The sequence below is a fragment of the Mus caroli genome, unplaced genomic scaffold (assembly GCF_978045245.1).
Source record: "Mus caroli unplaced genomic scaffold, Mus_caroli_1 scaffold_3, whole genome shotgun sequence".
NCBI classification, from domain to species: Eukaryota; Metazoa; Chordata; class Mammalia; order Rodentia; family Muridae; genus Mus; species Mus caroli.
Genome location: NW_028227258.1, coordinates 110,906,269 through 111,050,058, shown reverse-complemented (window position 1 = coordinate 111,050,058; position 143,790 = coordinate 110,906,269). Strand labels below are relative to the sequence as shown.

At 42.3% G+C, this 143,790-nt stretch overlaps 4 protein-coding genes across 4 annotated transcripts; 2 read left to right on the top strand and 2 right to left on the bottom strand.

Moving 5' to 3' along the window:
- Positions 1–29,317: 29,317 nt before the first annotated feature.
- On the bottom strand, positions 29,318–36,870 carry Mgarp (mitochondria localized glutamic acid rich protein). The gene is made up of 4 exons (XM_021158873.3): positions 36,789–36,870; positions 32,780–32,883; positions 32,188–32,281; positions 29,318–30,308 (listed from the first exon to the last, which is right to left on the bottom strand). Exons 1-4 carry the CDS (start codon positions 36,868–36,870, stop codon positions 29,743–29,745), a joined length of 846 nt encoding a protein of 281 aa, XP_021014532.1. The 3' UTR covers positions 29,318–29,742.
- An 8,161-nt stretch (positions 36,871–45,031) lies between these two features.
- Positions 45,032–48,760, bottom strand: Ndufc1 (NADH:ubiquinone oxidoreductase subunit C1). Its single transcript, XM_021158847.3, has 4 exons — positions 48,645–48,760; positions 47,921–48,024; positions 47,103–47,179; positions 45,032–45,361 (listed from the first exon to the last, which is right to left on the bottom strand). Exons 1-3 carry the CDS (start codon positions 48,709–48,711, stop codon positions 47,120–47,122), a joined length of 231 nt encoding a protein of 76 aa, XP_021014506.1. The 5' UTR covers positions 48,712–48,760; the 3' UTR covers positions 45,032–45,361; positions 47,103–47,119.
- A 6,778-nt stretch (positions 48,761–55,538) lies between these two features.
- Positions 55,539–111,709, top strand: Naa15 (N-alpha-acetyltransferase 15, NatA auxiliary subunit). Its single transcript, XM_021158616.3, has 20 exons — positions 55,539–55,924; positions 71,772–71,856; positions 73,821–73,925; positions 77,554–77,711; positions 78,282–78,416; positions 79,351–79,504; positions 82,683–82,802; positions 84,292–84,387; positions 84,503–84,609; positions 87,485–87,557; positions 91,965–92,134; positions 93,272–93,424; positions 94,606–94,734; positions 95,914–96,127; positions 97,057–97,250; positions 99,233–99,341; positions 101,579–101,677; positions 106,113–106,256; positions 107,503–107,600; positions 108,839–111,709. Exons 1-20 carry the CDS (start codon positions 55,871–55,873, stop codon positions 109,037–109,039), a joined length of 2,598 nt encoding a protein of 865 aa, XP_021014275.1. The 5' UTR covers positions 55,539–55,870; the 3' UTR covers positions 109,040–111,709.
- Positions 111,710–122,146: 10,437 nt separating this feature from the next.
- Positions 122,147–133,859, top strand: Rab33b (RAB33B, member RAS oncogene family). The gene is made up of 2 exons (XM_085835902.1): positions 122,147–122,751; positions 131,233–133,859. The coding sequence occupies exons 1-2, from the start codon at positions 122,503–122,505 to the stop codon at positions 131,671–131,673; spliced, it is 690 nt and encodes a 229-aa protein (XP_085692028.1). The 5' UTR covers positions 122,147–122,502; the 3' UTR covers positions 131,674–133,859.
- Positions 133,860–143,790: the final 9,931 nt, after the last annotated feature.

The following is a 143,790-nucleotide window of genomic DNA, read 5'->3' as shown; positions in this document are numbered from 1 at the left end:
GCAGGATGGGCAGTCAGTCCACACAAGGCAAGGGTGAGCTCTGCTGTGAAATTCTAGAGTCTTATACTCCAGTAAGAAGCATATCAATATCACACCCAGCAACTAAGTAAAAATGTACCACGTGATGTGAGTGCTAAAATAAATAGATGGCTCAAGAGGCTCCTGAGTAAGCTAAGGTCCTTGCAAGATAATCTTAATGGTCATGTCCCTTTGTGTTAGAAGTCACCAGATGTTCGGGGGACTATGGAAAAAAACAGCTTGAGCAAACAGTTCTAATAGCGTTTGGGTCCTAGCCATGGAAAGGGAAGGAAGCTGGCGCACAGTACTAGAACAGCAACTGCTGGATGAACGTGAAGCATTCCATCAGGAGGGGCCCAGCATCCCAGTAACAGCGAAAGCTGCTTATCCAAATAAAGGCCACGTCTCTTTCTCCGGTAGCGCGAAATCAAACTTGCCAGAGGCGGCTTGCACTTTTACAGCATTGCGGTGCGGTGTTTGCAAGTCCCGTCGCCAAGGCAGTGCAGGCTGTGTTGGCACCAGTATTCTTTCAAGCTTCTAAGCTGCCCCCGGGTAAGTGAACCAAGCGCTAGGAGAGGTAAAGTGCTAAGAGGGACACACCATCTGTCTGCAGAAGGGAGGACACCAAACGGGACTGGGTGGCTGTCGAAATGCAAATGAACACTGACACCGTGTGGCTGGAGAAAGGAAGCAAGAAAGCTAGAAAGCGTAGCCAGCGGACTGAGATAAGAGAGAGCAGAGTGGAAAGTACCAGTTGGTGAGATTTACCCTGTGACAATCCGTATGGACAGTTGTGGGGCTGTATTCGGAGGTCTGACTTTATGGCTGGCCCAATGGGAAAAGAACTGGTGGATGCTCTTTCCACCACTGAGGGGCAGCAGATCTTGGAGGACGGATGTAACAGAGTTCAACAGGAATCAGTGGTTTTCTATGTGGCTGGCAGCCCATAGCTGATTGAGGTTTGAAAATCGGGAAGCAGATGCCCTTACCAAGCTACAAGCCATCTGCCTCCAGAGATCACTCGAGGCTCTTATCTACAGTCTGGCCACAGTGATTTGGCACACACTGGAAAGTAGCTTAGAGCTACCTACCAACATTCCCATGAAATAGTCTGCTCTTCTGCATGGTAACAATAAACGTGAGGCATGTTCCAAATTAAAACACGGAGAGACTATACAGGGTCCGTATATGTCAGTAAGGATACAAATGCGTGCTCACCTGTGTGGACACTGCCGCAAGTCCATTGTCTCCAAGCCTTAATGCCTCAGTCTGCTAACCTGGGCCTAGTCTTGGAAGCCTCTACCCTCCATACAATATTATCTAGGCCTAGGGTGCTTTCAGCCTCCGAGACTTGCTGCTAAATAAGCTAACCCTTTCTTCTTCTTTCTGAACTCTGGCTCATTGGTTCAACTCAGCTCTTCTGGCTCAAACTCCTCTTCAAGCTGACTGGTTCAATCTGGCTTCTCTCTGTCTCTGAATTGCTCTGCTTGCCTCAAACTAACAGTAGCAATGTTCTTTTTTTTTTTTTAATATTTTTTTAATTATGTATTTTCCTCAATTACATTTCCAATGCTATCCCAAAAGTCCCTCATACTCCCTCACTTCCCTACCCACCCATTCCCATTTGGGGGGCATATAAAGTTTGCAAGTCCAATGGGCCTCTCTTTCCAGTGATGGCCGACTAGGCCATCTTTCGATACATATGCAGCTAGAGTCAAGAGCTCCGGGGTACTGGTTAGTTCATAATGTTGTTGCACCTACAGGGTTGCAGATCTCTTTAGCTCCTTGGATACTTTCTCTAGCTCCTCCATTGGGGGCCCTGTGACCCATCCAATAGCTGACTGTGAGCATCCACTTACGTGTTTGCTAGGCCCCGGCCTAGTCTCACAAGAGACAGCTATATCAGGGTTCTTTCAGCAAACGCTTGCTAGTGTATGCAATTAGTAGCAATGTTCTAATCTTCTGGCTCACTCTGTCTTTACCTGCAACCTGTCTCTGTACAACCGTTCTAGTAAAACTGTGTCTTAGAGTTCTCACTGCTGTGAACAGACACCATGACCAAGGCAAGTCTTTTTTTGTTTTTGTTTTTGTTTTGAGACAAGGTTTTTCTGTGCAGTCCTGGCTGTCCTGGAACTCACTCTGTAGACCAGGCTGGCCTTGAACTCAGAAATCTGCCTGCCTCTGCCTCCCAAGTGCTGGGATTACAGACTTGTGTCACCACTGCCCAGCCCCAAGGCAAGTCTTATAAAGGCAAACATTTAATTGGGGCTGGCTTACAGGTTCAGAGGTTTAGTCCATTATCATCATAGCAGGAACTACGGCAGCATGCAGGTAGGCATGGTGTTAGAGAAGGAGCTGAGAGTTCTGCATCTTGACCAGAAGGCAACCAGGGGAGACTGGCCTCCAGGCAGCTAGGAGGATGGTCTCAAAGCCTACCCCACAGTGACTCACTTCCTTCAACAAGGCCACACCTACTCCAAAAAGTCCACATCTCTTAATAGTGTCACTCCCTGGAACGAGCATATTCAAACCACCACACACTGCCTCCTTCCTCTTCCTCTCGCTCTAGGCTGCTCCACTCTCCTTCTCAACTCTACTGTACCACTCTCTAGGAACTCTACTGTATCCCTGTGCTGTGTGCTCCTCTTCCTCTTTGTACTGTCTGTCTCTCCATTAAGTAGCTGAACTCTCCTTGTGAGAGTTGGGAGTATCCTATTCTGTCAGATCTTTCTCTGATTCGTCACTTTTTCTGCCACTCAATTAGACATCACTCTCAAACATGGGTGTTTCCTTCTACAGACGAACTTTACCTGCATTGTTTGGATTAAAGCTGAGAGCTATGGATATGTTTATATTCCAGCCAGAGGGATTAAAGGTGTGTGCTAAGGGCTGAGCCACAACCTAACTAGAAACAAGCTCAGATATCCTGTAACAGAAAACGTTTAATTAGTTAATGTGTTGTGCAGCAATCCATGAGTGAAGCACACTGGGTCTTATCCCAACTCAGCGGTACCCACAGGCACGTCTCGGAGAACTGATAATGATTGGGGCACTCGCTTCACAGTCACAGGGCTAAAGGGACCAGGACTAGTTGTACTTCCATTCACTTTACAACTGTACACAGGCTGTTTTGACTGAAATAATTATGGGGTTATTAAAATGGAAATATAGGGTGCTGAACAGATGGCTCAGCAGTTAAGGGCATTTGCTAGGACTCGGGTCACTTCACAAGACCAACCTCATGCAGCTCACAACTGCTTGTAACTCCCAGTTTTATGAGCCCAATGCGTTCTTCTGGCCTATGCAGACACTGAATGCACATGGTATTCATACATACACTTAGCATGTGCGCGCACACATGCACACACATTAATAAAGAAATATTAACAAAGCCCCAACGATTAGAGTTTGAGCAAAGGTATGCTGCAGCAGAGGAAAAGTGTACCCCTCAGAGCTGGAGAGATGGTTCTGTAGGTTAGAACCTTGTCACTAAGCCCAATGACTGAGTTTGCCCCGCCCCCCAGGATCCATATTATGGAAGGAAAGAATTCTCTCTTACAGGTTGCCCTCTGATCTCTACCCTCATGAACAAGCAAAAAAACAAAACTAAAGAAATGTACTTTTTTTTTTTTAAGACAAGATCTCACTATATAGCCCTGCCTAGCCTGAAATTCTCTTTATAGACCAGGTTGGCTTCAAACTTACAGAGATCCATTTGCCCTTGCCACCTGGATGCTAGGATTAAAGGCATGAGCCCCACTATAGCCACCTAATGTCTTTTTTTGTGATGAGGAGCAGGGTCTTACTATGTAGCCCTGGGTAGCCTGGAACTGGCTAGGTAGACTAGGCTAGCTTTGAACTGGAGTTCTGCCCATCTCTGCCTCTCCAATGCTAGGATGAAAGGCACACAAGATCAGAGTGCTCTCTTAAGCATCTCACCACCCCTAGACAAAAGTAGTTTCTAAAAGAAGCCACTCCCAGAAGCTATAAGGCTATTGGATGGAAAATCCCATATCAGAAGTGAATTGCTTCTGTGAGTTGTTGGCCCCCTAGGCTCTACATGCTGCAGAGATTATTGGCACTGATGTTGGTTGTATGCCAGAACTAGATGTTAAGTTCCCATTGCAAAAGACAGTACATGATTTGGCTGCAGAGTGTGGAGAAATCCAGCTGAAACTGAGCTGGAGGCTCCTTCTCCCCTGATTGATTTCCTAGTCCTGGAGGGCACTGGCTGCGGAGCAAAGCTGGTTGTTGACAGTCCAGCTCAACAATGGACCCTGTGTGCTACACTACTGTCTTATTTAGGGTTTCTATACCACTATGACAAAACATCATGACCAAAAACGACCTGGAAGGAAAGGGTTTATTTCATCAGACAGCTTGTAGTCCATCCAGGGAAGTCCGGTGTTGCTTACTGTCTTGCTTCTCATGACTTGTTCAGCCTGCTCTCTTATATACTCCCAGGACCATGTGCCAGGGGTGGCACCACCCACAATAGACTGGGCCTTCCCATAGCAATCACTGATTAACAAAATACTCTATAGGTTTGTGTATAGGCATATCTTACAAAGGCATTTTCTCAATGGAGAATCTCTCTGTGTTGACATGAAACCATCCAGCGTGACTACCAACACTCTAAGCAAGATAAGCCCACTGATTCATTCGTGCCGTGACTATTTGTGGTTGGAACCAATTGCTCTCTGATTTAACTTAAGACTCCTCCAAAGGAGGGAACTTCATACTGCGTATGAGAGCAAAAACTTGTGGCTACATATGCTATAGGCTCCAGTAAAGGGACTCCTGCTACTGTTGCATTAGGCAGATGTGATGGGCCTGTCAAATTGTCTTCTAATTTATATTTACACTCACAGTTATATTTTGTGTTTACACACATAGATTACTGTGGGAAGACTCTGAAAATTAAGGTCGAACTCCACCATTAACTAGATATTAACTAGATATTAACTAGATAGCCTTCTGAGGCTCAGTGTGTAGTGAAAGACTCCCTTCGTTAGCAGCGCTTCTTCTCTGATCTTGTCTGAGAAATTCTAAGTGCGAGAATATGCACACACACACACACACACACACACACTACCTAAGGATATCACATAACCTCAGTTAGATTACATAATCAATTTCCTTTCTTCTGAGAAGAACCTATTCAGCTAGCACCTGCGATTCCCGAAATGCTTCCCCATGCTAATGAAACATTTCGGTACAATAAGCCCTCAGCCAATGACTTTTGCCCATCCTGGTTGCTCCTACCCTCAGTCCCCCAAAACTTTATGAGCCTTGAATCACCCAAAGTAAAGTGGATCTGTCTCCCGCAGTTGGTCCCAGTGTGATTATTCACCACACAGACTCACAGGGCTTCTGATACCCCCTCCCCCACATTCATCTTAGCTGTGGAGGAAACCTTTTTTGGAAAGGAGAGATTACTGTGTAGATGCATAACTGGTCAACTGTTTACAGTAAATAACTATTGCTGTGATTCAGTGGCCCGATATTCAGACGTAATTAGAAGGAAATAATCAGACATCTATATCACCCACTACAAAGCTCAAGGAGGAACATAAAAGAGGAGGAAGAGGCAGAAGAATGTGGGAGCTACTGGAAAGGGTGGAGTGCCACGTGACTTTTTCCTCCAAATTGAAACACTTCCACCTGGATGGAGAAGGAAGCCTTGTAAGTCTCAGGAATGTCCTGAAACATACAAGACTCAGACTACACCCATCCTTTCCCAAGAACCCTTAAGCAGTAGACAGCTGCTGAGGGAAGGAGGGTTATGTTTTGTTTTGTTTTGTTTTGTTTTGTTTTGTTTTGTTTTGTTTTGTTTTGTTTTGTTTTATTTTGTTTTGTTTTGTTTTGTTTTGTTTTCTTCCGGGACAGGGTTTCTCTGTATAGTCTTGGCTGTCCTGGAACTCACTCTGTAGACCAGGCTGGCCTCAAACTCAGAAATTCGCCTGCCTCTGCCTCCCAAGTGCTGGGACTAAAGGCATGCGCCACCACGCCTGGCTGGAAGGAGCCTTGTATGACACTAAGAGTGAGCTATCTCAGGAACTCCAGTCCTGCAGCTCCCATGAATCATCACAATGCAACTACACAAGTCTCCTGGTGCCAGCTTCTTGCTGTAGAGATGGGCAAGCTCATAAAACCTGGGAAAGCAGCACTTAGACCCGCATTGCTTGTCCCCTGATGCCACTCAACATGTGAAGAGAATATGGTAGTGTACAGTGTTATGTTAGTGTGCTCCAACACATATACACACACACACACACACACACACAGAGAGAGAGAGAGAGAGAGAGAGCAAAATTCTAAACTTACAGAGTAATTTCTCTGGAGTGTACACTGATTTACATGATCAAATGGACCCATTGTTTTTTTTTTTTTGTTTTTTTTTTTTTTAAAGATTTATTTATTATATGTAAGTACACTGTAGCTGTCTTCAGACACTCCAGAAGAGGGCGCCAGATCTCGTTACGGATGGTTGTGAGCCACCATGTGGTTGCTGGGATTTGAACTCTGGACCTTTGGAAGAGCAGTCGGGTGCTCTTACCCACTGAGCCATCTCACCAGCCCAAATGGACCCATTGTATGCTGGAGCCCTCTGTGTTTGTTTTCAGATTAACTTCTGGGCTGAAAGTGTAGAGGAATGTCACAGGAAAAACTTCTGAAGAGTGAAAAAAATCATACTGAACATATTATTTACAAATCTAATATATGTGTCACTTAAAACTCAAGTTATATTAGTGGTAATGGTTGTATAATATTGTGAATGTACTTAACACCACACATATATATGCATATGTGTGTATATATATATGTATACACATATGTATATATTACATAGATACACATATATAATTTTTTCATTTATATATACATATATATGTGAAAAAAATAAAATAAAGGAGGGTGAGAAAGAGAAGGCCATCTCTTTTTGGCTCATACATTCTTGAATTATTTGTAGAGCATATACACAACTTTTTAAAAAAATTTTTATTATTATAAATAAGTACACTTACTATTATAAATAAGTACACTCTTTAGACAGAGTCCACCAGAAGAGGACATCAGATCTCATTACAGGTGGTTGTGAGCCACCATGTGGTTGCTGGGATTTGAACTCAGGACCTTTGGAAGAGCAGTCAGTGCTCTAACCTGCTGAGCCATCTCACCAGCCCATACACAGCTTTTTTGAGGGCTCTCAAAGTAGCTTACTGGGTAAAAGTGCCACCAAACCTGATGACATGAATTTGGTCCCTGGGACCCAATGTGCATCCCAGAGAAACCACTGCAAATTTAGAAGGAGAGAAAAGACGCCTATAGGTTGTTCTCTAACTTCCACACAAGCAGGTGGGGCAGGCACCCTCTCCAGCCACTTGTGTATATGTAGTAACATTGTCAAGTCTGTTGGGCATTGCGGCTCATGCCTTTAATCACAGTAGTGGGGAGCCAGAGGCAAGTAGATTTTTAAGTTCAAGGCCAACCTGGTCTACAGAGTGAGTTTCAGAACAACCAGGGCTACATAGGGAGGCCCTGTCTTCACAAAACGATGCAAACAGACAAAAGTTTTCAAGATCACTTTTAAAAAAGATATTCTTGGCGGAGGTTGGAGCTACCAGCCTGAATACTAGGAGGTAGAAACTTAGCTTAGGTCTTCAGTGCACGCGGGTCCAGCTCCCAGGTCCCCTCTGGCTGAGTTTGCTTCAAGGGATCCTGGGTATTTGGGGAACATACCTGCGTCCCCCCTACTGTGGCCCTCTGCAAGGCCTGGTGCAGTGCGGCTGCTGTAGTGGGCTATGGGGATGGACTAGCTGTAGCAGAGCTCTCACCAACACATGGCTGATTTGCTGGCTGGCGTGTTTACAGGGCTCCCCCCATCTTTTCATACTGTGAGAGTTTCTATAAGTACATCCGGCACTACCGGGTAGCCCTCTCATCACTGGATTCCTGACTGAGAAGAGAACACCCAAGCTGACCAGACCTCAGGAACTGCCGGGCAAGTGGCAGGCTGGGATTCCAAATCAGGGCCATTTGACCTCATGACTTCTGCTCTTTCAGCTCCCCTGACCTGTGTTGAAACTATTTCTTGCCTGAATGGAAGGGAAGACTGTGCTTCCCTCTGGAGCGAGCCTGCCCGCCTGCCTGCCTGTCCGCCTGTCTGCCTGCCTGCCCGCCTTACCAGGTTTGCCTCTTGTCATCTCATGGTTGCATTCACTGTGGCCAAGGAAATGGACCCTTTGCCTTCATGGGGCCTGTGCTCTGTGCACAGTGCTCTCAGGACCCAGCAAGAAATGATTTCTCCATGTTTGTTGAATAAAGAATTAAGTGAAGAGTGTGAGCCATCTCCCACACCAGCGATGTTTTCTCTGTCTTCCCAAGCCCTATTCCTTCTCTCTGTAAATCCTGGACCATGGAAGCCCACTAGATGCTGGGGTTCCTGCCTCGAGTTTCCAGCATAAGCCCTCAAGAGCCCACAGGTGGCCCTATGGCCAGGAGTGTCCTTTCTTGTCCGGAGAGGTGACCGATCATCTTTTGGAGTTCTGCTCAGATTTCTCATCAATGAAGTTCCAGTCAACACTTATAAAATCTAGGCTGAGTGTCTTAAGTGGCCTCTCAGGACCTGCCCTGTCTCTTTCCATATCTCTCTGTATTGGGGAGAAGGAGAAGGAGCTTGGAGCATAAGAAGAGTAAAGGCTGGGGGCTGGAGAGATGGCTCAGCCGGTAAGAGCACTCACTGGCTGCTCTTCCAGAGGTCCTGAGTTCACAACTATCTGTAATGAGATCGGATGCTCTCTTTTGGTGTGTCTGAAGACAGCTACAGTGTACTTATATAATAATAATAATAATAATAATAATAATAATAATAATAAAAGATATTCTTATTCTTGCAGTGAAAAGGAGAAGAAAGGAAGATTTCAGGAGTATTTACAGCTATGGCTGGCAGAAGCTGTGGCCTCAGGCTTTCTGGCTAACCACTGTTAACCCAGAATAATGAGTGCTGTCTTCCAGTCGTGTAGGTGTCTGACTTCTTGCTATACCTTAGCTTAGCTTCTCCTCTGTATGTACGTGGAGAGAAGAGTGGGCTTGAGGGGGATGATGGAGGGAAGGAGAAAGAGAGGGGAGGGAGAGAGGGGGAGAGGGGGAGGGGGAGGGGGAGGGGGGGAGGGGAGGGGGAGAGGGAGAGGGGAGAGAGAGGGAGAGGGAGAGGGAGAGGGAGAGGGGGAGGGGTGAGGAGGAGAGGGAGGGGGAGGGGGAGGGAGCATCATCATCAGGTTAGGCTCCTGCCCTGCCTTAGGAGCTCCTGGTTCAATCTTAGTTACTTTCCTGAAGACCTTGTTTCCACTATCATGTAGTCATATTGGGGATTAGGACTTCAATGTATGAATTTTGGGCTGGGTACAATCCAAACATTTTGTTGAATTGCCTCTAAGGAAGATTAGACAAACTTACACTCATTGTTTGTTTGTTTGTTGGTTTGTTTGTTTGTTGTGTTCCTGGCGACCGAGAGTGCTTCCCTTGCCCTGACACCAATTTTTAACATTCCAGTCCCAGCAGCAGTAGCAATGGCAGCATGACCCTTGCTATTGCTTTAGACAGGTCTCAGACTCGCTCTACGATGACCTTGAACTTCTGATTCTTCTGCCTCCATTTCCTGAGACCTGGGATTACTGGAGATTGAACCTAAGATTTTGTGCAGGTTGACAAGTGGCCTGAATCATGTTAGCTATCTCCCTAGACAAAAACCTAAATTATTTCTGAAAAAGGACCTACTGACTGCATGAGAGAAGTCTTGGCTTGACTAAGTGATTTAGTCTGGCTGCACTAAAGGTTGGTTTGGTTTGGTTTTGGAGACAGGCTGTCTCTGTGTTTCCTGGAAGTCGCTTTGTAGACCAGGCTGGCCTTGGAGTCAGACAGAGATTTATTTGCCTGCTTCTGCTGGGTTTAAAGCTGGGCACACATTCCAAGGTTAACTACTTCCTAGATTCACATTTATTTTCTGCCCTCTGGGTTATTTAACACCTTCGATCCCTGGTGCATCCGTAGGCCTAGGAGGCACCGAAACCTCACAAACCAGAAACAGCATTTTCTGCATTTGATGTTGCTTGAGCCTTGATGGAAGCAACTCCTTACTGCCTAGCCCTGGAAAGATGGGAATGAATTGCTGAGAACAAACTAGGAAGCGTTCAGATGAGCTGTGGGGGTCCTGGAAAAGATACATAGTGGGGGTCATCTTGATAGAGGGGGAGAGAATTCTCCAATACAGATGTCAAAATTTCCCATGGTTCCCCAGAGTCTCAACTGCAGATGCTGTCTAATCCTTAGAAGGTCTCGTCACACTCAGCAGGCTGATCGGGGAATCAATGTCCCTTTCTTTGCACATCTCTTTAGCAAACAGGAATAGATTGCATATTCCTACCTTCCAGGCAAGAATGCAATCGACTTAGCTTTGGGTTTTTTGTTTTTTTGTTTTTTTTTAAGTTATATTTGTTATGTACACAGTGTTCTGCCTGCATGCCAGAAGAGGGCACCAGATCTCATTATAGATAGTTCTAGATAGATAACCTGGCACCAGGTGTTTGCTGGGAATTGAATTCAGGACCTCTGGAAGAGCAGCTGGTGCTTTTAACCTCTGAGCCATGACCCATCCCTCACCTTATTTTTTTTTAAGATTTAATTTAAATTATGTGTATTGTGTGTGTGTGCTCATGACAAAGCAGCTGCTCCCAAAGATCAGAAGAAGGCATCGGATCTCCCGGAGATGGAGTTACCTGGTAGCCGTGATCTGGCTGACCTGGGTGCTGGGAACTGAACTCAAGCTTTTAGGAAAGCAGCAAGGGTTCTTAGCCACTGAGCTACATTTCCCACCCAGAATTGTGTTTCCGTACACTAAAGTCTTATGGCATCCTGCAGAGATCCAACTATTCACAGAGGAGAGAAACATGCCTCATTTTCTGGCACTTATGGCTACAAAGATTTTTCAGACTTTTTAAAAATTTTTATTTATTATTATTTTTTTTTTTACTAACAAAGCTTATGTAGGGATAGAAACACAAAGGCCAGCCAGGTGTGGTGGCACATGCCTTTAGTCCCAGCACTTGGGAGGCAGAGGCAGGTGGATTTCAGAGTTCAAGGCCAGACTTGTCTACAAAGTGAGTTCCAGGACAGCCAGGGCTATACAGAGAAACCCTGTCTCAAAAAACAAAAACAAAACAAACAAAAAAAGAAACACAAAGGCCACTTGGGATTTATTCAAGCATTTATATTTAATAACAGTTTTAGGGAATGATATGTGCCCATTTTAACAAGCCTGAATGCAGGGGGGGTGGGGGAAGCACAAAATCAAAAATAAAAGTAATCTAGAGTCTTACTACCAAGACCTGGTGCTAATCGTGGATGCGTAAAAATGACTTTATATAAATAAATTCATGCTTTTGTTCTGGGACACACTGTGCACTGTGCTGGTCAGTAAATATGGAGGGACATGCTCACTATGAATGGTTACACTATGAATCTACGTATTATAATTCATTTACCCAGGCCTGTTGCCAATTTGTGACGCTACTGTCCGAGTTAGCATTGGCTCTCAGCTTTACGCCTATAGTAAAGAGACAGCTGAGAAGGTAGTCTCGATTGAGGGACTGTCCAGGTCAGACTGGCAGGTGGGAATGTCTGTAAGGGACTGTCTTGATTGTTAAATGATGTGGAAGGGGCCAGCCCACTGTGGGCAGTATCATTCCCTAGGCAATTGGTCTGTTGCTTTGGACTCACAGCAATACAGCAGCACATCGTGGCAAGGGAAGCATGGCAGAGCAAGACATGATGGGAAGAAAAATGAGGAGTAGGTGGCCTGGTTTCACTATCTCCTTCAAGAGCGCAAACTAACCAAAAGGCCCCCCTGCTCAGCTCCCACTTCTTAAAGCTTCTAAGAAGCATCAAGTTAGATACAAAGCCTTTAGTTTTAGTACAGGGTCCTTCCGGGTGGTCAGCATCCACACAGTAGCAGTGGGGCAGTGGGTATGTGACGGTGCTTCTTCATTCCGTTGGATGGCAGCTCTCAGGCAGCATGACTGATGCTCTGAGCATGCTGTGTTGACAAACTGTGAGGTGGGTGGGTTAGGTGTATATACTTTTATTTTTTTTTTATTTTTATTTTTATTTTTTTTATGACATCCTTTCCCTGATCTCGATTCCCATTCTTTTTTTTTTTTGCTTTTTTTTTAATTTTTAATATTTTATTACATATTTTCCTCAATTACATTTCCAATGCTATCCCAAAAGTCCCCCATAGCGCCCCCCACTTCCCTACCCACCCATTCCCATTCTTTTGGCCCTGGCATTCCCCTATATTGGGGCATATAAAGTTTGCAAGTCCAATGGGCCTCTCTTTCCATTGATGGCCGACTAGGCCATCTTTCGATACATATGCAGCTAGAGACAAGAGCTCCGGGGTTCTGGTTAGTACATCATGTTATTCCAACAATAGGGTTGCAGATCCCTTTAGCTCCTTGGGTACTTTCTCTAGCTTCTCCATTGGGAGCCCTGTGATACATCCAATAGCTGACTGTGAACATCCACTCCTGTGTTTGCTAGGCCCCAGCATCGTCTCACAAGAGACAGCTAAATTTGGGTCCTTTAAGCAAAATCTTGCTAGTGTATGCAATGGTGTCAGCGTTTAGAAGCTGATTATGGGATGGATCCCTGGATACGGCAGTCTCTAGATGGTCCATCCTTTCATCACAGCTACGAACTTTGTCTCTGTAACTCCTTCCCTGGGTGTTTTGTTCCCAATTCTAAGAAGGGGCACAGTGTCCACACTTTGGTCTTCATTCTTCTTGAGTTTCATGCGTTTAGCAAATTGTATCTTATATCTTGGGTATCCTAAGTTTTGGGCTAATATCCACTTATCAGTGAATACATATTGTGTGAGTTCTTTTGTGATTGTGTTACTTCACTCAAGATGATGCCCTCCAGGTCCATCCATTTGGCTAGGAATTTCATAAATTCATTCTTTTTAATAGCTGAGTAGTACTCCATTGTGTAAATGTACCATAATTTCTGTATCCATTCCTCTGTTGAGGGACATCTGGGTTCTTTCCAGCTTCTGGCTATTATAAATAGGGCTGCTATGAACATAGTGGAGCATGTGTCCTTTTTACCGGTTGGGACATCTTCTGGATATATGCCCAGGAGAGGTATTGCTGGATCCTCCGGTAGTACTATGTCCAATTTTCTGAGGAACCACCAGACTGATTTCCAGAGTGGTTGTACAAGCTTGCAATCCCACCAACAATGGAGGAGTGTTCCTCTTTCTCCACATCCTCGCCAGCATCTGCTGTCACCTGAATTTTTGATCTTAGCCATTGTGACTGGTGTGAGGTGGAATCTCAGGGTTGTTTTGATTTGCATTTCCCTGATGATTAAGGATGTTGAACATTTTTTCAGGTGCTTCTCTGCCATTCGGTATTCCTCAGGTGAGAATTCTTTGTTCAGTTCTGAGCCCCATTTTTAATGGGGTTATTTGACTTTCTGGAGTCCACCTTCTTGAGTTCTTTATATATATTGGATATTAGTCCCTTATCTGATTTAGGATAGGTGAAGATCCTTTCCCAATCTGTTGGTGGTTTTTTTGTCTTATTGATGGTGTCTTTAGCCTTGCAGAAGCTTTGCAGTTTCATGAGGTCCCACTTGTCAATTCTCGATCTTACAGCACAAGCCATTACTGTTCTATTCAGGAATTTTTCCCCTGTGCCCATATCTTCAAGGCTTTTCCCCACTTTCTCCTCTATAAGTTTCAGTGTCTCTGGTTTTATGTGAAGTTCCTTGATCCACTTAGACTTGACCTTAGTACAAGGAGATAGGAATGGATCGATTCGCATTCTTCTACATGTTAACAACCAGTTGTGCCAGCACCATTTGTTGAAAATGCTGTCTTTCTTCCACTGGATGTTTTTAGCTCCCTTGTCGAAGATCAAGTGACCGTAGGTGTGTGGGTTCATTTCTGGGTCTTCAATTCTATTCCATTGGTCTATTTGTCTGTCACTATACCAGTACCATGCAGTTTTTATCACAATTGCTCTGTAGTAGAGCTTTAGGTCCGGCATGGTGATTCCACCAGAGGTTCTTTTATCCTTGAGAAGAGTTTTTGCTATCCTAGGTTTTTTGTTATTCCAGATGAATTTGCAGATTGCACTTTCTAATTCGTTGAAGAATTGATTTGGAATTTTGATGGGGATTGCATTGAATCTGTAGATTGCTTTTGGCAAGATAGCCATTTTTACAATGTTGATCCTACCAATCCATGAGCATGGGAGATCTTTCCATCTTCTGAGATCTTCTATAATTTCTTTCTTCAGAGACTTGAAGTTTTTATTATACAGATCTTTCACTTCCTTAGTTAGAGTCACGCCAAGATATTTAATATTATTTGTGACTATTGAGAAGGGTGTTGTCTCCCTAATTTCTTTCTCAGCCTGTTTATTCTTTGTGTAGAGAAAGGCCATTGATTTGTTTGAGTTAATTTTATATCCAGCTACTTCACCGAAGCTGTTTATCAGGCTTAGGAGTTCTCTGGTGGAATTTTTAGGGTCACTTATATATACTATCATATCATCTGCAAAGAGTGATATTTTGACTTCATCTTTTCCAATTTGTATCCCTTTGATCTCCTTTTGTTGTCGAATTGCTCTGGCTAGGACTTCAAGTACAATGTTGAATAGGTATGGAGAAAGTGGACAGCCTTGTCTAGTCCCTGATTTTAGAGGGATTGCTTCAAGCTTCTCACCATTTACTTTGATGTTGGCTACTGGTTTGCTGTAGATTGCTTTTATCATGTTTAGGTATGGGCCTTGAATTCCTGATCTTTCCAAGACTTTTATCATGAATGGGTGTTGGATCTTGTCAAATGCTTTTTCCGCATCTAACGAGATGACCATGTGGTTTTTGTCTTTGAGTTTGTTTATATACTGGATTACGTTGATGGATTTCCGTATATTGAACCATCCCTGCATCCCTGGGATGAAACCTACTTGGTCAGGATGGATGATTGTTTTGATGTGTTCTTGGATTCGATTAGCAAGAACTTTATTGAGGATTTTTGCATCAATATTCATAAGGGATATTGGTCTGAAGTTTTCTATATTTGTTGGGTCTTTTTGTGGTTTAGGTATCAGAGTAATTGTGGCTTCATAGAATGAGTTGGGTAGAGTACCTTCTGTTTCTATTTTGTGGAATAGTTTGTGAAGAACTGGGATTAGATCTTCTTTGAAGGTCTGATAGAACTCTGCACTAAACCCATCTGGTCCTGGGCTTTTTTTAGTTGGGAGACTATTAATGACTGCTTCTATTTCTTTGGGGGATATAGGGCTGTTCAGATCATTAACCTGATCTTGATTCAACTTTGGTACCTGGTATCTGTCTAGGAACTTCTCCATTTCATCCAGGTTCTCCAGTTTTGTTGAGTATAGCCTTTGGTAGAAGGATCTGATGGTGTTTTGGATGTCTTCAGGATCTGTTGTTATGTCTCCTTTTTCATTTCTGATTTTGTTAATTAGGATGCTTTCCCTGTGCCCTCTAGTGAGTCTGGCTAAGGGTTTATCTATCTTGTTGATTTTCTCAAAGAACCAGCTCCTTGATTGGTTGATTCTTTGAATAGTTTTTCTTGTTTCCACTTGGTTGATTTCACCCCTGAGTTTGATTATTTCCTGCCGTCTACTCCTTATACTTTTTTTTTTTTGGTTTTTCGAGACAGGGTTTCTCTTTATAGCTCTGGCTGTCCTGGAGCTCACTTTGTAGACCAGGCTGGCCTCGAACTCAGAAATCCGCCTGCCTCTGCCTCCCGAGTGCTGGGATTAAAGGCGTGCGCCACCACGCCCGGCTCTCCTTATACTTTTATTTTTATTTAAAGTTTTAGTTTTATTTTAAATGTGTAAGTCTTTTGCTTGCTTGTGTCTGTGTATCAAGTGCATGCAGTGCCTGTGATGGCCAGAAGAGGGCATTAGTTCATCTCAACTTGAAATCATGGACTGTGGGTCCTGGGAAACAAACCCGATACTCTTAGATGCTGAATCATTTCCCCAGGCCCTAGAAGCATTTGTTGTTGTTTGTTTGGTTGGTTTGGTTGGTTTGGTTGGTTTGGTTGGTTTGGTTGGTTGGTTGGTTTGGTTGGTTTGAGATAGTCTTGCTATATAGCTTTGTCCTTGAACTCACTATGTAGATTAGCCCGGCCTTGTAGTCATAGACATTAGCTTGCCCCTGCCTCCCGGGTGCTGGAATTAAAGGCATACTACCACAGCAAGGCTATTTATTTATTTATTTATTTACTTACCATCGTCATCATTATTATACTACGACATTTCCAATGCAAAGTAGGGTTGTTTGTTTGTTTGTTTTGTTTTGTTTTTAGACAGGGTTTCTCTGTATAGCTCTGGCTCTCCTGGAACTCACTTTGTAGACCAGGTTGGCCTCGAACTCAGAGATCAGCCTACCTCTGCCTCCGGAGTGCTGGGATTAAAGGCGTGCGCCACCCTGCCCGGCCAGTAGTTTTCTTTAGGATACTGTTCTCATTGTAACTTGAGCATGCATAAGCAACCCTGAGATAAATACGCTCTTGCATAAGTCTGCACACAGATAAGCATCGGGGGAAGCAAGAACGTTAGGCACACAAGGTTGTCCCTTCCACGGAAGAAATGCATAACCTGCTATCTGCCCAGAATCCTGGGAGCAGACGCTGACTAGCCTGGTGACCTCTGCCCTTTCTGGGTCGATAGAGGCTTTTCTGGTACCGGATCACTCCCCAGACTCCTATCGTCATTTCTTTTTCTCACTAATCTGTAGAATTTATCTGTATGACTCTACAAGCTTCGAGAAAGTCAAGTGTGATCTGCATTTAGCTTTCTTTGTTCCTCAAAGAGATTTCTGTATGTTTTGTCGTGAATATGTAGTGTGGTGTGTGTGTGTGTGTGTGTGTGTGTGTGTGGTGAGATAGGATTTGAATGCTTGAGAAGCCTGCAGGAAGCCCTGTGTTTGAGCCCCATCATCACATAAGCCAGGGGTGGTGGCTCTCAGCACTCAAGATGAGGAAAATGGGAGAATCAGAAGTTTGTTGTCTTCCTCACATATATAGTGTCTGAAGCCAGCTTGATACCTAATATCTTATTTCAAAAAAAATAATAATAATAAGGAAAGCACAGCAAAACAAAACCCGGGACAAATAGGACAACCAGGCAGACCACTTCTGTGATCATCATGAGTGATTTACCCCAAGCCCCAGAACTAAACCAGCATAGCTAAGATTTAAACAAGAAAAATGTTTTAAGATTTATTTTATGCCTGTTTGTCATTCTCCTCAGACACACTAGAAGAGGGCATGGGATCCCATTACAGATGGTCACCAGCCACCATGTGGTTGCTGAGACTGGAACTCAGGACCTCTGGAAGAGCAGTCAGTGCTCTTAACCACTGAGCCATCTCTCTTGCTCCTTACACAAGAAACTTAGCATCCCTCCTGGAGTCCCTGCCCCTGTATTGACTCACTTTGCACAGAGATGCTGGTAGATTTCGGTGGTAGAGGGATTACAAAAACAGATTATAGTTCCCAAGAACCCTGCTTTATAAAAGACCTCCAAACACCAGAAAAGGAATTCCTTTTACATGTAAACACCAATGTGACCCTCTCCTTTCAGGAGCAGTCTGACGAGCAAACAAAGTTTTTATTTGTTTGTTTTGTTTTGTTTTGTTTTTTTGAGACAGAGTTTCTCTGTATAGCCCTGGCTTACCTGGAACTCACTCTGTAGACCAGGCTGGCCTTGAACTCAGAAATTTGCCTGCCTCTGCCTCCCAAGTGCTGGGATTAAAGGTGTGTGCCACCACGCATGGCACATACATATATTTTTAAACCTGCCTTTGGAACAAGAGGTAGAACTCTCAGGTCCTCCAGCCCCATGTCTGCCTGGATGCTGCCACAATCCCACCTTGATGATAATGAATCTCTGAACCTATAAGCCAGCCCTAATTAAATGTTATCCTTATAAGATTTGCCTTGATCATGGTGTCTGTTCACAGCAGTAAAACCCTAAGACATGTGGTGTAGCATGCTTTTAATCCCAGCACTCGGGAGGCAGAGGCAGGTGGATCTCTGTGAGTTTAAGGCCAGCCTGGTCTACAAAGTCAGTGCTAGGACAGCCAGGGCTGCACAGAGAAACCCTGTCTCAAAAAACACAGATAAATAAAACTGCTTATTTTTTAATTGGAAAATAATATTTGTGTATACAAATACGTGGGATGTGGGGTGTGTTTTTATCTATGATTACTTAGTAGAAAGAGCCAATCAAACTCTTTATTTAACCTGCCTACCTTTTGTTTTTAAGATAAGAACGTTAAGAATCTATTTTAGCAATTTAGTCTCGGCCACTAGAGGGAAGCGAGGAACAACGGAAACTTGAGATGTCTTCGAGAGAGACTTGCCCGGTGTGCTGTAACTAACCGTTGTTAGACTCCTTTGTAATATTAGCATTGTGCAGAAGTTCTCTGCTTCTTATCATGAAAGATCATTTTCAAATGAAGTTCATTTATCGTGCCTACACATTCCCTTCTAAACATAATGCTTCAAGCTGAACCACGAAAGAGGTGGGTATAAGAGGCCACAGACTGTGTGCTTTTTGTTTACGTGAAATCTCCAGAGACAAGGAAACTGTTGCGGCTTTAAAGCCGAAAGGTGGCTGGAAGGGCCAGAGGCTCGGAAACTGGTACCGTGGTACGCGCTCTTGAGGGATCTTACTGAGAGATGAAAATGTCCTAAAACCGGTTTACAGCGATGGCTGCATGTGCGAAACTGTGAACACAGATGTATAAAAGTCATTGAATCGTGCAACTGATGTGAGTGACCTATATGAACTTAAAATACGCTCCAGTAAAGTTGATGGGGGGCGGGGAGATGCACAGGATTTCTTATACGACGTTGGCCTGTCGGACTGCTGGAGATACGCAGAAAACCCCACGCCACCTCAGCGGCGTTAATTCCCGTGAGAACCGTGGGCTTGGGCTCCAGATTGGTTTCCATCAGGGCCATCCTCTTAACTTTGAGGAGATGGCTTTGCTCTCACTGCCCTGCCCTACCCTACCCTGTGAGCCTGTCAGGACACTTCATGTTCAAAGCGCAACAGCAACACCCAGGTGTTTTGGCCTCTGGGGGCCAAAAGGCAGGGCAAGTGAGGTCTGGAAGTCAGTGATCCGCCATCAGTAAAACAGGCCTTGTTTTGGTTTTTAAGGTTTACTGGTTTGCTTTTTTGTGTGTATAGGCATTTGGCTTGCAGACGTGTGTCTATGCACTACATGCATGTCTGGTGCCCAAGGAAGCCGGAAGAGGTTGCCCGATCTCCTGGAACTGGAGTTACAGACAGTTATGTCCTGCTATGTGGATGCAGGGAATTAAGACCAAGTCGTCTAGAAAAGCAGCCACTGCTCTTAAGTACTGAGCCATGTCTCCACCCCCTAGAGTTACTGCTTTTAAAAAATTGTACATGCATGTGTGTGTGTACATGCACACGTATAGGAGGGTTGTAGTGGTATATAGGAGGATCTAGAGAGATGGCTCAGAAATTAACGATACTTTTTCCTCTGGCAGAGAACTCAAGTTCAGGTTCTACCACCCATGTGGTAGGTTGCACATAACCATCTACAAATGAGTTTCAGAAGATCCAACATCCTGTTCTGGCCTTCACCAGGTACACAACTCGTGCACAGACATACACACTGGCAAAACACCCGCCCAGAAAAAATAAAATAAATAAAAGAGGGTCTGGAGGGATGGTTTAGTACTTATAAGCACTGGCTGCTCTTCCAGAGGACCAGGACTCAGTTCCCAGTACCCCAACTGTAACTCACAAACCTTTTGTGAATTCAGTTTCAGGAGATACAATGCCTCCTTCTGGCTTCCGAGCCACTAGGCATTCATGTAGGAACACCCATGCCGGTAAAGTACCCGTACACATAAAATAAAAGTTAGAAAAAATAAATATACAGGCGAAATGAAGGAAAGCATATAATTTTCTTTCCATTACGTTACAAAATGATGTTTGAATATGAAATGTTCCCTGCAGGGCTTATGAGTTTGAATGCTTAGTCTTCAGCTGGGGGTACACTTTGGGAAAACTGTGACACTGTTTGTAGATGAGAGAAATGCATCCTAGGGCCAGGCCTCAAGGTCTGAGAGCTCGGGCATACTTCCTGTTCTTTTTAAAAAACTGTTTGATTATTTATTTCATCCACATTAGTGTTCTGCCTGTTTGGATCCTGTGTGTGAGTGAGGGTGTCAGATCCCTTGGAACTGGATGTAAGCTAGGAATCGAACCCCGGTCCTCTGGAAGAACGGCCAGTGCTCTTAACTGCTGAGCCATCCCTCCCTCCCGTCCCCACTGCCTGTTTTTTTGCACTGCTGGATGGCTACTGATACAATGTGACAAGTTGGCGCAGTGTGGATAGACTTTGCCCTCAGGGTCTGTAAGGCAAAATAAATCCTCTCTCTATTCCAGGGCTTCAGCTAGAATATTTTATCACAACAACAGAAACTAAGACACAAGAGATCTTCCTAAACCCAGATAGATCTTTCTTTATCCCCAGCCCATATTTTACATTCCTGATAATAAAACAGGAAATTACTTCAAGGAAATCCCTGGAATGAAGAAAGAGAATATGTCCAAACCATTCAAAGAAATGTGATTTTTTTTTTAAATTTTTAATTAAGATTGGCCAGAGAATAAAATCAAGTACTATCTGACCCTTAAAAGCCCAGATGAGGGAGGGAAAGGAAATGTAATTAGCTGTCCATCATGTGTAGTCACCTTGTAGAACTATTTATTATTATTATTTTTTTAAGATTTATTTATTTTATGTATATGAGTAGACACTTTAGTTGTACAGATGGTTGTGAGCCTTCATGTGATTGTTGGGAATTGAACTTAGGACCTCTGATTGCTCTAGCCAACCCCACTTGCTCCGGCCAAAGATTTATTTATTAGTGTAAGTTCACTGTAGCTGTCTTTAAACGCACCAGAAGAGGGTATCAGATCTCATTATGGGTGGTTGTGAGCCACCCTGTGGTTGTTGGGATTTGAACTCAGTACCTTTGGAAGAGCAGTCGGTGCTCTTACCCACTGAACCATCTCACCAGCCCTATTTATTATTTGTATTTGGGAGAACAGCCAAGCTTCTTCTGACCTCCTGTGTCCCAGGAGACCATGAGAGGGAAAGCTGGTGGCTTCCTCTGGTTTTTATTTTATTCTTTAAGAAGGTCACAGTTGGACTTAGAACGCGTGCTTGTGCTTGCTGGGAGAGCATTCTACTGCTGAACGGGAGCCCCTGATCTCTGCATGGTTTATTCTGGGTCAGGGTCTTACTAAACTGTGCAGGCGGGCCTTGAACTCAGAGTCCTCTTGCCTCAACCTCCTGAGGAACTGGTTGAAAAGTCCGTTATACCTCTAATCTGCCTGTGGGGTCTACATTAGCCTTAGCATCACCATCTGCTTCCAAGTATCTATGCTGACTACACACTGACTAGAGGCAGGCCTTGCTGCCTTAACCCTTTCTAGAGAGTGCATGCAGTACGGAGTTGAAAATGTCTCTAATCGTATTTTCAGAGCCTCTCTCTCTCTCTCTCTCTCTCTCTCTCTCTCTCTCCCTCTCCCTCCCTCCCTCCCTCCCCCCCCCCCACCTCTCTCTCTCTCTCAGAAAAGGATTCTCTTTATGACTTTTTTTTGGAGATGGTCTTACTGTGTAGCCTTTGGTTGGCTTGAAATGTAGACCAGGCTGGCCTCTCTCTCTCAGAAAAGGATTCTCTTTATAACTTTTTTTTGGAGATGGTCTTACTGTGTAGCCTTTGGTTGGCTTGAAATGTAGACCAGGCTGGCCTCAAACTATAGAGTTCTGTCTGCCTCTGCCTCCTGAGTCCTGAGATTAAAAGCACAGACTATCACATCCAGTCTCCTTTGTAATTTTCACTAAGTACTAAGATTTTAGAATGCAGTAGCTGGGACTCGTTGATAGAATGAATCCTCACTACTGTATTTCTCTATCATGTTAAAGAGATTGCGTGTGCGAACTCCTTTATTTTTTAATTTATTGTTGTGTGTATGGGGTTTGCAGATGTGGACATCAGAGGACAACATTCAAGAGTCCTTCCTTCCTTCCTTCTTCTTGAGTTCTTGGCATTGAACTTGGGTTGTCAGCAAGTCCCTCTGCCTTCAGAACTACCTCACCGTCCCTCATGCAAGTCTAATATTAGAATTGAGACTGAAGTCAGAATTTGCTCACCAATTCAGTCAATAAATACAGTGTGAGCCTCTGAGACAGCTCAGCAGGTAAAGCTCTCGCTGCCAATCTGCTGTGCTATCTGATAACCTGCATTTACTCCTCAGGACCCACAAGGCCTAACAGAGGATGAAGGGTGGATGGGATGTTGTATGGGGTTATTAGTAGGGGTGACACATGCCTTTAATTGCAGCACTCAGGTGGCAGAGGCAGGCAGATATTTATGAGTTCAAGGCCAGCCTGGTCAACATAGCAAATTCCAGGCCAGCCAGGGTTATATAGTGAGACCCGGAGAGGTGTGTGTGTGAGTGTGTGTGTGTGTGTGTGTGTGTGTGTGTGTGTGTGTGTGAGAGAGAGAGAGAGAGAGAGAGAGAGAGAGAGAGAGAGAGAGAACAGATACCCATGGATTGTCCTGACCTCTGCACTTTTTGTACACTTATACGTTGGCACATACACACACACACCACACACACACCTAGCAAAGACCTTTAAATGTCAATTAATTAATTAATTAATTAATGCATAATGCAATATATAATGCTATATGATAATTATAAAATGCAAGTTTATTTTTATTTATTTTGGGGATAATAACGAAAGAAGAACAGAAATAGATTATAGTAGGAAAAGTAACTTATTTCCAAGTATTCTGAATACCCTCTGAAGAAAGGCCAAGAGGACGAAAAGGGAGAAGGATGGAGACACGCTGTGGAAGGAGACAGTGGCCATGAGAGAAACTAGGAATAGTCCCCTGTGGCTGTGCAGGTCTGTAAGCAGAGCTCTTGGGGAGTGAAATCAGGATGTTCAAGGCTACCTTCAGCTGCACAGGGAGTTAAAGTTTAGACTGGGCTACATGAAACTCTGTTTAAAAAAGCAAGAGAGAGAGAGAGAGACAGAGAGAAGAAGGAAAAGGAGAAAGAGAAGGAGAAACTACAGAAATAGGTTAGAGGTGTAGATCAGTGGTAAAACACATGTAGCATGTGTAGCCATGGGTTCAACTACTGGGATCAACTCTTTTCCCATAGAAAACAAAAAACACCCGTTGGAACTATAGATTGTGGGTCAACAAATCAATGATGGCTAAAGGGAAGCCATTAAGATGGCCAGCTGGTGGAAATGCGGAAGCTTGTTTGTTGTATTTTTAAATTCTAATTACATTTATTTATATGTATGTATGTATGTATGTATGTATGTATGTATGTATGTATGTATGCGTGTGGCTGTGTAGGGGGTCAGAGGACAATTTCCAGTAGTTAGTCCTCTCTTTCCACTCCGTGGGCCTAGGGAGCAAACTCAGCTTGTCAATCATGGAAGCAAGTGTCCTCTGTGAGCCACCTTGTCGGCCCCTGTATTTTCAACCATGTATCTTTAGCTAGATTTTCTTCCACAGGATAAAAATTGCAGGGAGTTGAGGTGGTGGCCAGGTTTGAGTCTGAAGAAGGACACGAGAAACCCTGCTTCTAGTTAATAGCTGCAAGGAAACAGGAAATGAAGTTTTAGAGAAGCAGGAAACACCCAGTAACTGAAAACAGCCACTAGGTAAGAAAGGATGAAGCCAGCCTTAGGCATCCGGCTTCATTACTGTCCTCATGAATACCTCTTCTGAAGCTACCACGGGACAAAAAACAACGTCCTTGCAAGAACTTATGTAAGTTCTCACAGAAAGTTTATTTGACTGACTTTTCTTGAAGGAATTTTAAGAAATACTTTGAGGTGGGGCGTTAGGCAGTCAGCTTAGGACAGAGCTAGTCACCCGGATATGAAGAGTCAGTTTTGAAAATCGCTGGGAACATCTCTTGAGGGACACTGAAGCTACACTAATTCGAAGCGGCAGATGCATTCACACGGGGATGCGCCTGGCCTGTGGTGGCGTGGCCATCCTTATGTAAGCTGATTAGGCCTGAGCTGCTTGGTGAACCGTTCAGAAAGCCTCAGAGCGCGGCCGAGCCCACACCCCGCATTTGCCCTCTCTGGTTTATGGAAGAGATGTGAAGGACAGTGCACATGGGGAAATCAGAGTGCTAGAGCAATAAATACCATGCTTCTCAAAATCAGTGGAAAATCCCATCCAGAATAACAGATGGGCTTTGTACAGAGAGGGGAAGCAGGCTCACTTCTTTAGGCAAAACATTTGTATTTGTATTTGAGAATCTATTTAGCTGAGCATGTGTAGAATCTGAGGAAGGTTTACATCAGATGTTACGATTATTTTAGGGAGTTATAATAATGTATCAGTTCGGTTTCGGACCCAGGGGACAGGGGACTGAGGTGCATATTTTAAATATCAAAGCAGACCAGCTGTTCTAGTTTGGTTTCTGTTGCAGTGTTGAAACAGTCCGCACAGAAGCAATGGGGGAGGAAACGTTTATTTAGGCTGCAGGTTATAGTCCACCATCTGGGGAAGCTGGCTCAAGAACTCAAGGCAGGAACCTGGAGGCAGGAACTGAGGAGAGCCTAGAATCAGCTCTCCTTTCTGCTTGCTGGCTTTCTTCAGGCTCACTTTCAGCAGGCTGCTCCTCCTCCTCCTATTCCTCCTCGTCCTCCTCCTCCTCTTTCTCCTCCTCCTCCTCCTCTTTCTCCTCTACCTCTTCCTCCTCTTCCCCCTCCTCCTCCTCCTCTTCCCCCTCTTCCTCCTCTTCCTCTTCCCCCTCCTCCTCCTCTTCCCCCTCTTCCTCCTCTTCCTCTTCCTCTCTTCCTCCTCCTCTTTCTTCTACTTCCTTCTCCTCTTCCTCCTCCTCCTCCTCTTCCTTTTACTTCCTCCTTCTTTCTCTTCCTCCTTCTCCTCCTCCTCTTCCTGTTCTTCCTTCTCCCTCTTCACCCCTCGCCCTCCCCCCCCCCCCGCCTTTTTTTTTCTTTTAGTTTTTCAAGACAGGATTCCTCTGTGTAGCCCTGCCTGATTTGGAACTCACTGTGTAAATCAGGCTGGCCTCAAATTCAGAGGTACACCTGCTTATACCTCCCAAGTGCCACCAAGTCCAGCTTTCAGCAAGATTTCTCCTACAGCCGATGCCCACCAACTAGGGAATGGCACCACCCACAGTGACCTGGGCCCTCCCACATCAATTAGCAACCATGAAACTGTGGAGTGTCTTTCCAGCCCTACATATGCACAATCACTGAGGCATAAAACAGGGGTGTGTGTTTCAAGAACTAAAGTGAAATCACTTATGATGTCTGAATTGTGCGGAAGGAAAGTGGCTGAGCTCTGCAGGAAAACACAATGACCAGAATAATAAAGGGTTTTACTTATTTTGTGTGTTCGTGTGTGTGTGTGTGTGTGTGTGTGTGAATTTGTGTGTGTTTGTATGCATGTGAAAGTAGTGTGTATGTGTGTAAGTGTGTAAATGTGTGAGGGTGTGTATGGGAGTGTGTGTGAGAATGTGTGTGTATGTGTGTATGTGCCTGTGGTTAAGCATATGTGGAGGTCAGTTCCAAGTCAATCAGTGGATAGTTCACAGAAATATTTGGCTTTATTCATGACAGTGTGACTCAGAGATAAAAAAAACTGGCCTGGCTAAAGCAAGGCTATGAGTTTGACTAGCAATGCTGCAAATAATAATATACTCATTTGTTAATATTTACTCATCAGTGATCAGATCTCTCAGTCAGTCTATGAGGGTTTCAGCTTGTGAAATGTCCCTTGTAGGGTTCTGTTTGTACACTTTTTTTCCTGTAAAGATTTATTTATTTATTTTATGCGTATGAGTACACTATTGCTCTCTTTAGACACACCAGAAGAGGGCATCAGATCCCATTACAGATGGTTGTAAGCCACCATGTGGTTGCTGGGAATTGAACTCAGGACCTCTGGAAGAGCAGTCAGTGCTCTTAACCACTGAGCCAACTCTCCAGCCCCCTGTTTGTACACTCGATCCCTGATTGATGGTGCTGTGTTGGAAGGCTGTGTAGCCTCTTCGGGGGAAGTGGGTCCCTAGGAATGAGCCTGGATGAACCTACATTTAAATTGTTGCTTTTTTGTTGTGCAGTGCTGGGGACTGAATACAAAGCCTTCAGTATCCCCAGGCAAGGGCTCTGCCACTGAGATAACTCCCTAGGCAAATTATTATCATTTTGTGTACATAGATTTCATTTTGTAGGTTTGACTGTAGAGCCTCACTTCAATATCTGATATTAGCTGCAGGCAGAGCCTAAGGCATAGTGGTTGAAGGCAAAGGAGGTGGAGGGGTGGGGGTGATGAGGGTAGGGGTGGGGTATGGAGGGGGAGGGAGTTTACCTTAAGTTTACAGTTGATAAATCTTCATGTAGGGCACTTGAACTTTTATTACACTATTCTACTTTTGTTTTAGGTTCTTCTACAATAGGGTGTTGGAAAGAGAAGTCTGCATTTAAGGTTTGCTTTCTAAGATGAGAGAACTTTTTTTGTGGCTGATCTATGACACAGCTATCAGATGTGGGCGCTGGAAACTGAGCCCAGGTCCTCTCCAAGTGCTCTCAACCACTGAAGCACGTCTCCAGGCCTGGCTGCCAAGCCTGCTTGATTGAAAGCATGAGGATAAATGTCCCAGCTCTTGATGCCTGAGTCATAGAACCAACCCTGGATACCCTCCTTATGTGATAACTACCTCTGTCCTTGAATCATTTTCAATTAGTTACTCTTCTTTACAGCAGAAACTATCTCAGCTAAAACAGTGACCAAGAGCCAGGTGGACATGTCTTTAATCCCAGCACTCAGGAAGTGGAGCCTGGTCTACAGAGTGAGTTCCAGGACAGCCAGGGTTACACAGAGAAACCCTGTCTCCAAAACCAATTAATTAAAACATAAAACAGTGACAAAAATCACCTCTCTGTGTATCTTCTGTTTCATCTCATTTATTTATCTTTTTATTTACATATGTATGTATGTATGTATGTATGTATGTATGTATGTATGGGTACTTTGCCTGCATGTACATTTGCAAACCAGAAGACAGTATCAGAGAAATTGTGAGCTGCCAGTGTGAGTGCTGGGACTTGAGCTCAAGACCTTCAGAAGAACAGTGAGTTCCTTTAGCCCTGAGCCATCTCTCCAGCCCGGAATGAGCAGCTCTTTAATTCACCCACAGGTCTTAGGTTTATGAGTCTCTTGAAGACTTGACACTGAATCAAATCAGAGACAAATACAAAGTATCATTCTGCCCTGGGAGTGGAGATTGAGCCCCTGCGTTTCTGTGGTTTCTGTCCATGACAGCTGCTTAGGATTTCACTTTCATCCTTCTATTCCTCCCTAATAGGTTAGGGCAAGCCCACCATCAACCATCCAGGTAACATTCCCTAGATGCAGGGTCATCAGTGAGCATTGTTACTTACTGGAAGAATGCTCTCTGGCGGATGGGGGAGGGAAGCAGGAAAACTCTGCGTTAAGCAGGGCATAATCTCTTCAGGGACCTGCTTCAGTTTCAATCCGACTCAAGTAGTGCTTTGCAGCTGGCCCCAGTTTTTGCTGCTCTGAGAGTGAGTTGTTGGTTATGCACTGCCTGGGGTGAGGGCCAACCAGGGAGGGGGTTGGAGAAGGATGCGGAGAGTCAGAGCAGCTGGGAGCAAATGTATCCAGTTAAGGGGATCAAAACAGAATGTCAGCAACCCCAGGGATGCCCCAAATCTTGCATAACTCTGTGTTATCTAGGCCATCTCCCCCAACCCCACCCTGCTTCTCGTTTGAAACAAGGTCTTTATAGAAAGCTGTATGTAGCTAAAGCTGACCTTGAACTCATGATCTTTCCTGCCCAGCCTCTGAGTGCTAGGATAAAATAGGCAAGCACCATCCTGCTGGCCTTCACCCACTCCCTTTCTTTTCTGAACACCTCCAGTTATTCTTCCTAGATCTTACTCCATTCACTCATACTGACTACTTCAAAATTCTGGAACTTTCCAGCATGCACTGGCTGCAAATGAATTGTGCTTTTCTGCTCCCTCATCTGACTCTCCTTCTCGCCTGACTTATCTCTCATCTCCCTCTACGGAGTCTTTTTTTTTCTCGAGACAGGGTTTCTCTGAATAGCCCTGGCTGTCCTGGAACTTTGTAGACCAGGCTGGCCTCGAACCCAGAAATCCACCTGCCTCTGCCTCCCAAGTACTGGGATTAGAGGCATGTGCCACCATTGCCCGGCTCCAGTCTTTATTAAAAGACACCTTCATAAAAAAAGTTTGTTTTGGTTGGGTATGGTGGCACACATCTATAAATCTAGGACTTGGGACACTGAGGCAAAAGGATTTGAAGTTTAATGCTAGCTTTGGGGCTACATAGTGAGTTTGACTCAAGGATTGTCATAAAATGAAATAAGATCTGCTTTAAATGTCATATCTGAAATGACAATTTCACTCCCAACCAATACTTACAAATTCTACCTAATCCCTTATATATATATTTTCTCCTTTGTTTTATTATCTGATTCCACTCAAAAATATGTACTGAGGATTGCTTTAAACAGTGGCTGAGAGGCTGAGAGGCACGCTGCACTTATTTGTTGCATGCGATGCATACGTGCATGAATGATTCCTGGCAGGAGGCCGAAGACCTCAGTAAACACTGACCTGAATCAGAAAAGCCCAGCATCCTCCCTTATGTAACAAGTTAGGGAACGGGCAGAGCTCTCCGGAGCCCTGTCTTTCCTTCAGTACTACTACAAAGCTCGGTTTCTTCATGTGAAGATGTATGTATGTATCCTAATGTACAATACACTGTATTTCTACATGCACATAGTAAGAATAGAAGACCTAGGCTGCGTGTGATCATGACTCACATCTGTGAATCCAGCACGGAGCAAGGCTGCCAGCCCAGACTATGTAGTGAGCTCCAGGCCAGCCTGGACCAGAGACATCCTTATCGAGATCACAAGCTCCCCTCCTCCAACAAGAAAGACTAGAAACATTTAGGATTTTTAAATTTTATTTAAATGAGTTCACATCAAACCCAGTAATCTGGTCTTACATAGAATAAAGTAAGAGAAAGGCAAAGGAAAATCAAGGTGACACCAGTTGCATAGAAAACTCAATTTCTAAAACGTAAAACTTAAATCCAAACTTAACACTATTTAAGGTCTTTTTTTTTTTTAAAGATTTATTTATTTATTATATGTAAGTACACTGTAGCTGTCTTCAGACACTCCAGAAGAGGGAGTCATATCTTGTTATGAGATGGTTGTGAGCCACCATGTGGTTGCTGGGATTTGAACTCTGGACCTTTGGAAGAGCAGTCGGGTGCTCTTACCCACTGAGCCATCTCTCCAGCCCACTATTTAAGGTCTTAACACAGCCTGATTTTAGAGGGTGGGAAAACTATTAAGACTTGTAAAATACCAACTCCCAATCAAATATCTATTAGTAAAGTTAAATTCTTTAAGGTATAATTAAAATATTCTAGGAAGAAGGGCTAAGGTCACAAAAAATACAAAAGCAACTATAGAATTTTGCAGATCAGCCTTGGGGTGATGCTGTTTCCTCTGTGACCTGGGTTTCCTCTTGTGACTCAGGCTGGGCAGGGGGTTCTGAGCCTAAGGGAGGGCTTTCTTCTAGTTCGGCACTCTCCTCGGAGATCGAGCGCGGGTCCTCAGTAGTGGTACCTTCAGCCTCCTTGCTGGTATCAGCCTCCTCCTTGGTGGTATCAGCGCCCTCCTGGCTGGTATCAGCCTCCTCCTTGGTGGTATCAGCGCCCTCCTGGCTGGTATCAGCCCCCTCCTGGCTAGTATCAGCCTGGTCTGGGGCTGCACTCTCCACCTCCGGAGTAGACTCAGGGACACCCTCGGTGGTCTCCACCAGGGAAGCCTCGGTTATCTTCAGCTCAGGCTCTGAGCTCGATAGGGATGCCTCCACCAGGGCAGCTTCTGCAGGGACCTCGGAGACGGAGGCCTGAGACTCTCCTGGAAGCACAGCAGCAGCCTCTGGGACTTCCTCAGCATCTACGGATTCAGCTTCCGTTACAGCAGCTTCTCCAGGCTCTGAACACACTTGCTCGGCTTCTACCACATGCTCTTCCTTTTCACCTTTAAGATTTGGTTCATTAAACACAGTGTCAATAGGGAGAGCATCGGAGTAAAGTGGACTACTACGATTTATTTTATCTGGGGGGAAGGGAAACATTTTTGAGACAACACTTACTACAAACTAGATTAGCCATGAAGCTGTTACTTAGCCTGAGATGATCTTGAACTCCCGATCCCCACCTCCACCTCCAACCCCACCCCCGCCCCCCACTCCATTTCCAAGCGCTGTGAGTACCTTTACCCTCCCGAGTCATCTTGCTGGCTCTAATACAGTTGTTATGATAAAGAAATTAAAGCTGAATGTTTTGCCCTGTGGTGCACACTCTTGGTCCCAGCATCCCAAAGGTGGAGGCAGTAGATTTTTGTGGGGTCAGGGTTTAGCTTGGCCTACATGCTGAGTGAGTGTCTCAAAAACAAAACAAAACAAACAAAAAACAGAAACCCCAAACAACCAAACCAAAAGCCCCCAAACCAAACCAAACCAAACCGAACCAACTAACCAAACAAACAAACAAACCAAAAACCTCCCAAATCAAACCAAATCAATCCCAACAGAAAACAAAACAAAACAAAAAAAAAACCCTGCAAATCAAAACCTGAGTCCCGAGCTGCTAATATCCCTGTTCCTAAATAATGATCACAGTAATTGATAATGACTTTATAATTGAGATAGGAAAAAAAGGTATCAATTTAAAGTGATTGGCTTGGGGCTGGAGAGAGGGTTCAGTCTTAAGAGCACTGGCTACTCCTACAGAAGACCAGGGTTTGGTAACCAGCACCCACACAACCAACTGTAATTCTGTTCCAGGGGAGCCACCCTTCTTCTGACTTCTTGTGTGTGTGTATGTGTGTGTGTGTTTTGTGTGTGTGGAGAGAGGAAACCAGGTAGTATACAAATCTGTGTGCAGGCAAAACACTTACATAAAATAAATCTCTGAGAAGTTAAAGTGAGCTATTTAAGGCAGGAAACGGATGTTAGTGTGAAACTGTAAGGTTCTGTTCTCACAGTGGCTGAATTCTTGGCTCAAGGACTCAGTGCACAACACTGGTTCAACTCACGTGAAGTAACTTTGAGAAAGACACAGGGCTTCTCAACACTGAAAATAATTAGCTTATGATTTAAAATAATGAGGGGAATGAGAGGTAACACTGCTGAGAGAGACAGATTCTAAAATGATGCTTGCATCTATGGATGTCTGAGTAGTAGCAATCATTATTACCATACAAAGAATTAAAACTGCCTATCAGCAGGACACCCAGAAATCTCGTTCATTTATCAGATGCACTCATCCAAAATGAGTAGCTTTCCCTGAAGTGAAAATCCACAGCCATAATAGGGGAAAATATTTTAAAGATGTAACTATTTAAAATGGCTGCATTGGGTGGTGAAGGTAAGCACGTTTTGTTTTGTTTTTTAATTTTGTCTATTTTTTATGTATGTGAGTCCACACTCAGGGTCCTCATGGCATCGGATCCCATTACAGATGGTTGGGAGCCACCATGTGGTTACAGGGAATTGAACTCAGGACCTCTGGAAGAGCAGTCAATACTCTTAACCACTGAGCCATCTCTCCAGCCCCAGAAGGTGACCATGTTTAAACTTGTTCTCCTAACATCTTTTGGCCGAGTGTCATCTAGCAAATTCCCTGGAACATTGTGGGTTACTGCGACTTTTCTTCCCAGGTGAAAGCCACACATAGCCATTCTTGATTAAGGTACTAAAGAGGTGAAAGAATGAAAAAAAGCAAGGAAGCAATCAAGGGAGCCAAGTATGGGGGTCCATGCCTGTAATCCATCATACAAACGTTTAAGGTCATCCTGCTTTGGAGTCATGAGACCTTGTCTCTAATAACTAAACAAAATAAGAAAGTTATTTTACCTGGAAGTGGTTGCAACTCCGCCTTTGTTTGTTCTTTCGTTTCAGCTACATGTTCTGTATGTCTCCCTTGCTTTGATGTTAAAGCCTTGTAAGTCTGAAAGAAAATGTGATCTTAGCTTGCTTTCTCCCTAAGATTTATCTCATACAATCTCTATGAGACGAGACCCCCCCATTAGCAGTTCAAAGAAGAGTGGCAGTGCACACCTTTATCCCCAGCACACTGAGGGCAGAGACAGGAAGATCTCTGTGCTCTGGGGGTGGGGGAGGGGGGGTGGAGAGATGGCTCAGAGGTTAAGAGCACTGACTGCTCTTGCAGTCAATTCCCAGCAACCACATGGCAGCTCACAACCATCTGTAATGGGATCCGATGCATAAAGAAGCATAAAGAACAATTTCAGTGCAGCGCAGAAGAGAAATCATGCCCGCCATCATGTGAGCTAGCCCCCTATTTTTGGAGATAGAACCTTTCTCCATAAGAGCCTTGGCTGAACTGGAACCTGGAATGCCGACCACACTGGCCTTGAACTCAGAGTACTGGCATGAGCTAGGAAGCAAGGCACATGACTCATTTAATAGGTCTTTAAGTACTTACGTAATATCCACCAGCACTGACTGTCACACCTACAACCAGGTAATAGATCATATTGGAGCCAGATGTTCCAGGGAATTTCCTGGATGACATTCGGCGAAGAGATGCTAGGAAAACAAGTTTATACATGGTTACTTTCACCACATAATACAGGCATCCTAAATAATTACATCTTTTAAGTAGTTTCTCCTATTACTGTTGGAGATTTTCACTTCTGGGAAGGCGGTTGTTGAAGGCAGGGGATTGATTTCATCCAACAGCCTCTCGTCTGATTTCAGGGTCCCTGGTGAAGCCTGCCATCTTAGTGTCGGGAAGGGCAGATGTGGGTGAAGACAAACGCAAGAAGCAAATAAGCTCAACACCCACGCAAAAGGCAAAAGAAACACACTCCTTCATACATGTCCAACAGTTACTTCATCAGAAATAATCAGAAATTCTGCCCTTTTCTGTTCTTTTTTTTTTCAGCTGTCCATTTGAGAAAGAAGGGAAGGATTGTTTTAAAAATTAATTAAGTGTCCTTATAGCTAAGGATAAAATGTGCCCTTGAGGATGGGTAGAGCACATGCTCGGAATGGACTAGCCGCTTAGCTGAGGCCAGCCACACCCTTGTCCTTTCTCTTTCTCAGCCCTCTTGAATCCTCTTGGTGGATGACCACCACTTGGCTGGTTTGTGGTGAGGCTTTTTTTGGCTTAAAAAACAGATCTGTGGGGGCTGGTGAGATGGCTCAGTGGGTAAGAGCACCCGACTGCTTTTCTGAAAGTCCAGAGTTCAAATCCCAGCAACCATCTGTCACAAGATCTGACTCCCTCTTTGAAGACAGCTACAGTGTTCTTACATATTTTAAATAAATAAATTTAAAATAAAAATACAAACAAAACAGATGGGCTGTCATCTGGGTGTGCATGCTCTAGTTCCAGCTGCTTAGGAGGCTGCAGAGGGAGGACTGTTGGAATCTGCCTGGATTCACTGAATGAAGTCTCAAGTCTAGCTAATTTCCTTCTCTCACCATGTGGGTCCTGGAGATAAAACTTGGGGGTCATCAGGCTTGATGATGAGCACCTGCAGAACCAACTCACTGACCCACATCAAATTGTTAAAACAAACAACCCTAACAACCCTACCAAAACCCCACCCCACTTATGGTAGAGAGTACAGGAGGCCTGAGTTCCCTCCCCAGCACCATAAGTAAGTAAATAAATAAATAAATAAATAAATAACAAAAAGGAGCCCCACCTCAAAACCTTTTGACATATGTGTATAACTATAGATTTCTTATTTGATCCAGGATTTTTTTTTTTTTTTTTTTTGGTTTTTCGAGACAGGGTTTCTCTGTATAGCCCTGGCTGTCCTGGAACTCACTTTGTAGACCAGACTGGCCTCGAACTCAGAAATCCGCCTGCCTCTGCCTCCCGAGTGCTGGGATTAAAGGCGTGAGCCACCACGCCCGGCACAGGATTTTTTTTTTTTTTTTTTTTTTTTTTTTTAATACTAGGAATCAAATCCAAGGTTCCTACCGGCTGAGCAAGCTACACCCCATATGCTCCAGAAAGATATAAAGAAATTATCAACAATACAAGGAGATTTAAATACAATTTCAGGGGGCTAGAGAGATGGCTCAGCGGTTAAGAGCGCTGACTGCTCTTCTGAAGATCATGAGTACAAGTCCCAGTAATGGCATGATGGCTCACAACCATCTGTAATGAGATCTGATGCCCTCTTCTGGTGTGTCTGAAGACAGAGACAGTGTACCCATATACATGAAATAAATAAATAAATAAATCTTTAAAAAAAGAGGATGGACCTCTTTAACAGAGAAAAAGAAAGAAGGAGACAGAGAGAAAGAGAGAGAGAGAGAGAGAGAGAGAGAGAAAGAAAGAAGGAAAGAAAGAGGCCTATAGTTGTTGAATGTGTTGGTGCACACCTCTGACCCCATGACTTGGGAAAGTAAGGCAGGGCAATATAAGTGTTTCAGACCAGCCTGGATAGCTAGACCTTGTTTCTATAAGGCAAAAACAAAGACAAAAAAATCCCTAAAACCAAGTAGGCTAGCCATAAATAATGATATTTACTAAATTGGAAGATTAATTTATATGTTATATTTTGTCTTTCTGATATTTTCCCAATGAACTATTGTAAATCTAAATTATTCATTAAAAAGTTACATTTTTAATAACCAGAAAAGTTACATTTTACACCAAAAAGGACAAAACTTAATGATAGTTAAAACACACCTTTCAAAAAATAAACACTGAAACAAATTTATTTTTTACTAAAGTAGGAAGTACCAACAATGCAACAGTTAATACCCACAAAGGAAGACAAATTTAAGATTTCAGTCAATGCCATATTGGTGGCCCAGGCCTTTAATCCCAGCAATTGGGAGGCAGAGTTAAGAGGATCTCTAGGTTTGAGGCCAGCCTGGTCTACAGAGTGAGTTCAGGACAGCCAGGGCGACACAGAGAAACCCTGTCTTGAAAATTATTAGTAATTATTCAGTAGAAGTAGACTTGCCTATGGGGCCTTAGATAAACCTTAGATTCAATCCCTAGTACTACAAAAAAAAAAAAAAAAGGTGAAAATTAAAATAAGGTCAGTTCCCCTGCATCCAGGACTGCTAATTGCACATTTATGTCTTATTTTGATCTAATGGGAGGAGTGGGAGGCAGAGGATGTAAGAAAGTATGATGTAGATGCAGGACTCAAGGGAGTACAGGGGGCTGCAGCCAAGCCTCAAGACCTAATCCAGTCTCTGGTACCCACTGCCTCTTGCAAGCTGACCTCAGAGCACATGCAGGTTCTGATGGATGTGTGCCTACGCCTGTGTGGGAGAGATGGGGTGGGGAGTGGGGGGGGGATGAAGAGAGGGAGAGAGAGAGAGGAGGGAGAGGGAGAGAGAGAGAGAGCGAGCTTTCTGTGGAGGATGAGGTCAGTCTCATCTCTTTCTTTATCTGAGCACCAGAACAGTCCCCATTATAGTCAGTTTACATAAATGGCGTCTCCTCACTTCTGCAAGTTGCTCTCTTACGAGGTATACACAATACAGAGAGGGGAAGGCATTTTAGTACTTGTGGGGAGACTTCTTTTAAGCATCATTTAAAAGAATAGGTGACTAGATCTCTTTCTTGAGATCATCCACCACCAACACAGGCCTAATCAAAGCAGGGTAAACAAGTGTCCAAAGCAAAGCAAAGCAAAGTTCGCTCTGGCTCATGGATTTCCACAGGCGTTTTTCAGTCTTTCTCAATGAAATCTTTGCTTTGGATGCTGCCTCGGATGCCTCAAGGAGTGGGGCAAAGTACAGAATAATTAACTTTCTAGTGTTCAAGATCTGTGCCCCAGTGAGTGATGGACAGAGAGGGTGGGCAGCTAGGAGAGGACCTGCAAACCAGCCCAAAGCCTGTTAAGCTCTTATATTCCAGGATGCTGCTTCTTTAGAAAATTTCCAAGAGCTCCCCATTTCCTCACGCATTCCCTAACCCGAAGCTGATGGAGCTGCAAGCTTGTCAGCAACATCAGAAGAGTACCCCGAGCCCCACTTCGAAGGGATGATCAGGGCCACAAGAAGCCAGGGTTTATCACCGCCAGGGTTCAGTGAACCGACACTTCTTCTAGGGCCCACATGAGAACACGTGAACACCCCACGTCCACCTACCCATCCGTTCCTTCACCTCTTCGGAGAAACTAGTGGTTTATTAAATAGAAAACTGTGGAACTCTAGGAGAAAGCCAAACCTCTTCGAAGTGGTTCTTTTCACTCCATATCTATTGATCATAACCCACAGTCACTTAAAAAAATGAAGGAACATTACTTGCCAGAGATCAGGAATTCAAGACTGGAACCCAGGAAGTCTAATTTGGATTCAGAGGCCATCCTGGAAAAGGTCCTTATTCCCAAAGTTTCCAAGAAATTCGGAGAGCTGGCCCGAGACCCTCCCTCACTGTTCCTTCACTGGCCCAGGGCTCGGGGCGCTGGTGCCCAGCCTGGACGGGTGGAGAAGTGTGGGACACTCACCGTCCTTCCCCAGCGGCGCGGGACCTGGGGGCGCCCTCCGGGGCAGCGCCAGAGTCTTGGACACAGCCCTGCGGAGATACATCGCCAGATGCGCTCAGATTCAGCCGCGGATCAAGCAACCCAGGCTCAGAGGGAGGAGCCTAGGGAGCGCCCCGCCCCGGGTGGGACTCCAGATCCCGTGCGTCCCAGCCCCCAGGGGATGTGGGAAGGGTGTCGAGTTAGAGGTTAGCACCTTGGTCCCCTTACCCAGCTCTAATAGAGTTGCAGTCCTGTGCTCCCGAGCAGCCGCTTAATGACTGCATCTCAGAAGAGGATAGGGAGCTTAGAAGTCGCTGTTACGTGCCTGACCCGCTCTGTCCCATGGAGTTATCTCCCGAGCACGCAGGACACGTTTAGAGAAGCGCGCTTGATTCAGGATTCATGCGCAGACAGAATGTATTCTCCAGGTGGAAGACCACTTTATCCCACACATTGTGTTAGCATTCCTAGGAAGAGGTAGCGGGGAAACTTAACAGACGACTTTACAGGCTTATGATTAAAGGAAGGGTAAGGTTTCCCCCTGGCGATGGCTGAGTTCTAAGCCAGCCACTACGTCCAGGACTTTAAATATAGGGTAAAGAGTTTATCTAGCATGGATTCGATACCCAACAGCGCATAAAACCAGACACGGTGGCGCAAGAAGTTACTCCCAGCACTCAGAAGGGGAGGCAGGATGCTCAGGAGTTCAAGATCTTTGAGGACACCGTAGGCTACAAGAGACCCTGCTTCAAAATGAATGAATGAATGAATGAATGAATGAACCACTGAGGGCATTAGGCGGGGGGCGGGGGGCGGGGGGGGAAACAATCCACTAACAGGACAATTAGGTAAAGGGTCCTCTGGGGGGAGTAGCAAGCGCTCTTAAACACTAAGCCATCTCTCCAGTCTGAACTGTGAATCTTGGTTTCTTGAGACGGGTTTTCTCTGTGTAGCTCTGGGTGTCCTGAAAATCGCTCTGTAGAGCAGGCGAGGCCAGCTGTTTTCAGGAGCCAGGGCTACACAGAGAAACCCTGTCTCAAGAAACCAGGACCCCTGCCCCTGCCTCCGCAGTGTTGGGATTAAAGGCATATGCTGCTACCACCACCACAGAGGCCCGAGTTGTGAGTCTTGTAGACCCGAGTAAAGCGAGTAAAGCGGCTGAGGAGAGCTCTGAAGCATAGTCGATGCGTGATGTATGCTCAGCCCGATGGAAGAGTCAGTGCCGGGTCACGATTTCTCTGCTCCTTTCAGTCTCGTAAGTGAACAGGGTTGCATCTGTATGCCCGCCCCAGCTGGGAGAGATGGTACTGGGACATTGTATACTTCCTGTTTTCCTAAAGGCCTAGGTATCAGGGCAAAGGAACTGTCTACAGCGTGAGCTTCAGACCTACTCTGTGGGTTCTTTTTGTATTTTAATGAGCCGTTTCCCAAACAAACACCCAAGCCCTTTGGTTGTCAGTTTCACTGAATTTTCAGCTGCTTCTCCATCACCGCAGGGCATTTTTGTTAGTTTTTGCTGTAGCTGACTAAAGGTGCAGACAATTCCCCGGCTTCGGGACAGATTCTTCACTGCCCTTGAGAAAATCCTTGACATTTTTCTGTTCTGTTTCAGAAAACACCGAGGATCAGAAATAAGTTGGCTTAACTCAGATGACCTCCAGTTAATCTTTGGTTGTTGATAAAGATAGAAATTTGAAAACAATGTTAAGGTCCAGTGCCAACAATAATCATGATTTTGTGGCTTATGTGCTGGTAATTTTAAGGTCTTTGGGGTCTGGAGACACGCAAGTCTGAGGACCAATTGGATCCCCTGGACTCACATAATGGAAACAAAAAAACCATCTCTTGAAGATTGTCTTCTGCCCTCCATACATGTTTACGGTGAGAGGCCAAACCTACTCCATCTTGGGACAGCCTCCATCTTAAGAAAAGAAAAGAAAAGAAAAGAAAAGAAAAGAAAAGAAAAGAAAAGAAAAGAAAAGAAAAGAAAAGAAAAAAGAAAAGAAAGAAGAGAAAAGAAAAGAAGAGAAGAGAAGAGAAGAGAAGAGAAGAGAAGAGAAGAGAAGAGAAGAGAAGAGAAGAGAAAAGAAAAGAAAAGAAGAAGCAGCAGCAGCCTGAGAACTTGACAGGCAGCAAATCCAAGCTGCACCACTCGTCCTAGGAAGGACCCCAGGCTGTCCTTGGCCAGAGCCACTCCCTAGCTACTTCCTAGCAACAGTGAAGCAAAGATTAGTCTGCTTGTTTCAGACGTACTTTCAGACCCTTTGTGATTGTATACCTTCTTGCTTCAGAGCACCCACCTGTCGGCTTATAGTCATTCTATTAAAGGCTTGCCAGACTGGGCACCCCTTCCCTCACCCCCTCATTGGCTGCTATTTTCCTATACGAACTTGTCCTGCCAAGTGTTCGCGGCTGCTCTGCCTTCCCGTCCTGCTGCGGCAGAGTTGGGTTGGAGGAGAGCCCAAACCAGAGCTTGTGATGAAGCGATCCTAATGCTATTACATCGAAAATGGCTCCTTGGTGGTCTTTTGGAGTTCGCAAATGCTTCCTGTCACATCCATGTTTCAAACCCGGGACAAATGGCTGAGGTGCATATTTAACATATCAAAGCAGACCGGGCCTCCCGATTCTCCCAGCATCGAACCCCACCACCCCATCCCACCCCCAACTGTCCAGCCTTTTCCAGAGGCTTAGCTGCTCTCCCCCCAGAGGCTCTGTCTTATATAATCCAGACATTTTGGTTACAGGCCCCTTTTGTATCTTTGGCCTCTTGGCTGTTGCACCTCTCTCCTCTTGCCCTTTCCCTCCCCTCTCTCCCTGTCTCTCTGCCCCTTCCCTCTCCCTTCCCCTCTCCTCTGTCCTCACTAGGCTCAAGGTCATGACCATTCAGAATTCTCTGAAATGTGTCTGCCTCTGGCTACACTTTCCCTCTTGTCTATAGTAAACTTTCTCCTCTACCTTACCGAGGAGCAGTCATGTCCTTTTCTTTCCTTTTCTTTATTTTTTCCTCTCACACCCAAACACAGTGCTCCTCCACACTTAAATAAATGCACTTTAAAAAACAAATCATTTCCTAGACTCTGTAGAATGTCAGAAACAGAAGCTGGAGAGAGGGCTCAGTGGCTGGGAGTGTTTGCTGCTCTTGTAGAGGACCAGAGCTTGGTTCTCAGAACCCCCATCAGGTAGTTCACGACTTTCTTACCGCCTGCACAGGGAGAGACACAGAAACATTTCTTTAAAAGGCTGGAGAGATGGCTCAGGGGTAAAGTGGACTGGCTGCCTTTCTAGAGGACCTGGGTTCAATTTCCAGCACCCACATAGCAGCTCCCAACTGTCTAACAAGTCTGATTCCAGGGGAACCTGACACCCATCAACACAGAGACATACATGCAAGCAAAACATCAACGGACATAAAATAAAAAATAAACAATATAAAAAAGCTAGAAACATGGGCTAGAGAGATGGCTCAGCGGTTAAGAGCACTGTCTGCTCTTCCAAAGGTCCTGAGTTCAAATCCCAGCAACCACATGGTGGCTCATAACCATCTGTAATGGGATCTGATGCCCTCTTCTGGTGTGTGTCTGAAGACAGTGTACTCATATAAATAAATAAATAACTCTTTTTTTTTTTTAAGGTAGAAACAATTGAAAGTTTTTTGGGGGCGGAGGAAAGGATTTTTTTTTAATTTTTAATTTAATTTAATTTATTATTATTATTATTATTTTTTTTTTTGGAGACAACATCATGCTAAATTCTAGCTAGAGACCAGATATTTGAAACCATGGTATGGGTGGAACCATGCCCTGAGTTTTTTAGCTTTTGTTGTTTCCCAGCAACCTTTGGCTTATAAATGCACATAATCATGAGAGTTGATCTGTGAGTTCAAGGTCAGCCTGCTCTACCTCGGGAGCATCAGACCAACCAGAGTTAGAGCTACACAGTAAGACTCCTGTCTCAAAAAAAAAAAAAAAAATCCTTTGATCTAAGTTCTTTCGGGAATCTAGAATGATTTTTCCCACCAAGAAAGGGTTTCTTTGGCTGTCCTGGAACCTGATTTGTAGACTAGACTGACCTTGTGAGCACATAGAGATCCGTCTACTTCTGCCTCCCGAGTGCTGGGATTAAAGGCGTGCGCCACCACCGCTCGGCTGAATCAGTTTGATTCTTGCTGATGCTCTTGATTTTTGAGGTGTAAACCCTGGCACGATTTGCTTGCTCTTTCCCACGTGGGCAGCCTGTGTCTGTGTCTGCCTCTGAGGAAGGATGCAAATGCATCTTCAGCATAGTCAATACTCCTTTTCCTTCTTCCTGAGGCAGAGATTCACTGGCTTCAAGTCCACAAGCCTCTGGCATCAGCGTCCTGAGAGCTGGATTTACAGAGTGCTTTCCTTATGGTAAAAGGTTCTACCCCACAGCCCTCGTCCATCAGGAATGGCTCCTCTAAAGTGAAAGTGGATAAACTCAAGAGAAAGGATCGGATCATACACGGTAAGTGCACTGAAAACCTGGCACGCAGGAGATTATGTTTATTAAAATAGACTTTACTTTTGATGAAAACTTGCCGTCTCCAATGTTGCAGGTGTCTTGATGTTTTCTGGACTCTTTAAAGATGATTTTTTTTTTGTGATTGTTGTTTGTTTGTTTTTTTGAGACAGGGTTTCTCTGTGTAGCCCTGGCTGTCCTGGAATTCACTCTGTAGACCAGGCTGGCCTCGAACTCAGAAATCTGCCTGCCTCTGCCTCCTGAGGGCTGAGAATAAAGGTGTGCACCACCACGGCTAAGCGACAAGGGCTTTTGTTGTTGTTGCTTTTTAAAGATTTATTTATTATATGTAAGTACACTGTAGCAGTCTTCAGACACACCAGAAGAGGGCATCAGATCCTATTACAGATGGTTGTGAGCCATCATGTGGTTGCTGGGATTTGAACTCAGGACCTCTGGAAGAGCAGTTAGTGCTCTTAACAGCTGAGACATCTCTCTAGTCCAGCAATAAGGTTTTTTTTTTGTTTTTTTTTGGGGGGGGGGTTGTTTCGAAACAGGGTTTCTCTGTATAGCCCTGGCTGTTCTGGAACTCACTTTGTAGACCAGGCTGGCCTCGAACTCAGAAGTCCGCCTGCCTCTGCCTCCCGAGTGCTGGGATTAAAGGCGTGCACCACCATGCCTGGCTAGCAATAAGGTTTTTAAAGTGTCCATTTTTTCATTTTATTTTATTTGACAAGTGCTACTAATTCGGAGTTAACTGACTTTTTTTTTTTTAAACAACTCCGCAAGATAAAATTCTGGTTTATTGTTGGACATAATTTCACACATCAAACAGGCCAAAAAAAAAAAAAAATACAGCCGGGCAGTGGTGATGCATGCCTTTAATCTGAGCACTTGAGATAGAGGCAGGTGGATCTCTGAGTTCAAGGCCAGCCTGGTCTACAGAGTGAGTTCCAGGACAGCCAGGGCTACACAGAGAAACCCTGTCCCGAAAAACCAAAATAAAATAAAACAAACAGCAACTTCATAGACAAAAAAAAAAAAAAAAGGAAAAAAACCTTTTTATCTTTGGCCTTTTTAAACCATCTTATACAAACCAACTACTTATAGTACAACTAGGTACACACACAGAAAGTTACTAGAGGGCTGGAGAGATGGCTCAGTGGTTAAGAGCACCGACTGCTCTTGAGTTCAAAACCCAGGAACCACATGGTGGCTCACAACCATCCATAGTGAGATCTGATGCCCTCTTCTGGTGCATCTGAAGACAGCTACAGTGTACTTAGATATAATAATAAATACATCTTAAAAAAAAGAAAAGAAAAGAAAGTTACTGGAGTGCTCCGAATAAGATTGCTTGTTGTTGTTTTAACTAGTTTTTTTTTTTTTCTCCTTTGAGATTATAATGAACACGGTCACACCACAAGTAAAGTCTGAAGTAGGACAGAAAACGCTCTGAAGGCTTGTTTGATCACCCGTTATCGTTAAAAATAGCTGACCCCTAACAATATGTACAAAAATATAAAATGTAAATAAAAAAACCAACACATTTCCCTTTTAAAGTATTTTTAAGAAAAAAAAGCAGGGCCTGGCAAGTTCTGGTTCTTTTTATTTTCCATGTTGCCAATTCATGTTGTGGTTTTGGTGGGGTCGTGGAGAGCACATGTCATCTGTGGGTGCCACTGCCCGCTGTGCTTCTCTGCTCTAAGGTGACCACGTGAACTGGTCACTGTGTATAAGGTTAGCTTTTCCTTTTGCTGTCTAGTCATCCTCGTTAGTCTTCTGCTTCTTGGTGTCGACATCCTCATCCTCATCAGACTCAGCTACATGCTTGCCCGTCGGAGCCTCAGCTTCCTCATCTTCATCCCATCCTCTTCCTCTCCGTCACCTTTTTCCTCCTCCTCCTCCTCCCCTTCCTCCTCTTCTTCATCTACCTCATTGTCTGCCTCCTGCTCCCCATTTTCCTCATTTAGAGCGTTCCCATTGGCAGGTACCATTCTCTGCCTCCTCTACAACGTCCTCCTCATTCAAGTCCTCGGTGGTGGTCTCGGAGCTGGTGTCCACTGCCGCGTCTGACTTGACGGGGCACGCTGGTGGTCTGATGCTGCGAGTAAGAAATTAGTCGAGTTCGAGGACTCTGTCGAGAAAGCTGCTGGAGTCCGCATTGGAGGAGTCGGTGGGCAGCGAAGGTGGCTGCATGACCTGGGAACAGTGCAAAGATGGCTTTTCAGAGCAGCCAGTAGGGCGAGTTAACTGACTTTTTGGCCTCAATTTCTATGTGATCCCACCAGTTTCTTATAGGTTCTCTAACAAATGAAGCAACCTGAAACACTACACATTGATTACCTTGGAAGTTTTATGGGTGCATCTTACATTCACCAGGAACATTCACGTTGTTCCTTGATATTTCTTGGCTCTTGATCTTCTTCCTTCAAAGCTGGAAATGGTGAAGACAGGGTGCTTGTGCGACACGTGTAAGGCCCTAGATCGGTCACTTGTACAAAACTTAAACAGAATAGCAAACACTCCAGTGCTTAGACTTCATACATCCACTTAGAAAGACCCTTGTCATGACACTGGGCTCAACTGAATACACCAGGGTAATTTTACCTCAAGGATGGACTACTGGCAACCCTAGCTCCACCTGCAATTTTAACTCCCTTTGTCATGGAGTCTAACATATATGCCTATACTAGGGTACACATACTTTGTTGGAGTTGAGAGGACAAAGTTAGCCAGAGCCAGGCTGACTCTATGACAGGCTGCAAACTGGCAGTTTGGGAGACTTAGGCCCAAGTTTCTGTTTCCCAGAAATGAGAACCTGGATGCTGGAACCAGTGGTCAGCCATCCACAGCTGCATGTAGTCGATCTAAGAACACCTTGTCATCTGGTCTGAAGTAAGAATAGGTAGCTAGAAAGCCGGGCATGGTGGTGCACGCCTTTGAGCCCAGCACTCGGGAGGCAGAGGCAGGCGGATTTCTGAGTTCGAGGCCAGCTTGGTCTACAAAGTGAGTTCCAGGACAGCCAGAGCTACACAGAAAAACCATCTCCAAAAACAAAACAAAAAGAATAGGTAGCTAGAGTGACTAATCAATCTCCCAGGGAGGTCTCCAGAGCCTGAGGAACTGTAGAATAAGTCAGGCCCCTAGAGAGAGCTAACCCACCAAGGTAAAGGGGCACACACTCCTCCCTAGAGTTCTGTAGAGCCAGGCCAGTTTAGCTACACTGCTTTGGCTCCTGGCAGGTCATACGTGTGTACTCACCCAGGAGCTGTTTGGATTTGAGAACACACACACACACACACCAGTTAATTTTAAAATGGCTTGGCTACCTCAAAGGCTGGGCACTCTTAAACCTTCCCCTGCTACCCCAGGCCCAATCGGGGAAGTGGCCAGTGGCCACTTACCCAAAATCTCACATGGCTGGTTGGCTTTAGCTCCTATAATTCCTATGTCCATCTGTATCCCACTGCTTCAGGGTCATCCCTGTCTCCTTTTTCCTGGGTCCTAGCCCTCAAAAATCTAAAGGTAGCTGGGCGTGGCAGCACACACCTTTAATCCTAATACTTGGGAGGCAGAGGCAGGTGGATTTCTGAGTTTGAGGCCAGCCTGGTCTACAGAGTGAGTTCCAGGACATCCAGGGCTATACAGAGAAATCCTGTCTCAAAAACAAAACAAAAAAAGGTAAAGAGTCCATCAGCAGTGACCAGTGATTCCGTCTCTACATATGAGGAGCGCGAGTATTTTTTTTTTCTTTTAGATTTATTTATTTATTATATGTAAATACACTGTAGCTGTCCTCAGACACTCCAGAAGAGGGTGTCAGATCTCGTTACAGATGATTGTGAGCCACCATGTGGTTGCTGGGATTTGAACTCCGGACCTACAGAAGAGCAGTCGGGTGCTCTTACCCACTGAGCCATCTCACCAGCCCCCGAGTATTTTTATTTCTTTAATTTAACCATGCAAAACATGTTGACTTGACTAACTCATATTCGCATGTAACTTTTTTCTCATATCCATCACTGAGGGTGAATCCAGAGGAAGAACTGTGATCATGACATGAAGCTGACCTACAAGAAGAGGGAAAAACAACAATCAACCAAGGGACTGATCAGATAATCTTAAAACTGACATCTCTGAATAATTCATCTTAAAGCATCAGGAAAAAAAATATCTAGAAAATATATCTATTAAACAATATTAGAGCCGGGCTTGGCGGCACACACCTTTAATCTTAGCGCTTGGGAGGCAGAGGCAGGTGGATTTCTGAGTTCGAGACCAGCCTGGTCTACAGAGTGAGTTCCAGGGCAGCCAGGACTACACAGAGAAACCCTGTCTCGAAAAACCAAAAAATCAGTACTTAACTTTAAATTCATAGCATAAATACTGAAATGGGCAAAGTGGTATTAAAAAAAGAAGCAGAAGACTTGGACAATTAATTCTAAAGTGTTAAATTTCAGAGTTCTTCAATATAGAAAATGTGTTTTGTGATTACTATGTTTATTATCTAGCAGATACAAGTTATTTTTGTCAATGTAACCCATGGAAACTGACATATTTTGTGTGTGGTGCATGTGCATGTCTGCATGTGTGCACAGCAACAGGAAGGCTCCAGGTGGATGCTGGGGATGTCTATCAATGGCTTTTCCCCTTATTCATTGAGGCAGGGTTTCTTGATTGGCCCCAGAGCCCCCAGTGGCTAATATGATTGGCCATCTCATCCTGGGAACCTTCTGTTCACTTCCAGAGTTTTGGATTCCAAGTGGATGCCATGCCTCCTGAGCATCTGAGCTCTGGTCCTCAGGCTTATGTGGCAGTTGTTTTAACCACTGAGCTAACTCCTCAGTCTAGAAGGTAAGATTAATTTTAATGAGGGATTTCACTTTATCAAGAACTCCTTTCAAATCCTTTTCTGAAATAAAGCATATACTTTAAGTGATATATATATATATATATATGCTTTGTGTGACACACGAGTGCACAAGCATACTCACAAACCTTCTCTCTTACGTCATAGGCCATGGAAAATATGTTATCTCATTCATATTAAGTTTTACCTGAACTCCTCAGTGGATGCTAGCTGCAGTAACAATCATAACATGGCCAGGCAGAAAAAAAAATCCTGAATCCGCTGCCTTTATACATTCATTTGTTCTACAAACATTAAACTCCTAAGATGGCTGGGCATTCAGTACAGTTTGAGAACATGAACATTAATACAGTAGAAAGTTCATGTTCAAGTCTACGAACAGCAAACAGACATTAGGAAGCACACGCAAATTATGCCAGCTTGTCCCAAGTGCTATGAAACAACGCCTAAGGTACCAGAGAAGAAGATGTGACTTAATGTGGTTTGGTTACTGTTGATTTTCCTTCTGGCTTTGTTTGGGACTGGGTCTTGATGTGCAGACCAGGCCAGCCTCAGATTCAGCAGCTCCTTGCCACAGTTTCTGCAGTACTGGCATTACAGGTTTGCATGGCCCCATTCAGTACTGGTGTCACCCTGCAGGCACACTCCTTAAATCTCAGCACGTAGGAGACAGAGGCAGGTGGATCCTAGTCTATATAATGAGTTCAAGGCTATGCAGTGAGACTCAGTCTCTCTTTTGAGACAGGGTCTCTTTATTTAGCCCTGGCTGTCCTAGAACTCACTACTTAGACCAGGATGGCCTCAGAGAGATCTGTCTCCCTCTAGCCCTCTAGTGCTAGAACTAAAAAAAGGCATGTGTTCTTGGAGTGGGACCCTGCCTCATTCACAAACAAACACATAGATAAACTTTCATAATCTATGTCCTTTATAAATACACTTACTGTATTATTTCCAAAGTTTATTCCAATCCATTTCTTCTCTTATACTCCAAAACATCTTCATTGTGTGTTCGGATGAGCTACAAGTTAATGGTTAAAATTAGAAATGGGAGCTTTCAGCAGCTTAAAGACCAAGAAACCAAGTAGAGATCCTTATGTTTCATAAGAGAAATTGGGTGGGTTAAAACAACTAAAAAGGTAAGAAATTCAAACTCAAAAATTATTAGTGGAATAATTTGTTGGCCACAGCCTGACATTAAATTTGAGAATGATACAGTGGAAAGCATATGGAATTATAAGAAGTGACACTCTAGCTGTTGAGTGTGTTGCAGGCTGGCTGATAAAGTATATGCTATACTTTTTGTGTACCTGTGTGTGTGTTCGTGTGTGTGTGTGTGTGTGTGTGTGTATGCAATGTCTAAATACAGTATGCTGTCCTTCCAGCCTTAGAAGCCTCACACTGTGATTAAATGACCAACCCCATCCCTCACCTCTGTGTATGTTAATTAGAAGTCAGAGAGCAGCTACTTTCTTAGAACCACAGTCTGACAGACTGTGTAACTGGAACAATGACTAATGCAATAATATTCTTAGGAATCAAAGACCTAATTTCAATCCCTAATGATCTCGGCGGCAATTAAGCCTTCCATTAGGAAAAATTTCAAGAATGTAGATGAACTTGGAGCCGCAGAGATGGCTTGGCAGTTAAGAGCATGTACTGCTTGCAAAGGACCCAAGTTTGGTTCCCCGGGACCAACAACAAGCAGCTCGTAAATGTCTGTAACTTCAGCTCCTGGGGGCTCGGTGAGTAGTGTACTCACATAAATCCACATGAAAACCGAGGCGCCCACGGACAGCCCAACTGCCAACCAGTTAGGTTTGGCATTGACTGGCTCCCGGACATAGAACTTCGACCGTGTTGAAGCTGAAAAAGGAGAGAGAATATGTGTTTTATTGATGTCAGCGAGGAAAATCTAACACATACTAGCGTACGTAATTTTTGAGATAGAGGTTCTTGTGGTGCGGGCTGGCCCTGAATTCCTGATTGCCTGTCTCCACTTCCGCGGGGCTGGGATTCCAGGCGAGCTCCACCACGGCTTTGTTGTCATTTGTCCTCTATCTGCTCGTACCCAATTTAAAGAGTCAAGGAAACATAGTTCAAAGAACCTAAGCAATTTGTTCGGGGACACCAGCAGAGACACAAGGTCGTCCTTGGGACTCAGGGCGCCTTCAAAGCTTGGGTTAAAGCCTCGCCGGCCCTCATAGGCTCTGGAGTAGGAGGTTGGGAGGCAGCCCCGGAAGGGTCTCCCTGTTTGTTGTCTCCCAGACATTGAAAAGCCTGGGTCAAAAAGACTCAAAATCCATTCGCTGAGGTCAGGGCTTAGCCTGGAGGAAAGCTGACGGCTAATGATGAGTGGAGAACCCGGCTCGCGGCCGGTGAAGGTCACTGCGGGTCCGCCTGGACCGCGACCTCCTCCTCCTCCGGAGATTCCAGGGTGGATGTGGGTAGGCTGAGGGCCGAATGGGCTCTGAAAAGACACTCACAGCAGCTCGGCAGCCGGGCCGGGGCCAGCAGCCGCGAAAACGAGCGCAGCACTACGGACGGCGCCATCTTGTCTCGCAGGCTCCGCCTCTTCTCGGGTTGCTCCTTTGGCCGAGCTGGCACCGCCTTCTCCCTGCGCGCGCATCTCCGGTTGGTGGCGCAGAGCGCAGCGCCCCCTGGCAGCAGAAATGGGACTCGCAGGTGGGCCAGAGTCCTACCTTCAGTACAAGGTTCCCAAGAACCCGGACTTAGGGGGCTGTGCATAAAACAAAGGGTGCGAAGAGGGTTGGGGCTGGAAAAACTGTTTGTCCATCTTCAGGGTGCTGGTCAGGTTTACTACAGAGTTCGTTTGTCAGCCAAAAACTCGTGTGCTTTACACGAGTCATTACAGTGACTATAGGACGTGCTGTGATTATAAGCATCTACTAAGAGATGTGCTCAAAGATAAACTTGTTGACTAAGGGAACTTTGTATTTGCAAAGGCTCTTAACAGTTCCTAAAATCCACTTATACTCAAGATCACATTGATTCCTCTCAGTCCTATGAGGTAGGTTCTGTTATTCACCGGGGTGGAATCCTACATCGCAGTCAAGTGCCTTACCACTGAGCTACATAGCCCCACATAATTTTTTTTTTTTTACTTTTTGAGAAAGGGTCTCACTAAGGTGCCCATGAACTTGATCATCCTGCCTCCTGAGGAGCTGAGATTATAGAGCTTTGTCACCAGGCCCTGATAAAATTCTTATAGATGAGGCTGGAGAGATGGCTCAGCAGTTAATAGCACCGACTGCTCTTCCAGAGGTCCTGAGTTCAATTTCCAGCAACCACATGGTGGCTCACAACCCTCTGTAATGGGATCCCATGACCTCTTCTGGTGTATTTGAAGACAGTGACAGTGTACTTCCATAAAACAAATAAGTAAATCTTTTTAAAAATTTTATAGATGCTAGATGAAAGTGGTCTGACTGGCTCAGATGGCAGAGCCGTCCAGTGTGTGGTCCTCAGAACTCTAGATCTGGATCCCGTTAGCTCACCTAACAATGGGATTGGCTATAATGCCAGGAGCCTATATAGAACAAGATTCAGACTGTCATGTCTCTATCATTTGGGTATACTACATTTCAACAATATATTCTTTAGTTGTTACTTAATCTCTACTATAGTTGTCTATCGATAACATAAAACTTATCCTTGTAGTATAGTTGGGAAGTTTAGGTGTTATCTAAAAGTACTAAATACCCTGTTTGCCTATTCAAGACACTGTTTTCTTTTTAAATGATTTATTTTTATTTTAAGTACATTGTTGTTTTGACTGCACGTATCTCTGCATGAGAGTGTCAGATTCCCTGGAACAGGCCTTCCAGGCAGTTGTGAGCTGACATATGGCTGCTGGGAGTGGAACCTGGGTCTTCTGGAAGAGCAGCTGGTGCTTCTAACCACTGAGCTATCTTTCCAGCCTCAAGTCACTATTCTTTAAAAAACAAAACTGTTGGGCTGGAGAGATGGCTCAGTGGTGCTCTGACTGCACTCTTCCAGAGGTCCTGAGTTCAATTCCCAGCAACCACATGGTGGCTCACAACCATCTGTAATGGGATCTGATGCCCTCTTCTGGTGTGTGTCTGAAGATAGCTACAGGGTACTCATATAAATAAATACATATTTTTCTAAAAAGCTGGTTTTTATGCGTAGGCTTACATCGTGCTATGTGCATGTGTGCAGGTGCCTGGAAGGTCAGCAGTGTTGCTCACCCTGGTTGATCAGCTGGTTTAAACATTTTTATTTATTTTTATGTCTGTGTTTGCTCCTGCTTGTCAAGTGCATCAGTGCCCACACATGTCCATGGAGGGCAGAAGAGGGTCCTGGATCCCCCTGTGAGTTGTCTGGTGTGATCTGGGTGGTAGGAAAACCCAGGTCCACTGCAAGAGCAAGACACACTCTTAACTGCTGAGCCATCTCTCCAGTCCACGTGCTCCCAAGTGCTGGGATTAAAGGTGTGCGCCACCACGCCTGGCTATTGGTTTTTAAGATTTATTTATTTTATGTATGTGAGTACACTGTCCCTCTGTTCAGACACATCAAAAGAGGGCATTGGATCCCATTAGAGATGGTTTTGAGTCACCATGTGGTTGCTGGGAATTGAACTCTCAGAACCTCTGGAAGAACAGTCAGTGCTCTTAGCTGCTGAGCCGTCTCTCTACCCCCAATTAGATGTTTGTTTGGGTTGGTTTTGTTGTTGTTGTTTTTTCCACACAGGGTTTCTCTGTGTATCCCTGGCTGTCCTGGAACTCACTCTGTAGACCAGGCCAGCCTTGAACTCAGAAATCTACCTGCCTCTGCCTCCCAAGAGCTGGGACTAAAGGTGTGCACCACCACTGCCCAGCTTAGCTGGCTTTTCTGTTGTGCAATCGATCAAGATTCTGTTTCCCTGGATTCTTAATATTACCTGGTGTCCAAAGACCATTTTAAAAAAGTATAGGTTCTTTTTACTTTTTAAAGATTTCTAGTCTTGTGTGCATGTGGTGGTGGTAAGGGTCTAATAATGAAGCTCCCATTGAGGACCAGAAGTGGCTACCATTTCTCTGGAGCTGGACTTATAGCTGGCTGTGTGACAACTAGGTGGGTGCTGGGAACCAAGCTCAAGTCTCTGTTAGGGAGATATGGGTTCTTAACAGTTGAGCCATCTCTCTAGCCTACAGATGATACAATCTTTCCCAGAAAAGTGATTTGCTAAAACCTAAAGCTGTTTAGGTCCATTTTCGTAGCAAAATAAGTGTTAGCAGTTTTCTATGTACTTTTAGCATTAAGTTCTTTTTTTTTTTTTTTTTTTTTTTTTTTTAAGATTTATTTTATGTACTAGTGGCCTATCTGCATGTACACCAGCACTCCATCAGAGGACATCAGATCACATGATAGATGGTTGTGAGCCACCATGTGGATGCTGGGAATTGAACTCAAAACATCTGGAAAAGCAGTCAGTGCTCTTAACCGCTGAGCCATCTCTCCAGCTCCTAAAATCTTTTCATTAAAATGAAAAGTCTTTAGCTGAATGAGATAACTCATATCTAATCCCAGCTCTTGGGTAGCTGAGGCAGGAGTGCCTCAATTTTGAAGGTAGTTTGGGCTTCACAGTGAGTCCAGGTCAGCCTAGGTTAGTGTAAAACCCTATTTTATAAAAGAAAAAAAGGTATGACCAAAAAGATAACTCAGAGTAAAGGCACTTACTGCCAAGCCTGGTGACTTCAGTTCAGTTGCTACACAGTGGAAGGAGAGATCAGACTTCTCCTAGTTTTCTCCTGATTTCCACATGGGTGCTTTGACAAGCATACACGTACACACAATATACATATACTCACACTAAATAAATAAATGCATTTAAAAAGAAAAGCAGGGGAAAATAAAAATTATTGATAGAAGGCAAAATAATTCTATTGTGCTTTGTGGTTTATCTTAAAACTCAAATGATGGCTAAACATGTTACTGAAGCATGAGTTACTTTGGTTTGTAACCTAGTTTGAGCCTACTGGACTAATGCACAAGTAAGCAAACCAGCCTACTAATGCGCTGAATCAGTTGTTGGCTCTCAGCTCACTGGCGGCTTCTTGTCCACTCAGCAACCTGGCAGTTGGATATGCTTTCTTCACCATCTCGCCAGAGCTTGTCCTGACACAGCTTTTGCTAGTCTTCAACAAGTTGAAACAGAAGCCGCAGCTTGTCAGAGTACACAGAACCAGTAAGCCCATCACTAACTTCAGGATCCATGCTGGGAAAGTCCAGTTGGTACTCAGAGCTTTGATCCCTGTGTCCTTTTACTAGTGTATATTTGGGGGAAGCAATGAAGTATGAAGATACCATTCTCAGCATGTTAGAGCTCAATGGGCCCCTACAGTTGTGGGGAGGCAGCTGTGGACGAAACTCCCATCTTGAAAGAGAATCCAACAAGAAGCTAATAGCTATTATATAGTTTGGTAGATGTCTTTCGTAACATTCATTTAAACCATGTCCTGAATTTAAATGCTAAAAACCCTATTTGTGACCTAGGTAAGAGGGGATTTGAGGTAGCAGCTAGAAAACAAGTTTCAGCACTGGATCTTTCCATGAAGAAACATGTTACTTAACTGATGTGTTCAAGGTGGGGTGGGGTGGGGGTTGGGGAGGGAGAGCAAGAGTTGGGATGAGAAGAAAACAGTAGATACATAAAGTCCATAGATCAAACTCAGGACCTGAAGAATGGCTTGTTTATGCAAATTTTTATTAAACAAACAAGAAGTCAGAAGCTTTTCTGATGCTTTTCTATAAATGGCATGTTCAGACTGGCCCCTGCTCTCCCACTCCAGGCAATCTTCCTGCATGCTTTGCTAATTCATCCTTCAAGTCCTTCTGCCCTGGCCTCCCCAGCTCTGGGATTACACATGTGCGCCACCACACCCAGTGGGAGGAAGCCCTTCAGCCACAGTGATAGAGAAGGATGCAAGGTCAGCAGCAGTGCAGTGCAGGGCCATACGGCCTTGGCTGTTACTTCCTGGAAGCACAAAGAGCACTCCAAGCATAGCTCACATGCAATTTCTATCTGTTGTATTGTAGTGATCACTGTAGGTGTTTTATTATTGAGTTCAGGCTATCATGTCACGGACTGTGTGGTCAGACTATTATTTACAGGTGCATTGTAACTCAGGAATGAATCAGATCTGTTGTAATTAGACCCGTGTTCACTGAACCTTAGAACCCCTGTCTGGGCTGAGAGAGATGGCTGGCAGTTAGGAGTACCTACTGCTGTTCCAGAAGGCCTAGGTTCCTTTCCTAGCACCATGCTGGGTGGCTTGCAACCACTTGTAATTCCAGCTCCAAGGGATCTGGTACTCTGATCTCTGTGGGCACCAGTACACATGCACACAAACACACACAAATAAAAGCATCTCTATAACAAAACAGGTCCACCCAACCTCTGCTGCCTAGACTTGGAGAGGTAACTATATCTATATTCTCGGCATATGGAAAGCAAAGGAGGATATGGGTTCAAGGTAAGCCTGGGCTACTTAGGGACACCAACCAACAAACCAACCAAATTACTATTTGGTGGGAAGGGGATTAAAAGTAGTCAAGGGAGACAAGATGGTAAGGGTATGTATGTGTGTGTCTATGATTGAAATATATCATGTACATATATACAAATAATGAATACCATTATTATGTATAATTAACATGCCAATAAAACCTTACGATTTAAAAAATTATTTGTACAATTTGAAAAAACAAAAGTTGCATTTAGAGCTGTGGGTGTAGCTAGCTTAATGGTAGAAGTGCTTATCTGGCCAGGCAGTGGCGGCGCATGCCTTTAATCCCAGCACTTGAGAGGCAGAGGCAGGCGGATTTCTGAGTTCGAGGCCAGCCTGGTCTACAGAGTGAGTTTCCAGGACAGCTGGGGCTACACAGAGAACCCTGTCTCGAAAAAACAAAAACAAAAACAAAGTGCTTATCTGGCTGGCATTCATAAAGCACCAGGTTAGCTCTTCAACAGCAAACACCTGACCTGGCCTCTTCAGAGGTGCTGGGACCCAGCCTAGGTTCTCTGCCAGAGCAACAGGGCATTTCCTCTATGGACTCCCTCTCCAGCCCCAGAATTCACTTGTTACTTATGTGTGCCAACATGGAGGTTAGAGAACAACTCTTGGGAGCCTTTTCTCTTTTTCCATCTTCATGTGAGTTCAGGGGTCAAATTCAGGCTGTCAGGCTTGCAAAGTAAGTGCCTTAATCCACTGAACCATCTCACCAACTTAATTTTCCTAAATCTTTAGAGAGATTAGTGTTCAAAGATACCCCAGGATTTGCCTGCTATAAGCTCGGTCCCCTTTTGGTTTTTAAGAGAGAGAATTCCAGGATAGCCAGGGAAACACTGGGAAATCCTGTCTCAAAACAAAACAAACAAAAACAGACTTAAAGGAGCCAAACTGCTGCACATCTTTATGATTCAGGATGCACAGATTACTAGAAGGCCCGCACGAGATAATCAAGGGTAAAATGGCTCTTGCGACTCAATGGCTTGCCATTTTTTAAAGTTTTATTGTTAACTGTAATGGAACGTCTGGATCCTCTTCTCTCTCAGGCCTGACCTTGCTCAGTGGAGTCTGGCCTCTAAGGATTGAGGATTTCTGTTAACAGGCAGTTCAACAGATACTATCCTAAGCATGAATTAGAAGCCAACTCCAGGAGTCTCGACTTTCAATTCCACCACATTAAGGTGACTCACTCAGCCAGTTTCTCGACCTCGCATTATATGACTCCAGCAATGGAATAAATATACCTCAACCTTCAGAGGCTCCTTTGGCAGTATAAGTATGTCACTTCAGATCTGGCCAACACCTTTCCTGACTATCTCTAGCAATAGTAACAAAAATCGCTGATACCCTAGCCAGCCGGGGCCCATTTCATAGGTCAAACTCTTAGAGGCTTTTCAAGACGATTAAGCCCTCTTTTTCGGATCGGTTCACAAATTCCCACAGAAGCGAAGGTTCTCTCATCTTACCCTTCGCTCGCTTCTGTACACAATACAGGCACTTGGGCCCTGAACCATTATACCTCTTCTTAAAACATCTCCATTTTGGCACTTGATACTCAAGCTATGATGACACCATCTGGGTGAGTCTACCCCACCGAGAGAAAGGCAGGCCGGTCTAGCGAGAAGGGGCAGAAAGGCTGTTTCCAGAGAGGAGGCGGCGGCGGCGGAAGCGTCATTGGCGGCCCTCCCAGGCACTCGGCACTGGCAGGACCGGCAGAGCCAACTCTGAAACCGGCGGCTCCGCAGGCCGGCCGAGCCTCCGCGTTCCCGGCAGGCTCCGGTGCATCGAGGGTGGGGAAGAGCGGGTCACCGCGCCTGCGCGTTGGGAGGTGTGACCCGGGTGGGAAAGCCCTCCGAGTCCGCCATTTTGGCTGCCTCTGTCGGTCTTTTCAGTTACCACGTGAACCGCCGACGGAGACCCGGGAGGGGGGAGGTGGCGGCGGCGTTAAGTGAGAAAGGGGGAAAAGGAGGAGAGAGAGGAAAAAAAAAAAAAAAGAAAAAAAAAGGCGAAGGGAGTGTCAGGACAGGGCGGGCGCGGCGACCCCGGAGGCCTAGTGGCGGCGGAGTGAAGGCTTCAAGGCTGAAGTGAGCTCGGGAACGGCAGTGGCGGCGGCGGGCGGACAAACGGACTGAGCGAGCCGGGCGGTGGCGGGAGCCGCGGGAGGAGCCGGAACCATGCCGGCCGTGAGCCTCCCGCCCAAGGAGAACGCGCTCTTCAAGCGGATCTTGGTGAGTGTGAGGCGGCGAGCGGGCGCCGGGGATGGTTTCGCTGGGAGCCGGGCCTGTCAGCCCCGAGCCCGAGCGGGCGAGCGGGCGAGCGGGCACCCGGCCACCCCGCGGGGACCCCACCTCGGCTGTGCTGGCTGGCGGGGCGCACTCTCTGCTCTCGCCTCGCCCGGGGAGCACCCCCACCTCCGTCCGCGCGCCGCGGCCCGCGGGCTTCGGAGGCCTCGGTTCCGGACTAGGCCCCGACTCCCCGGCATCCGCACGGCTCGGCTGCCGTTTACCCTCCTAGAGCGAAGGGAGGAGCAGCCTGGCCTTGAGCGGGGCAGCGGGCCGCACGGGCCAGGAGTCGCGGCCCCGCTCGGGACAGGGATCCTGCCGGCCGGTCGGGGTGGCACCCTCGGAAGGAACAGGTGGTGTGGCCGAGGCCGGGACTCATTCATTGCTTGAAAGCACTTCTCCCTCTCCGGTCCCGTCCCTCCCTCTTCCTCCCCACCTGGGATGCACCGGTCCCCGCCCGGCCGGGGGTCACTGTTGGGACTCGAAAGAATGGACCCTTGTAGAAGCGGAGGCTACTCTGTCACCTCCATCCAGGCACTTGCATACTTGATCCTGCAGCCCCTCGGTCTCTTTTTGGGAGTGGGAAAAGCAGCATTTGTTTGTTAGTTGGAGAGCAAAACGGCCCCACCCCGTCACCCTTCTCCGGGAGGTGGGACTCATTTCTAGGGGCTATCGGGTATGAAGTTTCAGTACAGACTCCCCCCCCTCCACCCCTTACTCTGAAGTTTTAAAAATACCGGTGCAAAAACTTAGCAGGAGATAATAGAAGTGTCTTCTAAGATGGATCTTGTTGACGCTATCTTAAACTCATTCCCTGTGCTTCAGATGTTTGCAGTTTGCATAAAAATACACGCAGTGATAACTTGGCGGGGGGTATGGGCTTGAATCTGTTTACATTGTAAACTATGCCCTGCTTTATCGGCGCTGTCATTTATACATTGTAGCAGTTTTTGTTGTTAGTGTGAGGGTAACTTCTTTTATACAAACTTTTTTGTGCGTGAAAGAATTAAGTGTATTCGCCAAACTTGACTTGAATTTTGGAGTGAGTGTGTGTGTGTGTGTGTGTGTTAGCCTTTTAGATTGCAGTTATAATTCATTTGTTTGACAACAAAATAAGGAGATTAGATTTTTGGCTTTTTTTTTTTTTTCCTTTTTGGCTATTTATGGGCCAGAGAGATGGCTCAGTGGATAAAAGCAGTCATTGGCTGTTCTTGCACAGGTCCTGAGTTGAGTTCCCAGCAACCACATGGTGGCTCTCAATCATCTATAGTGGACTCTGATGCCCTCTTCTGGGGTGCAAGACATTCAGGAAATAGAGCACTTATATACATAAAATACATAAATAAATCCTAAATAACCATTTATATTGAGGTAATTGATTTTACAGAACTATCCATGTAATTTGTGTAGAAAAACATATTAGACAGTCACTTCCCATATTACTTAATGGCGTTTTGTTTTTAGACCTTTAGAAGTCTAAGTGGATTTGTAGCAGTTTTTTGTTTTTAGTGTTCAGAGACAGATCTCGCTTTCTGTAGCCAGGCTGGACTGGAACTCTTGGCAGTTTTTCTGCCTCAGCATCCCAAGTGGTGGGTTTACAGACGAGAACTACTATGCACTTCTTGTGACATAGGTCTAGAATGATTTTTTTTTTTTTTTAATGTGTGGAGAGGTCAGAGGGCAACTTCCAAGAGTTGGTTCTCTTCCACCATGTGGGAGTTCCTGAGATTAAACTCAGGTCAACTGATTTGGCAGCAAAAAGCTGGGCTTTGTCTGCCTTTAATCCCAATACTTGGGAGGTGGAGGCAGGCGATATTTGTGAGTTCGAGGCCAGCTGGCTCTGATACGGAGATTCAGGAAAGTCAGATATACAGTGAGACCCTGTCTTGAAAAAAACAAAAACAATATAGGAATAGATTTGGCAGCCAGTGGTTTTTTTTTTTCTTCCTCACTGAGCATCTCACCAGCCAAAGACCAGTTGCTGTTATTTTTCCTGTGCTGGAGATCTCTCCTGGCTTTAGCATGTGAGCAGGCCATCCATCTGAGTTATTCCCAAGTCTTTTAAGACTAAGAGATGTGAGGGTAGAACTGTATAGCATAGCTTTCTTTCAGCGCTTACCCATCGGTCCCTTTCCCTCCTATTCTCCCTTATGATGCTGGAGGTTGAACCCTGTGCTAAATACAAGCAGAGATGTGCTTCCAACTCTCCCATTATACTGACTGGGTTCTGTGTGTGTGTGTGTGTGTGTGTGTGTGTGAGTGTGTGTGTGTGTGTGTGTGTGTGTGTGTGTGTGTGTGTGTGTGTGTGAAAAATCAAGAGTCCCAAAAATATACTTATCTGGAACAAAGGAAAGCCGCAGACTATGCTTCACCCTTAGGAATAGAGACATTGCCTTGTACAGTTGTAATATCATTAACAGATTCATTTTCCTAATACTCAAGTTTTTCAACTGTTAATGACACCCTTTTATTGTTTGGTTTTTCTCTTTTGAGACAAGGTTTTACTTTGTAGTTCAGACTGGCCCCCAGTTCTTGGTATTCCACCTACCTCAGCCTTCCAGTACTTGGATAGCAGATGTGAGCCACTGTGCTGAGCAGAGTCAGCTGTGTGCCTGTGTATATGCTCATGCTGAAATTGACTCCAGGGCTTTGAACATTGCTAGGTAACTATTCTCTACCACTGGTTGCATATATTCTCTCTCCTAAAATAAAAAAAGAGAAGAAAAAAAAAAGAGAAAAAAATAACTTTTTTTTAATTTTGAGAGAGCCATAAAGTTACATACAGTTTGAGAAATAAAACATATTTTTTGTATACTTTTCCAAATTAGTATCTTACAAGTCTTATAGTTGATTGTAACATTGTTAGTTTTTATCAATTTTACTAGTATTTCCCAAGTTTTACTTGTAGTTGTGTGTTTAGTTCTCTGCAGTGCTATTACACAGGTAGGTTCTGTCCTTACAGTCAAGATATAAGACAGTCTATGGAAACACAGAGGAGCCCTGTACTGCCCTGTAGAACCACATCCACCTATGTTCTTCCCATCCTCTCTACTCTCACCTTCCAGCAACCGTGACTAATGTGGCTCCTATTTATGTAATTTAAAAAGAATATCTACTAAAGAGAATCATAAAGTATAGAACTTACAGATTGACATTTCTTCCTTGCAGAAGAACTTCCTTGTGGCTCATCCAAGTTTTCATTTGTATCAGTAGTCTGTTCTATTTTATTGAAAAGTAATATTTGCATTATAGACTTAGTAGGGTTGGTACACCATTTATAGAATAACGATTCTTGGTCGTGATGGGATAAAAAACCTTTAGTTTCATTGCTAAAATCACAGTACAAAAAGGATTTATTATTTTCAAGTATTTTATTAATGGTGCATGAGTGTGTTTGTGAATGTTGTAGATGCCTTCCTGCCAAGGCTCATATGTGTAGGCTAGAGAACAGTTTCAGGAATTGGTTGATTCCTAACTAAGTCGGTGCATTTGCCCGACTTAGTTTAGTTTGTTTTGATACCTACATTAATGTTTGCTGCATATTTGCCCCCTCCTTTCCTGCACAGGATTGAGTTTTCTGAATAAGCATTGTAATACATTGATAAAAAAAATCTGCAAAATATTTGTCTCTAGTTCATTTAGAGGAAAGAAGGTAATTTTTTTTTTTTTAAAGAAGGTATGCTGGGCAGTGGTGGTGCACTTCTTTCTACCAATTCTGTGGGTCTCAGAGATTAAACTCAGGTCTTTAGAGGGGAAGCAGCTTTATACACTGAGCCAATTTGCTAGCCCACTAAAGGATTTATTGTGATAATACATAAACAAGAAAAGTGTGTAAATCTCTAAATGGAAGAAAAGGAGATACAATGTTTTTATTGTTGACTGACATTAGGAATGAAGAAAATGTTACCAAGGAAAGTAATAGTTTTGTTTCAAAATTGCATCTGTTACAAATTTTATTGTGTTAGCTCTCTTGCTTTTTCTTTTACTTTTTTTTTGAGAAGGGGTCGAGATCTTGTCTCTCACATAGTTTTGATTGTCCTGCAACTCACTGTATAGACCAGAATGGACTCAAATTGTTTGCCACCATTTGATTTTTAAGCTTTTCCCCACCTTTTTTTCTGGTCTGGTAAAGGAAAAGTTGGGCTTTCTCCAGTGCTAAAACTAAGTGTGGGTAGGTTGGGGACAGCAGCACTCCTTTTGTCGAGCTCTCTTAGTAAACTTACTTACATAGCATCAGTTTGTACTTCACAGGAAGTTTTAGCCTCAATTTCAGAATGATGAGATATTTCTGAGTGTTTTGTCTGTGTATGTGTTTGTGTACCACATACTTGAAGTGGATTTCCTGTGATTAGGGTTACAGACCAACATGTGGGTGCAGGGAATCGAACCCAGGTCCTCTGGAAGAGTGAGCAGCAAGTGCTCTTAACCACTGAGTCATTTGTCCAGCCCTCTGGCTCAGTATGGAAACCTGGTTAAGTATCACTTTGCAAAATTTTGTAATTTCTACAGTGCATTTGCCCGACTTAGTTTAGTTTGTTTTGATACCTACATTAATGTTTGCTGCATATTTGCCCCCTCCTTTCCTGCACAGGATTGAGTTTTCTGAATAAGCATTGTAATACATTGATAAAAAAAATCTGCAAAATATTTGTCTCTAGTTCATTTAGAGGAAAGAAGGTAATTTTTTTTTTTTTTTTTTTTTAAAGAAGGTATGCTGGGCAGTGGTGGTGCACGCCTTTAATCCCAGCACTTGGGAGGCAGAGGCAGGTAGATTTCTGAGTTTGAGGCCAGCCTGGTTTACAGAGTGAGTTCCAGGACAGTCAGGGCCACATAGATAAACCCTGTCTCAAAAAACAAAACAAAACAAAAAGAAGATAAGTGTGATGTTACAAATAAATAGATATTGTACTGTGTAAGATTTGCTTGATTGCTTGCTAGTCTTTCCTTTTAAAGTTTCACATGGTTTTAATATATTTACAAGATTATGTAATTAGGAAATTGTGGTTTCTGCATACATACCTTTGTTGCTGTTTGTTCATCCAGATAGTTTGAGAGTTGCTCAGAGCTTTACCCTGCTCTCCCCCACTCCTCCGCTCATCCCTGGCCACCCCCCTTCAGTGTTTTGAGACATGGTTTCTCTGTGTGGCCCTGGCTGTCCTGGTACTCTTTCTGTAGTCCAGTCTGGCTTTGAATTCAGAGATCTGCTTGCTTCTGTCTCAGGAGTGCTAGAATCAAAGGTGTGTGCCACCACCCAGCTTTAGCTCACTTTTTTGGGATCTAGGGTTTAGGGTAGAAAAGGTGTTCTTGAAAGGTGTGGGCAAAACTCATACCTATACTTCAGCTCACTTGGAAAGTGGAATGTCCTTAATGCCTGCAATCAGATATCAGCGTGCTGGTTGTTACACTGCTGCATCCTTTTCTTTAACTCTTTATCTACTAATGTGAGTTAGGAGAAAATAAAATTTAAGTTGGGAATACTTAACTACTATTATTATTTGAATTTTAGTCTTGTCAGTTGGTTGAACTTAGGACAAAATAGTTCTTTCTTTTTTTTTTTTTTAAGAATTATTTATTTTATGTATGTGAGTACACTGTAGCTGTCTTCAGACACACCAGAAGAGGGCATCAGATTCCATTAGAGATGGTTGTGAGCCACATGTGGTTGTTGGGATTTGAACTCAGGACCTTCGCAAGAGCAGTTCGTGCTCTTAACCGCTGAGCCATCTCTCCAGCCCCAGGACAAAATATTTCTGTGAGAAAGATATATATCCTGGAGTCATAGACAGCGGTGAGAGCCACCATGTAGGTGCTGGGAATAGAACCTGACTTTGCTGGGAGAGAGACCAGTGCTGTTAACCACACGGAGCCATCTCTCTGGCTCCAAAAGGAAGACGTTCCGTTTAAATTTTTATTTATTTTGTGTGTGTGTGTGCACATGCGCGTGTACTTGCACATGCATGCACATGCATAATGCTGCAGTGGGATATGTGATCAGAGCCAGTTTGTGGTAGTTGGTTCTCTGCTTTCACCACGTGGGTACTGGGGATCAAACTCAGTTCAACAGGCTGGGCACCAGGCATCTTTACCTACTGAGCTATCCTGCTGGTGCCATGCAGATATTTTTATTAAGTAAACAGACTGAAGTTAAAGTAAGGTTTACAGCTAGAGCTAGGAATGAGGAACTAGACTTTCCATCATTTAGGGAAGAAAGATGAAATAAACCCTTTTCTCCTCAGGTTGCTTCTGGTCATGGTGTTTTATCACAGCAATAGAAACCCTTTCTAAGACAGCTCTCAAGTTCCTGTTGCCAAGACTTCTCTACAGTTAGCACTGTAACCTGGAAGCGTGAGCTAAAATAAACTCTTTTCTCTCCCAAGTTGCATCTGTCATATTTTATTACAGCAATAGGAAATGAAATTAGACAGGACACTAGTGAGTTATATGGGCTTATTTATTTTTACATGAAGAATTAAGTCTCTACTGAATATTTGCTACTGCAGAATATTGAGTACCTTTAGTGTTGTTTTTCAGAGCTGTCCTAATCTTTAAGTCAAAAGTCATCAAATGATTTTTTAAATCGTAAAACTCAAGCCAGCAACTCAATAGTTGTAACTAGTGAATCTTAGATGGAGTGCACCGGGCAGTGTTGGTTGGTATTATGCAGCTTGATGGTACATGCAGCACAATGGGCACACGCTGTGTGTTTGGAGCCAAGGCTGCTGCAGTGAGCTGTAGAACATGATGTAGGTGAACTTTGCCAGAAACACCTTGGATTACATGTTTGATTATGAATTAGTTTTTGCTTTTTGCACATTCAGAATTTTTTTTTTAATTTTTAATATTTTTATTACATATTTTCCTCAATTACATTTCCAATGCTATCCCAAAAGTCCCCCATAGCGCCCCCCACTTCCCTACCCACCCATTCCCATTCTTTTGGCCCTGGCATTCCCCTATATTGGGGCATATAAAGTTTGCAAGTCCAATGGGCCTCTCTTTCCATTGATGGCCGACTAGGCCATCTTTCGATACATATGCAGCTAGAGACAAGAGCCCCGGGGTTCTGGTTAGTACATCATGTTGTTCCAACAATAGGGTTGCAGATCCCTTTAGCTCCTTGGGTACTTTCTCTAGCTTCTCCATTGGGAGCCCTGTGATACATCCAATAGCTGACTGTGAACATCCACTCCTATGTTTGCTAGGCCCCAGAATTTTTTTTACTTTATTTTTATTTTATGTGTGTTAATGTTTTGCTGGCATGCATGTATATGCATCAAATCTGGGCCTGAGCAATTCCCTGGAACTGGGATTATTGATGGTTGTGAGCTACCATATGGGTTCTGAGAATTGAACTCAGGCAGGTCTTCTGTAGGAGCTACAAGTAAGTGCTCTTAACTGCTGGGCCATCTATCTCCATCCCTAAGACATTTTATTGTTGCTACATTTTCAATTGTTTTCCAACTCTCAAGGGTCAGTTATAGCTAAAGACACTTAAGTTAGTGTCTTAAAGGGTTGGGACGGGTTTAAGATGGTGTGGTTTAGGCCAGTGGTTTAGTAGGTAAAGATGCCAAGTTTGATGATCAGCGTTTGATTCCCAGAACACACATGGTGAAAGGAGAGAATAGATAAGATTCTAATAACTTGTCCTCTGACTTTCACATGTGTGCTATGGTAGTGTGTAAACACACACAAAATAAATATATCTAAAATGTAAAAAAAAAAAAAGTGTGGATTATTAAACTATAAAAAAAAGAAATGAAATTTTACCTACTGTAAGGTCACCTTCTGTACATTAATTTTTAGGCTGAGAGTGTAGCTTAGTGATAAAAGAGCTGGGCTAGCGAATCTTTTCGATTTTTTTTTTTTTTTTTTTCCCCTCCTTAAGACTATATACGGCTTGACTCAGGCCTGTTGGAACACTAGGAAAACAGGGTGGATGATTATAAATTCTAGCACAGCTGAGCTGTCTTATCTAGTGAGATCCTGGCCACAGAGCAAGAAAAAAAAAAAAAAGAGTACAACAGAGTTTTGGGGAGGAAAGAAAGGAGATGGTTATTGAGTCAAGGGACAGTTGGAGGAATAACTTCTAGTGTTCTGTAGAACAGCAATGCAGCTCTGGTTGGCAACAGTTAATTATCTAGCAGATATCTAGCAAAATATCTAGCAGAGGGGATTTTTGAATGTTTCCAACACATAACTGTTGGAATTGATGGATGTACCTGTTACTGATTTGGATTTTTTTTTTTTTTTCTGAGACAGAGTGTAGCCCTGGCTGTCCTGGAACTCACTTTGTAGACCAGGCTGGCCTCGAACTCAGAAATCCGCCTGCCTCTGCCTCCCGAGTGCTGGGACTAAAGGCGTGTGCCATCACGCCCGGTTTAAGATTTTTATTTCTTAATCAATTTTTTATCTTTTGATTAAATTTTTAAAAAGTGATCTCTTTGGACTGGAGAGATGTCTCATCAGTTAAGAGTGCTTGTTTCTCTCGCAGGGACCTGGATTCAGCTCCCAGCATCTACATGTTGGCTCATGACTATCCTTAATTTGGTATCTTTTGATCTGGTGGGTACCAGACACTCAATGAGGTGTACATACATACATACATACATGCAGGCAAAACACTTAATACAGGAAATAAAATGATTTTGGGCAAGACAGGTTAACACATACAAACATTTGGATATTTGAGGAGGATAGAAAATTAAAAAAAAAATAACTACAGTTCAGTTTGGTTTTTTTTTTTTTTTTTTTTCTGTTTTCTTTTTCTTTTTTCTTTTTTTCTGAGATAGTTTTCTCTGTGTAGCCCTGGTTGTCCTGGAACTCCTCTACCTTCCTGGTGCTGGGTAAAGGCGTATACCACCTTAATAGATAATGCCGTATTACAAAAGAGACAAAAGCTTTATAGGAACTGAACTTACCATTTCATTCTGTAGGTATTACAAAGCCATATAGTCTAGGGTCATTTATGGGGCTCACATAGATTCATATTTGATAATAAAACTGCCATCCCAGTCATTGTGAAACACTGACTAGAGTTTTCCAGAGAGGGATGGTTGGCACGGTTGGCACGTTGCAGGATTGGAGGACTGGAGTGCTGCTGACCAGATGATCTCAACTGGATTATTCTTTTTAGTGTGCTATCTTACTGCTTCAGAGTGATAGAGGAGTGATTCAAATACGTATTTTTTTAATTCATAAAAGTGCGTTTGGACATAAAAAGTAGGAATGTTCTCTTCCGGGCTGGCGAGATGGCTCAGCGGGTAAGAGCACCTACTGCTCTTCTAGAGGTCCTGAGTTCAAATCCCAGCAACCGCATGGTGGCGCACAACCATCCGTAATGAGATCTGAAGACAGCTACAGTGTACTTACATATAATAAATAAAATCTTAAAAAAAAAAAAAAAGGAATGTTCTCTTCCAGGAAACTTCACCTAACATTTCTTTTGGGGCCTGTATGTAGGCGGAGTCTTCTAAATGTTGGTCAAACCTTTGATCAGGAATATTTCTCAACCTATTTTCTTTCTTCCTTCCTGGTTTTATTCTTCTCCAATATAATTTATGACCATTTGATAGATACACTTAGCCGTATATTTATCACATAGCTTCTGCAATTAAAATATGTGTTTTATGATGGGACTTTGTTTTGTTAATCGCTCTGTCCATATTGGGTAATGTGCTACAGTAGAAGCTAGATAAACATTTGTTGCATAAAACAAGTATTAAAATAGCAATTACAAAACAAGAGAGATAGCTCTTTGGGTTATGTGTTTATATGAATATTTTTGGAGAAAGTTGAGCTGGGCCCTTGATGGTGTAGACTGTATTATTATACAGGGTAATTGTAGGATATTAGGCAGAGCCTATGTTATTTGTTTGGTAAGACCCTGGAAATTGTATTTGTGAATGAATCATGGTATTAGTTCATTTGCTTGGCCTCTTGTTATAGAAGCATGATAAAAGGAAATTTTGACTTGTTTTGGCATTGGAGAAGAAATTGCTAGAATTAAAAGTTGTCAGGTGCCTGCTGAATTAGTCTCTAAAGCAGTCCTTTCAAAGGTGTGACTAAGACCATTGGAAAATACACATGTTTACCTTATCATTCATAACAGTAGCAAAATCACAGTTAAGAAGTAGCAACGAAAATAATTTTAGAGTTGGAGTACTAAAGGGTTGCAGCATTAGGAAGGCTGAGAACTGCTTTGTTTATTTATTTATTTTTATTATATGTAAGTACACTGCAGCTGTCTTCAGACACACCAGAAGAGGGCGTCAGATTTCATTACGGATGGTTGTGAGCCACCATGTGGTTGCTGGGATTTGAACTTCGGACCTTCGGAAGATCAGTCGGGTGCTCTGACCCACTGAGCCATCCATCTCACCAGCCCCGAGAACTGCTTTAAAGGATAAGATGTCTTATGTGTTTATAAAGCTCTTAAGTGATTTTTACACAGCTAGAGTGGGTCCACTATGTGTAATATAACCATGAATATAAATATTCAAATATGTTAGGGTGGGGTTTTTGTTTTTAGTTTTTTAAATATTTGGGCTTTATGAGATCGGGTTTCTCTGTGTAGTCCTGGCTGTCCTGGAACTTGCTCAGTAGACCAGGATGGCCTCAAATTCACAGAGATACCTCCTGCTTCTGCTTCTCAAGTACTGGGATTAAAGGTATCTATCCCCTGGCTCAGACAGTCTTTATGTTGATGAGAGAAAACTATTAACAAAGTTTATTCTTAAAAGAATGTCACTTTATAGTTCTGTTAATAAATGAGAGAGGATTTGAGAATGACAGTTCTCAATGTGCATATTAGGATGTGGAGGGAACTTCATTTGATGGTTGTGATCTTGGCTTTTAGGGATTTCCCTGGAATAGAAAGTGTACACTTAGATATCTAAACTCTAAGCATACTTAGCTTGTAATATAAACTTGCATTAAAGTTGAGACTTTATAAAGAGGAAAAAAAGTTTAAGCCAATAGTAGACAGAGTCATGGCATTCTGGGGAAGTGGAGGAAGGATTTAGAGTTGCAGATCAGCACCCTGGGATAGTTCAAAGTCATTCTAAGTTACTTTGTAAGATCCTGTCTCAAAGCTAGGCGTGGTGGCCCACGCCTTTAATCCCAGCACTCAGGAGGCAGAGGCAGGCGGATTTCTGAGTTCGAGGCCATCCTGGTCTACAGAGTGAGTTCCAAGACAGAGCTACACAGAGAAACCCTGTCTCGAAAAACCATTAAAAAAAAAAAAAGACAAAAACAAAAAAAACCAAAAACCCAGTGCTTAGAGCTGTACCTCGGTGTTAGAGTAAGGGTGTTTACTTCACGTTTCCAGTTTTAGTCTCCTGCACCACTTCCCTATCCTTACACACCAAACCAGAAGCAACACACCACCTAGTTCAGACTGTTGTGTAGAGTTGCTTTCTCCTCCTTGTTATGATATGAATTATATTGCTTGTTTCTTTGAAAACAATTCCTTAACTTTAAGGTCTCATGTAGACCAGCTTGACCTTAAACTCACAGAAAAATCTGCCTCTTGAGTGCTGTGATTATAGGCATGTATCATCATGCTCAGTTCCTTTCAACCCTATTTTATTTTTAAAGTTTATTTATTCACTTTCCATCCCAATCCCAGCCATTCCTTCCTCCCAGTGCCCTATCCTTCAGATCCTCACTTAGTTTCTCTTTCTCTCCTTCTCTGAGGAGGGAGAAGCCCCACTCTGGGTATAATACACCACTCTATACACACACACACACACACACACACACACACACACACACACACACATCCACACCCAGGTCACTGTAGGACTAGGTGTATTCTCTCCAGCTGAGGCCATGTCAGGCAGCTAGTTAGGGGAATGGGAATCACAAGCAGCAGGTTCAGGGGTTCAGGGACAGTCCCTGCTCCAGGTGTTTGTTTTTTTTTTTTCCGGGGGTGGGGCGGGGCAGGAATCCACCTGAAGACCAAGCTGCAGAAATAAATGATGGAGCTGGTGTTTATTTGAAATTGTTTTATTTTTTGAAATGGGGTGTAGCCCTGGCTGTCCTGGAACTCACTTTGTAGACCAGGCTGGCCTTGAACTCAAGATTGACCTGCTTCTGCCTCCCATTTTATAATGCTGGGGATAAAGGTGTGTGCCACCATTGCCCAGCATTTGGTTTTGATTTAAAAAAAAACAAACATACTATTTTATGTATATGAGTATTTTACCTGCATGTATGTGTGTGTACCATGTACATGCCTAGAAGCGGGCACTGGGATTCCCTGGAACTGGAGCTACAGTTTGTTATAAGCTATCATGTAGATGCTGGGAATTGAAGAACCCTGGTCTTTTGCAAGAGAAGCCAGTGTTCTTAGCTTCTCTTAGTCGTCCCCCTCCCCCAGGGGGGGGGTGATGTTCAAGATAGTGTTTCTCTGTATAGCCCTGGCTGTCCTGGTACTGACTCTGTAGATCAGGCTGGCCTCGAACTCAGAAATCCACCTGCTTCTGCCTCCCAAGTGCTGGGATTAAAGGTGTGAGCCACCACTGCCCAACTCTTTAAGTTTGGTTTTTGAGACAGTCTTCTGTAGCTCATGCTGGTCTGGAACTCACCATTTAGCTCAGGTTGGCATCAGATTTGCAGCAATTCTATTTCATCTTTCTGAGTGCAGCATTTACAGGTGTGTTCCATCATGCCTGAGAACACCCCAACTCCCTCAAATCCTATACTGTGATTATCTTTTGGAATATCTGTTAGATTTTTCCAAGGAAGCTGTAATGGTATTTTTGTTTTGTTTTGATTTTTGAAGTCTTGTTTAGATAAAGGGGGAAATGAAAGCTTGCTTTTATAATGGCAGGGCCAGGAGTAGGAGAGTATACTGGAAGGATGAATTTTCTACTTTCAGACACATTGCTGTACCAGATAAAGAAATAGCAATCTTTTTTTTCTCTTCTCCATGATAATAGGGTCTGCATAAAGTGATACTTTGAGAATCAATGTTTAAGGACTGCATCAAATTAGTTTTTGTAAACTGTAGAATTTGTTGAAAATCTGTTTTGAGCCAGAATGATAGGGTTTTGTTGTTGTTGTTGTTTTTATTTGTTTTTCTTTTTATGTGTTGATGGATCTAAACCTTTTAAGATTCCTTTAAAATATTGTAATGGGGTTAGAGAAATGGCTGAGTGGTTAAGAATACTGGCTGTTCTTTCAGAGGACATGGGTTTAATTTCCAGTACTCACATAGCAGCTCACAACCGTCTGTAACTCTTCTTTCAGGGAATCTGACATACTCACACAGACATAAATGCAGGGAAAATACATACACATATATACATACATACACACACATACACACACACATATATATATGTATATATATAAAACAAATTATTAAAAAGGCGTAAGATAGGTAGTGCTTAAAATTATATTGTTAAAAGTATCTTTTTGATTCCTTTGTATATAAAGAATTTTAGCCGGGTGGTGGTGGTGGTGGTGGTGCACGCCTTTAATCCCAGCACTCGGGAGGCAGAGGCAGGCGGATTTCTGAGTTCGAGGCCAGCCTGGTTTACAAAGTGAGTTCCAGGACAGCCAGGGCTATACAGAGAAACCCTGTCTTGAAAAACCAAAAAAAAAAAAAAAAAAAAAAAAAAAAAAAAAAAAAAAAAAAATCAAGTCCCCAACAAAACAGCAAAATGAGATTTTAATAAAAATGAAGGCATGTGCCGGTTAGAGAGATAGTTTAGTGATTAAGATACTTATTGCTGCCGGGCATGGTGTTACACGCCTTTAATCCCAGCACTCAGGAGGCAGAGGCAGGCATATTTCTGAGTTTGAGGCCAGCTTGGTCTACAAAGTGAGTTCCAGGACAGCCAGGACTACACAGAGAAACCCTGTCTCGAAAAACCAAAAAAAAAAAAAAGAAAGAAAAAAGAAAAAAAAGACAAGGAAGATGGATTAGAAGAGTCAGACAATGGCACAGAGAATAGAACACAAAAAGAATATAGACGTGGTACACCGTCTGTGTGCCATGGGCACAGAGGAGAGAAGTGTAAGGCTTAGAACACACATTAATAAAATCACAGCAGGAAATTTCCAAAACCCAGGGAACAAGATGGACATGTAGGTAGGAGACAGCCAAACAGAAAAGACCTGAAAAGAGCCTCCTTACATTATATTGTAAGCATTCTGAACACTCTAATGGTACAGGACAAACAAGGGTGAAAGCTACAAAAGACAGGCTTCAAGAGTACATACAGACAAAACCATCAGGGTAACAGGAGCTCTGAAATCCAGAGGACACACAAACCAATCTCTTTCAAAAGTCTGAAAGACAATAACCACTTATCTAGATTAGTATATGCAGCAAAGTCATCCTTCTGTGATTGAAGGAAAAAGTGACACTTTCCATGATCAAAACAAACTAAGGAAATTTATGATCACTTTTAGTGGCATCACAGAAAATATTTAAAGGGATCTTAAACATTGAAGAGAAAGACAAACACATCCTGGAAGACACAAGAATAATAAATAAATAAAGTACAGCTAAAAACCATTAGTAAGATTAGGAAAATGCCAAATTCTACAAAAGCAACCCAATGGTAGGTATGAGTGCATACTCTGAATGCAAACGGTCTCAATCTCCTTATCATTGCAAGCTTCTGATTGCATGAATCCACCTCTTTGCTCCCAAAGAACCTCACCGGGGAGTGTGAAGAGGGAAGAAGATATTTGAAGAAATGGATCTAGAAATCAAGCAGATGTCACTGTTTATTTCTAGTATAGACTTGACATCAAAATCTTTTCCTTGTGATTTTTTTTCCCTCTTCTGTCCCTTTCCCAACTACATTTTTCTCTCCTCCTGCCGCCCCCCCCCCCCATGATGCAGCGGTCTGGCCTGTCTCCAACTCTTTTTCTCCCCTTCTTTCTCTCTGCGACGCCCCCCCCCCCCCCTGCCAATATGCTGTGGTGTATGTAGGCTCTTTTTTTCCTTGTTGTTCACATAAACTTACTTGGTCTGTTACACTTACAGACTACCTTGGTTAGAAAAGGGTAAGTTTAAACCATAGATTCTGTTTCCCTTTCTTATTATTTATTTATTGGAAGGATCTCACCCTGCAGACCATGTTCACCACAAACTCACAGACCCGCCTGCTTCTGCCTCCTGAGTGCTAGGATTAAGACACAGGTGTGCCAACACCACACCTGGTCTGTACCTTTTAAATTACACTTTCACTTTTCCTATAACTCAGTTATTAGATTTTATAAAATTGAGTTTTTTGATATTTCAAATCTGTACCTTTTACTTTGTTCTACTTTGAATTTTTGGTGCTGAAGATGGAACCTAGAGCTTTGGTGTGTTAGGCAACTGCCACTCAACTACATCCCCATCCTTCTTTGGTGTAACCATTTAGTGGGACTTAATACAAATCTGAAAATAGGGCTGGTGAGATGGCTCAGCAGGTAAGAGCACTGGCCTGAGTTCAAATCCCAGCAACCACATGGTGGCTCACAACCATCCGTAATGAGATCTGACACCCTCTTCTGGTGTGTTTGAAGACAGCTACAGTGTACTATTTATAATAATAAATCATTGTGCCAGAGCGAGCAGGTACTGAGCAGTGGGGGTTGACTGGAGCAAGCAGAGGTCCTAAATTTGATTCCTAACAACCACATGAAGGTTCAAAACCATCTATACAGCTACAGTGTACTCATATACATAAAATAAATAAATCTTTTTTAAAAAAATGAAAATTTTTAGTAGTGAATAAGAAAGTTTCTACATTTATTGATAAACTGATATACTTTCTTGTTTTGACAGAGATGTTATGAACATAAACAGTATAGAAATGGATTGAAGTTCTGTAAACAAATCCTTTCCAATCCCAAATTTGCAGAGCATGGAGGTAAGAACAAACACTGTACACATTTAAGTACATGGCTTTCTTGGAACTCCATCTGGCTTCTCTTGTTTTACTCTGTCATTAGTTTCCAGAGTGAACATTTAATGCCTATGGGGAGATAAAATTTAATATTGACGTTTTAGTTAAATAACAAGAAAATGATAGCACATTCAATTTAAGTTTTGGTTTCTTTTTTTCTGTATTAGCTCTTCTAGAGAGGGAGAAGAACCCATTCAGGCCTGATATTAAAGTGTTAGTAGGAAAATTTTACTTTAGAATGTTCACTAGCAAGTTTTCATCCTTCCCTTTCTGCATGTGTTCTGTTTGCCCATGCTTGAGATTTTACATATGCTGCAGGTCTAAGATGGAAGCAGTGATAGTAAAGAATACATACCTAAGTTGATATCTGAATAGTAGGTTCTTTTATATTCCATTTTGTAAAGTATGCATACTGGTAATGAACTTCTAATTAAATCATAATAGTTTCATTAGCAGAGAATGTCATATCTTATTTATGATATGAATTTAGAGTAAGTTTTTCTCTCTTTTCTGAAATGTACCCCTTCCCTGTATTTTAACATGACTGAAATTAGGTTGAATAGAAGCATCACAAATTTACTGGAGATATTTTTAAACAGGTAACACCTGAGGACTTTGTAAGAACAGAAGTTCTTGCCAGTTTTTAACCCATGGTCCTTCTGCTACCTTCTAAGTGCAAGGGCTATGTGCACACCTCAGTCCATACACATCTTTATTCTTTTCTAGAGTTCTAAAAAGAGATGTTAAAAATTAGACAAATACAAAGAAATTAGGCAAATAAATCACAAGGAATCTATTTTAACTCTCATAGAAATATGCATTATAAAGTTGGAAGTATTTTTTCTTTTCTGAAAAGTTACTACTTCTCACAACACTTTTAAACTGGTGATTAGAAATGGTGAGCTTCTGACCTCTTTAACTGTTCTTTAGAGTAATCCTAAAGACTCAATAATGCATTTCTGAAAATTAGAAATGTAGGGGATGTATGGAAAGCAGAGCATAAAGTACTCGCTAAAGCAATCGTGAGAGTCTTGAGTTTGAATTCCTCTAAACCACAAGAAAAGCCAGACAAGGCAGTTTGTACATCTGTAATCCCAGCACACTTATGGAGCAATGGGAGGCAGAGACAAGAGAATCCCTAGAAACTAGTAGGCCAGCTGTCTTGACATAAATGGCTTATAAATAACAATGAGACTTTGCTTTAAATAAAGTGGAAAGCAAGGAGAGAAATCCAAGGTTGTCTTCTGACCCCAACATAAGTGTTGGTGCATGTAAGTGCTCACCCACACTTAACGAAACATACATATAGGGCACGACGCACGCATGCACACACACACACAGAAAATCAGAAGTGTAGATAATTTATGTGTATCTTAATAAAGAATTGATTTTGCCTTCATATAATTTAGGTTCATAGAAACAAAGTTTTCAAAATAGTGTTTTGTATTTTAAAAGAATAAGTATGCAGTCATCTGTGAATTTGCCTAATTATGCCAATAGAGTGATTATCCCTAAGTAGTCTGACTAGTCAGATATTTGCACTTGATTAATTGATTTATAGGCAGATTTTTACTATGTTGCCCTGGCTGTCCTGGAACTTTTCTAAGTAGGTCAGACTGGCCTCAAACTCACAAGAGGTCTGTCTGCTTCTGCCTTCCAGATGCTGGGATTAAAGGTAAATGCCACTACGCCTGGTTAGATTTTTATCTTCTATTTATTCACTAAGGAAAACAAATCTAAGAGTGTCTCAGAAAACAGAATCTAGAGGTTTTTGCTTACTTGCCTTGTCAGTTTTTAAGAATATTTTAATTCTGTACATAACCTGGAAATGTATTGTTAAACATGAAATGTTTGTACTGTTTGTTTTTGAGTTTATAGTTATTTCTTATTGATTACTTTCTTCTTTTTTCCTTTGTTGTTAAATATAGAAACCCTGGCTATGAAAGGATTAACGTTGAACTGTTTGGGAAAAAAGGAAGAAGCTTATGAATTGGTTCGCAGAGGTTTGAGAAATGACTTAAAGAGTCATGTGTGTATCCTTTTGAAATGTATTTAAAGATTGAATGGGCTGTTTGGATATAAGAAAACAAATGTAAATCCCTGTTACTATGAGGAAATGATTTTTTTCTTAAACTGAAAATGGAACTTTTTTCCTAATATGCCCAATGCATTTTAACAATTTATGTTAGATAAATTGTGTCTATGATGCCGGTCTTACTTTGGGAGGGGGGTGTTGCTATGGCCTGAATACTCATATCTCTTTAAATTCATACATTGAAGTCTCCTCACAGAGTGATGATGTTAGGAAGTAAGGTTGTTTGAGAAGTGATAGGGAGTGGGGATAGAGCCTTCAGGAAGCTGTAGAAAAACCCTCAGGGAGCTTGTTAGCCCCTTTGTCACAGGAAGATACAGATAGGATGTGCCATCTATGAAGGAGACAGCATGACTCGCTAGATGATGCATAAAGTAGTATGAACAGCAAGCTTCTTTTATTGCTGGTTGCCTGGTTTAAGTAAGGTATTTTGTAATAGCAAATGGTCCGAGACAAGTACATGGTGGTTTCATTCATCATGGTCATAACTTTAGAGAGGTATATTACAAGGAATATTAAGGAGGTAACTATTATATATTGAGTAAAAGCAGAGGCTGTGAAGTACAAGTTTAGTGTGTTCATTTGAATCTGAAGCTTTCCTCAGCCTGTCTATTACCCAAATTTCCTTCTTTGTGAAATGAGGATATTCACACTATACTAGTTGTAGTGACTTAATGTAGAAATACAAAAAATAATTTGTATTTTGTTAAGGGACTGACAAGGGCTGGATTTGAGTAGAAGTTTATGCAGGAAAAGAGAAAAAAATGTACTTTGGTATTTTTCAGTCTCTAACAAGGATAATAACCTGTTTTGTAGGCTAGCAACATTTAAGAGCTGAGTTATTTAACACGTTTTCGAGTGTTTAGTGGTTTCTTAGGACAGTACAGGTGAGGTAAGTAGTCTGTTGAAGGAAAATACTAGATGCTTATATAGAACATTTTGAGTGGGTATAAAACATGGCTTGTTCAAGGATGTTCTACTAATCTTGAAAACACAAGAGTGAACAAAAGAGTGATCAGAGTACGGGAAAGTTAAACCAGAGCTCAGCAGCACAGTTGGAAATACCCTTCCATTTTGGATGATACAGCATTCTGCTCTGGATTAACTTACCCATAGTAGATAGAACAAGTTTGTTGTTGTTGTTGCTGTTGTCGTCGTCGTTGTTTGTTTTTTGTTTTTAAGGTTTATTATATGTGTGTGAGTCTTTTGCCTGCATATATTTATATATATATATGTACATATATATATATATATATATATATATCGTGCCTGCCCTGTGACATTGGAGGCCAGAAGAGGATATCAGATCCTTTGGAACTGGAGTTAGCAATGGTGTGACCTACCTCTGTAGGTGCTGAGAACCGAAACCAAACACTATTAATAAGATGGAGTGCTCTAAATCCCTGAGCTGGGGCTGGTGAGATGGCTCAGTGGGTAAGAGCACCCGACTGCTCCTCCAAAGGTCCAGAGTTCAAATCCCAGCAACCACATGGTGGCTCACAACCATCCGCAACGAGACCTGGCGCCCTCTTCTGGAGTGTCTGAAGACAGCTACAGTGTACTTACATATAATAAATAAATCTTTAAAAAAAAAAATCCCTGAGCTGCCTTTCCAGTTGGCTGTTTAGGAAGAAGTATTAAAGACTCATTTTTTTTCTTTTCATGGATTTTAGAAGAGTAATAGGATAGACTAAAAAAGCAAAGGGGTAGTAGGGCTGAGTACAGTGACACTACAGTAGAAAGGCCTCCTTCCTTTATAGTCTTCTTTAATAGAGTCTAAGATCTCTAAAGGTTGGAAAGAAAACCCAATTATTGAAAATTTGTAACAATTATTTGGTTTGATTTTATATGTGACTGACTTGAGAACCTTGTGCCATGTAGAAGCGTTGTCTTTTTTACAAATAATTTATTTACTTTTATTTCATGTACATTGGTGTTTTGCTTGCATGTGTGTCTGTGTCAGGTTTCAAGTCACTTGGAGCCTGATTACAGACAGTTGTGAGCTGCTATGTAGTTGCTGGGAATTAAACTCTGGTACTCTAGAAGAGTAACTCTAGAGAGTGCTTTTAACCACTGAGCCATCTCTCCAGCCACCAAGCACTTTGCTGTATCGTATAAATAGTCTTATTTACATTTGTACTTGAGAAGCAAAATAAGGCTAGTTTGATTGAGGTTATAGCATTAAAATAGCAGGTTAGCCTTGATTGTCTTTGGCTTCAAAAGCTCTCCTCTCTGTTTGTTAAATTCTCATTTATCTTTGTATTCTTCCCCAGTTTCTTAGGGGAAGGTTTCTTAGAGTCAGGGTTTCTTTCTTTCTCTCTCTCTCTCTCTCTCTCTCTTTTTTTTTTTTTAAAGATTTGTTTATTATATGTAAGTACACTGTAGCTGTCTTCAGAAACACCAAAAGAAGGAGTCAGATCTTGTTAAGGATGGTTGTGAGCCACCATGTGGTTGCTGGGATTTGAACTAAGGACCTTTGGAAGAGCAGTCGGGTGCTCTTACCTGCTAAGCCATCTCACCAACCCCTCTTTCTCTTTTTTTTAAAGATTTATTTATTTATTATATATAAGTACACTCAAGAAGAGGGAGTCAGATCTCCTTACGGATAGTTGTGAGCCTCCATGTGGTTGCTGGGATTTGAACTCGGGACCTTTGGAAGAGCTCTTACCCACTGAGTCATCTCACCAGCCCCTCTCTCTTTTTTTTTTTAAAGGTTTATTATTATACATAAGTACACTGTACCTGACTTCAGACGCGACAGAAGAGGGCATCAGATCTCATTATGGGTGGTTGTGATATCTACCATGTAGTTGCTGGGATTTGAACTCAGGGCGTGCCAAAGAGCAATCAGTGCTCTTACCCACCAAGCCATCTCGCCAGCCCTTAGTCAGGGATTCTATTCCTACACAAACATCATGACCAAGAAGCAAGTTGGGGAGGAAAGGGTTTGCTCAACTTACACATTCACATTGCTGTTCATCACCAAAGGATGTCAGGACTGGAACTCAAGCAGGTCAGGAAGCAGGAGCTGATGCAGAGGCCATGGAGGGATGTTCTTTACTGGCTTGCCTCCCCTGGCTTGCTCAGCCTGCTCTTTTATAGAACCAAGACTACCAGCCCAGAGATGGCACCACCCACAAGGGGACCTCCCCCCTTGATCATTAATTGGGAAAATGCCTTACAGCTGGATCTCATGAAGGCATTTCTTCAACTTAAGATCCTTTCTATGTGATAACTCCAGCTTGTGTCAACTTGACACACAGAACCAGCCAGTACACCCAGCGTCCCCGTTTACATTCAGAAATTTACAAATGATGTTATCTTTCCAAGTTTTTTGGGAGATTGTTTGGTAAATGTGTGTATGTAAAACCTGTATCCCTGTATTGCATCCCTGGCTGACCTAAAGCTGTCTGTCTGTCTCTGCTTTCTAAGTATTGGGATTAAAGGCTGTCTGTCTGTCTGTCTGTCTCTGCTTTCTAAGTATTGGGATTAAAGGCATGTGCTACTACACCTGGCTGAGAATAGTATTTCTTGACTTACAGGTTATATCCTTAACCAAATTCCTTTAGGTTGGCATGTTTATGGCCTTCTTCAAAGGTCAGACAAGAAGTATGATGAAGCCATTAAGTGCTACAGAAATGCACTGAAATGGGATAAAGACAATCTTCAGATCTTAAGAGATCTTTCCTTACTACAGATTCAAATGCGAGATCTTGAGGGCTATAGGGTAAGTAAAAGAAGTTTTTTATTTTTATCGTAAGAGAAAAATCTTGTTACTCAGAACTTTGAATATATTCTGAATAGAAAAATATTTTTTTCTATTTTTTTTGACTGACCCTTAGTGATTACAGTGTGATTGGAACAGATCTTAAAAACAGAACATTTTGTTGAGAGAGAGAGTTGGAGTAATGTGTAGAATTGTTAAAAAAAATATTGTTAAAAATCACTTTATTAAAAATTAAAACTCTGGTAGAATAACTATAGTCTTTTGTCATTTTCATTAAAGTAAGTTTTTAAATTTTTGTTTGACTTTATATTCATTGATTTTTATATCTACACATATATAATATATATAGTTCAGTAGCGTCTCTACAGCTATATAATATTTGATGTTGAAGTTTCTCTAAAATAGTTACCTGCGTTGTATTACAGCGTGAATAACTGTGAAGCAGAGTAATGTGATCTTCTGTTTTCTTAGGACCCTGAGGGCTGAACCCAGGGCCTCCTGTTGTAGTCAATAGAGGGGCATTTGCTTTGTGAACCTAAGATAAGTCTTGTTTTTCCCCACACTGTGAAGGAAACAAGATACCAGTTGCTTCAGCTTCGACCTGCACAGAGAGCATCATGGATTGGTTATGCTATTGCTTACCATTTATTAGAAGACTATGAAATGGCAGCAAAAATTTTAGAAGAGTTTAGGAAAACACAGCAGGTAATGATAAAACAGTTTATTGTGTCTGATTCTAAGAATGACTGAAAGAAAGAAGTTTACATACATTCCTGAAAATCTCTGTGGTTACTATCAATGGGCTTGCTTTCTGTTCCTTACGAGATTGTACACGTTCTTTGCGTCCTGTGCTCCTGAGAACTACTCTAGTTGTAATACTGATGGTGCTATCTACCACGGAGTATCAAGATTAGACTGACTCTAAGTTGTAGATAGTATAAGATAGTGTAGATTGTCTTAATTTTTTTTCTTTCTACCAGTGTTTCATGATTCCATTGTTTGGCTTTGAAGCATACCTATCACGTAGTAATCATTTCTCTGGGAGTCTATATCTGAAGCAATTTTAAAGAGTTTGTATTTTCTTGCTTTATTATTTTGCTGTGCAGTAATGCTTTTGAACTGTTATTGAGTGTGGATCTGTTTGCTTTTCCTAATTATTAGTTAAAGGTGTACTTTTCACAGAAATCCACAGACTGATTGATTCAGGTCAGCACATCATTTGGCACATACTTTGCATGATCCATTTATTACTTTATTGGGTGGTATTTGTAGCTGTGAACTGGTTGTTTTGCTTTTTATTTATAAACAACCAAAGACCAAGCAGCTCACCTGTCAGCAGATTTTACCACTGGCCTTTAGTATTCATTGTCTGGCTCAGCTGTCACAGCGACAGCTGTGAAGCCCAACTCTCTGACTCCACTGTTTCCTAGATTTCTTATTTCATTCTGCTGCTAGCACCTTCCTGCCTTCCACTTACCTATTGCTGGTACTGCTGTTACTTACTTAACATTTCCTAAACATACTTAGGAGTTTTAAAATTATTGTTATCAGTTAGTATTTTCTTTTGTTTGAGGGTGTGTAAATAGTTTTCTAATACAAAAATAAGATTCTCATTGGCACTCCTTGTGTCTTTGTGCAGACATCTCCTGATAAAGTGGATTATGAATACAGTGAACTCCTCTTATATCAGAATCAAGTTCTTCGGGAAGCGGGGCTTTATAGAGAAGCCCTGGAACATCTTTGTACCTATGAAAAGCAGATTTGTGATAAACTTGCTGTCGAAGAAACCAAAGGTATTTAAAAATATATAGCATTGTAACTTTTAATTATAGCCAGTGGCAGGCTGAAAATTCATAGTTCTGCTGACAGTCACCACGTAAAATTCAGCTTGCTGAAGGGAAAATGTATATTCTTCATGCATTTTGAATAATTCGTGATGTGGGGAAATGTCAGTTAACTGATGGAGATTGTTAACTGAGGAGAAAAAGCCACAAAATCTAATAAAATGATTTAGGTAAAGCATTTTTGCTTTTGATTTTTTTTTTCATTGTTACCTTAAAGGGGCCTGGGCTCAGTGGTCCTTTTTCTCTGGCTGGGAGTCAATCAGACTACAAGGTTAGGCTAACAGCCAGTGTAGCCATCCCCTCTGTAAAGTACCTTTGTACTCAAAAGTACAGGGGTGTAGTTCATTGTAGAGTGCTAGCCTACCATGTGTGAGGCCTGGAATTCCACTTCCAAGTACTGCGACACCCCCCAAACCCATCACTGCAGGATTCAGTCAAAACACAGTTGTAATGTTATAAAATAAGATTTACTGTCTCAGAGATAACTCATTGGAAAAATTGCAGTATAAGTACTGCATGTTAGATTTTATCAGCACTACATACTTATACATTTTTCCTTACTAAAATACGGAGAGGGAGCTGTATATAGCGCTCCTATAATCTTGCACTTAATGGACTAAGTCTGGGTCAGGAGTTTGAGATCAGTCTGTATTCTAGAACAAGATTCTGTCTTTAATGAAACCAAACAAACAAAAAACAAAGCCCAAAACAACAACAAACCAAACCAAAAGATCTCTCTATGGTTTATCTGTACTTCTTTGAGAAAGTAAAAAAGACCACAAATTCTAGGTGGAAAGGAACAAGATTTGGATTCTTTTATGATTTAAGTAAATGTCTCTAAATGTTGCCATTTATTCCTAGGCTGAGAAAAAAAAAGCTTAATAATTGTTACTCATTTATTAGATGATTATTTAGTTAACACCAGGTCTTCTTATGTTATTATAGATTAGCCTTTTCAAGCCTGTTCTGTTGATGTTCTGGACTGGCTTATTAGGACCGGGTATCTCTTCTCTCTTTTTACTGTTTTACCGAGGTTACCTCTGTTAGGAGAGCAAGTAAAATGTCTTTAAGTACTGTCAAAGGTACCTTGGTTGAGAACCCAATGTCATGTTGGAATTCAGAGTCTTAATTTTTACCACATTCTGAAATTCTCTTGACAATATTGCTTAATTCTAGAGATTTAATTACTTATCACATGTGAAATATTTAGAAGTCACAAGCACATAAGTAAATAATCAGTTTTAGTTATTTGATACAAGCACAGGTAGAGAGTAATTTTTGAAAATAAAACTAGCCAGATGGTGGTGGTCCAAGCCTTTCTTTAACCCTGGCATTTTGAAGGCAGAGGCAGGGGGATCTCAGAGGCCAATCTGGTCTACAGAGTGAATTCCAGGACAACCAGAACTATATAGAGAATCCTTTCTTAATAGAAAACAGAAAAATAATAAAAAAACTTAAACCTTTGGCAAATGGAAGCTAATTAACAATATGGAAATTGTAGGTATTGTTTCACACTGTTGTGACTTTGGGAATTATAAATTGGTAGTGAGATTACAGTTCTGCCGGGTCATCTGGATTATTGTCTTCCATGGGCAAGTACAGGCAAATATGTCTGGAATAGTCCAGGCCTTGCAATTGATAGGGTAGCCAAAGAATCTTAAGTTTGAGAGTCATTTTAAGAGTTGAAATTGGTAATATCAATCAGGTATATAATTGATTATACAATCAGGGAGAGGCAAGCAGAATTGACAGAAAAGGAACTTTCTTTTTGAAAAAGATTTTTAATTTTACGTGCATTTGGTTGCATGTACGTTTGATCCTCTGCTGCTAGGGTTCCAGACATTGGAGAGCTGCCATGTGTGTGATCTGAGCCAGCCCCTGGAATTGTAAATGAGATTGCATTAGGGAGACAAGAGGAAAGCAAGGTTACTCTTAAAGTAGTTTGCTTATTTGGTTTTTGTGAGAGATAAAAAAAGGTAAAGACTAGATGCATGCACGTGCATGTGGACATGTGTGCAAGCAAATGTACATACATGTATAAGCACATACTAATATGTGGATTCCTCCAGTGTCATCTCCTCAGTCATCATCTGCCTTTTTCTTTTTTTCTTCTTCTTTAGACTGGGGCTTGCTGATTAGGCTAAGGTGAGCCCCAGGTATTTACTTAAAAATAGATGGTTTTTTACAGAGACAAAGTTTGGAGCTGAGACAAAAGGATGGACCATCTAGATACTGCCATATCCAGGGATCCATCTCACAATCAGCCTCCAAATGATGACACCATTGCATACACTAGCAAGATTTCCCTGATAGGACCCTGATATAGCTGTCTCTAGTGAGACTACGCCGGGGCCTAGGAAACACATGAGTGGATGCTCACAGTCAGCTATTGGATGGAAAACAGGGCCCCCAATGGAGGAGCTAGAGAAAGCACCCAAGGAGCTAAAGGGAACTGCAACCCTATAGGTGGAACAACAATATGAACTAACCAGTACCCCGGAGCTCTTGTCTCTAGCTGCATATGTATCAAAAGATGGCCTAGTAGGCCATCACTGGAAAGAGAGGCCCATTGGACTTGCAAACTTTATATGCCCCAGTACAGGGGAATGCCAGGGCCAAAAAGTGGGAGTGGGTGGGTAGGGGAGTGGGGGGAGGATATGGGGGACTTTTGGGATAGCATTGGAAATGTAAATGAGGAAAATACCTAATTAAAAAAAAATAGATGGTTTTGAATGTAGCCAAGTTGTGGGTTGCTCTCATGCAATTATTTTATAGTTGATTTCAGGTGATAATAAGGTTAGGATATTTAGTGGGTCATTAAATTAGATGCGGATGTTCATATGATATCTGGAATAATTAAGGAGTAGGTGATGGTTTGTTAACAGTGTGTACGATGAATGTGGGAACTTTGTCCGGAGTTGGGCAGATTCCTGAGACTTTGAAATTGATGGCTTTTAAAATTAATGTTATCTTGAATAAAGGAGAAAATAAAGTAGCACAATAGAGAAGTTGGGGACTCGAGAGAACATCAGCCACTGGCAAACATTACTCAGAATGAGACTTTGAAGATAACTTTTGAGGGAAAATTCTCCTCAGATGTTATAATTACTGTCTTTTTGTTAAATAGGGGAACTTCTGTTGCAGTTGTGTCGTTTGGAAGATGCTGCTGATGTTTATAGAGGATTACAAGAGAGGAATCCTGAAAATTGGGCCTATTACAAAGGCTTAGAAAAAGCACTGAAGCCAGGTAGTGTTGTTTAATACTTACTGTTTTCAGCCTTTTCTTAATGAGTATTGTATTAAGTCCTTGTGAAGTACAGCTAGAAAAGTAGTGGTTAAGGGTAGACAGAATCTAGATTCAGACTTAGCACCTGGGAGGTGAGTTCCAGGCCAGCCAAGACTTGGGTCTCAAGAAAACCAACTAACAATTGGTTCTTAGTCTAGCATGCTTTGACCTCTGTACTTGTAAAGGAAGGAAGTGGGAGAGTCTTGAATTTGAAGCCACCTGGGCTACATAGTTGGTGCCAGACAAGATTTTATATACTGACAACAGAAATAATAACAACAACAATACCAACAGATCCAAAATCTAAATGTAAAAGTTTACTTCTTAATCATGTAGAGGATTAAATTGCAAATGATCAGTTTGCTGGCTCAGTGAATAAAGATACTACCAAAAACATCATCAACAACAAAAACCATCAGAAAACTTAACCTCACAGACTGGCTTGACTCAGTTCCTATTAAGGCCAGCATAGTGTGTATCATTGATACATATAAGAGAAACCTTGCTGGTGATTACTTTGTGACATAGATTCTTTCAAAGGAACACCATCATCCCATGTTAGATAATGGAGGACTCTAAGATAGAGGGAATTGTGTCCATGAAACATAGTTATGAGAGAATATTAGGAATCTGAGAAATGAAAACTCCTGGGAAATGAAAAAAGTAAAAAAATTTTAAGTGGTACATTATTTTTTAAAAATATTGATACTTGTTATATACTTGTATATATGTCTCGTGTGTGTGTGTGTGTGTGTGTGTGTGTTGCCTTTGGAGCCCATGAACCTCCCCCAAACCTCTAGTTACAGGCAGCTGTGAGTTACTTGAAGTGGGCAACACTCTCTTTATTTCTGAAATAAAAAACCTAACATCATTTAGGACAGAGACCATACTAGACAAAGGGAAATGGAAGATTAAACCAAGGAATGCCTTTGTGCTGAGAGTAAAAGAAAACAAATGAATTATGAAGACACTGAAATAAGGACAGATCCAGAGGTTCCAAATAAACCAAAGAGTTAAAGTGGAGAAGATCAGAACAGAAGCAATGTGTAGTAACTCAGATTTTTACAATGTAGTCTCCAGGTTTTTGATAGTCTACCTAACTTAGAGTAGACTAAAGAAAATAATTTACTTTATATGGCTAATGAGTATATAAAATAAGGAAAATAGATGGAAATACTTTTAAATGATTGCTGATAATATTTAATTGGTAAGGTTTTACATAATTTTCTTGTACAAATTACCCTTTCACTTGTTTGTTTGAGACAGTCTCCCTGTGTAGCTGTAGCTCTGGTTGGCTTGAAATTTGCTTTGTAGACCATGCTGGCCATTGCATCCAGCCAGTTGTACTTTTAATTTAGAAAACTTGTAATTGGCAGAAATCCATGCAATTTATAATTACATATAAACAGTTTTTTCCCTCTTTCTCTCCCCTCTTCCCTGCCCCCCAAAGCTAATATGTTAGAACGGCTAAAAATATATGAGGAGGCCTGGACTAAATACCCCAGGGGACTCGTGCCAAGAAGGCTGCCCTTAAACTTTTTATCTGGTAAGTAGAATAATTGTAAAAGAAAATGCTGTTGTGATTTAAAGATGAGTCTGTATTTACATGAAGGCTAATGTGTGCGCTTTGTTAGAGTTTCAACAGAATCTTTCTCTTATAGGAGAGAAGTTTAAGGAGTGTTTGGATAGGTTCCTACGGATGAATTTCAGCAAGGGTTGTCCACCTGTCTTCAATACCTTGAGGTCTTTATACCGAGATAAAGAGAAGGTAAAGCCAACCATAATACCCTCTCTGCTCAGAGTCGCCTGGCTGCTGGGCTCACTACTACCTGTTTGTGACCCTGCTGTGAGTCTCCTAGCTTACAGTGAATGCTTTTGTACCCTTTTCCATTTGTACTCTGCTCTTTGGTGCTTTAGTGACTTCAGTATTTGCTTTCTATCCTTAACTTCATCTCATACCAACATTTTTTTCTAATCTCTTTTCCTTATTTTTTTCTTTTTTTCAAGATTTAGCTATTTATTATATGTAAGTACACTATAGCTGTCTTCAGACACCCCAGAAGAGAGCATCAGATCTCATTACAGATGGTTGTGAGCCACCATGTGGTTACTGGGATTTGAACTTAGGACCTTTGGAAGAGCAATCAACGCTCTTAACCACACAGCCATCTCTCCAGCCCCTAATTGCCTTTCATTGTTAGAAGTCAGAATTGATTTTCTCCCCCTTGAAAGTAAATTTTTTTTTTTTTTTTTTTTTTTTTTTGGTTTTTTCGAGACAGGGTTTCTCTGTATAGCCCTGGCTGTCCTGGAACTCACTTTGTAGACCAGGCTGGCCTCGAACTCAGAAATCCACCTGTCTCTGCCTCCCGAGTGCTGGGATTAAAGGCGTGTGCCACCACGCCCGGCTGAAAGTAAATTTTAACCTTTTCATTATTCTCATTTTTATTTAGTTAAAAAAAAATATTGTCAGAAAAGTTTTTGGTAGCTCAGCAAGTCTTTTTTTTTTTTTTTTGGAGGCGGGGGAGCGGGGAGGTTGAGACCGGGTTTCTCTGTGTAGCCCTGGCTGTCCTGGAACTCACTCTGTAGACCAGGCTGGCCTCGAACTCAGAAATCTGCCTGCCTCTGCCTCCCAAGTGCTGGGATTAAAGACTCTTTTTTTTTTTTTTTTCCTTTTCTGCTTCATATATGTGTTTTGCTTCAAGTGCTTCTTAAGAATATTTTAATCTTTATGTTCCTTACTTCCTCGCAAAAACAATGTTATCAAGATATATTGGATTAAAAACATGAGAGACATTGAAAAGAACTAGATGGAAGAAGTTAAACATGTATAACACATAATGCGCATTTAGTTGTCTTTTGTTAAAAGCCCAAGGTTGGTCTTTATTGATTCCCTCCCCCTTTTTTTTGTTACATATAACATATTCTAGTTTTGGAACATTGAGAATTTGATGTTTGTGAAACAGTCATATATTTCCATAATCTAGTCTTTTCATAGCATCCGACATAGAGAAATAGTTCTTTTTACTCTGAATAAGTTTACACACTGTTGGGTTAAATTCTGCATTATGATAGTTATTTCATTTCCTAGGGGCAGGAATGTTGTTTGCTTCTTTTGTAGCCCTGGCTGTCCTGGAACTCACTTTATAGACTAGGCTGCCTCAAACTCAGTGATCCAGACAGTCACCTGCCTCTGCCTTCTGAGTGTTAAGGTTAAAGGAATACACTGCTACTGTTGTTCTTTCATTTGTTAGTAAATGCGCATATTTCAAGTAGTTTGGAGATTGTCCCATTGTATCTTAGATAAGTGTGTAGCCTGACTTGGGAGCACAAGTATAACCAGAGTAGCCTGGCTGTGATCATTCTATGCTCATTGTTCACTGACAAGGTATACGGCATTGATCTGTGCGCCATTTAAGAGTGTATCTATAGCAATAAGTGTCATTGCGTATGAATTAATCAAAGTAGTAAGTCCTGTTTTTTAAATTTTGTTTTTAGATTTTATGCAGGTATTGAACTATGGTGTCCAAGCTGGCTAGAATTTCTGGGATCATTTGGTCCTCCTGCCTTGGAAATTTGAATATAGGACTAAAGACATCCACCATTGTGCTTTGCCTGTCTTAGGAAATTAGTGTATTAACAGTACTCAGTATCTCTGAGGAAGCCAGAAGTATAGTTAAAATTTAGGAGAAAGTATGACCTGGACAGACAGGTATTTTCCTGGGCCTTAGGCATCCACTTTGCTGGATTTCAGGGCTAGTGATGTTTCTCCTAGATTATGAGAAGAATTCATTTACCGGGCACTTAAAAAGTACCCTTTTCACATACCATTTAGTCCTACAGTCATTCATTCACTCAACTATCTGTTATATGTCTGTCTGTCTGTCTGTCTACCTATCATCTAGTTACCCATCTACCCACTCAACCATCCATCCATCCATCCATCCATCCATCCATCCATCCGTAGTTGGGTTTCATGTCTCAAGTTTCAGGCTTGCTACATAGCTGGGGCTGACCTTGATCAAACAATTCTTGATCCTTCTGCCTTTACCACCTATGTGCTGGCATGTGCCACCATGCTAGGCCATGGCATTTCATTCTGATCATAAAGAACAAATTATGCTCTGGTATTTAACTATAGATTATGTGTTTTGAGATAAGCATGAATTTAGATGCAAGTTGGCCATAGCATTGCCTCTGTCCAATATTCACCAACTGCTAGTTTAGTTGATACTTTATATTCTATCATGGAAAGGAACTTAGCAATAAGGTCTTAGAAGAGTGAGTATTAATGTGTTCCATCGTGACTTTTTTTAGATTATTATTATTTTTTCTTTCTAAGACAGAGTTTCTCTGTGTAGCCCCGGCTGTCCTGGAACTTGGTCTGTATACCAGGCCACCCTCAGACTCACAAAGATCCACCTATCTTTACCTCCTTAGTACTGGGATTAAGGGTGTGTGCTTCCCCACCCCCTGCCCCACCACCCTCGACTGAGAACTTTTAGGTTTTTGTCCTGAGGGTAAAATAATCACAAAGGGAGGGGAATAATATTTTGGAGTATTTATTTAGTCCTTTATATAAGGAATATGTTTGCACAAGAGCATAAGTTCCATTCTGTTAAAGTGTGCTTGTGTTTGTACTCTAGGTGGCAATCGTAGAAGAACTAGTAGTTGGTTATGAAACTTCTCTAAAAAGTTGTCGCCTATTTAACCCCAATGGTAAGTAGATATATTTCATGTCTTTAAATTTTTTTTGAATTTTTTGGTTGTTTTTAAAATTTTTTTATTTTTAATGGACTATGAAATTACCATTCAGAAGGTTGGTCTTCACTATTTTAGTAGCAAGTATAGTACATTTAATTTCCTTTCCTATTATCCATAATGTTATGATAATGTTTTACTGAGAATCACATCAATTTATTAGAAAGTTATGTAAAATTTAAAGGATCTATAAAACTTGATTTAATAATACAATGATCCGCCATTTATTCATTACTTAGCTACAATAATTTTAAATTCATGTCAAACATTTCATCATCATAGCCTTGCGTACTCCCCTGTATTCTTTTGTTTGCTTCTAGACAGGGTTTCTCTGTGTAGGCCAGGCTGACATCTGCCTTTCAAGTGCTGGGATTAAAAGTGTGTACCACCATGCCTGGCTTTCCCTCTGTTCTTAAATTGCAAACTTAACATTATTTCATGAGTATTTCAACATGTCTAAAGAGAAATACTTCACTTCAAATATAGCTATACTGATAGTTTAACCTGGTGGCATGGGCTTGTAGTCCCAGTTACTCAGAGTATTTGAGGTAGGAGAACTGTCAGAAGTTCAAGGCCTCTGGGCAATTTAGTGAGATCCTGTCTCAAAATTTAAAAAAAGAAAAAGAGGGATGCTGATACAGCTCAGTGGTAGAGTATCTTCAAAGTGTATCCTAACAGGCACACACACACACACACACACACACACACACAGAGCAAGGTACTATTATTATGCATCTAAATTAGTACTTTAATGGATTCAAAATTAGCTCAGTCTGTAATGTAAAGTATTTGCTGCTAAGTGTGAGAACCTTCAAGCTTGATTTCAGTGTTCACATTAAAAAAAAAAAAAAAAAAAGACTACGGCCCAGTGGCATCTGTTTCTGTTCCTTGACTCTCTCTTAACAAAAGAGGGTAGATTGAAACTGAGAAATGGCATACATGTGCACCAGGTCACACATAAACAGGCACACATGCACACAACATAGCTGTCTTTAATTCTAAATAACCATTGTTTTGTTCACATTTTCAATTGTATTGTGTTTGTCTTTCCCTCCCTTCATCCTTCCTTTCTCCTTCCCTTCCTTTTCTTTCTTCCAGATTTATTATTCTGTACTCCAAGACGTTCTTGAACCCATGGTAGTTTAAGTGTCTTAGTTAGGATTTTTTTTTTTTTTTTTAAATATCTAAATACATTGTGGCTTTCTTCAGACAGGCCAGAAGAGGGCATCAGATCTCATTACAGATGGTTGTGAGCCACCATGTAGTTGCTGGGATTTGAACTCAGGATCTTTAAAAGAGCAGTCAGTGCTCTTAACCACTGAGACATCTTAGGATTTCTATTGTTGTAGTAAATATCACGATCAGAACCAGGTTGGAGAGGAAAGGGTTTGCTTCAGTTTACAGCTTTTGGGACTTATTTCTTCACTGAGGGAAGTAGGGTAGCAAACAACCTGAGGGCAGGAACTAAAGCCAGGGTCATGGAGGAGTGCTGGTGCCAGCCTGTTTCCAGAAGGCTCAGTCTAATGCTTATGGACCCTAGGACTACCTTCTGGGATTGGTACAACTGACAGTAGGCCCTGCTCTCCCACATCAGTCACTAATTCTGAAGAGTAACTATAGGCTTGCCCACAGTCTAGTCAGGTGGTGTTTATTTTCTCAACTGAGCCTTTCCTCCTCCAAATCACTCTAGGTGTGCCAGGTGGATGTAAAACTAGCCAGCTCAGCAGCACTTCCTCCATAGCCTCCCAAGTGCTGGGATTATATTCAGCCCAGCCCCTTTCCTTCTGTTTGAAGATTCAAGTAACTCTTTCAGAGTTTGGATGGTGGCTTTTATGTCTCTTTTAGTTCATGTACCCCTGATTTATTTATTGGAAAATGAATTTTTCTTTGTCTATGTTTTGCTGAGTATATTGCTTTATATATTATGTTTCTTTCCTTTCAGGTTTTTGTATGTTAATAGCTAGATGTAGAAATGGATTGTCCTTTCTGTTTACCATTAGCCACAGTGGCTAATTATTTTTTTCCACAGGAGACAGAGCTTCTCCATGTAATAGCCTTGACTTTTCTGGATTCACTTTGTAGACCAAACTGCCCTTGGAGCTCACAGTGCTGGGCGGCTAGTTATATTTTTAAGAAAGAAAAAGTCAGGGGCTGGCGAGCTGGCTCAGCATTTAAGAACACTGACTGCTCTTCCGAAGGTCCTGAGTTCAAATCCCAGCAACCACATGGTGGCTCACAACCATCCGTCATGAGATCTGACGCCCTCTTCTAGTGCTGTCTGGAGACAGCTACTGTGTACTTATTTATAATAATAAATAAATCTTTGGGCAGGAGGGAGCAGGGAACGAGTGAGCAGAGGTCCTAAAATTCAATTCCCAACAACCACATGAAGGCTTAACAACCATCTGTACAGCTAGCTACAGTGTACTCATATACATAAAATAAATAAATAAATCTTTAAAAAAGTTAAAAAAAAAAAGAAACAGAAATGGAAAGTCTAGATCAGTGGCTCTCAGCCTTCCTATGTTTAATACAGTTCCTCATGTTGTAGTGACCCCCAACCATACAGTTATTTTCATTACTGATATGAATTGTAATGTAAATAATATGCAGGATATCTGATATAAGACTCCGCGAATGGATCATTTGACTCACTAGTGGTTGAGAATTGCTGGTCTAGTTCTTTAGTTACAGTACAGTTCAAATCTTGTTCAGGGTATAGGTAATAATGCCTGTCCTACTGAACAGAGCAGGTAGAGAAACGTGTGTTGAGTACACTGTAGACACTAAAGACACTCCAGAAGAGGGCATCAGATCTCATTATGGATGGTTGAGAGTCACCCTGTGGTTGTTGGGAAGTGAACTCAGGACTTCTGGAAGAGCAGTCAATGATCTTAACCACTCCGCCATCTCTCCAACCCTGCTTCAGAACTTTCTAATGGGCCCTGTCTAGCTAATGGTTTGATGAAGGTTAGTTGGTAATTTTGGGGTGGGTGGTTGGTTGATTTCTTTCTTTTTCTTTCTTTTTGTAAGTGTAATCTGAGTGAGCCAAATCTATCAGTAGGCAAATACTATTATTTTAAAAGGTAAATTTTATTTCACATACTACTTGGTTTCTAAAAGTTTCAGCTTGCATGGAAAAACACAGTTTTTTTTCTATTCTATGTTACACTTTGGTTCTTTTCCCATTTTTCAAAAGATTAGACTGGTTCATTGCATCCTTCAAACTTGGCAAGTAATTTTATTTAAAAAAATATTCAGGTCCTCGTTACTTCTAAGTTTACAGTCGAGGGATTGAACTTTCTTGAGAAAGTTGTTCTGTGACTTCTGCTTGTGGACTGTGGCAGATACACCCATACACATACACTATAAATAGATAGATAGATAGATAAATATGTTTTAGAAGGAAACATTTAAGTATGCTTGATATTTTATTTCTTTAGTTTTCCGTGGCTCCATCTTGCATGTGCTGTGGTGGTGGGGATAACTTACTTGCTGACAGGATCTTGAGTGCTTACCTTGTGCACTGGAGATCAGGAGTCATTCTTCCCATAGAGTTCTGGCTTCACTAGTGGAATAGCCAACTGTGGAACTTGGGGTGTACATTGCTAGTAAGCTGGCCATTGTTTCTAGGTCTTAGATCAATTTTAACAGTACTTTACAAATGGCTTCATTGGTTTATCTTATGAGACTCCTTTAATTATCACCATTCCCTACAAATGGAAAAGAGGCTCAGTGACTTGACATGAAGGTGCCACACTTTGTTGCAGATCTATCAGATGGGGAGTTAGTGTGTTCCACTCCTATTATTTGTCCACTGAGCCACCTTTTATTAGGGAGAAAAAAGCAAATAGAGTTTGAAAGCCAATAGATCTCTGGTTTTAGAAACTTATATTTAAGGACTTTTTTTTTTTTTTTTGGTATGTGAGCTGTATATTTAAGTTTCACATATTAAAATTATATCTTGAATGTTGAACTAAAATATGGAAGAAATAACTTTGTTTGCCTTACTTGCTTTGGATATAGTTTTAAATTCAGCATAATATTAAGATCTAAAAATGTCACAAAAAATCAAAATGTCCAGATCTCACACACACACACACACACACACCCTAGACATTTAATTAAGCAGGCACAGTTTTCTTTTTACAATCTTACAATATGCAAGGTGTTATGCTTAAGTGTGCTTAAGAAAACATGCTTTGGTAGGTCTTAAATGTGCTTAGCTGTAGATTACAGCTAATTACATACAAAAACTACTTTATGATTGCTTCCCTTATAAATGGGGGGACCAGTATGGGGAAAGGAATATTCTCATAATGTTTGTAATATCTAATTTCGATTTCTTCATTCTTCCCTTTCAAGATGATGGAAAGGAGGAACCTCCAACCACATTACTTTGGGTCCAGTACTATTTGGCACAGCATTATGATAAAATTGGTCAGCCATCCATTGCTCTGGAATACATAAATACTGCTATTGAAAGTACACCAACATTGATAGAACTCTTTCTTGTAAAAGCTAAAATCTATAAGGTAAAAACCATTACCCCCTTTTCCTTATAAGGCTATAAGCTTATAAGCTTCTAGGTAGAGAAAGTAAAATATGAGAAATATCAGTTTGATTTTTTTTTCTTGGACTTGTCATAGCCACATTTATTTGCTCATTTATCAATAACTATACAAAATACACATATACAAAAGACTGTGTGTGAGAGAGAGAGAGACTGTGCACCTATGTGTGACTCTGCTGACAGTTCTTTACTGTGGTGTGTTTTCTGCTAACAGTCGAATGTGATCATGTGTAAGCACCTGATGTTAATAAAGTTAAACCATTTTATTTGGAGCGTACAGGTTACCATCTCCTGACTTAATTATTGAGCTAGGCATGAAAATCTCATGTCATATGTTCTAACATCTTTAAGTTGCCCGTTTTCTAATTTTTAGTATGCTTAGTAATCAAGCCTTTTATAAAAGGGGAGTTATTTACAAATCAATAATATATATTTAGAAAGAAAATAGAATTAAGTAGCATTCCCCTTTTGTTGACTGTACTGGGTATTAATCCAAATCTGGCCTCAAAAATGGGACTTCTTTTGCCTCAGCCTCCTAGGTTCTGGGATAACCAGTTTGTATCACCATTTTTTTACCCAGAACTTTAAAATCATTTTCTAAAATTATATTAATTTATTTTAAAGTAGGTGCCTTATGTGTGGGTATAAGTCAAAGGACAATTTATGAGAGTTACTTTTTCCTTTGTTGCATATGGATCTGTAGGTTTGAACAGATCATCAGGCGTGGTGGCAGTTTCTTTTTACCTGCTGAGCCTTCTTGCTTGCCACCCTTAATGTTTTAAAGCCATGTTTTCCTCAGTTTTGTGGCTTTGAGATAAATGAATTAGAATAGTGGGGGAACGTTCACTATTGCCTTTCTGACCTCTGGTTTGGCTTTTCTGCAAGGTGGTTTCCAGGAGAGTTCCGTCCAACCTCCCCTAGTACTGGAAGTAGAAATTCAAGCTACTACATGTGGCTTTTTAAAGGATTGTTGCTGGTCTTGAGTTAGAAGAACACTTTCTTTCATTTGTTTAATTTTAATTATTTTATGGATCATAAATTACCTAATATAGTAAAATTATCATACTTACTGGTTAATTTTGTTTTTGTACCTTGCAAGCATGCTGGGAATATTAAAGAAGCTGCCAGGTGGATGGATGAAGCCCAGGCCCTGGACACAGCAGACAGATTTATTAATTCCAAGTGTGCAAAATACATGTTAAAAGCCAATCTGATTAAAGAGGCTGAAGAAATGTGTTCCAAGTTTACGAGGGTTTGTATGGCTTATGTTTTTTGAGCATCAACACCATAATTGACTTTGTATACTTACCTTTTTTGAAGTTAATTCTTTTATGCTTATAGATATTTTACCTGCAGGTATGCCTGTCAACCATGTGTAGGCCTGGTATCCAAGAAGGCCAAAAGAGGCCATTGCATTTCCTTGAACTGGAATTAGGGACAGTTATGAGCAGCCATGTCAGTGCTGGAAATTGAACCTGGGCCATTTTTCCAGCCCCTAAAGTTTATTATCAATATTGCAATTGTCAGATATTAAATTACTGTTTTAGATAAAGAATATTCAACATTAGATAAAGTATTTTCTTTCTATATAGATGGACAATAGTCTGTCTGTCTGTCTTCCTTCTTTTTTTTTTTGTTTTTGTTTTTTTTTGTTTTTTGTTTTTTTTTTTTTTTGAGACAGGGTTTCTGTCCTGGAACTCACTCTGTTGACCAGGCTGGCCTCGAACTCAGAAATCTGCCTGCCTTTGCCTCTTAAGTGCTGGGATTAAAGGCTTGTGCCACCACTGCCTGGCTAGTTTTTTAAAATATATTTAATTTTATTTTATATGCATTGGTGCAAGGGTGTCAGATCCCTGAAATTAGTTATAGACAGTTGTGAGCTACCACGTGGGTGCTGGGGGTTGAACCCAGGTCCTCTAAAGAGCATCATGTCCTCAGAGCTATCACGGAGGCTCCTGGACAGTGGTTTTTAAAACTGGTTTGTAGCTGGGCGTGATGGTTCATGCTTTATCCTCATCATCACTTGGGAAGCAGAGGCAGGCAGGTTTACATAGTGAGTTTGTAGCTGCAGAAGTGCCAGGGCTACATAGAGAAATCTGTCTTGAAACCCAAAACAGTAAAACCAGCTTGTAACCATGTATGTTTGAAGGTTTTAGGGGTAAAGAGGACTAGTATTTGTTACTTATCTCTCATGTGCTGTTATTATGTTAATCCCTGCCACCCATATTGTAGACCTTTTGTGTAGTCATTTGCAAAATTATTATGTCTAGTGCTTAGAGTACTTAATTTTGAATCTGTTAATTAAAAAAAAAAAAAACCCCAAAAATTATTTCAAGAGACTTCTGATCAGTTGACTCTCTTCCTTTTTTAAATCTTATGGTAAAGTGATAAATTTGGTGTGAATTTTCTGTACCACTATGTGATTTTCATTAGGAAGGAACTTCAGCGGTAGAGAACCTGAATGAAATGCAGTGTATGTGGTTCCAGACAGAGTGTGCTCAGGCATACAAAGCAATGAACAAATTTGGTGAAGCACTTAAGAAATGTCATGAAATTGAGAGAGTAAGTACCTTATATATGTGAGCTGCTCATCTTGTTTGGTTAGATCTTGAAACCTTTGGGCTAAGTCTACACTCATTTTTAATTCATAGTATGTGATTTAACATTAATAATACATTTATATTTTATGAAACTGAAAATATTTTTAGTGTACTTTGAATTTTTGAATTGCTGCTGCTCATTCCTAATATATAAAATCCCATTAATTTTAGATTCCTAGGGTTTATTTAATTCATGCTCTTTCCCCTGATAAAGACTTAAGCTTTGAAGCTTTTCCTCAGTATTTCTATATTCCCTGAAATTTACTGTTTTCTTATAAAATCATTGTTTTTCAATCAGGTATGATAGTATATACTTGTAATCCCAGTACTTGAGAGGTAGAGGCAGAAAGCTCTGGATGTAAGACCTCTTACTAACAAGTGTTTGAAACTCAGGCTGGGCTGTATAAGACTCTGTATAAACACTGCCACTGGTGTCCCCAAAACAGAAATCATGGTTTTATTAGTCTCCTTTACTGTAGATTCATCTCTATTACTAGTGGTGAGATTTCTGTGTCTCTGTGTGTGTGTGTTTATACACAAACATAGCTTTATTATTATGTTGACATTTATAATAACAAATATAGAATATCCCTGTTTGGTTGAACTATGACATTGCTGATGCCTTTTTTTTTTTTTTCATTCCTTTTTTGCATTGCTGATTTCTTGACTTATTGACTACTTGATTTTTCATTGACATACCAACAGCATGTTGTATAGAGTTCAGATTTATAACCTCAAAAAACCCTACAAAATACTATGAGCTATATAATCCCTGCCATACATTTTCAAAATAAGATTTCCATGTGTAGTATATGTGCTAACTATATAGAATTGTCATATATACTAATTAGTGGATGGTTTGTCAGAATGATTTTAGTTAAATATGATTAAGAAAGAAATAAGTATAGCCATGAATATAGTTGAAATATTATCCTCTTTCCATTAAATTATTCATTTTCTCTTGTTCTTTGCTAACCAGTAGCTAACTGTATTTTTTTAGTTTTATATGCCAAATATAAAAATGACTAATTTTTGTTTTAATTTTTCATGCTAATGAAGCAGATATGTTTCAAGGCTTTGCTTTTATTATTTTCTTAGACAGTGCTATACTCCAGTGATAATAAAAAGATAATTTTGTTAGCATTTTATAGAAATCACCGATGACCAGTTTGACTTTCATACGTACTGTATGAGGAAGATCACCCTTAGATCATATGTGGACTTATTAAAACTAGAAGATGTACTTCGACAGCATCCATTTTACTTCAAAGCAGCGAGAATTGCTATTGAGATCTATTTGAAGCTTCATGACAACCCTCTGACAGATGAGAACAAAGAACACGAGGCTGATACAGGTATCCCATTCAAAGATGTATCAGTGTCTGCTCTCCTGTGTTTATAGGAACTTGTTGTCATGAATAATAAAGTTCCCTCAATCCCCAGAGATTTTATTGAGTATCTGTGTGGGAGATTGTTAGCCAAGGCTAGAAAAATGATAGGTATTTTGTGAATTTCTCTAAGCAACAAAAGGAAAACTACTTTTATGCTTTCAAAATAAGTTTCAAACATAGACATAATTTGGTATTTGAGTCTAATCTGAAAGTTTTGTTTGGGTGTGTGGGAGGTGACTAAGGATCCAATTCAGTACCTTCTTTTTAAATCAGGTACTCTGTTACTGAGCTACTTCCCCAGACAGGAATTTATTAATTTGTGGTTAGATGTTTGTACCAGACAACGCTTGAATTACCTAAGTTTCACATTTAATATTAGACTTATTCAGGTAACCATAGTATAACTGCTAGTAATGTATTTAGGTAGAACAGAAACTCTGCCTTAGTGTGTTGACTCTTTAGCTTGTTACTTTTAAAAAGAAACATTTATTTGGGGGGTTGTGCGTGTGCGTGCATGCATGCGCATGAATGCTGTGCTCAGAGTCATTTAGGGGTGTTTGCTTTCAGTTTCATTCCATTATCATCATGGTGGCAGGCATGGTAATGAAAAAATGGTTGAGAGCTATTTTCTGATTATTAGGCCCCAGGCAGAGAAAGAGGCTAGCTAGGATTTTGAGACTTTAGAGTCTTCCCCCAGTGATACACTTCCAACAAGGCCGTACCTCCTCATCCTCCTCAAATAATTCCACTTGAATGCACAAATATATGTGGATTTCTATTCAAGCTACCACACACACATACCCATAAAGTGAATTTCTGGAAGTTTTTAAGGTGGTTACAATGATTTATTTAGTTACCATGTTTATAATTCTGTTAACACTTACTGCCTACAGCAAACATGTCTGACAAAGAGTTAAAGAAACTGCGTAATAAACAAAGAAGAGCTCAAAAGAAAGCCCAGATAGAAGAAGAGAAAAAAAATGCAGAAAAGGAAAAGCAGCAGCGGAATCAGAAAAAGAAAAAGGATGATGATGACGAAGAAATTGGAGGCCCCAAAGAAGAGCTTATCCCTGAGAAACTGGCCAAGGTATTTCATATTCGTGCTTAGCACAAGTGAGTGCGTGCCACAGCAGGCTTTGCCATTGAAAACAATGTTCAGTCCCGTTTATGTATTTATTTGTGTGTTTTGTGCGTATGTGTATGTATGTGTGTGGCTGTGGGTGTGGAGTTAGAAGACAACTTGTGAAATTCCGGCTCACATAAGGCTACCCATCCGAGACCCTGTCTGGAAAGACACTTGAGTCTTTATTTTCTCAAATCCAGACTCTGACTTGTGGATTTCAACCATTGAGCCCAAACCTAAATACTCATTATTACATGAGTTATTTTGATTAGTAACCACTCTTTCTTTGTTCACAGGAAATTATTCCAATGTAATAATTGCGTTAAACTGATAGAATAAGCACATTTCTTTAGACTTTTAGTATCACCAATCACTTGAAATCTAAAATCATTTTCTTCATAGGATTATGTAAGAAAATTAAGATATGAAAAAAATGCATAGAGTTTGATTTGACTCTAACATGTGTATATTTACACATTTTTACAATATGTAACTCCTGGGACAGAAAAGTGTTTTCTGAGCTCCATACAAGTTAGAACTGTGCACCAGGCCTCCTTTAGAAGGGTTTCCTGAGTCTGGATTGTAGTGTTTTTGTACCAGACATCACAACATGGTGTAATGATTATGAGTAGCTTAGAGTTTTAGAAACGTGTGTTTTGGGTACTTGGTTTCTTTGAAAGGAATGCAGTAGAAGGAACCCCTGTCATAGATTGTTGCTTACTCCACAGAATTATTACTGCTAAGGAACATAAAATCTCTTCCTAGTGTAAGGACCTTAAAGATGCCCTCTCCAGCAGCATCCATACCTGTCTAGTAGTGTGTCAAGCCATCATAATTGTTGCGACATTCTAGTCTATTTTAAAATTAAAAGTAGCTGCCAAATCTGGGAAAATAGCCTAAAGTGTAGATATAGATGGGAAATTCAGTGATAATCAACTCATGATAGCATATGTATAAACAAAACCAAACCATTAAATCATTAGTAGTTCTGCCCATGGAGAAATGGAAGATGGCATGGGTTTACTTGGTAAGTTTAATACTCACTTGGTTAAGGATAAATCTGAAGTTTTGATGAAAGCATGTGGACTCACTCTAGCCCAGGCTATTCTCAGGTTTATAGAGTCCTCCTTTCCAAGACTCAAGTGCTAGGATTACAGGTATGAATCACCATACCTAGCATACAATTTTCAAATTTAAAAATTCCCTTGAATCTGTCTTCCAGCATAGTAACAAAAAATTTAAATTACTTGTTTCTCCAATTTATCATGGGGTAGTAATTGGTATTTGTGAATTCCTTCATGGACTTCTCATGTTTCTCTTTATACTTTCTAGGGCCATCAAGCTGTAGTGTTCTTTGTACATACATGATTATGTCTATGAGTATTTTCTTATGTGTTTGTCTGTGCACCACAAGAGTGCCTGGTACTGGCAGAGGTAAGAAGAGGGTGTTAGGTCCCCTAGAAGTGGAGTTACATATGGATGTAAGCTACCATTTGAATGCTGGGAACCAAACCTGAGTCCTCTGCAAGAACAGCAATTGCTATTAATTACTAGGCTATGTCTCCAGTGCCTAGCCAATCATTTTAAAATTACCCTTCCATAAGACTAGTACCTATTTAGTGACTGACAGCAGTCTGAACTCCAGTCCTAGGGCATCCCACACTCTTCTGGCTTCTAGGACACTGCACAAATGTGATGTACAGACACACAGACATATCAGCATACATAAAAATAAGATTAAAAAAAAACATTGAAGAGAGTTCTAGAGTTGAAAATTGTCTTTGTGTGGATTATGGAGGTTGAAATTTGATAGTGTATTTCTGAGTAACTGGTAAGTGCCTTTTTAAAAAAATTTTACCTTTGGCACAAGAAAACAGCATTTTAAATTAAGTTCATATTCTTCAAGAATCTTACATCCTTTTGTATAATGTCTTTTATTTTGTTAGGTTGAAACTCCATTGGAAGAAGCTATTAAGTTTTTAACACCGTTGAAGAACTTGGTGAAGAACAAGATAGAAACTCATCTTTTTGCCTTTGAGATTTACTTTAGGAAAGGTAGGATATTAGCATATAGTAGCCCTAATAAAACTGATGAGATTTCTTAGTGTTAGTGTCACCCATCACTGTTGCATTTCTTGGCAGATGCCAGTGCAGATCCCTCACAGCGATGCATTCTGTGCAGAGTGCCCCAGGGAAATACAGTAATGTATTTGGCCTCTTGAAGAACAGAGTCCTATGAGTAGATGCACACTGGCCCGGAGATAGAGTGATCACCTCATATGTGACTCAGTGAAAGAACTTAGGATTTTGTGGATAAACTTAGTATAAATATAAAGCTTAGAATAGTGGGTGACACAGTTAAGCATCAAATAATATTTAGGTGTTAGGAATTGATGCCATAAATAGGAAGGAACTAGCTGGATCTCAATGGATAGTTCATTATTCTGAAGGAAATGGTGTCTACTAAAGACACTACAAAGTGTCAGCAGTGTTGGTGTCTGTGTTGTGTAGAGGGGCCAGGTGGAAGATGAGTTAAAGACCTTGTCTTTCATATTTAGAGTGTTCAGCATATATGTATATAAGTAGATAACAAAACTTCCTATCACTGAATTGGTGTAACTCAGGTAGTTGGTTGGAAAAGTTTATTGAGGTAGAATGAATTGAAGTGAAAAGAAGCTGATTATTACTAAGATTAGACGAAGAGTGTTATACCAAAAAGTAGTGATTATGTAGCCAGGGATGTGGTTCATACTAATGTGAAGTGGAGGCTGGAAGGTGCAGCCCATGCGTTTAAGGCCAGCATGAGCAATACAGATAGATTGTAATGTAACTTTTAGTTTGAAATAGGATGCAAAACTTAGTATTAATTGTTTGTTTACTGCTACAAGTCCCTCTGTTACCCCAGCCAGCCTGAAACTCAGGTTAGACTTGAACTTGGCAGCTGTCGTCCTTCTGCCTTTGCTTCCTGAGTCTGGGATTACGGTTATATGTCAGCATGCCCAATCGTTAATATATTTGTGAAGGTATATAATACAGAAGCGGCTAGGTTGAAATATAACAGAATGTTTTTGGATAGGTTTTTTTTAAGTAGTTAAAATACCTTACTATATATTCCATTTTTCATAATTATAACTTTAAAAATAAGTATTAGAGTAATTTTTAAATGAATAACAGTTAACTCTACTTTTTTTTTGGTTGGGGGAGACAGAGTTTCACTGTGAGCTTAGAGAGGTCTTGCCTGCCTTTATCTCCTGAGTGCTGGAATTAACAGGATCGGCCACTCTGCCCTTTTGACCCAGCTCTTTCTAAAAGTAATTTTAGAGGGCCAGCTGGATGCTGGTACCCCTCACTCACATCAGGTACCCCTCACTCTGGACCATTGGGTTCCAACCCCAGAACCCATTTGGAAGAAGGAGTAAACTGACTTTTACAGTGTTCTCTGACTCCACAAGTGGACACAAAGTCAGTCAGTCAGTCAGTTCTTAGAGGCCAAATTAGCAACGGTTCCTGTAATCGCAGCAGGAAGCTTATGCTAGGCCCAACAAGTGAAAATCCCTGTCTAATAAACTGTAAATTAAAAAATGACAAGGTTTCTAGGTAGAATCCCCAAAGACACAGAAGTTACCCTGTGTAAAGGGGGCCTCAGCACCTTGCAGTGCTGCCTAGTAGTAGGCACTGATAAGAAGCATGGCAGGAATTCTAGTATTTTCTGAGTTTGGGGAGCATGGGAACAGGAATTGTTTTAGAAGAAGTTAGGGTTTTATACTTGGATATTTGAAGCATGATAACCAAATTAGGAAAGTCTCAACAAAGAGGTGACTGTCAAGAAGACTCAGTATAAGTTTCTGTTTAACAGGTGGAGGCACCGCTGAGACTTGGGAAAGGTAAGCAGCTGGGAATAGGGATAGTGTAGAGTAATTAGACCTAGCCTGGGTGGATGCATCCAGAGGTGCAGACAGGGAACTGTCAATCATAGGATGCAGGAAAGGAGATACAACAGCTCTTCTAAGTGATGGACGCTAGAAAGGAAATGACTTTAAATTTAGTTTCTCTGTTTATATGATACTAGTTCATACAACAGAATGTTGTTCAAGTTCTGTTGGCTTGAAGATGGTATATGAACGTAGCTAACATGTATGTAGTCAATTGGAAGAAAAATGTTTGCTTCAAAAGTGTTAGAGCTCTTGTGATTGAGTCTAAATTCACTTTTTGTGTTTGTATGGTCCTTGGCCTTTCCAGGAAGGACAACTTATTTTATCAAATTATCAAAATATTATTTTTTCTTTTTATAGAAAAGTTTCTTTTGATGCTACAATCAGTAAAGCGGGCATTTGCTATTGATTCTAGTCATCCCTGGCTTCATGAGTGCATGATTCGACTCTTTAATTCTGGTAGGTTTTTATTCCCTCCCGCACATACTTTTCTAGCTGTTTGTTATGGGTATAGGGCTGGAGGGTGTCTCACAGGGGTCAGAGATTTTGCTGTTCTTCCAGAACACTTGCATTTGATTTACAAGACCTACACTAGACAATCACTTCAGCTCTGGGGTGGGGTATCCAACACCATAGTTTGGTTTCCAGTGGCACCCAAATATACATGGTATGCACACACCTAAGTAAAAGCAAATAATACTTTTTTTAAATCTGAATATATACTCAAGTCATTTTAAAGGTATTGCATATTTAGTTAGCTGAGGGAAAAATAGAGGTGTTTTGTTGGTGGTGGTGGTGGTGGTGGTGGTTTTTTTTGTTTTTTGTGTTTTGGGGGGGAGTTTTTCAAGACAGGGTTTCTCTGTGTAGCCCTGGCTGTCCTGGAACACACTTTTGTAGACCAGGCTGGCTTCGAACTCAGAAATCCACCTGCCTCTGCCTCCCGAGTGCTGGGACTAAAGGTGTGCACCACCACGCCCGGCAATAGGGTTCTTTTGTAATTAAAGTTTTTATTTTAAGGCCTTAAATGCTGTGTTGTGCTGGTATAGAATTGTGTGGTTCCAAGGATTTGGGAGTCACCTTTGCTCTCTCTGTAGTGGGATTGGACCTACAGCCTGTGCATGGCACGCAAAATGCCTTTTTGAGCTGCAACGAAACTGTAAATAGTTTTGTTACTTTAACATAGTCATGTGTACAGCAGAAACACAAGATAAGCCTTTCTTCCAAGCTCCTTTCCTCCATCCAGGAGAGAAGAGCAAGGATTATGGATGTGCCTCCTGTACCTGGCTTTTTACCTTGAATTTCAGGAATTAAGCTCAGGTCCGCAGGCTTATATGACTAATGCTTTTACTTGCTAGGTAATCTCCCTAGACCTATTTTGCCCTCTTTTTTAATGCGTTTTATTTATTTATTTTTTTTTGGAGACAGGTTCTTTTCACGTAGTCATGGCTAGCCTAGAATTAAATGACCAGACTGACTTTAAACTCACCTGCCTTTGCCTCATGAGTACTGGTATTAAAAACATTCACCATAGCCGGGTGTGGTGGCGCACGCCTTTAGTCCCAGCACTCGGGAGGCAGAGGCAGGCAGATTTCTGAGTTCGAGGCCAGCCTGGTCTACAAAGTGAGTTCCAGGACAGCCAGGGCTACACAGAGAAACCCTGTCTCGAAAAACCAAAAAAAAAAAAAAAAAAAAAAACATTCACCATTATGCCCAGCTCCTATAATTTTTGTTTGGTTATTTGATTTGTTTTGTTTTCTGAATCAAGGTTCCTCCATATTATGCTGGCTGTCCTGGAACTTGCTCTATAGACCATGCTGGCTTAGAACTCAGACATCTGCCTGCCTTTGCCTCCCTGGTACTGGAATTAAAGGGATGTGCCAGCACCATGTTATTTTGTTCTTTTTTGACAATAATTATTTAATATTTTCTATACTACAACCTTACAGTGGGTTTTTACTAATCTCACATAAAATATGAGCGTTCTCTACCCATTTTAACGTGCCAACTATCCTGGGAAGATATTACTTAGTTCTGTCTGCTGAGAAGCTAATAGCTTGAACTAAATACAATTTCAGTTTAGGGTGTTAGAAAAACCAAATAAAAGTTCATTAGAAAATGATTTATTTTTTTACCTGACCTCTTATTGGTAATTAACTTTCCTTGATTCTTGAGACTTACTAACCTATCATGGAAAGTAATAAAGGTTTTATATATATATTCTGTCCACTAGTCATTAGCAATAAGTCATTATGAAATTTTTGTTATCATAGTTTTAGAGATTTATTTATTTATTTATTTATTTATTTATTTATTTTTGAGGCAGGGTTTCTCTGTGTAGCCCTGGCTGTCCTGAAACTCACTTTGTAGACCAGGCTGGCCTTGGACTCAGAAATCCGCCTGCCTCTGCCTCCCAAGTGCTGGGATTAAAGGTGTGCACCACCACCGCCCGGCTTAAAGATTTATTAAATTGTTTGTTTGTTTGTTTGTTTGTTTGTTTGAGACAGGGGTCTCTCTATGTAGTCCTGGCTGTCCTGGAACTCCCCAATTAGACCAACCTAGCCTGGAACACATAGAGATCCTCCTGCCTAGTATTAAAGGTATACACCACTGTCTGACTCAACATTTATTTATTACATGAATGGTTTGTGTGCATGTATGTATTATGTATGTGTGTATTTATGTATTTGTATTTTGTGCATGCCAGATATAAGTTAAAAGAGAATGCCAGGAACTGAACCAGGTTTTCTCCAAGGCAGCAGGAGCTCTCCACCACTGAGTCATCTTTCTAGCCTCTAAATAACATCTTAGCTTTACCTCCTTAGTTAGGGTTTTGTTGTTGGTGGTGGTGCTTTGGGGTTGGGGTTCTTTTGCTTTTTCCTGCTTAAAAGTACAGATAATTGATACCTTCTTGGGAAACTCAGCTACAGTGTACAAGATTGATTTTTTTGTGGTTTTTCCAAGCCCTTCTTCTTTTCAGGGTCTCATTAGGTAGTGGCTGACCTAGAGTGTCCTATACTGGCCTTGAACTCACAAAGACCTGTCTGCCTCTGCCTCTGGAGCACCACTATGCCTGACTTGCTAACTTTAAAAAGTGAATGAGCATCAAAGAGGGTGTGTGTGTGTGTAATTACTAAGTGAGAATAGTTTTTGCAAATGACTGTTAGTCAGGTTGGGAGTTTATGTATTTGGTTTTATGTGCCAGCATCATAGTGAATATGTGGAAGCCACATGTTCTCTGAGCATCATTAAGTTGTTAGCTTTGTAACAAGTTCCTTTACCCTCCAAGTCATCTTGCAGGCCTGGAGATAGGGATTTTCATACACACACTCAGTCAGTCTGCTTGGGTCTGACTCTCTCTGTCTCTCTCTTTTTCTCTCTGTCTCTCACTGCATTTTAATTTTACAGTGTTTTTCCCCCTCCATTTTTCCCCCTGAAGCAAATAAATTAAAAACAATAATGAAAACCATTAACTTTCCAAAAGTAATGAAATCTATACAGTTGCTTTCTGTTTATATATAAAGCTTCCCCACAGTATTCAGCCATACCACGGGATAGGGCCCACGGAAATTACTTTTTATCTCACAGGAGATAGTGTTCATTGCAGTTGGCTAGAGTCTATTTTAGGAATAATAAAAGGAGTAATCTTACTCCTTTTCTGCTTTCCTTCCTGAAAAGTTGATAAGTGGTCAGAAGAATTTAGAAGTACAACTATAATAAGGCTAAATTAAAGGTTCTAGCAATTTAATTGGGCTATTCAGCTTCATAAAATACACGCTGTTTAAGTAGCACATTGGTGAATTACTTGCTTTATAGCTGTGTGTTGGCTATGTCTAATTCAGTATAATGTGTTAGGGAAAGGGAATGCTGAAACCCATTCTTAGCAGCTCATTATATAACCTGAAAATCAAATACAAATAAATACATAGAAAATGTTGGCATATGTTGCATATTTTCAGGTTATGGGATGTGTGCTTGTCACATTTGTTTTTTAACTTTTTATTGGTTCTTTGTGTATTTTACATCATGCATCCCAATCATCTCCCTCTCCTCTCATAACCACCTTCCACCCTTGCTACCACCTGTCCACACACTTTTCCCCCCACCCTCCCACCCCCTCCAACCCCAACAATTTTTGCTTGCTAACGGTCATCTTGATGATGAGTTGTTGCATTGCAGTGAGTCTGATTTGAGGCCTCTGGCTTCTGCTACACTATCAGTACTGGGACCTCACTGGGATTTCTCTTGAATATCCTGTTCTTGCCCCGTGTTTTGGATCTATATGACCAGTCCCTTCATGTAATCCTGCAGTTCATCAATGGAGTAGATGTAGAAGTGGGCCAATTCAAAGCCCTTATCTGTGCATGAGAAGTAGCTAAGCTGGTCAGTCCAGCAGCTAGCTCTCCTACACAAACTCTAGTGAGCAAGCTCTCCTGTCCTGTCCCAACTGGCTCATTCAATGCCACCACCAGCAAGGGGCAGAGCCAGCTTTCCTGGTCTCATGCTCTCAGTTGGGGCTGGCTCATCTACGCTTAAACCTTGAGAGCCAGCTCTACTGTTTTTCCGAAGCGAGGTGCAGCAGAGTTTTTTAGCTGAGGAAAATCTGCTTACTGTTTTTAAAACTATAGTAAAATAGTCAGTATAATTTATTGGATACCAGTTACACAATTAGAGTGGCACACAGTAGCTTTTTCTTAAAGCATCTTCTAGGTTACCCCTTATGCTGTTTAATGTTTATTATAAAGAGAATAGTTCTGTCTACATAGTTCCTAAGATAAAGGTCAGGCAAGGGAAGTTGACCACATTTCATTTTTGTTTTAACTAGTAAAGGTGTCTTACTCAGGCTTTATCAGAGTATCTAACTGCTAAGAGAGTTTGTTTTTCATTTATTCAACAGTGTGTGAAAGTAAAGACTTACCCGAAACAGTTAGAACAGTATTAAAACAAGAAATGAATCGTCTTTTTGGAGCAACAAATCCAAAGAATTTCAATGAAACCTTTCTGAAAAGGAATTCTGATTCATTGCCACATAGATTATCAGGTAATCACTTTTATTTGATCCTTTTAGTAGCCTTCTTGAGCAACTTTAATGCTTTAATGGATCACTGCCAAGGTAAGATATATATTTTGCTCAAACTGGCGATGTGCACTGTACTTTTAATACTAGGAAAACAGGCAATGTTACATGCTTCCTTTATAGCTCAGACTTTGGTGAGACAGAATTGTTACAGTAAACGCTTAGCACCGACATTATAAATAAATGAATACAGTTGATTGGTTTGGTTTTGAACAGGTCCTCATTATATAACCTAGAACTCACTAGGTAGACAAGGCTAGCCTCTAATTCAGAAAGGTCTGCCTGCTTCTATCTCCAAATGCTGGCATTAATGGCACCTGCCACCCCACCCAAGAAGTATAAGTGAATTTAAGTGGGTTTTATTTCCAGTATGCAACCCACCCCAGAGTGAATTTAAGTGTACATTACAATACTGTGCAGGTTGGGCTTGTGTTCGCATGCCTCCCTACTTGTGATCATAAAGCTCATTTAGTGTGGTTTTTGATTTCTCTTGCTTATGTGTTTATCTTGGTAAGCTAAACACCTGAAAACTATCCTACATTTCAAAAAGCCCGAGGCAAGAAGAATCATTCACCTTGAACAAAAGTCTGGAATTTGTTAGTATTCTTTAAAAATATCTGGTTAAAGACAGGTGGTGGTGGAACATGCCTGTAATCCCAGGATTCGGGAGGCAGAGGTGGTAGATCTCTATGTGGTTATAGGCAGCCTGGTTGATTTTACAAGTTCTAGATGAGAACAACACAGCAAACTGTGTCTCAGACACAACCAAGTGAACCTGGGAAAAGCTTAGGTGCTTTGTGTGCTGCTGTGGGAAACTGAACAGAAACTTTCATCTCAGACCTATAAAGCTGGCTGTCCTTTCATTCCATAGGAAATTACGAACCATTTCCCCTTCACTACCAAATTATATTTATTTTAGTAGAAAAATGATTCATAATCTCATTAAACCAAGAAATGTATTAGAATATTTGTATTGCTTCATGTTCTTTTTTATGCATGGTCTACTTAACGCATTCTAACCATTAGGTGGTTACATAGATACCTTAATCCTTTCTCCTCCTTTAGTTCAGCCCTCTCAGGTTGTTGTAGTAAGTGTCTCCTATGGCTAGCAAGTAGTATTTTATGCACATATCTTCTACTTTATATTTAAGCGAGTAGAGGTAAAGAATTCTGTTGAAGGTTCCTAAACCTCCTCTTTCTTTCCACTTAGCTGCCAAAATGGTGTATTACTTAGATTCTTCTAGTCAAAAACGAGCAATAGAGCTGGCAACAACACTTGATGGATCCCTCACCAATAGAAACCTTCAGGTAACAGGGTCTATTGATTTATTTTATTTATTATTATATCTAAGTACACTGTAACTGTCTTCAGATGCAGCAGAAGAGGACATCAGATCTCATTACTGAGCCACATTGTGGTTGCTGGGATTTGAACTCAGAACCTTCGGAAGAGCAGTCGGTGCTCTTAACCACTGAGCCATCTCTCCAGTCCTATTGATTTATTTTAAATAGTCTCTCTAGAAGAAAAACTAACTACCTCTAACTAAGGACAATGAATTTTTTTTTTAATTAATTTATTTATTATATGTAAGTACACTGTAGCTGTCTTCAGACACTCCAGAAGAGGGCATCAGATCTTTGTTACAGATGGTTGTGAGCCACCATGTGGTTGCTGGGATTTGAACTCCGGACCTTCAGAAGAGCAGTCGGGTGCTCTTACCCACTGAGCCATCTCACCAGTCCCCTGAAATATTTTTTTGTTATTTATACATAATACTTCTTAAATCATTATCTGTGAGAAATTTCCCCTTAAATGTTTTGAGGGGCTGTGTGTGTGTGTGTGTGTGTGTGTGTGTGTGTGTGTGTGTGTGTTCTTGTGCATATGTATACCAGGTTAGGTGGAAGTCTACTAGTTTGATCTTTCTAGCCTCAAGATCCCTCAATTTTAATTCAAAGTTAAATAACAGGGTTTAATTTTGTTGTTGTTGGAATGTCCTTACTATGTAGCCTTGGCTGGACTAGACTCACTATGTAGACCAGGCTGGCCTTGAACTCATGAAGATCTGCCTGCCTGTGGCTCACAAGTTGCTGGGATTAAACATGGACTACCATTTCAGGGCTAGTGTTTGGTTTTACTGGCACATTGCTTTCGCAAAAGAAGGAAAAGGAAGTAAAGTGACCTATATGCTTACATTGGCATTGACAATGTAATTTAACATTTATACGCAGGGCCAAGCTACGTTAAGGTAAAGTCATTTCATAAAGTTGTGTGCTTGCTCAAAGTACTTTTTAAAAAAGAGTACTTTTTAAAATACATTATGTGTATCATCAAATATTCATATTCTTGTCTCTTTCTTTTTGGCATTTACCCTCCATTTATGAAGAAATGGTTGAATCGTGCCTTGAAGACCATCATAATGAAATTTATGGGCTGGAGGAAATGCTTTTGTTTCCATTAAAAATCCATTTCTTTCTTATTTTGGAAATGGTTGATGTTGAACCTGTTTTCTGCCTTGAGTTGTGACATGAGCCTTTCTGTTCTTTAGACTTGCATGGAGGTGTTGGAAGCCTTGTGTGATGGTAGCCTAGGAGACTGTAAAGAAGCTGCCGAAGCCTACAGAGCAAGTTGTCATAAGCTTTTCCCTTATGCTTTGGCTTTCATGCCTCCTGGATACGAAGAGGATATGAAGATCACAGTGAACGGAGATAGTTCTGCAGAAACGGAAGAACTGGCCAATGAAATCTGAACATCATTAAACAAGCAAATGGAATGACTTTGGACCATATCTAGTGTATAATATTTTTGTCACGCACCTGCTGCATTGCTCTTACTTACACAGAATGAGAGGAGTAAATGTTCTTGCCTTCAAATAGTCTTACGTTTTTTTATCCTGCTGAAAACTATATATAAAATATCTAACATTACAGGATATAGGTTCAGTTTCTTAAAAAATTAAAAGCTGCTAAAATTGAGGGGTTTAAAAGGAAAAAAAAAATCCGTATCCTATTCCTACCTTCCCTTCCCACGTTTTTAACTAATTTATATAAAATCTGGAGGCTATAACAGCTAACATAGCAGGTGTGTGGCAGAAATATTACTTTAAATTTGTCTTGTGAGATTTTGCTATATCTCAGACAGCATAAATAAATGCTGTTTTAGCACTGGATTCTTTCACTGAGCACAAAGAGTTGTTGGGGCTTTAGCATCTGACTGATTCTGTTACGGGGTTGGTGATTGACCATAGGAAGTATGCAATGTGAATCACTGTGTACAGAGCCGTCTACAACACATGCTTGACGTTGTAGAGACTGGGACACATAGCTACCAAGCGGATTAAGTGAAACCTAGAAGGTGTTCAGTACGTGTGTTGTGTTTCCAAAATTCACTGTACATGATCAGTTTGGTGTTCTTGTACCACAGTTTTTAACCGAAGGAACCAGTTGGAACAATCTCAATTTAACTAAAACTTGAAGAACTAAAATAACAATGCAAACCTTTAGCATTGTTTTGGCCAAACTTGTTAAAACTGTAATGCAAGAACCAAATGCACTGTGATGTGGCACCAACTAATTAGCAAGCATGAATTTTTCACCTGAGAGTGAAAAAAGAAAACTCTACCATGGCTTGAAGTTAAAGAGCAGAACTCCTGACTACCATTCTATGACTGATCAAGAGACTAATAGCTAAAACCTCAGCAGGCCTTGTTCACGATATGCAGAAAAAGTGCTGCAGTTTAGATACCTCTGGAACTTTTCCACAGTGTCACAGGTTTGTAATACTTGAAGCCCTTCATTTCTAAGAATATATTTCTTGCTCAGTTGTTTCAGGCAAGCCCAAGACTTTGTAATTTTTAAAGGGCCCAAGATTTTTTTTTTTTTCAATAACAGACCAGCTTCTTTTTCCTGCAGTTACAAATGTAATTTCTTTTTTTTTTTTTTTTTTTTTTTTGTTGTCAAACATAAGGTACCAAATATGATGCAATAAATTGTTTTGAAAAACAGTTGTGTGAATATTTCCACTAACCTGAGTTGGGCTTCTGTGAAATGCACAGGTGGAAACAGAGGTTGCAAGCCAGAGGCAATGAAACTCACTGTAGGGCTAGTATAGAGGGGAGCTTTTAGAGCGGGCTAAGTGGTGGTATCAGGAAAGTTCCAGAACTAAGCAGAATGCTGCTCCTTTGTTCAGATTTCACTGAGGCTAGGATGGTGGCAGGTCCTGTGAATGTAATTCAAATTGGAAAGGAAAAGTAAACGTGACCATTTGGATTGGGAAACCGAGCCTTAAACAAGTCAAACCTGTACACTGAGAACGAGCCTCAGGCTCAATATTTCTTTATGTTTGCAAGGTCTGAGCAATTAAGTTCAATGAATTAAGTGTATATAAAATGGAACTTTTGTAGTATTTTAGTTATACATAGTACATACACTAAAGGGAATTTTCAGAAGATCAGATCCTTTTATTTCATAGTACATGATCTGCATTCCACATCCCAGTCTAGCAGGTTAGTGATGCAAAGATACTTCCAGTCTGAACTTCAGTGCTTTGCTTTAACAGGCCCTGTCTCAGGAACATCTTAACAGATGGCAAAAAAAAGCGAGCAGACTTTACGAATTTTTCTCCTGTGAGTGATAACTAAGGTTCCTGTTGTTTGGAAGAACACTAGTGGTATGTCCGCTACTGATTCAGTGTTGGAGGAGGCACCAGCCATATAGTAGGTGTGTGTGTGCGTGCGTGCGTGTGTGTGTGTGTGTATTTGTTTAAATTCTACTGTATATCACAATGAAATCTGTCTGTTTGTCTTGACAATGTTTAAATGATGTAGATTGTCTTAGAATGAATACTCAGAAGTACTCAGAACTCCGATTCCGATGCCACCTGAGAGGAGTAAGATTCCTGTCATGTATATTGTATTCCAACCAATTTACTGGAATTATTGAATAAATCTTTATTTTCTTTCAGGTTTATTTGACAGTGGATACATTGTCTGGTGTCACAGGACCTTGACTGGGTTCACCAAAAACATTGTACTTTACTCTGAGTATATATTTCAACTGGATCATTTCACATTTACCCCGTTCATATTCAGTTAATTATCAGTGATACTGTGGGGGAAAACAGGGTTAGATAAACAAGTTGGAAAAATGCAGTGTGATGTTGTAATCTAAACAAGTGCCTTATGTTTATTGCTAAGAACTGGTGTTCTCAACCCTTTTCCTAAGAAGGGTCCCTCGGCCTGTATTCATTCATATAGGAAAGTAAAAATCCTTCTGTTTCTTCATACTCACTCACTGTCATGTCTCTTTGAAAAGCTACACTCTGACGAGCTTAGTTTACCTAGCTTTAATTAGATAGGTGAGTCATCCATTTTCACCATTTTTTCCTGTATTTATTATGCACAATAAAATGATCTCTAATAGCATGACTAAAAGTAGTGCCGATGTTGCTGGAAAGCTTTCTGGGTCTTACACGAGGCCCTGTTTTTTCACCGTGATTGTACCGCATGCTCTACTACTCTCAGCTGTGAAGTGAAAGCTGTGAATGTATGAAGAGCTCAGAAAACCATGGAGCGTTGTGACAAACTCAAATCCTTTCTAATCAATTGGTAAGACTTTCTGTTGCCGGGCATAGCATATATTTGGGGAAAGCTAAAAGGAAAATACTGAAAATGCTAGGGCATTTGTTATTTTAGATAATTACTGTCCTTGGATTCTGCAGATCGACCTTCCTGATGCGAAGAGTCTTCCTTTCTGCATCGTGCTCCTGGTTTTTACATTTAAGGATTCTTACTACCCTTTTGCTGTTGTCTAAGCTTTGCTGAACCCATTGTTAAGTCTAAGACAGAAACCCATGAATTGGCTGTGTGCGCCATAGGAAGCAGAAATGGTTTCAGTTTCTGCTGGTTGAAAATTGAACCACTTGTAGCAATAAAAAGCTTTTGGAAAAGGTTATCAAGTTTCACTTTTCCCTTCTGCAGCTATAAGCTGGTTGTGGAAAGTCTTTGTGGTGTGTAGGAGGTTCTGAAGAAGGCTTTACCTAACAAAGGGTGTCTTGTATATATACTCTCTAGTAAATGGAGTAAAATGAGCCTACTTCCTTGAAGACATACCCATAATATTTTTTAAAAAACACACACAAACAAAAACTAAGGGTGCTGCGTGTGAGAGTACATGCTTATAATCCCAGCACTTGGGAGATGGAGTTGAGGGCTGCCCTGCAAAGGCAAAGCAGGGACGAAGCCTGTGGGAGTCAGAAGTCGGCCATTTGTGTATGCAGTGGGTCCTCCAGCAACATCATCTTGGGATAAGAGCTAGAAGAAAGAATAGCTTAGAAAAAAGTTTGGTATGGTATAAATTAGAATTTACTGATGTTATAACCTCTGTTTTATTTACCAAAACCAGATGACAGCCTTTGTTTAAAGGCTTATAGAAAACTTAAGGCTGTTACTACCAGTGCAACAAACTATTCTGAGGTCTGTGTAGCCCCTGCTGGCCTCCAGCACAGAGGTCAGCCTTCCTTTCCTGAGTGCTGTGATTGAACACATGTACCTTGCCTATCTATGAAGACTTTAAAAAAATTATGTGTGCACACACGTGCTATGTGTGGGGAGTGCATTGTGTGTAAGTCAGGACAACTTACCTAGATCATATCTCACTTCCCACCTTTACCTAGCCTTTACAAGTGCTTCAAGAGTCAAACTGCATGGCACCTTCACCTGGGAGACACTTCACTTGCCCATAAGTGAGGCCTTGGTCTGTACTTTAAGAACCTGTATTTCATGCAGTTGGCTTATTTCTACATGTTGGTAATCTCATTGTAAAGATGGTCTGGCCTTCCTAAGGACAAACTTTGTTCTCATGTAGGAGTGACATGATTTTGAGAGTGTGTTCTGGATCTCCTGAGTTGATTTCAGCTAATGATCTTGTCTTCTGTTCACCTGTACATCACTGACACAGGGACTCTGCTGCCTCTGCTTTTCCACTGTTTGGTCCTGAATGAATTTAACACTTGTTTACTTTGTAATTGCAGATTTTTCAGGACACACATGGCTACATTGTTCTTTCAAACTGGCTCTTCTTAGGAGCTCTACCCTCAAGTAATCCTATTGCTGCTCTGTTATCTTTCAAAATGATCAAGTCACCACTTCAAGTAGATGGTAACAAGACTATTCACCTGGGTTCTGGAATACCAAATACTAATAATTCTTACCTTCGTTAACTTAGTTTTTAAAAACTGAGATCAATAGACATATTTAGGAACATGTATTCAGCACTTGTTCAGAAATTCATTAAAAAGGACCTAAGAATAAGCCAACTGCTTCCCTTGTTTTTGTTTTTATAGTTTAAAAAGTCTGTTTTATAGTTTTAAACAGTCCATTGAACATTTTCTGTTTGCTAGAATTTTTGTGAGTGAAATGTCTACAAAGTTACATGACTAATGTGTTGGCTTAAATTCTTGTAAGTCTTCCCCACCCTGAACCCCTAGACAGTTTCTGTGCATAGCTGTGGCTGCCCTGGAACTCACAGGCTGGTCTCAAACTCACAGAGAGATCCATTTGCCTCTGCCCCCTCAGTGCTGGAATTAAAGGTGTGCACCACCATGCCTGGCTGTAAGTCCATTTTTAATTTTTAAAAATTTTATTCATTGTGTATAAACTTGGAGGTCCAAGACACTTTGCAGTAGTCAATTCTCTTCTACCATGTATGAGTCCCAAGATTTGAACTCAAAACATCAGGCTTGTGGCAAGTGCCTTCACCCACATAGTAAACCTATGCAATCTTAGACAAGGATAAGAGCAATGCGTAATAGATATTCAAACTCCTGTTGAGGTTTGTGTGACTATAATTGCCCCACAGAATGTAGAAGGTAACAATAACTGTGAACTTAGGTCATCCATAAACTCAAATTTCCTAATCCTTAGCTATGGTTATAGAAGATTCATCTTCTTGGTTCTATCTGTTGGCCTTGTAGAATCATGTCAACATACTACAGGTAATCATATTTATTGATTTTATCAGTATATTTTCCACATTAATCTTTGCTCTTATATAGTTCATCAGAAATGATTGTGTCTTTGTAGGCTACGGGTGGTGGAAGTACCATCTCTCAGTTTTTCCATTGTTGTGATACTGGTTGGCATTGAATGAGCTCATCTTGAAGCAGGCACTTCCTAGGTACTGCCATGCCTAGTAGGACTGACTTACTACAAAGGATGCCACTTGTTTTCTTTTTTTTTTTTTTAATTTTTTAAAATTGGGTATTTATTTCATTTACATTTCCAAAAGTCCCCCACATGCTCCCCCACCCAGCCACTTGTTTTCTAATTCTTCAAAGAATATTAAGGACATTGGTGACAGGCATACTACATCCCTAGACCTTTCTTTTAATAGCCTAGCATCTATAGTCTTAGTATGCAGGATTGTTTAGCTTCTCAGTATCATATTGAGAGTCATTCACAGCCATCAGCTCTAGTCCACAGTTGTGCTTGAAACTGTAAACTCAGCCCTGATCCTGTATTCAAATCCCAGGAAAACTCTAAACATCTGTTGCCCAGGCACACTGGGAAATGTGATTAAATGATCTGAGTTAGTATTAATCAGTACTGACAGCTGTCTAACTTACCCTGACCTTTTTTTTTTTTTTTTTTAATTCTAAGGTAAATCCAAAGTTTTTTTGTTTGTGGTTTTTTTGTTTGTTTTTGTTTTTTTGGTTTTTCGAGACAGGGTTTCTCTGTGTAGCCTTGGCTGTCCTGGAAGTCACTATGTAGACCAGGCTGGCCTTGAACTCAGAAATCTACCTGCCTCTGCCTCCCAAGTGCTGGGATTAAAGGCGTGCACCACCACTGCCCAGTAGGTATATCCAAAGTTAAAAGGCATTGTCGTAGTTGGGCATGGTGGTGCACTCTTTTAATCCTAGTACTGAGGAGGCAAATTCAAGAGAATTTGAGGATAGCCTACTCTACAGAGTGAGTTCCAGGACAGCCAGGTGTCTCTATAAACAATAAACAACAAAGTATGGAAACATAGATTGTGACTTTTTTGTTTTTGTTTTTTGGTTTTTCGAGGAGGCAGGGTTTCTCTGTGTAGCCCTGGCTGTCCTGGAACTCGCTCTGTAGACCAGGCTGGCCTCGAACTCAGAAATCCGCCTGCCTCTGCTTCCTAAAGATTGTAACTTCTCTTACACTAAGTAAATGATCCCAGAATTGTAACTGTTAAGCTTTCTGATTAGTTGACCATCCACAATATCCCGATACTTAAGTCATGTTTACTGTAGACACCAGCAGAGAACAGAGAAAAAGCCAACCTGTTAGTTTTATGTCATTGAATCAACTTTGAATTTTCCCTAGACAACAGTGCTTTTAAATGGACAGGGACAAATACTTGGGCTTTTAAATACCAATCCAGTACTTCTAAAAACAGCTGAATTTGACTATTTGTTTTCACTACAAGATTGCATTTACTTGTAAATAAATGAATCCCTATTATGAGTCTTAGTTGTGCCAGGAACTTTGGCAGTAGAGCCAAAGTTGGTAAAAGGATTGACAGGTTCCAAAGTCGTCAAGTAAATTTACCTGCTGAGGGTGTTGACCAAACATTCTGGGTAAGACTCCAAAATCTAGCTGGTATTTATAGTTATTAATTAAAAGATAGATAATTTTGTCACTCAGCCTCAGTTGTATCTGGGATGTTTTCTGCTGGCTAGTGGTTATTAAACAAGTAGCAGGATTGAAACTATTTCTTGCCTCTCTAGAGTTTATATTATTCCTCACCGTGGTACACCTGGAGGTCTCCCATTTTTCGATCTGCCTTCACAGAAGGTCCAGCATTAGTAAGATTATTTTCTTTGATCCTGTGACTCAATTGCCAAGTAACAGCACAAACTCTAAAGGTTTCATACAGCAGTATAATGAAGTTGTCGCAGCAGCCTGCAGGTAAGTTAGACTCATGTCTCAGACACTGTACTAAAAATTTCTAGGTCAGACATTTAGATATAACTTTTAACTTTTTCCCCCTGTAGCCCAGTGTAGAGTAGACAAGGTTGTTCTTGTCAGTATTGCTGTTCTCATTATTCCTCGTCATCATCGCCCGCTATGGCTCACTGGGCCAATGTTTCAGGAAGCACTTCATAATTCTTTCCTTGATACCCTGCAAATTTTAACTTTTACAAATTATATTTGTATAAAATACAAGAGTGTTGCTGGGCGGTTATATTGAATGCTTTTAATTCCAACAATCTTAAGAGTTCAAGGCCAGCCTGATCTACAGAATGAAAAACCAGGGCTACACAAACAAAACAAAACCAAATCCCCTCCCCCATCCACTAACACAAGAATGTCTAAATAGGAATGGATAAATTGAACTATGTAAAGTTCTGTAGCTAAAATGAGTAAATTAGCAAAACTTAATTAAGAATTGCCTTCCATGGAGCTGGGGAAATTGGCTATCTTGGTAAAGTCTTTCCAGGCAAGCTTGAGCACCTGAGTTCATACCCCTGCACCTACATAGAACTCAGGCTCACTTAGAATTTCAGCCTTTGGGAGTTAGAGATGAGAGGATCCCTGGGGTGCTGGCCATAGAGGTGAGAGGATTCCTGGGGTGCTGGCCGGTTGGCCTGATACAGGCAGAGACCAGGGTCTTCAGCACTCAGGCTGGTGAAGTAGCTCCAGGTGAGGGCCTCAGACATCCGAGTGCTGACCTGGGACTCACATGGTGGAACTCCACCGATATCCATGTGTATGTTGTGATGTGGCTGCTCACACACATGCACACAGATATGTAATTCAAAATAAGATAGGGGCTGGAGAGAGAGATGGCTTAGTGCTTAAGAACACTGACTGTTCTAGAGGACCTGGGTTTAGTTCCAGCACTTGGGAGACAGAAGCAGGCCTGCTCTACATAGCAAGTTCCAGAACAGACAAGGATCTCTGAGAAACGTTCTCTCCACACCCCAAAAGATTGAGACTTATAGAGGATACCTGACATTGATCTCTGTCATCAATCTGGGTGCACACACGGTACATACTCATCAGCACGTATATACGGACTGTAATTGTACATAGGTTTAAACCAAAAGGAAAAGTGGAATGTAACTGATACATAATAGCCCAGAAGGAATGATTTGTACCCAGTTGAAGAAATACATGAAGAAGGGGGGTTGTAAAGAGGAAAGATAGTTGCAGCGGGAAAGAAGTATGAAGAGAGGTTTGGTGGAGAAATGGTGTAGAATTCAGAGAGGATGCTCCTGAAAGTCTGGTGTTCCAACTCCATCTCCCAAGGGTTGGGAGTAGAGTACACCACCATACCCAGTTTTATGAAGCTCTACAAGTTGAACCTAGAGCTTTACATATGCTAAGTAGGCACTCTCCCAACTGAGCTATGTCCCAGTTGAAGCAGAAAAAGTGTCTTAAGTTTTTTGATATATATATGTATACACATATGTGTGTGTGGTTTTTTGAGACAGGGTTTCTCTGTATAGTCCTGGCTGTCCTGGAACTCACTTTGTAGACCAGGCTGGCCTCAAACTCAGAAATCCACCTGCCTCTGCCTCCCTAGTGCTAGGATCAAAGGCGTGCGCCACCACGCCCAGCTCTGACTTTTATATTTATCAACTATAAAATGATAGTTGTAACTAAGTGGCTTTAAAAAATAACCACTTCTGGTGCTAGAGATCAAATGTGCCTCACAGATGCTAAGATGTGCTCTGCCATTAGCTCCAGTATTACTCTTTAATTATATTTATGTTACTAAAAATGGCTCATGGAAAAGCACAGTCTCCCTGTGTAGCCACTAGAGGGCACCAGTGAACAGTTTAACAGCCATACCCAGCATCCTATTTTGGAGAAATCACTTTTTCACTATATATATCTACTGTAGAAAAAAAAAAAAAAAAAAAAAAAAAAAACAAGTTTAGTCATTCATAAATGTTATCCTAAGATAATTGTTGAGATTTTAAGGGTACTTGGTACTGGGGATCAATGCAGGGCCTTGTTAGGTAAATGGCTTACCACTGAGCTTTTTTTTTTTTTTTAACATATACATATTTATTTTTTATTTGGCATTATAAGGACATAATAGGTATACTGTTTGTTTGAGAGAGAATCTTTATGTAGTCCTGGACCTCAGTATATAAACCAGGCTGGCCTTGAACTCACAGCAGTCACCCTGCCTCTGCTCTTGCCTTATCCTTTGAACTTGAGATCCTGCTGCCTTATCCTTCTGAGGACCCGGGATCATGGCTATGTGCCACCTTTCCTGGCTGACAAACTATCAGCTTTTTCTCCTTTGAACCCACGCCTTGTACACGCCAATTATATATTCTACCACTGTCTTGGCATTGCCTACATGACTTTTAAAAAACCTTTGCTATTTTATCTAATTGCTTATCTTGGAGTGTGTCTCCAGAATGTTTAGGCAATGCTCATGCTTTATTTATTTATTTAATAGAAAAGGCTTTTAGTATAAACTATCAAGTTGTGTTTCACCATATTTTGTGTCTGAAGAGCATTGCTATCTGTAACAAAATGTTATTCTTTATGAAATCTGAAATATTGTCAAATTTTATACCCCAGCTTCCCCCATAAATTCCATGTATGTGGCCAGGTGTGTGGGGCATGCCTTTAATCCCAGCACTTGGGAGGCAGAGGCAGAATGACTTCTGTGAGTTCAAGGCCAGCCTGGTTTATATACTGAGGTCCAGGACAGCCAGGACTACATAAAGATTCTGTCTCAAAATCATTTTTTCCCCATTTACTTGTTTGTGACATAGTCAGGGCCTGGCTATATATCTGAGGTTGAACTAAAAGTATGCTGGCCTTGATTTTATGAGCTTCCTGCCTCAGTTTCCCAAACTCTGTTCTTACAGGCATACACCACCACACCAGGAACCATTGTATAGAACTTTTCATAAATGATCTGTTTACTTTTATTCTATGTGCCGTGTGTATGTCTGTGTAAGGGTGTCAAATCCCCTGGATCTGGTGTTACAAACAGTTGTGAGTTGTCATGTGGGTGCTGGCAAATGAATCCGGAGCCTCTGGAAGAGCACCTAGTGCTCTTAACCACTGAGCCATCTCTCAGTCTCCATTATATTGAACTTTAATCCCATCTAATCTGGCCTAACTTCTGACTCTCCTCCTAATTTGTTTTGATCCTTGAGACCCTGTATCCTTAGCTTTTCTAGACATTTCCTTCATCCATTACTGGAACACACACCTGATCTACTATCAACATGGTTTCCTCAGATTCACTTAAAATCTGCAGCCATGGTTCATGGCTTGAGTCCCTCAGCACTAGACCCAAGGCAGGTGTCCTGCTCACATCCTCTTTTCTAACACACTGTCACTACTGTCCTGGTCACAACGAGAAAGGAACAGAGAACAGGCTGTCCTGTCATCTCCATCACCATCCTTGACATCATCCACTGAATTAGCTAACTGGGACCCTGTGGAATTTACTCCTGCCGATTACACCTCCTCATCCTGCTGCTTTCCCCAAGCCAGAAGATGAAGTGTCTGAAACGCTCTTCATAAAACATCCTGTATCAAGAACATCTTTGTGTATTGTATAGATGCATCACCTATCAGTTAAAAAGCCTATGGCTTATGGCTTAGGCAGGAAATAAGAGTTGGGAAGAAAGAATTCTGGGAGAGAAGGAGGTGGGAAGATTTGCCAGGAAGATATGATGGGATGAACTCAGGGTACCTGAGCACAGGTAACCAGCCACATGGCAGAATGTAGGCTAGAATAAACGGGATATTTTAATTTATATCTAATCAGAGAAGAATCTAGCTATATGGCCAAGATATTTGCAGATATATTTTGAGTCTGAGTCTTATTTCTGGAAGGAGTAACCAGGGCCCAACCACAACATCCCACAGTGCAACACCAAAATGTTTATAAACAGTACAGTTCCTTGTATCACTTCTTCATGCTTCAGGTCTCCCACGGAGGCAGAAAAAGCCCAAGGGCCAGGTGTTTCCTGATAGCACACTGAGTCGCTTTACAGAAGCGCTATGCACTGAAGAGATTTAGAGATTCTATCCAAGCATCCATGCCCACTCCTTTCCACTCAAGTGAAAGAATGTTCATTGTGTTAAATATAAGCATTTTTCCTTAGTGGGAGAGAAAGAAGGCCTCTGTCTTAGTTACTCTTGTATTGATATAGCGAAACACCATGACCAAGACAACTTAGAAATAAAAGCATTTAATTGGGGACTTGCTTACATTTTCAGAGGGTTAGTCCATGATCATCATGGCAGCAGGCAGGCTGAACGAATCATGATTATTCTCCTGCCTCAGCATGTACTATCATATCATGCAGTTCTACATTTTCAATGGAATTTCAATAGGATCTAAGTCTCAAAATGAAATGTTTAAAATGCCCGGGATGTAAGCCCAATTACTAAGCATTCAAAGAATGCGGGAAATATCAGTCCTCCTAGGAAAAATGCTGCCAACACTGCACACAGATGGTGAAATTATTTAATGGAGGTTAATTCTCATTTGTCTCATGTCTGTAAATTCAGGCAAAGGGATCAACAGCTTTCTTCCTGGGCTCTTTTCTAGGGATACTTGTATAGCAATCGTGTTTTGCCTGATAAAAAATCTTTTTTTCTTCTTGTTCTAGGGGGATGTTTGGTCTCCAGGATGAGAAAGGCACCGTCACTCTTCTGGGTGAAGCTGGATGGATTCAGAGACCATTTATGAAATACCAGTTTCCTGCAGAGCATTTTCTGTAACGCTACCACTTACATAGGACAGACATCACCTTGGCCTCATGGCATCACTTGGGGAATGGGGCATACACGCTGACCTCTGCCTCTCTGAGAAGGTGCCTTTTCCTTCTCACCTAGGAGTTTCACTGACAGTTCATCAACTGGCACTGGAACTTGACTTACAAAGTTAACCTGTCAGGTCCTTCAGAGTTGACTCCAAAACGTCTCCATGTACCCACTAACATACTGTTCCAGCCTTCTCAGTACTGAGATTATAGGCTTGTGGTATTACATTCAGCTTAAGTGGTACTTAGTTTTCATTTTAAACCAATGGAAACATTCAGCCAGGCATAGTGCTCACACCTGTAACCCGAGTATTCAGGAGACTGAGACAGGATTCCCACAAGTTCAGAGCCAGCCTGGATACACAGGTTCTAGGCCAGCTTTAGCTACAATATGAAAATCCTGTTGCGGGGGCTGGATGGGAAAGAAGGGAATAAAGAGATGGCTCGCTGCTTAAAGTGTTTTCAGGGTAAGTGAGCGGTTCTAAATTTGGATCCCCAGAACCTAAGGCAATGCTGAGCAGGCATGGAAGACCTCCTGTAATTCTTACCTTGCAAGATGGAGACAGAATCCCCAGAGCAAGTTAGCTACCAAGACTAGCTCTATGAAATGAGCTCTGGGTTTGACTGAGAGATCCTGTCTCAAGGAGACCTGGCTGTCCTGGAACTCTATGGAGATGAAGAGAATCACAGAGATTTAAGACCTGTGTTGCTCAAACCAGCCGAAAACAATTTGTCTCTTTTACAAAACAAACTGAGCAGGTCGTGGTAGTGCACACTTTTTATCGCAGCACCGGGAAGACAGAGGTAGAGGCCGTAGAGTCTCTACGGCCAAGATCAGGCTCAGGAGCTGAGCAGCCTCTCACCCTCCTGCCCACGCCGTTCCACCCCGCTCCGCGGAGGCCCGGAGGAAGCGGTGAGCACAGGGGATGCTCAGAGCCCAGCTCCAAGCCCCAACCCTGGCTGCGATCGGGCGGCCACGACGCCACTGCGCCGCCGCCTCTCGCGAGACCGCAGCCGGGCCGCGCCTCCTTCCTCTTCGCTGTCTCTCTCTCTCTCTCTCTCTCCCCGCCCCCGGGGGCTGCGCTGCTTCCTCCGGAGCTCGGGAACCTCGGACGTGGCGAGGCGGTCGGAAGGCTGGAGCGCCGCACATAGAGGTCCCTCGGGCGGACCTTCTGAGCCGCAGTCCAGTCAGGGAGCGCCGACGCATCTTTCCAGGTACACCGCACCCGCTGGAGGAGGCCTACTGCGCGCGCGCCGGGGCCTTAGCGGGGCGCCACACCTGGGTGGGCAGGGGCAGCTCGCGCACGCGCGCCGCGGTGCCCGCGGGCTGTGGGGAGCCGGGCGTCGTGTGTCACTGCTAGGGAGCGCTGTCGCTGGCGTGGCGTCATTCCCGCGGCTTCTCTGCTCCGGCTCAGCTCGGGGCGGGGCGGGAGGATGACTTCGGAGATGGAGTCGTCGCTGGAGGTCAGCTTCTCGTCCAGCTGTGCGGTGTCAGGGGCGTCTGGGTGTTTGCCTCCCGCCCGCTCCCGCATTTTCAAGATCATAGTGATCGGCGACTCGAACGTGGGCAAGACGTGCCTGACGTACCGCTTCTGCGCCGGCCGCTTCCCCGACCGCACCGAGGCCACGATCGGGGTGGACTTCCGAGAGCGAGCCGTGGATATTGATGGAGAGCGCATCAAGGTGAGCCGGTGGGGCGGGGACGCTGTCTCAGCGGAGTGCCGCTCCTTCTTGGCAGGTGTCAAGGTCTTGGCAGGACCTCACCCTGGGTCTGGGCAGGAGTGTGCGGTGCGCCCCATGGCGTGGGAAAGTGTGTTTGTATATATCAAACTTCTGAGGCATTGTTCCTCCACCTCTAATGTACATCAGGTTTACCTGGGACTTGTTTTTCAAAAAAGCACGTTCTGATTTGATAAGCTCCCCTATAACGCACATGCAATGAGTCTGTGGACCGACCACACTTTGAATGACAGAGGTGTAGGGGGCGGTCACCCCCCCCCCCCACACACACACACACTCCTACCCCCATTGCTTGAGTGAGAGTTTTGGGCTGGGAATCTGCGTGGTGGTGGTGGGGCGGGGTATGACCAGAAGAAACTCAGAAAATTTTCAAGCGTAGAAAACTCCGTTATAAGTCGGGCATGGGGGAACACTTCTTAAATCTCAGCACTCCAGAGTGCTGCAAAGGCAGGCAGCTGTCACAGAGATCAGGATTTCAGTGTTTTTAGGCCAGCGTGGTCTAATTAGTTCCAGGAGAGCCAGGGCTCTCTTGGATAGACAGGATACACAGAGAAACCCTGTCTCAAACAAACAAATCTCAAACACCCCAATTTAAAAACAACAACAACAACAAAACCTCCGTTATTTCTAGGAATTCTTTTGAGCATTGCACAGATGCTAAGTATTGTGGGAGTAAAACCTGTTGCCTTTGAGGCGTTTTCTGTATGATAACCAATTTATCTAGGGGGAAAAAATCTGTTTTCTCATTAAGGCATTTATATGTGATGGTTCTTAGGTGGTTTGCCAACATCATATCTCTTGTTGCAAAAACAGACCCTCTCCCAAGTACCTACTGAGACTTTGTAATCATAGTAGGAAGTCTAAGGCAGCCAGGTTGGGATTCTGAAGGGTTGGGTTCCTCAACCGCAGAATAAGGATCCTTGACAAGTCAGGGGCCTCCTGATGCTGTAAACCTCGACACTGTTGCAAAACTACTAAGGATTACTTAATACTACTCCTTAAAACATGAAATTGAGGTGTGTGTGGGGAGCACCCGTGTCTTTACCTCTAGTATTCTGGGAGATAGAGGCAAGTGGATTTCTGTGAGTTCAAGGCAGTCTGGTGTATGTAGTTAGTCCCAGGACAACCCCAGAGAGACTACAAACTGCCCCCTCCCCACATATGAAACCTGGGACCACCCACCCCCTTAAGCAACTGCTTTGCTTTGCAGTCTCCTACATCAGTCTACTCAGAACAGGTTTGATTTGCCCCTCCTCCCCTCCTTCCCTGAGGCGTCATGTTTCCATTTCTAGACTCACCCTTTTCTCAAATAGTTTTACTTTTACCCCAGAAACAATAAAGGGCAAATCATCTCATTTAAGAGATCAACCCTTCTCTGGGCCCCTTTGCTTTTAAATTTGTGTTTATTTTATGTGTGTGCATGAGTATGTGTGTATGTGAGTGAGGTAAGTCTAGGCTCTAGGGATTGATGTCAGGAGTCTTCCTCGGGTGCTCTCTAGCTTACTGTTTTGAGGTAGTCTCCTCAATGAATCTGGAGTGCACTGCTTCCATGAGACTGACTAGGACTAGGATCAGGGCTGGGATCGCAGTTGTACAGGTGCCGAGGGTACAAATTTAGCTTGGCAAGCACTTTCCTTCCTTCTTTCTTTTTCCTTTTTTTTTTTTTTGAGACAGGGTTTCTCTGTGTAGCCCTGGCTGTCCTGGAACTCACTTTGTAGACCAGGCTGGCCTCAAACTCAGAAATCCGCCTGCCTCTGCCTCCCAAGTGCTGAGATTAAAGGCATGCGCCACCATGCCCGGCTTGGTTTACACTTCTACAACGCTGTTCACCACTGAAGGAAGTCAGGACAGGAACTCACACAGGGCAGGAACCTGGAGGCAGGAGCAGATGCAGAGACCATGGGTGGGTGCTACTTACGGGCTTGCTTCCCCTGTCTTGGCCATCTTGCCTCCCTGTACTTCCCAGGACTACCAGCACCACCCACAATAGGTTGGGCCCTCGTCCATTGGTCACTAAGTGTGAAAATGCCTTACAGCTGGGTCTCTTGGAGGCATTTTTCTCAACTTCTCTTTGATGACTCTAGCTTGTGCCAAGTTGGCACAAACCCAGCCAGTATAGTGTAGAAGCCTGTGGAGGCGGGAAAGCTTCTGGTGTGTGCGTCTTTTGGGGTCAGCAGTTGTGGGGAAAGTTGCCCAGTTAGCCCAGGTGCAAGTGTGGGCCAGTGATGCTATGGCATGAATTTGTGTCCCAAGTTCACTTGTTGGGAATATACTTTCCAAGCTCCTAAATAGTGAGACTTGGAGGTGGGGCATTTGGGAGGTGATTGGGTCCTTCAGACTTATGAATGGGTTAATCCCTTCATAGATTAATTACACTAATCTGTGGACTGGCTAAGGGATTAGTTCATAGATTAGTGAATTAATCTCATTCATGGATTAATGGGTTAGTGGGAGGGCTTACCTACCTATACAGCTGTGAACCAAATGAACCTCCATTCTCTAAGGGGTGTGGGCGCTGTGTCTGGCCTCCATTCTCTAAGGGTATGGACGCTGTGTCTAGCTTTTTGTTTTGCTTTGCTTTTGCTTTTCTGAATATTTTAATTACTGAATAAATGTAGAGACCATCCTCCTGTGCTATGCAGCCCTGGCTGTCCTGGAACCCTCTTTGCACCACAGCTGGGTTCTAACTCACTGAAGTCGACCTGCCTCTGCCTTCAATCCCAGCACTTAGGAGACAGGGGTAAGTGGATCTCTGAGTCTGAGGCCAGCCTGGTCTTCCTAGTGCAGTGGTTCTCTGCCTGTGGGTTGCAACCCCATTTGGGGTTGAGAGACCCTTTCTCTGGGGTCAACTAAGGCCATCAGAAAACACAGTTATTTACAGTACAATGCATAACAATAGCAAAATTACGGTTAAGAAGTAGCAATGAGAATATTTTATGGTTGGGGATCACTACAACATGAGGAAATGTATTTAAGGGTCACAGCATTAGGAAGGTTGAGAACCACTGACAAACAGAATTCCAGGACATCCAGGACTATACAGAAATCCTCTCTTGAACAACCAAAAAATTACATTAAATAAAAAAACGGTGGTGGCGGCAGCAGCGGCGAGTGGGTAGTAGGAATAGTCCCTTACACATAGGATCTGATTTTTAAGTCAGTCACTGGCTTAGAATAAAGGATGTACTTTCTTTTTTTGAAAACAAAACAAAACAAAAAATCTCACATAACGGCTATGGTTCCAGGGCTGGGTGTGGTGGTGTCCATCTTCAGTCCCAACACTCACGAAGCAGAGGCAGGGAGATCTGAGATTGAGGTCAGCCTGGTCTACACAGCAAGTTCCAGGCCATCTAGCAAATAGTGAGACCCTGTCTCAGACACAAGACACACACACACACAGACACACACACACAGAGTTTATGTACGTTTTTGTGTGAGTGTGTACACGTTCATGCACATGTGTGTAGAGGCCAGAGGTTGATGTTACATGTCTCCCTCAATTGCTCTCTACTGCTGTATTTTTTGAGACAGGCCCTCTCTGCAAGTGGAACTTATATCCCCAGCCCTACCTTGCACTCATGAACCTCCTGTCTTTCCCTCCTGGGCGCTGGGATTGCAGGCAGGCACACCTGGTTTGTGCAGTGCTAGGGATGGAGTCCAGGACATGTCTATGCTGATGGAACTGTGTGTATAGAAAGTCTAAGCTCTCTTCCCACCCCTGTGTATATATATATATAAAGAGTCTGTAAAATCTTTCCTAAGCAGGGTCCGATGGTGCATGCCTTTATTCTCAGCATTCAGGAAGTGTAGATAGGCAGACGGATGTGAGTTATAGGCCTGCCAGAGCTACATAATGTGAGTCTGAGGCAGGAGGATAACCTTGAGTTGAAGGCTAGCCTGACTACTTAGTGCATTGAGAGCCTCTTTGTCTCAGAACAAAACAAAAGAGCCAGGCATGGTAGCACACCTCTAATCCTAGCACTCTTGGAATTGTCTGAAAAGAACTCAGGCTATGCCACTGGGCAGTTGAGCTGTGTGTCCACGGCCGCCATCAGTCTGGTAGCCTCAAAAAGGGTCTTCTTCAATCCCATGCCAGCTAAGTGAGAGCCTGTCTGAACATACACGGAGAGAAAGACACCAGATCTCCCACAAAGCCTGCGCTTGCTAGTTGATTTCTGAGTGCTAGATACATAGAAATGCAAGAGAAAATCTTGTTCACAGAATGTTGGCAGCTGAATAAAACTTAATTCCTTAAATAAAAAATCATTTGACTTTGAGATTGGTTCTCCCGGTCTTATCCATATGCCCCTTCCCGATGTCTTGCTGCACACCTCTCAGCAGTCATTTGGCCATGGCAGATACCTGAGTATAGCCTGATATTCTGAGATTTAACCCAGATCTCATCATCGATCCGCCGTCACTACTTAAACATATCAGGGCTGGTATCTATAGACAAAAGAGTGAGAGTTCATTATGTTAAAGACAAGATAGTAATTTTTTTAAAGATTTATTTATTTATTATATGTAAATACACTGTAGCTGTCTTCAGACACTCCAGAAGAGAGCGTCAGATCTCATTACGGATGGTTGCGAGCCACCATGTGGTTGCTGGGATTTGAACTCAGGACCTTTGGAAGAGCAGTCAGTGCTCTTAACCACTGAGCCATCTCTCCAGCCCAAGATAGTAATTTTAACTATGGAGAAACAATCAAGATATGGTTTCTCCTTAGATCAAATATTCAAAGAGTAATAATTGATAAAATAGATATTTTATTAAGCACAAAGAATGATAACATGGTGTAAGGAGTAGCAAACTGTGAGAGTTGAATGCTCTACTTTTTTTTTTTTTGGTTTTTCGAGACAGGGTTTCTTTGTATAGCCCTGGCTGTCCTGGAACTCATTTTGTAGACCAGGCTGTCCTCGAACTCAGAAATCTGCCTGCCTCTGCCTCCCAAGTGCTGGGATTAAAGGCGTGCCCTACCACCGCCTGGCTAAATGCTCTACTTTTAAAATATTATTTATTTATTTATTTATTTATTTTTATTTATACGGATACACTGTAGCTGCTTTCAGACACACTAGAAGAGGGCATTGGATCCCATTACAGATGGTTGTGAGCCACCATGTGGGTGCTGGGATTTGAACTCCGGACCTCTGGAAGAGCAGTCAGTGCTCTTAACTGCAGAGTCTTCTATCCAGCCCTCTACTTCTTTTTTTAATGCAATCTAAATAATTTTTGTATCATTTTCTGTGCTGGGGCGGAACCCAAGGCTTTTCCATACATGCTGCTCAGGCCAGTGCTCTGCTCCCTAAGCTACACCCCAGCCCTGCTTCATGTGGTTGGAGGAAAGAATGAGATTTCATGGTAAATGAAAATCACATAAAGTTCAGGGTCTACCAGGTCATCCAGATGTAATCTCTATCTTTTACTTCCTCAATCCAGCTAGCTTCACACTGCAGTTTCTCCTGTTACTCCCATCGTCAAAACCCTAGCTAAAACTCTGTCTTTAAGCCTGTCCTTGAGGGGATGGAGGTCTAAGCCCAGTGATGGAGTACTTGTCTGGCATGTTCGGGATGATGGCTCTCTTCCTTAGTACTGGGGGAAAGCCAAACCTGCTTTGAACTTTGTTAGCAGCCCAGTTCTCATTTAAAAACAGTGAACACAAGCCTTCCTTTGTCTGGTGCACACTGCCCTCTTCTTTCAGGCATCTTAGAGTCCAGTCAAATCATTTGCTGGTTTCCCACTGCTGGCTAGAAATGTCTCTCCTGTATTTTCCTGCAAGATTGTTATTCCATGTCTCTTTCTTGAGAATCCCACCCATCCTGCATCCTTCTTTGTAAACCCCCTTAGCCTCCACCAAGCCATCATCTCATTGTATTATACATCTGTCTTTCTGTCAGGGAAGACCGCTTTGAGTCTGGTAACTGATAGTTCCCAATCCATGCAGGAGGAGCTCAGGGCCCAAATGTTAAGTTGTGCAAACAAGTCAGTTTTGAGGTAGGTTACCCTGGAAATCCCAAATTCAAATGATTTAAAAAAAAAAAATGAAAAGAAAGGTGACAAAGGCAGGGCACTTGGGAGGCAGAGGCAGAGGCAGGCAGATTTCTGAGTTCAAGGCCAGAGGCTAGCCTGGTCTAAATGAGTTCCAGGACAGCCAGGGCTACACAGAGAAACCCTGTCTCGAAAAACCAAAAATATAAAAAAAGGAAAGGTGACAAAGGACAAAACTCTAGGTGAATGTTGAGGGTAAAGCCAAAGCTTCATTAACTGGCTTTTGTTGAAGAGGGCTCAGGGGTAAGTTACAGTGACCAGAGGTGATAATGCAGGAGCAGAGGTCATGAGAGTGAGGTGAGGCGTCCACCTCTAAAGCAAGTTTTCATTTATTTTATGTACCATGTGTGTGCCTGGTGCCCAGAAGAGGATGCTGGGTTCCCGGAACTAGAGTTCCTGACTGTTGTGAACCAAATCCTAGCCCTCTCTACAAGAGCAGCAAATGCTCTTATCTGCTGAGCTGTCTCTCCAGCCTCTGAATCTTTACAGTTTAGAACAGTATTGCTCAGTTGCACAGGCTTGTCTCAAACTCCAGATAGTCCTGATACACCTGCCCCTGTCTCTGGAGTAACAGAATCACTGACAGCAATATGCTTGGTGGAACGTTGAACTGTATTTATTTTGAGATGCTTTAATTTAAATTGCATGTATTGTGTGTGTGTGTGTACACGTGTGTGTACACGTGTGTGTACGTGTGTACGCGCGCGTGTGCACGCAGGCATGTGCATACTCGTGCACACATGCATGCAAAGGACGACTTCCGGGAGGTGGTTTGCTCCTTCCACAGCATGGGTCCTGGGATTGAATTAAGGTTGTCAGGCAAGGTAGCAAGCACCTTTCCACGCCTGAGCAGTCTTGCCAGCCCTGAATACAGGATTCATATACCTATGTTTGATACAGGTCCTTGTTATGTAGTTCTGGCTGTCCTGGAACTCAAGCCTCTGCTTGGATGGAAGGTGTGCTCCGCCACACCAGGATAGGAGAGTGCATTAGGATCTTATCTGACAAATTCTGAGTCAGTTCCTAGGACCCACCCATGGTTCAAAAGACATCCTCTCTAAATTTAAAAGACATTTTATAAAAGTGAGTCCCAAGGTAGCAGTTCTGTGCCGGCTCCCGAGGTATGATGCCAGGCTCACGTTTAACTCTGCTCTCTGCTCTCCTTGTGAGGGTGGTTTTACTCCTATAAATGCCTGCTGTCAGGCGGAGCTGTGACACGGGACATGTTTTAACTGCTGTCCTTGTGTGTGTTTGTGATTGTGTGTGCAGCTGCGCGTGGAGGTTATAGTTCTTCTCAGTCACTCTCTACCTTAGTTTTGGGGACAGGGTCTCTCACTGGAAACTGATCAGTCCAGTTAGTCTGACTGGCCTGCATACTCCAGAGACCCTCCTGTCCTCACACCTCCACTGCTGGGGTGGGGTACAGGGGTGACTGGCACACCACCTGCCGTGAGTGCTGGCGACAGAACTCAGTCCTCAGATTTGCCAGCAAACACGGTACCTTCTTCGTGTAGCTTTCATGGGATGCCCTCTTCCTGGAAAAGCTGGTTGCATGTAATTGACACCAATTCTGCTGCTGGGTCTCCCAAAGTGCCAAGAAAATATGAGAAAGATTTATAATACCTTTTATTTCTACCTTCAAGAAAATTAGGCTCATGTTAGGAAACAGGAAGTCTACTAAGACAATGAAGATGCCGGGCATGGTGGTGTATGCTTCTAACCTTAGAACTCAGGAGGCAGAGGCAGCTGAATCGGGGAGTGTGAGGCTACCCTGGTCTATAGAGAGTGTTCCGGGCCACTGAGGACTATACAGTAAGACTCTACCTTTAAAAAAAAAAAAAAAAGATAAAATAAAGGAATTTGGATTTAAAGAACTGGCAGGTTTAAAAGTCTAAACTGAGGGCTCCATGGAAGGAAGGCCCAGAGGTCAAAGGTACTTGATTGCTGCATCCCACAGGTCAGGGGACAACCAACTCCTGAGCTGATCTCTGACCTGCATGCATTCAGCATTGGCGTGTGTGCACCTGTGTGCACACAGGATAAAAAAACTAAAACCGCTTTTAATTCCAGTACATTTGACTCAGCATGGGCCTTTCAGAGCACTAGGCCATGGGTATTCTAAATGGGTTTTGTGTGTTGTATCCTTTTTCCTCCAGTGATTTTTAAAAACATTTTTAAAGCCCATACCTGTTCAGATTTATAATCTGTATTTAGTAGTCACATTGTGACTAGACTAGGATTATGAAGCATAGACCCTGCAGGTAAAGACAGGCGAGAGAGCCGAGAGGTGTCACGGGCAGGAACAGTGTCTGAGTTGCTCTGTTTGTGCCACTGGACTGAGCTTGTCGACTTTGCTTTCTGTTTTCCTCTAGATCCAGTTGTGGGACACGGCAGGGCAGGAGCGGTTCAGGAAGAGCATGGTCCAGCACTACTACAGGAATGTGCATGCCGTCGTCTTTGTGTATGACATGACCAACATGGCCAGCTTCCACAGCCTGCCGGCTTGGATAGAGGAATGCAAACAGCACTTGCTGGCAAACGACATACCTCGCATTCTGGTGGGAAATAAATGTGACTTGAGAAGCGCCATTCAGGTGCCCACAGACTTGGCACAGAAGTTTGCTGACACACACAGTATGCCTTTGTTTGAGACCTCTGCTAAAAACCCCAATGATAATGACCACGTAGAAGCTATATTCATGACGTTAGCTCATAAGCTAAAGAGCCACAAGCCATTGATGCTTAGCCAGCTGCCTGATAACAGAATTAGCCTGAAACCTGAGACCAAGCCTGCGGTGACTTGCTGGTGCTGAGTCATAGGCGTGGCCCTTGCGGGTCTGACTTACCTGAAGAGAAGCTTGTGAAGTGTGACAGTGACTAAGTTCCTAAGAGTGAATCTTAACTGTAGTAGATCATCCTGCTGTTATCGTTGTTACGATGCCTTTTGTATTTTGCATCCTCTTAATCAAGTTTGTCACTGAGACAGCACATGGAAAAGGCCGCTTTACAGTGGGGATTGAAAATGAAGCAAAGGCAAGACTACCGGGGCCATCTTTCCAGCTCCAGCCAGAAGCAGCAGCTTTGAGTGAGCGTGATGGACCTTAAATGGTTGGTCCTGTTCCTCTCTGTGTCCCTGGAGCTGCAGAAGTCGTGCGGGTAGTGCACATATGCAGAGCAGAGCTGGAGCGAGCCCCAAGCTAATAGGGTGCTTTAATTACTCTGTCCTTAAGCACTAAAAACTAATCAAAAGAAAGCAAGCAGTTGTAACAGGAGTTTACTTTAGCCATGACATTTAATCAAAATATCAAATATTCTGGTGCCCCTTGTCCTCTGTTCCCAGTCAGTTGGGTGACTCGGAGCTGATTTCAGTCAGCATCCATTTGGCTGGGGTTCTGTATGTTCTGTATGTTCCTGTAATAGTATTGTTGGATGAGGTTTTTAAATGCGTGAATTTTATGGCCTTGGTATAAAAATTGGTAAAGCAAACTATTCCTTGGTATAAAAAAATGAGTTAAATATTGAAAAATATCTTACCTGTCCCTCAATGATGAAAGAAATGGTTTAGAAAGATTTTTTTTTTTTTTGCTCTAAGTACTTGTAGTTTGAGTTTAAAACTTTGCACAAAGGAAATAGCACATTTACATATGAAGGTCTTAGCAGAGTGGTGTGTAAGCTGTGCTCAGCCTAAGTCCGCACATCCATCCTCTTTGTGACAGCTTGCAACTCTTGCCAATATTAGAGGAAATGAAGCCAAAACAATGTTTTACTTAAATATTTTCATAATGTGGGAAACAAACATAATCCAACCTAGTTTCAGATTCTTGTTTCATTATTCTGAAGGTCGCAACTGGACAGTTCAGTTATGAACGCAAACTTGTTCTGTTTAATAAACTAAGTGAAAGTAACGTAAGGGATGATTGTACAATTTAAATATTAATTCAGTAAATACAATGAAATGAAGACTAGGACCCAGGTTGGCTTTCTTGGTAGTTAGAAAGATCTTTCTTTGCTTCCTTCTTTTCTCTTTTTTTTTAATAGAAGGTCTCTCTTTGTGGGCCTGACTGGCCTGGGACAGGGGTGGCCTCAGACTTACAGATACCGACCTGCCTCTTCCTCCAGCTGTGGGGAATTAAAGGCTTCTGTCACCAGGACTAGCCCAATACATCTTTCTTAATCATGCTACAATTAAAGATTAAAGACTGTCTTCTAAATGAATGCTGACTTGTGAACTGTTTTCCTGGTGACACAAAATGGCGGTGGTGACGGGTGGCTGCAGATGTTTGTACGGAGGAACATCTGGTCAGTGTTCTTCCGCACTCTGTACACGGGGGAAAGAGCTGATCTGTTCTTTAAGCGCCTCTGTGGTTTTCTTCTGGACTGTTTCAGTACAGAACTGTTAATTAGTCATTTTTCTTTTTAATGTAACTTTTCTTAATGAGCATTCTTACAATTCTGTGAAAAGCATAATTTTTTCATTTTAGTATTTATTAATCAAAACGTATTTGTATCTCATTTGTAACGACCTACCACTTTAGTTTTAGTTTTTTATTTGAAAAAGATACAACCAAGGTGAGCAAGGACAACCCCTTTAGATGTGGTCCAAGGCGCTTGGGCTTATAAAGCACTTTATAGACTGTTGAAATTACTTTCAAAATGATGGTGAGGTGACATCTTGTTACTTTTTTAAGCACAAATCGCACATTTTGTACATCTGTGATTTTATTTTGGCTGACATTTAATTGGAAGTGTCAGATGTTTTAGGAAAAAAAATCTTAATTTGTGAACAGCAAAGCAAACTCCTCTGGCGTCTGTTGTGGTTGGTTGACAATGTACGGCTCTTTGATGTTCTCCCAACAAGGATGGTAGTTTTGCTGTGAAACAGCGCCACCCTTAACCCTTCTCCCATAACGTACAGTAAATCATCTTTGCCACCAGGAAGCGCTTCTTTCTTTTGTTTTCTGGGTTGAATATAAAATTAAAGAACGTACTTCTTCCTGTCTGCTGTGGTTTTCAGAAAATATGTACGGCCTACAGTTCATTCATTTGAAAATCCAAAATCTGATATTTAGTCAATTCAAAACCTTTCAGATTTTGGATTGAGAGTTTTTGGATTAGGGATTCACAACCATTGAAGTTGATACAGATGACTAAAACCTAAGGGATTCTCAAGAATACTCAGTGCAGACAGCGCATGCGCTAAAAATGGCTGGTGTGGACTTAGCTGAGTGAGCACAGGTAACTAGAGATGGAGAAGGAAGAGTGTGCATCAGGTACAAGACTGCATCTAGACCCTGCTGGATAGTGCAGAGGTAGCTGTTAGTCAGTTTGTGTTATCTAAGTTACTCTAACTTGCATCCAGAGATAGCTGTCTTAATCAGATATTCACCAACTGGCCCTGTCCTTCAGACATGTATGTAGGAGGGAGCTTGTGGAGCTCAGAAGAGGACATCAGATCACCAGGAGACACCCGACATGGGTGCTGGGATCTTAACTTGGGTCCTCTGGATCCTCGGTTGGCCATGTCCTAGATTTGCTAGAACTGCCACGTGCTACTTTAATTTACTTGGTTTATTGAAATAATCTTGTCTGTCCAATGTTTCCTACTGTGTGCCCCCCAGTGGTTGTAGGCTGTGGAATTGTATAAACAAATGGAACTGTCTTTGAAGAGCTTAAAATGTAGGTAAGGGGCTGGAGAAATGGCTCAGTGGTTAGTAGTGCTTGTTCTTCTAGAGGATCTAAGTTAAGTTCCCAGCACCTATTTTGGGTGCCTCACAGCCACGTGTAACTACAGCTTTGGGTGATCTGGTGCCCTCTTCTGGGCCTCACAGGCACCTGCACATGACACACACACACACACCCCAAATGAGGTAAATGCGCGGATGTCACATTAAGGAATTTAAGGAATAAATCATACTTCTCTTGGAGTAGGTTGACCAAGAGAGCCCAACTTTGACTGCTTCATTTCTCTCTGTGTGTCTTTCATCTGTAGGTTGTAATTTCTGGCCTGTCTGTAGCCCATATGTTGTCTGAGTCTGATCGGCCCCCGTTGCTTGCCCTGTGTTGCCTGTGTGTTGTGCTTGTTCCTAGCAGAGAGCTTTGCTCTGTATTTATTGACCAGCACAGGAAACACGGTATGGGAAAATGAGGGAAAATGTTCTCTACAGAACTCTTTAACTGGTTTACAAGGGAGGGTACTCCTGACCTTAAGTGACCCACAGGAGCGCTCCAAACCTCATACCTTATCAACCTATCTGCACCTGTTGTTTCCAGCATATATGGTGGCTATTTACTTTAAAATTGCCTTCGACATGTTGACTGCTCTCAGTAAACGATTACCACGCATACCTGCATGCACTCATGCATGCACACGCTGATTTGGCTCATGGAGAGGTGCACAATTTTAAGAGTAAATATGGGGGTTTGCAACCCCATAGGAAGAACAAAAATATCAACTGACTAGACCCACCCCCACCCCCAGAGCTCCCAGGGGTTAAGCCATCAACAAAGGAGTAAACATGGCTCCTGCTGCATATGTTGCAGAGGATGGCCTTGTCAGGCATCAATGGGAGGAGAGGCCCTTGGTTCTATGAAGCCTCAATAGATGCCCCAGTGTAGGGGAATAGAGGGCGGGGAGGTGGGTTTGGGTCAGTGGGTGGAGGAACATCCTCATAGAAGCAGGGTGAGGGAGGATGGGATAGGAGGTTCCTGGGAAGGGGGGAAACTGGGAAAGGGTATAACATTTGAAATGTAAATAAAGAAAATGTCCAATAAAAAAAGAAAAAGAAAGTAAATATGCATTTGATTTACATTGTAAAGCTGATTGTATGGAAAACTCAAAACATTAAGATTGGTGACATTGTTCCCTTACAGGCAAGTTAAACAGGCTGAGCACACAGTAGGACAGCAGGTGAAGTTTAAATAACCTCCAGGCATATTATTAACTTGGCTTCAAGGTCCAGCAAAAGTTCAGTCTCTTTGCAGGCACAGGATATTTTCAGAAAGCACACCACCATAGGTAAGTAGGAGTTCTGTTGCAATGAGAAGCTGTGATTGGTTGGATAAGCAGACACCAGAGGAGGGTCCTCAGAGTGGAGCCGCGTGAAAGCATCACTACAGCAAGGATGTCTGGATGACATTCTGAGGTCCATGTGAGGTATTCTCTGAGTCAAGGGAAAGAAGGGCTGGGCTAATGGCCCAAGAGGAGCTAGATTCAGTATGGCTTAGGACTGTCAGGTACATGTATCAAACAGGCTAAACCAGACCTGGGATGTAGTAGGCAGAATGCTTGCCTAGTGTGCTCAAAGCCCTAGGTTAGAGTCCCAGCACCATACCAACCAGGCATCTGTAGGGTCTCTCTGTAATCCCAGCACTCTGGAGGCAGGGTCAGGATGATCAGGATCTAGTGGCATCTTTGACTACCTAGTGAGTTCAAGGCCAGCCTAGACTACCTGAGACCCTCGTAACTCAAAAATAAAAATTAAAAAAGAAGAAAAAAAAGGTAAAGAGCAAGTCAGGAGTTTACTGTAGGAACCTGACTCCTCTCTGGCTCGTCTCCTTGGATTCAGGGGAGCTGAGGCTCTTCTCTTGCTGACTGAGCCCCACACTGAATGTCCTCATTGTCCCTCAAACAACTGCAGTTCTCTCTGGCTCAGTAGCGAGGAACATTCGGTCACTGACCGTTTCTGATGTTGGCTGTTGCAACCACAGCGAGGAAAATGACCTGATTGTCAGGCCTAAGTGATTATTTCTAGAATGGATTGTGATTGGCCTGGCCCGCAGGTACTTGCCCAAGGCCGTCATCTTAAATAAACAAAGGCAGTATTTTGGATTTCAGGAGAGAAAGGATTTGTGGGTAGAGGGTAGAAAAGAAGTAGCTGGGACTGCCTCACAGAAACGTGGAGTTTACTGTCCACGGGTAACAAATGAGACCTTGGTGCATAGTAGCAATGTCACACTTAGGCTGGGAAGTCTGTGGCAATGGAAGGTATGTGTGAATGAGGTCATGGTGACAGTCGACTTACTGTAATAGCCTAAAAGACAAAGCTGTAACTGAGACCCTGGCAGAACGTACTGCATATTTACAATCCCAGGAGGTAGAGGCAGGAGGATCAGCATGTGAGGGCCCTCCTCACCGAACCATGGGTCTGAGGCCAGCCTGGCTTGAGGTGTCTCAAAATGGAATGGATGAATGAATGAATGAATGAATGAATACAGATCTAAAAGGTTGATAGTATTGTGCAGTGCTAGGGTACTTGAGGCCCAAGGTTCAATACCATGCACCCCAACACAATAAATACACAAAATTACAAAAAGAACAGAAAGACTTAGTGGATTCGGGTAACTTGCAGAGTCGCTAGGGAGATCCAGGAAAGAAATAGATGTGACAAGTACAAGAACAGCAACACCCAAGAGAAATGTCCACCTGAGCCCTCTGTCAGGACTGTTCTCCTCAGCACTGGTGGCATCCAGGACCTGCCATCATTGTGCCGCCAGAGCTGCTACAGAAGTACTGAAGTACATCACTGCCCAAAGGACTGTTCACCTGTTATTGCATCCCTACCTGCACCCCTCACAACTGGCCCACACTTTATTATACTGAATATTATGAGGCACCGGCCAGGTAACAGCTCCACGTGTATACGGGTAGAGAAAAATCTCTATTCAGTATTTGAAATTATTGTGTCACTTAGTTTTAGAGTGCTGAACACAGAAGCCACACCTTGCCCGTGCCAAGCAGAGACTCAGCCTCCTCCACCTGCATCCTCTAGGCCAGCAAACACACAAACATATTTGTCCACCTTTCCAGTCCTTCCACCTAAACGTGTCAATATTTGTCAAACCTGGTAAGTCTTGTTAAGGAGTCATACAGGTCTCAGCCTGGTGTGACCCTGGAGACCACTGGAGATCACAGAACTGGGCTGATTGTCCTGTGTTTCCTGTCTACCTGGATGCCTGGAGCTCTACCTAGCTCTTTGGCCTTATTTGTGTGATTTCTAATCTCATTTAAAGATCTGCGTGTGTGTATGTGTGTGTGTGTATGTGTACTGGGAGCAATGTGGTGGTCAGAGGACAGCCTTGAAGCTGACTCAGCCCAAGTTTTCTCTTCCCACCTTCATGAATTCCAGGCTTTGAGCTTAGGTTGCCAGGTTTGCTCAGTACCTGCTGAACCACAGGACTATCAACGGCCTCCAGTCTCCTCATCTTCTTTTGAATGACAGGGTATCGATATGTGGCCCAAGCTGGCTGGGAACTCAGAGACCCACCTACCTCTGCCTCCCAAGTGCTGGGACAAAGGGCGGCACCACCACTCCCAGCTTATCCTCACTTTAGAAAAGAGACCGACGGTAACTGTTTGGATTATTGTACGATTAAATGACTTAATATACATGTCATATCTATTGTTGCCTAGCAGATTTCCCTGAAGCCGAGTTGATAAAACAAGTATATTATCCCTCAGTTGTGGTGGGCGAGGGATAGCAAGCCGTTCAGCTAGGCTCTTCTGTTTTGGGTGTCCAGGACAATGTCATCTGAGGGGTGGCTGGGAAGGGTTGGGCAGCTGAGGTGGGGCAGCTTAAGGTTGGTCTTTCCTGTTGTTCGTACTCTCTCTGCGTGGCAGCTTCAAGGTAGGTGGCCTTGCTGTACTATAGCTGGAAAACTCCTAAAGCAAGTGGCTCAGGATGCATCTGCATGTCCTAGTGTCACTTCTAAGGAGGTACAAAAGTCACTCTGAGCAGCAGTCGTAACAGCTTCCTCTGCCTTATGTGGGTAAGCTCTGTCTGGAATGAGAGGTCTGGCCTTTTAAATTTTTTGCATGGGATCATGGGCAGTTACTGCTCACAGTGTCCTCTGTCGTGCCAGAGCAACTAAAAGCCTTGGGATGTAGAAAGCTAGGCTGTACTTCTGGCAGAGAATGCACTTACACCAAGACATATGCTACCTTGCTGGATCTTATACTTATTTCTCTTTAAAATTGTTTTTTAGGTTACCTTCTGAAGTGATGGATTGATTCATCGTGACACTTTCTTGTGTACACTGCTCTCATTTACACCCCCTGCTACCTCCTTGCTGGTCCCCTTTCTCTCTGCCAGTTGTCCCTCTTTTGTCCCCTTGTCACATGGATCTCATTTCTCTCTCTCCTTTTCCTTCCAACACCCTTATGGTTCTTCTTTTCCTGTTTCAGTCCCTTTTGGTTTCCTGAACTACATATATTTTAATACACACACACACACACACACACACAACCCTAGGATCCTCATGTGGGAGAAGACATGCGATATTTGTGAAGCGGTAGTAAGTAATCCATTTTAAACTCTCCACTGGTGGCTTCATGTGTGCTTCTAGCTACTGCTCCAGTGTTGTGGATTCTCAAATGAAAGGCACACACACACACACACACACACACACACACACACGACCTTATTTGTAATATGCACTAAGTAGCTCAATGGTTGGATCACTACCAAACCTCCACGTTGCTACCGCCTCCCCTTCAATACTCCTGGATTATTATTTAATAAAATCTCTATTCCATCTTTGCTGCTCTAGACCCAACGGGGGGAGGGGCCCCTGGGGCCTTTCTTCCCAGGCTCTTACATGGCTGTGTGCTTTCTCTCCACAGCTGCCAAGTCTAATCTTCCTGCTTCCCCGGGCATGGAGATTCTAAAAACTTCTTCTTTCTGTGGTTTCCTTGCCCCAGAAATCTAAAGTCTCACCTCTGTCTCCCTGCCCAGTCATTGGCTGCTGGCAACTTAATTTACCAATTAGAAACCTGTAGCGTCTTACTCAAAGATGTAGGAATTCCCATGTAATTTGGGAACCTAATTAACATAAGCAATAAACCAAATCCACAACATTTGTCTTTCTGAGTCTGGCTTATTCTATTCAACATACTGTCCTCAGTTCCACACGCTGTCCAGTAAATGCCATTTCATTTCAAAAAAGTATCTATCAGCTATCTGTCAATCAATTGCCATCTATCTATCTATCTATCTATCTATCTATCTATCTATCTATCTATCATCTATCATCAATCATCTATTTATCTATCAGCTATCTGTCAATTATCTGTCACTATCTCAATCAATCATCTGTCTCTGTCTCTGTCTCTGTCTCTCTCTCTCTCCCTCTCTCTCTCTCTCTCTCTGCATGAGTGTTTTGCCTTGCCTGTATGTGTGTGCATCATGTATTCCCAGATACCCAGGAATTCCAAAAAAAATGCATTGGCACACCTGAAACTGTAGTTACAGATAGTTGTTAACTGCCGTGTGGGTGCTAGGAATTGAACCCTGGGTCCTCTGGAGGAGCAGCCAGTGAGCCATCTCTATAGCTCCACATTTGCCCTTTAGTTATTTATTGTATCCTTTCTGCCACTTTCCCCTTCAACCCTGGTGTCCTTACTTTTGTGAGCCAGGGTGTCCATGTTGGGAGCTGAACCCAGGTCCTCTGAAAGAGCAGCAAGGGCTCTTAACTGCTGAACCTTCTCTCCACCAAGTCCAGTTATGGCTGCCAATGTGTGCTTGGGCCACCCAGGGGCCACATGCAGAGAAAACCAACTCTCCCATCCCAGCAACCCTCAATTGCCAATAGCTCAGCTCTGGGTAGGACTTTGCTGGAACTTTCACTGGCTTGACCTTGTCCGGGTCTTGTGCGTGCAGTCACGGCTGGTGTCAGGTCATATGCGTCACACCCCTGTCATGTCTGGAAACCACTGTCTTGAAGTAGCCCTCCTGTAGTGCTGGCTCTTACACCCTTTCCACCACCTTTTCTGAGATGATCCCTGAGTGCCAACTGGAGGTCCCATTTAGAGCTGAGCACTTTATGGTTTAATAAAATTCCATGTCTATATATCACATTTTCTTTATCCATTCTTTTTTTTTTTTTTTTTTTTTGGCTTTTCGAGACGGTTTTTCTGTGCAGCCCTGGCTGTCCTGAAACTCACTCTGTAGACCAGGCTGGCCTCGAACTCAGAAACCTGCCTGCTTCTGCCTCCCAAGTGCTAGGATTAAAGGTGTGCACTACCACGCCCAGCTTCCATTCATCTTTTTGATGGACACTAGGTAGGTTTTACTTTCTAGTCATTAATAGTTATTTTTAGAAAAGCAAACACTTAGCCAGGTAGTGATGGTACAAACTTGCACGCCTTTAGTCCCAGCACTTGGGAGGCAGAGGCAGGCAGATCCCGAGTTTGAGGTCAGCCTGGTCTACAGAGTGAGTTCCAGGACAGCAGGGCTACACAGAGAAATCCTGTCTCGAAAAACAAAATAAAATAAGAGAGAGAGAGAGAGAGAGAGAGAGAGAGAGAGAGAGAGAGGAAGGAAGGAAGGAAGGAAGGAAGGAAGGAAGGAAGGAAGGAAGGAAGGAAGGAAAGAGAGAGAGAAAAAGAAAGAAAGAAAGAAAGAAAGAAAGAAAGAAAGAAAGAGAGAAAGAAAGAGAGAGAGAGAGAGAGAGAGAGAGAGGAAGGAAGGAAGGAAGGAAGGAAGGAAGGAAGGAAGGAAGGAAGGAAGGAAGGAAGGAAGGAAGGAAGGAAAGGAGACAGACAGACAGACACTTAAGCTGTCACTTCCTTAGGGAGGTTTGGTATAATGTGCTTTTGTTTCTGAAGTCTATAGCATGTTGAAAAAAGATGCACTCCCCCTCAGCATTTTAAAAGTTAGAATTTTTTATCTTGTTGAAAATCCTTCTAAGTTTAGAGTTGCATTAGACTCTAGACCCATTTGTTAAAAAGACAAATGTGACATCTAATTAATGTGCAAGAGCAAGCCGGGGGGAGATGCCAATTTAACAAATGAATTCCAGTAAAGACTTGTGCATAGTTTATGATGGAACAGAGAACCCAGGGACAAGGCTAAGCCTGGCCAGGCATGCTCACATGATGGGCGAAAGTTGAGTAAGCTATGAGAGGGTAAACTAGTAGGTAGCATTCCTCAGTGGTCCCTGCTTCAGTTCCTGCCTCGACCTCCCTCAGTCAAGTGTAAGGGTGGGGGTGTGTAAGCCAAGTAAGCGCTTTCCTCCCCAGGTCTTTTTGGTTATAGTGTTCATCACAGAAAGTGAACTTGGACAGTGTGTTCTGAGTATGGGCACATAGAGAGGTCAGAGAATCACTTTGGGGAGTCACTTCTATCTTTATGTGTGTCCCTGGATATGAACTCAGTTCTCCAGCCTGGGCAACAAGCACCTTTGCTGATAGCCATTTTGCCCAGGCTATGTCTCCTGAAGAGTTTAGAGATCCTGGCCACAATGCTTTGTTAGTGTTTAGTAAACCAGCTTTCTCGGGACCAGGTGCTGCCACTGTAGCCTACAGTCTTACAGCCTGTGGCTCTGTGGCCTTGAGACTCTGTGGCCTTGTGGCTCTGTGGCCTTGTGGCACCATGCCTCCTCACTGTGTGAGGCACAGTAAGGGGCTTCTGCTTGCAGAGTCATATCAAGCATCCCCCCCCCCCCCCGTGGCTCTTCGTGGTCGGGAGGAGAAGTGGTCTCATTAATTCTGTTTATAATGGCTTTGATTGTGCCAGTCTCCACAGCCTGAGGCCAGCGTCTTGTATTCGATTGCCACACAACCACCCCTTCTTCCCAAAGCGTTTGACATTTGAAAATCACTCCGTAAACGATGCCTCTTGATTCGCTAGCAATTTGGCTCCAAGGGCTTCACAAGAGGAAACATTTCCTGATGTGATGGTTGAGTGATGCTTTGTGAAAATGAGCAATTTCTGCCCAGCATGATGGCGCTCTGGCAATATCGCACTGGGAGTTGGCACCTTCTGGGAGTTCCGTTGCTGGAAAGTGAACCCAGAGTCATGCACTCTGACTTTGTCTTCTCTGCTAAGTGTATCGAGCGAGCTAGTACCTCGCCCTTTTAGGAGGTGATGGGGGAGGCATGGTATGCACACTTGAAACTGCAACACTCAGAAGGCTTAGGGAGAACCCTAGCTTGATCCACATAATAACATACTCTCTCGGAAGGAAAGAGGAAAGAGAATGAGAGTAACTGATTTCTTCACCTTTTTTTCTTCTTTTCTTTTTTTTTTTTTGGGGGGGGGATTCAGGACAGGGTTTCTCTGTGTAGCCCTGGCTGTCCTGGAACTCACTTTGTAAACCAGGCTGGCCTCGAACTCAGAAATCTGCCTGCCTCTGCCTCCCGAATGCTGGGATTAAAGGCATGCGCCACCACGCTTGGCTCTCTCTTCACCTTCACTGTGTAGCCCTAGCTATCTTGGAACTCACTTTGTAGACCAGGCTGGCCTTAAACTTTAATTTTTTTATACCTATGAGTTTTAATTTATTTTATACCTATGAGTACACTATAGCTGTCTTCAGACACATCAGACGAGGGTATGGGATCCCATTATAGATGGTTGGGAGCCACCATGTGGGTGCTGGGATTTGAACTCGGGACCTCTGGAAGAACAGTCATTGCTCTTAACCACTGAGCCATCTCTCCAGCCCACTTGAACTTTCATTTTTAATTTAAACTTTTTTTTTTGGTTTTTCGAGACAGGGTTTCTCTGTGTAGCCCTGGCTGTCCTGGCACTCACTTTGTAGACCAGGCTTTTAAACTTTTTATTTTGAAGCAAGATCTCACCAAGTTGCTGAAGCTTACCTTGAACACACTGTTCTGGAGGCAGGCCTTGAACTCATAAGTCTCTCAGCCTCTGCGACAGGGTCAGAAGATCCAGAGAAGAGTTGAGAGCTCTGCGGTACGTGCCTGCTTGGCTGTTTCTGCCCTGGAGAGACAGGCTGGCTCTGCAGAGGTCCGGCTAGCTTCTTACAGATGTCTCCTCCACTACCGACCCCGCAGACCCTGAGCGGCTGGGAGTTCACCCCGCAGACCCTGAGCGGCTGGGAGTTCGTGTTTTGTAGAAGCGGCTTTTGCCATCTGGCCCTGCTTCTCTCTCCCTTGTCCTCAGGGCCACAGGTCATCTTTCTCACATCCA

Coding starts and splice junctions, on each gene's coding strand:
- Rab33b (XM_085835902.1), top strand. CDS start 122,503: ATGACTTCGGAGATGGAGTCGTCGCTGGAGGTCAGCTTCTCGTCCAGC. Junction 122,752..131,232: donor TTGATGGAGAGCGCATCAAG/GTGAGCCGGTGG, acceptor GTTTTCCTCTAG/ATCCAGTTGTGGGACACGGC.
- Ndufc1 (XM_021158847.3), bottom strand. CDS start 48,711: ATGGCGCCGTCCGTAGTGCTGCGCTCGTTTTCGCGGCTGCTGGCCCCG. Junction 48,025..48,644: donor GGCCCGGCTGCCGAGCTGCT/GTGAGTGTCTTT, acceptor CTCCTTTTTCAG/CTTCAACACGGTCGAAGTTC. Junction 47,180..47,920: donor CGGTTTTCATGTGGATTTAT/GTGAGTACACTA, acceptor ATTAACTTGTAG/CTCATCCGAACACACAATGA.
- Naa15 (XM_021158616.3), top strand. CDS start 55,871: ATGCCGGCCGTGAGCCTCCCGCCCAAGGAGAACGCGCTCTTCAAGCGG. Junction 93,425..94,605: donor TGTGTTCCAAGTTTACGAGG/GTTTGTATGGCT, acceptor GATTTTCATTAG/GAAGGAACTTCAGCGGTAGA. Junction 94,735..95,913: donor AATGTCATGAAATTGAGAGA/GTAAGTACCTTA, acceptor TAATTTTGTTAG/CATTTTATAGAAATCACCGA.
- Mgarp (XM_021158873.3), bottom strand. CDS start 36,870: ATGTATCTCCGCAGGGCTGTGTCCAAGACTCTGGCGCTGCCCCGGAGG. Junction 32,884..36,788: donor CGCGCCGCTGGGGAAGGACG/GTGAGTGTCCCA, acceptor TTGTTTTCCTAG/CATCTCTTCGCCGAATGTCA. Junction 32,282..32,779: donor TCAGTGCTGGTGGATATTAC/GTAAGTACTTAA, acceptor ATTTTCTTTCAG/ACTTACAAGGCTTTAACATC.